We start from the raw sequence: 136,181 nt of genomic DNA on the forward strand, positions 1-136,181 counted from the left end.
TGACCCACAGGGATTACAGCTCTGCGAAACTGGGACTGGGCTGGCACTAAACTGTGCCCATCACCCTCATCTGACTCACACTGATTTACAGCTCTGCAAAACTGGGACTGGACTGGCACCAAACCAAACTGTGCCCATCACCCTCACCTGACCCACAGGGATTACAGCTCTGCAAAACTGAGACTGGGCTGGCACCAAACTGTGCCCACCACACCCACCTGACCCACAGGGATTACAGCTCTGCAAAACTGAGACTGGGCTGGCACCAAACTGTGCCCACCACTCTCACCTGACCCACACTGATGTACAGCCCTGGCTATGCAGGGGCTGGGCACAGTTTGCAGCCCTTTTGTGGAAGCCTCACTCCAAAGCCAAGGCAGCCTCTGTTGTCCCTGGATTTGTTATCCCTTACCCTACAGGTGACAAACTGAATGATAAACACACCCAGGAGTGTGTGCCAGCAGTGCAGGTTTTAAGGGCTTTGTGTTTCTCACTCAGTTATTCACCTTATTTAACTCTGAAGCTAGATTTTTTATTGCTCTGCTGAATTTTATATTTGCAGTTATAGAGATGCCTTAGGAATATGCAGCAGCCCTTTCCTGACAACAGTCAGATTTTACATAAGATGTTAAATTTAAGTGCTTGAAGAAGGTCCAAAGCAATCTTGTTCCCAGGCTCTCAGGGAAAGGAAGGGCTGAAAAATTAACTTTGCTGTCATTCTGTGTTAGCAAACAACTCGTGCAGTGCACAACTGAGTTCTAAATTTTAATTTCCCTCAGTGCAGCTGCAGAGACACAAAATTAGGCCCCACATGGAGGCCAATTAATGTAAAGAGCTGGGTCTAATCATGGTGCCATGGAATGTTTTAATCAGCAATAAAATAATTCCTGGGGCAAAAGTAAAAAAAAAAAAAATAGGTGTCTTCCAAGGTGCTTTTTTTTGCATCATTCACCTGCCAAACAGGGGTAGAGTTCCTAAAAGAGCCAGCTGAATTTATGTTACTGAAAAGATGCACTGTGGATCTTTGAAGAATGTGATTTGCCTGAGATGTCAGTGATGAAATAACACCATTCAACTGCATGTGTATGAATTTTTCCCAGGAAAAAGGTTTTCATACAGAAATAAGGTCCACAATGCAAGCTGGGGAATAAAATTTCCATTCCTTTCCATTCCTTTCCACACTGTGTGGCTCACACACACCTCCACTGAAAATTGTGGCACCTTTGAGACACATTGGGAACAAAAATTTGTATTATTTTAATTTCATTTTAAAGGAGAGAACAAAAGGTGTTATGCAAACAATGAAACGAATTCTGTTCAATGGTGTTTTACCTCGTTGGGGTTTTTTTTGTATTTTGGGGTTTTTTTGTGATTTAGCAGAGGAAGATTGTAAGAATAGATCTATATTGTTAATGTACATTTTTCTTAAAGATACATTAGACAGGACCTATATACATAGAACAATATTGACCCTCCAAGAAAGAAAACTCTCTTAATGCTAAATATATTACTAACAAAATACCAGAGCATAATATTCTGTTAGTGAGTATATACTGAGGCACATGCTAGGATTACATCCTACAGAAACAGCCTCTAGTTGTGCTACAGGTAAAAGTTTAAATGAGCAGAAATCAGATCTCTGCTTGGCTTCACTTGCTAAAAATCCCAAGAAGTATCAGTTCTCAAAATTTCCCAGGAATATGGCAGAGGTGTAAAGAGGGAAAATGCCAGGAAATGATGAAGTGAGCCTGATCTGTGTGTTCAGGAGCAGGATTCTAATGCAGGCACACACCTGGCTCTGGATCCTCATTTCCTGCAGGGTTTTTGCAGCATTTGGATTTGTCACCATCTGGACCCTTTCTCCTGTTCCCATGTCCCCCAAACCTGGCAGTCTGTTTCTCACAGACTTTGCATTTCCTTAGATCCCAACAAACTCACTTTTAGTTTATTCATTTTCTATTAAACCTGCTAACTGGCTCTAAAAAGAAGCTCGGGTATTTTTTCCCCTGACCTCCACCATGAAGTTTTTGGGGTTTTTTTCACAAATGATTTGACTTTATCCTCAATGTCCCTTCCCCTCCCAACGCCCTCCTCACTTCCCATCTGGCAAATTCCATCCTGGGTAACCTCTGAGGGGTTCACACTTCTAGCACAAATGGCATTTTTCAAGGAGAGTCTCCTCCTCCCATGATTTTTTTGTTTATAGAAGGCACTAACTATTAAATTAAAGGCCACCTGATCTGTGAAGTTGTTTAATAATTGTCCCATTTATTTTTGAAGCTCTCTCTGGAGTATTTGGCAGTGAGGACTCATCACAGATATTACTCTGAGTCACAGAATTTTTGCAGCAGATCAGAGTGGCCTTGTCCAGCCAGAGCTGCTCCGAGGGGTTCAGTGCATCTGTGCACACTTTGGGAGGAAAAAACCCTGGAATTCAAACTCCTCCCTTCCAGGACACTGTCCTTAATCTGTACATGGTGATGGAAGGAGCTGGGACAAGGAGGAAAGGAGCACTTTTAAAATAAAAATGGAATAAAATGGAATTGCTCAGTGTGAGAGTGACACTAAACCTTCACAGGGTGCACGTGACATGTGGCATTACCAGCCACAGGGCCTCTCTCAGATTTATAATTTCATGGAGTTGCAGACAATGAATCCTTTGGTATTTACACTGTCTTATTTTCTTAATAATTTTATGTATAATTCCCTGAAATACAAAAGCTATAGAGTGTCTTTCCTAGTGTGAAATTAAATTAAAATCATCCTTATGTCCTTAATTACACTTTACTTTCAAAAGACCGGGATTTTCAGAGGTCGTGGGTTTCTATTCTGCTTTTCTGTCTCTTCTTTTTGCCTCAGCATGCCAAAATAGCTCAACTGCATTTTGCCCCCTCCACTTCTTTCAATTTACCTTGAGGCTGAAATCATCACAGCCCAAACCTGGACTGAGGTACCCACAGAAGAGCTCAGCTTAGCAGAACAAAACCTCCTTGTTTTGTGCAGCTCACTCACTTCTTCACTTAGAAGGGGTGTCTGAATTACAGCAAACTTCCCTGAAATGAGACTCACTCCTTAAATGACATTATGCCTTAAAATGTTTCTATTTTTCTGAACTGGAACCATTTCAGACTCTGTCTGGAGAATTGCCTGCTCCTAGACTTGATCCCCCACCCATTTCCAGACTGTAGAACAAAAGAAGAGAAAGAAAAGGCTCAGAGGAATTCTAAAGTTCCTAAACTGGCATTTTAGACCCAGTCACCAGCGGGACAGCAAATCCAATTCATGGCCATTTTTACTCCTGCCAATACAACTGTATTTTTGTCTCATGAAACTCCCAAAACTCCAATAGCAGAGTTTCAGAATCAGGAGGAAAAGGTCTCCTTAAATTCCTCCCTCTGCCAAAACCTGCAGCACAGAACACAGACAGCTGTTTGGGTTTAAGTTCAATAATAAAGAAATAATAGGCAAATAGGAAATAAATAACAGGAAATAAACCAGAATTAGCTCTGGATGAGGAGAAGGCTCTGGGGAGAGCTGAGAGCCCCTTAAAGGGCGCTCACAGGGAGGCTGGAGAGGCTTTCCATGGAGGTCTGGGGTCAGAGGCAAGGGGGGTGGCTTTAGGCTGAGAGTAGGGTCAGATGGGACCAGGGGAGGAAATTCTTCACCCTGAGGGTGGTGGGGCCCTGGGACAGATTGTCCAGAGAGGCTGTGGGTTCCCCGGGAATGTTCGGGCTGGGCTTGCAGCAGCCGGGCCTAGTGGAGGGTGCTCCTGCCATGGCAGGGCCTGGAATGAACGAGGAGAGCTTGAAGGGCCCTTCAACCCAAACCAGCCTGGGATCCCAGCAATGTCCCACAGAGTGTCCTGAACTGCTCCTGCGAGCTCTGGTCATCCTCAGGGAGTGACTCCTCCTCACCTTCCCCGCTCCTCCTCACCCTCACTGCTCCTCCTCACCTTCCCTGCTCCTCCTCACCTCACTGCTCCTCCTCATGCTGTGACTCCTCCTCATCCTCACTCTTCCTGCTCAGGGTGTGACTCTTCCTCGCCCTCACTGCTCCTCCTCACCCTCCCTGCTCCTCCTCACCCTCACGGCTCCTCCTCAGGGTGTAACTCCTCCTCACCTTCCTTGCTCCTCCTCATGCTGTAACTCCTCCTCATCCTCACTCGTCCTCCTCAGGGTGTGACTCCTCCTCATCCTCCCTGCTCCTCCTCAGGGTGTGATTCCTCCTCATCCTCACTCTTCCTCCTCATCCTCACTGCTCCTCCTCAGGGTGGGACTCCTCCTCACCTTCCCTGCTCCTCCTCACCCTCACTGCTCTTCCTCATCCTCACTGCTCCTGACTCCTCCTCATCCTCACTCTTCCTCCTCAGGGTGTGACTCCTCCTCACCCTCACTGCTCCTCCTCATCCTCCCTGCTTCTCCTCACCCTCACTGCTCTTCCTCATCCTCACTGCTCCTGACTCCTCCTCACCCTCACCGCTCCTCCTCAGGGAGTGACTCCTCCTCACCCTCACTGCTCCTCCTCACCCTCACTGCTCCTGACTCCTCCTCATCCTCCCTGCTCCTCCTCATCCTCACTGCTCCTCCTCACCCTCACTGCTCCTGACTCCTCCTCATCCTCACTCTTCCTCCTCAGGGAGTGACTCCTCTTCACCTTCCCTGCTCCTCCTCATCCTCCCTGCTCCTCCTCATGCTCTAACTCCTCCTCACCCTCACTGCAGCCATGGGCAGCCCAAATTCCCCCCTCCAGGCAGCTTCCCCTGGCTCACAGCGGGCAGGACTCAAAGCCCAGGGAGCTCCTCGTGTTCCCTGGGGTGCACAAAGCAAATTACATTCCTAATTACTTAATTCTGATTCTGCCTCAAAGAGCTGTGGGGTAACTTATCTCTGTCAGGGAGTGAACAAGGACTGTGGGATGACATTGAAAAATTATCAGCATTCAAGTGGTTTCACCCACGTGCACCCTGCAAAGCAGAAAGGTCATGAGAGCTGAGGGTTTGGGTATTAGAGTTTGAGATAATTTCTGTACTTCAAGGTTTTATTGTTTGATAGCCTTGGTTTTGCTGATTGCTTCTCATTGGTGGTTTTTTTCCAGAATGACAGATGGAAAAATGGTCTTTAACAAAGGCAAGGTCCAGTATTTTGTGAGGAATTTTCTACCTCTTAAGGTTGCCAAAAACAGATAAAGGAAATAAAAAAAGAGAGAGAAAATACGTGGAGGCTGATACAATTTGACTGATACAATTTAGATTAAAAAATGTTAGTTTGAAATAAAGAAGATGCAATTCCCGTTTTGTCTCCGAGCTGACTGTGGGAGTTAAATCCATTGCACAGGCAGTGCCAGCCCAGCACACAGCAGGACGAGCTGCTGTCCTGTCAGGCTCTGCAGCCCCAGCAGCACAGGGGACAGCTGAAGTCACAACAGGCTCTAATTGCTTCTGAGCCAACATCTGTCATGCCCAGGGCTCAGACACACCGTGACTCATCCACCCAAGCACTGATGGCCCCAAAAACGTCCCCAGCTCTCGGGTTTGTTGTTGCTGGAATGGCTCCTGAGGTATTAAAGTCTCTTTTTTCCCAGCCCCATGACCAAAGAAGTCGAGATTCCTCAGCTCTGCTTTTCAAGGTTGTTCATTTTCTCTTCTCTATTACATTCTTTTTCAGACCTGCTGAGATCTGTCCAGCAGGTCAGGTTGTGGCACAGTCCCTGCCCTTGGGGTGCTGTTGGCTTTTTATACTAAAATCTACCTGTACTTTATTTACAATAATTTTCCAATATCCATCACCTATGTTAGACAGTCTGTCTCTGCTCTAAACCAATCCAGAAGTGCCACCATCACAGAAGACAGAGGACGAGAAGAAGAAAGACAGGACACGCCCAGATTCCTCCATTTTGCCTCTTGAGCCCCCATTCTAAAACCACTAAATTCTACATTTTCACCCTGTGATTAATTCACTAATATTTTTCTCAAACCCTTGTGGCCTGTAAATCTTCACACAAAGTTGGGAACTGTTTCCATGGGCTAAAATCCAAGGCACAGGTGTCTTTGACTCCATGCCAAGGTCTCTGAGCCCCCTGCCAGGGTCTCGAGTCACCCAGGGCAGCCAGAGGGATGTCCTGGGATCTGACACCCAGCTCTTCAGAGCATTTGAAAGTCTCTCACAGATGGACTCAGGTTTTCAGTATCATTTTCTTCTGCCCTGCCCTGGGCAGGCTCAGGCTCTGCTCTCCCACCTGGAGTCATCCAGGAGGGAAGCACAGCCCCTGCCTGCTCCTCTGCAGCCATTTGCAATGGAAATGCAGCGGTTTGGAATTGGTGTTGATCCCCCACCCATTTCCACACTGTAGAACAAAAGAAGAGAAAGAAAAGGCTCAGGGGAATTCTAAAGTTCCTAAACTGGCATTTTAGACCCAGTCACCAGCTGGACAGCAAATCCAATTCATGGCCATTTTTACTCCTGCCAATACAACTGTATTTTTGTCTCATGGAACTCCCAAAACTCCAACAGCAGAGTTTCAGAATCAGGAGGAAAAGGTCTCCTTAAATTCCTCCCTCTGCCAAAACCTGCAGCACAGAACACAGACAGCTGTTTGGGTTTAAGTTCAATAATAAAGAAATAATAGGCAAATAGGAAATAAATAATAGGAAATAAACCAGAATTAACTCTGCATGGGGAGAAGGCTAATTGTGTGGAGGAGTTCAGCAGCTCTGGAGACCAGCTACCAAGTGCAGCTGGAGCTGCTGTCACACACCTCACTGGAGCCACACAGAAACAGAACTGACAAAACCTCTCATTCAAGGCACCAACTCAGATTTAGGGAGCTACTGAACTGATCAGCAGTGTATTGAGGGGAGAGAGAGAAAAGGGACAGGAAGGATTGCAAATCCTGAAATACAGAAATATTTCAGGACATAAGAGGTAAATAACTACAAGGGTGGCTCTTCTGTGCTCAGAAAACACCAAAGAATAAGTCATGTAAGAAGGAAATCTAATTTTCACAGCACCTGTTAGTGAACACTAACCTTTAGTATGAAATCAAGATCTGCAAAGGAAGTGTCTTAACGAGATACTCTCTGGAAAAGGAAGATAAATTTTTCATATTGCATTGATAAACCTGGAAATGTTCTTTCTGTGGTGATAATTTGAACCACAATGAGTTGCTCTCGAGAGCTAAAGTCTGAATTTACACTGCAGGTCTTGTAGTTTGTGTGCAGGGCACAGTCCTCCATCCCAGCAGCCACAAGTGTCATTTTTTAGTGCTGTCCTTTGTTTTCTTTTTTTTTGCAACTCTGCAGTTTGTGCTTTTCCCCCAACCAGGAAGAAATAGTGCATCCAGCAACCCCCATTTCATCAAAGGAAATTGTTGAAAGTCATTTAAGGAGACCTTTTCCTCCTGATTCTGAAACTCTGCTATTGGAGTTTTGGGAGTTTCATGAGACAAAAATACAGTTGTATTGGCAGGAGTAAAAATGGCCATGAATTGGATTTGCTGTCCAGCTGGTGACTGGGTCTAAAATGCCAGTTTAGGAACTTTAGAATTCCTCTGAGCCTTTTCTTTCTCTTCTTTTGTTCTACAGTCTGGAAATGGGTGGGGGATCAAGTCTAGGAGCAGGCAATTCTCCAGACAGAGTCTGAAATGGTTCCAGTTCAGAAAAATAGAAACATTTTAAGGAATAATGTCATTTAAGGAGTGAGTCTTCAGCAGACTGTACCATTATTTCATGGACTGCACAAGTGATTCCCAATCTCCCGAGGGCTGGACATGGCCAAGATCACAAACCTTTGAAAAGGACAGGAGAGAGGAAAACAGCAGGGCTGAGAGTCTAAAATAAATCATACTTGGCATTTCAGAGTCTACAGGAAAGGAGACTCTACTGACAAGAACTGTAAGAGGAAAAACTCTGCAGAATAAGTAGGAGAAATCTGCATCCCTGCATCACCAGAAACTCCAGAATCTGACAAAACATCTCTTTCAGCTCACTTAAACTCTTCCACTTCCATTGTATCCCACTGTGTGATGGAAAAAAAAAAAAAACAAAGTCATGAGAATCTAACCTGGTTTATAATGCAGAGGCCTTTAAAACCTTGGTTTTCTTTATTCCTTTGCTCATGCAAGAAAAGAGCAACTCCAAACTTGCCAATCTGTTCCTATTTTTTAAGCAAAAGAGAACCTAAAACTAAAAAGTAGGAAGGCTTTTCAAATCCTACAGGATATTTGACATTGCCTTATAATCAGAAACAGACTTAATGACTAAAATCAGAATATAGGTCCATAACTACTGGGACTAAAAGTGGAAAGAACTAATTCCAGCAATGTGGATGAAATCTCTGGAAATTCCTCATTGCAGATTCACTTCACTCCTGCACAGATGAATAAGCACCAGAAATAGTTTTAAAGCTGCATCTGCTGTTGAATGATAACATTTTGGAGACCTGGTCCTAACTCCTGCTGAAAATAAACAGTTGGAGATCTCTGAAGGACAGTGGAATTGTAGTTTAGGCTATGGCTGACTCATAAATTGTCACACAAGCGAAGAGCAAATATAAATCACATTTTTCTTTCTTTCTTCCCCATCATCCCTTGTCAGCCACTGCCAAATAAAAATTTCCACACAAGTTACTGCAGGTTTGGACACAGAAATGCTGGTTGGTCACTTCATGGCCCACTATGACTGTGTTACAATGCAAGGGTGCCAAATAAACCCCCAAAAAAGGCTTGGAAGTATTTTACACAATTATGAGAAGATAAATGACCTTGGTGCAGAGGGATTAATCCCTGCCCACCTCAAAGCAGTGAGGTTGTGAGTGCACAGTGTGTACATGGGCCAGGGGCTTTGGGGACACCCCAAACCAAGGCCAGCAGAAAGCCAGAACACCCTAAAAGTTGCCTCAGCTTGTGTGAAGAAAGATATGATTTGTTTGCAATTAAAAAAAAAATCTGGCTTGAATAATAAGGAGGGAAAGTTTTATTTCTGTTCAGAAAGTATAAAGAAAAAAAAATCAAGAAGAGGATAAAAATCAAAGTTACCAGACAATAGAGGAGAAAATGATGTCACCATTCCAACAGAGCTGACAGTAACAGGAATCCAGTCTGGCAGGTGAGTGTGCCCTTCCCAAAGTGTGAAATGAATCCTGCACGTGGAACCATTGCTAAGCACATCATGATGGAAACTGGGAGTCTGGGAAAGGGGGGATCAGTGCAGTGCACACTGGGGTGAGGAATGATCCCAGCAGAGTGACCTTGAACGAGGGATGGGTGGGGACAGCAGGGGGGCACAGGGGGCACCAGGGACACAGTGGGAGCAGGACAGCACAGCCACACTGTCCCTTGCACCTGGCACCCCCAAAATGCAGCCTGGCTGTGGTTCTGAGGAATAAAAGTAAGAAGTATTTACCTGCCTTAGGGGGTACCTATTTACCCACTATCACAGGTAAACATTTTTGCTTTTTTTGCTATTTAAGCTATTTTTGTTGATTTGAGAGGAGCAATGGAGACCAAGGAAAGCAGCAGCAGCACAGAGAAGAAGAGCAGCTGGGTTTGTCAGAGCCTGGGCTGTGGCTCTGCATCCCAGACAGTGCCAGGGACCCAGCAGGGGAGGTCCTGGGGGCAGAGGAGAGCAGGTGATGCATCAGTCCCTCCTCACAGCTGGAGCAGGGACAAACTTGGCAAGCAGAACAGGAATTTTCCTGCAGTGAGACCCTTTGGTCAGAAAAAAGTGCACTTCATCAAACTGGACTTTGTTTTGTTGCTATAAATTGCTCCAGGAGCTCTGCAGCCCAAGAGCACTCCAGGGCCTGGGGCTCACCCAGGAGGGGGAACACTGGACAGGGCTGAGGAGGGACTCTGGCCTCCCAGCCCATCCCAAATTCCCTGTCCCTGCCCTGCTCACCTCCTGGCTCTTCCCCACTGGAGCTGCTCCACCCTGCAGCAGTGACTGCATTTGATGGAATTAAACCCAGTGCTGCCACATCCTGGGTGAAACCCTGACCTGTGGGGCACCCACCTCAGCTTTGCATCCACCAGATTAAAGCTGCTTTACAATAAAGAATAAGTGATCTATATTGGGTCAAACAACTCAAATCTGAAGTAATCAGATGGTTAAAATGATCTTCCTACTGTTTCAAATATTTTAGATACTTCTACCTGTCACTCACTTACTGCCAGTCTGGTTTAGATTTCCTCTTACTTATGGTTTACATGGGGTGTTTCAGGGTTAAAGCACAGTAAACATCCCTTAAAGTAGCTATTCATAAAGAGATGAAATTTATTGAGACAGGTTTTTCCTTCTCATCAAGAACTCCATACCTACAGAATTATAATAAATGCTATAATAATTTTAAAAACTCCTAACATTTAGTTTTTCCCTTTTGCTTTAAATGCAGTCTCCCAGTAAGAACATTCACCTTCACCTCTTTTAATAAATGCAAATCTCCAGCACTTCTGATCAAAGAAAGTTGGATAGATTCTTATATATTAACATACAGTAAAAAAATAAAAAAAGTAGCAGAGAAGGTGTAATTTAAAATCAAGGAACTTTCCACAGGTTAATGAAAGATTCAAAATCTTTAGTTTGTCCTTCTAAACAAAGGAAACACAATCAGTGTTATATAGCTACATATACTTGTATATAATTATATTTTTTTCTATTATATTCTCACCAGAGAGAGCTTAAGCTGACCTTGAGTTGAAAGGGCGTTCAGGCAGATTTTCCTGCATATTAGGGCTGGTAGGAATTTCTCATTTTAGATATGAAAGTTTTTCTTTTTGAAAAGAGTGTTCTGAATAATTTTTGAGAGAGATCTCAGCCAATGCCAGTAGAAGCATCCCTATGCTGAAACATTTGAGAAATTATATTCTACAGCTCCAAAGCAGCAAAAGGGAGTAAAACCTCCCCTTTTCTCTGCTACTTTACTGAAAATGGCTTTGGAAAAAAAGCAGCAACAATGTGGGTGTTCTTTGGGAATGTGGTTCTTAAGTACCTTGAACAAAAAAGAAAACCCAAGAAAATAAACTCAGCCAAGCACAATGTAAGGCACCAAGAAAGACTAAAATTGTCAAAGTCTTGGGTCACTAGGGAAGCTAATGGAGGAAAAAAGAGGTGTAGGGGAAGGGTCTTGTATTTCTCACCCAAATAATCTGGTTTTCAATGGAAAGATAACACAGAACTATGGAGATCCCTGAGAATTTTTAGGTGACAGAAGTAAGCACACACTTCTGTTTCACCTGCTAGCACAATCTGATCAAAGAGTTTTCCTTCTTTACCCTCTGTCTGCACAGCAGGGTTATTGTGTCACTGGTTTGATATTATTCTCTTCCAGGCTGAACTGTCTTCCCTTTTTCTCCAGTTTTACCCCAGGACCTGGAAATTATTTTTATCTTTATTTCCTTTGTTTTTTTACCTGGCTGCTTACACATAAAGAAGAATCACCTCTAGCCTGAAACCAGCAGTATGTGAGATATTTAAGGAGTTGAAAGGAACTTGCTTGAGGCTTGGAACATCAGCACCAATGGTTTAAAAGGGAATGAGCCCTTATCACAGATTTTTTCCTGAAGAGATGGGTGATAAACTTAGGTTGGTTTTCTTTCTTTTTTTTTTTTTTTTTTGGCAGAGGTATTGCCCAAAGCAAAGTGTGGGGGAGAATGAATTTTGTTTGCTTTTCAGACAGATGATATTGTTCCTGCTCATATTCTGTGCACTTATTTCAGCATTCTGGTGGGTGAAATACCAAAAGCCACAAAATTTATACCTTCTTCAAAAGTGCAGTGCCAAACACACTTGTGCTCAGAGAGCTGTGCTGCCTGGAGACAGTTTAATGGCAGAAACATCCCCAAACAGAGCACCTCAAACAGCCCCTGCACATCCCTGTCCCAGTGAAACCCTCCAGCACAGCTGCATTCACAGCAGTGGAACACTCTTTTTCATCCTGTTGAATTTCAGAGCAAGCTTAAGGAGGAATTGATGGGATTTGGATGTGCTTTTCCCATTCTGTAAACTGAACAGAAACTGAGGTTTGTAAAAGCTCTGTTCAGCTGCAGCAGTGCTGGAACTGGAGGCAGCACAGAGAGCTGGCCCTGTGCTCTGGAAATACTCTGCTCTAAATTAAGCTTTATTCATGGAGATTAATCAGAAATGCCACAGAGTTTGAAGGGCAAGAAAAGGAAAAATAATGGTGTTCACTAGGAAACAAACTGGAACATCCAAAAGAATGGAGATGGTGAGTAAAGGCAAAAAGCAAAGCATGGAAGCAAACCCTCAGGCCAAGCACTCTGCTCTCACAAACATGAAAGGGCCTTAAAACAGCATCCAGTGCACTGAAGGGGACAGTGAGCAGCACTTATGGGAATCCCAGGGATTTCTCTTTCCTCATCCTTTCAGCTGAAGACACCTCATAATTCAGAGCAGTTCATGGGATGACTCCTCATTACAAAAAAAAAGAAAAAAGAAAAAAGAAAAAAAAGTAAAGTAAAGCTGGCAGATCTTCTGTAGTCAAAGAACCTGAGCAGTGCCCTTTAGCTGGAGCAGCTGCAGGTGCAGAAACAGCCAAGGCACGAGGCAAACCCTGAGGGATTTCAGAGCTGCTGATTAGAGAGGACAGGGAGCTCTGCTCCCATTCCAGGCTCTGTTTCCCCATGAGAGGCAGAGATGCTGTGGCTGAGCTGTGCCTGTCAGCCTGGGGAGGATGACACCATGAGTAGCACTGCAGGACAGCATCAAACCACCAGGATTTATCAAAACTGATGAGGAAATAAATTGTAAATAACCTCCAACCAGCTCTATTAAATGTAGAAAGTTTCACTGGATACAGTCATCAACACTGGGCTGGAGACACCAAATGAGGGCAAAGAGATAATTACATAATGCAGGAAGAGGCTTGCAGCATCTTTTAATGAATGTACAGTTCTCCTCAGAGGACTTGCTGCTTATTTATACCCTGCTATAAGTGACCATGTGATTAATTCAGCTGCCAGCTTGATCAAACTGACTCTCCAAATTGTTTATATACCAGCATTCCATGATAGGAAATAATAGGATTAGCAAAGCAGCATTTTCAGCTCTTGAGATTTTATCACAGGTCACACTATATAAAGGATTTCTTTCAGAACCCAAGGCACTTGATCAGCTTTCATTAGCAACTTACAGCCTGAAGGACCAGGAGCAGGACTTGCAAAATGTGCACTCTTATGGCTCAAAATAACAAACCCACTAAAAAAAAAAAAAAAAAAAAATAAAAAATTAGATATTCTACATGGCTTTGAAATGCAAATATCAGGGTTTGAGGATGCAATGCTAGAACTGGAAATGGGGGTGGGCAATAATGTTATCTCACATCCTGCAGCAAACACTGTGGTTGCAGAGCTGGGGATTGCTCAGGACTGTGCTCCCAAGCCCAGGACAGCTCTGCACTCTGACATCTCCTCGTGGGTGGAACATTCCCACCCATCCAGCTGCTGGCAGCAGGAATTCAGCAGAACGGGCTCAGATCTGTCTGCAGTGACTTTCTGGGGCTCTCCATGACAGCTCAGGAGCCTGGGCAAACTCTCCTGCAGTTCTTTGCACAGCAAACAGCTGGGCACATCTGCAGGGGTGGGCCCACAGTCAGTGTGGGGCAGCAGCAAAGGGACTGGAGCTGCTCTCCCTGGGGAAAAGTAATTCATCAGTAGTTCATAAACCAGAGCTGACTGCTTTATTTCAAAACCCAGGAAGCCAGAGCTTTGTAAAGGACATTATAAAAATAACCATTTTATCAGTTATGGACAGTGAGTGAAATTCCACAGGGAGTTCCCATGGCAAACTTGTCCCCTGGGCTTTCCCAATGCAGTCTTTGACATCAGACACTAATTAATATCTAATTGATCTCACCAAGAACAGCTGCTCAGTGTGGCCATAAAGTTCAATGCCCTGCTTTCTACATTTCCAGCTTTTCAAGTAGAAAATAGCAGGGTTTAGTGTCTTAGGTTGGAAATGCAAGATGTGCTGGGGGTGTGTGTTCTATTTCCATCTGTCAGAGGTGGGGCAGGTATCTTCTGTTCATGGGGCAGTTCTCTTTATCTCCTCCACAAACCCATCCTCCCTCCAGCAGATCTCTGCTGTCCATGGCCAGTGAGTGTCCCTGCAGGGCTGATCAAATTCCATCATCCCGTGGGGAGATGCTCTGCCCAGGGGAGGAGCCAAGCATTCCTGCCTGGATACAATCTGAGGGTTGGAAGCATTCCTGCCTGGATACAATCTGAGGGTTGGAAGCATTCCTGCCTGGATACAATCTGAGGGTTGGAAGCATTCCTGCCTGGATACAATCTGAGATTTTGGGACACCCCAGCAGCCTTTGCCCCCTGCATTCCCAGAGGAGCAGCTTTCTCCTGCCCTGCATTCCCAGAGGGAGAGCAGGCCCATCTCCAGCAGCCCTGGAGCTGCAGAGGAAAACTCTCCCCTTGTGCAGGATCCTGCTGCAGCAGAGCCACAGCTGGCACTGCAGGAGGGCTGAGCCACCATGGGATGGGGCTGTGCCCCCACCCTGACACACAGGGGACAGGCACTGCTCTGACCCTGGCAGGGTTGGTTTGTATCACTGCATTTTAGTTTAATTTTCCTAGTGAAGAACTGTCATTCCTACTCCCATATCTTTGCCTGAGAGCCCCTTAATTTCAAAATTATAACAATTTGAAGGGAGGGGTTTTACATTTTCCATTTCAGGGGAGGCTCCTGCCTTCCTCAGCACACACTTGTCTTTCCAAACCAGGACAGCTTAGGTGATGATTTAGCTGATTTTTTTTGTCAGCACTCTCCTTAACAAGGAGCACACCACAACACTCAGAGCGCTGAACAATCTCATGCATTTCCCAGCCCTACTCCAGCTGTTATGCAATAAATTGGTAAAGATGCTTAAACACCTTTAGCAGGCTTGCCTGCAGAGTTAGCAGAGCATGGGAATAAGGTACGTTCATGAGTAGCTCTTTGTCACACTGGAAATTCAGCAACCAATGTCCCATACAGCTGGAACAAAGCAGTGAAATCATCTGGAACACAGGACACCACATGCAACCATTTATTCCAGGAGAAGAGGGGCTGCTTTGGACTCTCTTTGGTCTGCTCCAAACACTGCACCTCCTAGAAATCGCAATCCCAGGGATTTCTAGAGGGAATATTGCAATTTAATTTAATATAAAGTCATGCATGGAAAATAGAGAGGAGGATATCTGCTCTGACAGCTCAATCATAATCCTAAATAAAACATTCCCATAAATGCAGTGTGGTGTTGTGCCTGCCTGGAACACTGGACTGTATTTTTAATGACAGTGACTGTGCATAAAGAGCAAGAAAAAGACCTGTTTTAATTAGAGCCAAGCAAGCAAGGCAGAGAGGGGCACAGAGCCTCCAGTTTGTCCAGCCCAGGGTTGTGTAAATTCAAATTGACCATGGATATTTTCATTAACAGGCTCAAAACCCCCCAAGTTCCACAAAACACAAGCATGTGCTTTTAGCCCTCTGATGTAGACAGATCACTTAATACACACATTTTGTACCTCAGATTTATTTGTATCTTGGAGACAATGGAAAACAATATCCTAAAAACGACACAATATTTTGTTCTTTCAGGCAATTCTTTTGAACTGAGAAATTATAGCTCAAGGGCTGATTGGAGGGGAATGCTCAGCATTTGAGAATAAAATAACTTGGATGACACCTAGTGGGAAAATAAGCAATCACTGGTGAAATTGTGAATGGGAAAAACGGCAATGAGGGAGGTTTTCAATGAGAACAGGCAGGAGGAGAGAGAATTTCTTGATAAAATTGATGGAGTATAATTTAGGAGAAGAATTTCCTAAATGACAAGACTTTATCTGCCTGTGGAATAATCTGAGGAAATGGGATTTTGGATTTGACAGAGGCAAAACCCCATAGCAAAACCATGATAAATGTGCAGCAGGAAAAAATATGGACAGGAGGAAACTCTGAGCCCTTCTATGTGGAAGTACCCAGAAGGCTTTGACAGCCAGTTCTACAGAGTGAAGTAGCTAAGAGGAGAATTTTGGCCTTCAGGCAATAATAGCTCCTGACTGAAGAGAAAACAGTTTTTCTTTAATTCATTTCTGCCAGCAATATTCCTTGACGTGAGGATGAATTTTGTGATTGATTTTTTTTTATCCTTCTTCTTGCTTATTTGTAGAATTCATTAATTACCAGTGACTCACATTCAATTACAAAGATCTATTTTGATTAATCCACTCTCACCAACCTCTTTGAAAATGCAGAAGAACAGAATTAATCAAGGTGAGAGATTTTAAATGAGAAGCTGTGCACTGGCACTGTGAGGTGGGCAGTTTTTTCAGCACTGGGAATGGAAACAGTGCTTGAGAAAACTTCTGCCTTTCTTGGTCAAGAACAGGTCACTGTCAGCAATAAATGCCTGGAACTCCTTGAAAGGGACTAGAAAAGATAATGGCATCTTCTGGCTGAGTTTGCTCTCAGCAGGTCACACGTTTGATCTGCTCATTTATCTCCAGCTTGCAGCTTTTATTCTGAACCAGGAGGAGAGCAGTAATCTCCCTCAGCCCTTTTCCTCCCTGAATGATCACACACAGCCCCCACAGAACTCACTGGAGGAGTCAAGGCCTCCAGAGAAAGCTGATCCAGAGAAAAGGGCTTTCAGGGGAGAGGTGAGGAGAGAGGGCTGTTTGGGACATGAGGGTGTCCAGAAATCCCTCTCCACTGAGAGGAGACACAGCCTCTCTCATTCACAAAAACTTCACGTGGATTCTCTCTGTGGAAAAAAAATTACTTTCATACCCTAACAAGATTATAGCAGATTATAACTATTTTTTTTTTCAAATTGGCTCTTAATAAATCCTCTTAAAAGAAGAATCCTCATTTGGCCTACAAAGAGCTACAGCCCTAAAATCAGAAATGTAAATGTCTGGTGCTTCTGGCAGCCACTCCCTGCACACCCTGAGCTCCACAGGGAGCTGGGGCACTGGCCAGGGCACAGGGCTGGGGACTCAGCAGGAGCAGCTGGGCACATCTGGGCACCTCTGCCACCCCCAGGAAACCTGGAGGAGCACAGGGCTAACTCTGAGGACAGCACAGAATGGCAGTGTGGATTCCAGGGGATTCCAGATGTCAGTGCAGAAGGACACAGCATTTGATTTCAGTGTGTGGCAGGAAGGTTTGGATTCCGTGGCAGCACTCCTGAAGGCACAGAGGCACAGACTGTGCGGGCACAGGGCACACAGACATTTATGGATGTGCTCCCCAAAGGCAGGGGAAGCACCCCGAGGATGGGAGCACCACGAGCAGTGCACTCACAGCCATCCACACCTGACAGGAGTGATGGGCTGCTCACCTCAGCACGGAGGAATCATCTCTCAATCTCATAGAAAAGATCCAAATCCTAACGGGCTTTGAAGTATTTTTGTCTTTCCCCCCTGGCACTGTCTGAATTGCCTTTTCAAATGCTAAAGAGCAGATACACAGTAAAGCATTTTCTTAAGGAAGCTCCTAACAAAGTTCCAGCTCCTGGTGACTCATTACACCTAATGAAGAAAAGTTCTTTAAAAATAAGTGAAAATTAGGCAACAAGAATTGCTGTCAGGATAATTTATACACCAGAAATTTCCTTTCCTCCCAGGAACAGCCAGTTATAAAGGAAGGACAGCTCAAAACCACAGCTCTGCTGCACATCTGCAACATGAAAACCTCATCTGGGCTTCGTTTCCAAAAGCAGAACAGAGCTCCAAGCCTGCCCCCAAACCAGCACTACCCAAAACTGGCCTGAATGGAACATCAGACCCACAACCAGCTGGGTTTCCAAATGCCAGCTGCCATCAGAATTCTTGTGTGCTCATGGCTGGTAACTAAAGCAAAGGAAAACTTACATCCAAAACTTTGCACACCCAACCAAATTGAAAAGTAAATCCTATTTTTGCTTTCCCTTCAGACAGACATGGCATTCTGTGTTCAGATGAACAGATACATGTGCATTACAAACTTGTTTGACCCTAATTTACTGGCTTTGCAGCCAAATACACACAGATATTTCAGAAACCTTCCTTTCACCAGTTGTAGTTATTGTTTTTGAACACGGGTGACCCAAATTAAATACTATATTTTGGGTGACTTCAACACAATTTCATCTCTTTCAATTCAATGTCATTCATATTTCCTTTCTCTGTTCCTGTCTTTCTCTGTCCCTTAATGATGTCACCTGCCTATCGTGGTCATTTTGATGTTATGGTGCGCTTTTAAAAGTTTTATTAAATGGTCAAAAGGCAGATATTAAACAAACCTGGCTGACTAATACAGAAAAACTCCATTTCATAGGCTAACTTCATCTCCCTCATTGCTGGAGCTTGCATGTCTCAGCAGCTCAGGCCCAAACTAACTTTTATACCTGGAGATTTTCTGGAGATTAAAAAACCCCACAAATTTCAGATGAGTTTTTCCAGAACCTATCAGATGCAACAGGAAAAATACATTAGGAACAAAACAAAAACCCCAAAGCCTTTCCTCTTGCCTGCAGCAAGCACAAGACCCACCCCAAGCACTTCATGCCATGGCACAACCATAAATAGCAGCTCTGGGCTGCTGCCCCATCCTGCAGAGGAAAAGGCTCCCCTGCCACACTTCCCTGGGGACTCTGAGCACTCAGCCTGCCCTGCCAGCCCCACTGCAGGCACAGGGAGAGGGATCAGCAGGGGCCAGACAGGGTAAGTGCCAGCCAGCACCTCCCCAGCTCTCCCTTCTGCATTTCTGCCCCAGTTCTGGTTTCTGTTTGAGTTTGGGTTTCTTGCCGCTTCTATATTTAATCAGAAGAGATCATCTTTTCCATAAAGAACACTTAACTTCTTTTAGACAGCTGTCATAATCTGTCCTTCTAAGATGTTTACTTTGGGAAAAAGAGCTCTGGTAGATTTCTTGAAAAATCACAGATGAGTATCTGGGTTCAGAGCAAAGATACTCAGAATACCCAGTCCTGGATTTCAGTTTATCTTAATGGCTGCAATGGGCTTTAAGGATGAACAAAAAAAAAAAAAAAAAGTGTATGTGCCAATGTCAAAAATTGGTTAGCAAAAAAAATTGGGGGTGGGGGAGGTGGGTGGAAGCACAATACAGAAGGTAAATTATGACTGTCAAGAGCAGAGTTAAGTTTGGGCAGTTCTAGAGGAACATGTGGAAAAGAAAATAAGCCACAGGTGGCACAGGACACAAAGAAGAACCACAGGGTATTTGTCAACTCACTGATGAATACATAGGAGATGGGTAAGGTGAGTATTTCAGCTGCAGAAAGAAAGAAGATTTTTAGACATTTAAAATTATTTAGTCCCTTAAGTTTCATTTTGAAAACTGGTTTAAACACACAATTTTAACTCTAGATCTATGACGATATGGAAGCAGAATAGAAACCTTTGCCTAAAACTAAACTGGTTTTTCCCATCATCTCTTGGTGACATTCTGCCCCAGAATTTTGATCAATAATATTTTTTGTACAATTATGAAAGGAAAACAGTGAACCAGAGAGGAAAGGGAAGAACTGTGCTCTGTCTTCAACGTCTATGCTGAAGGTGGGGAGAGTGGTTCTGTGGGACATACAGAAAGCTAAAATTTTGTCATAGTTGAGACAGAGACAATACAAAGCAACACACTGCGTTTCCAGAAGGCTTCAAACCCTGTTTTTATTCTAGCATGCATGCTTGTTCTACATTCTTACAAAGCTCATAACTTTACACTTTGCTCATTGATCACGAGAGACAAGCAAAGTGCTCCTTGGAATAGGCAGTTGCACGTTTCTCTTATTTATCCTTCTTTCTTTCTTGGTTTCTATGTCAACAACCTTGGTAGGAAATTCTTTCATTGGTAAACATGGATCCTCTTATCAGACTTCTCAATGGCTCACAGAAGCTGCTGCAAAACCTCTTCCACAAAGATTTTATTCCAGAAACCTAAACCTTGGCGAGAAATAACCACTGTGGAACCACGCTAATAAACCTCACTTTTTATTGTTTCTGCAGCTGGGGATGGAGCTGCTGGCCATGCTGGGCTGTGCCCTGCTGCTCCCCACGGTCCTGGGGGAGGATTGTCCATCCCAGTGCAGCTGCTGGGGGACAAGGGTGGACTGCAGCTCTCGGGGGCTGCATGCCCTGCCCGCCCTGCCCCGCCTGACCCGCAGCCTGCACCTGCACAACAACAGCCTGGCCTCCATCCCCGCCGGGGCCCTGGACAGCCTGGGCCACCTGCAGGAGCTGCAGCTGTGGGACAACCCCTGGCACTGTGACTGTCACATCCTGTACCTGAAGCTCTGGCTGCAGGATTTCTCCGCGCCCGCGCTCGCCCGGCTCCGGTGCGCCAGCCCCGCTGCGCTGAGGATGAAGCCCCTGGGGCAGCTGACTGGGAATGATCTGGGTGTTTGTAGCAGGCTGCTCCCAACCAAGTGTCTCCAGTTCTTCTGGCGAGACCTCATTTTAATTGCTGGAGCAGTAATTACCCTCCTTTTAGTGGCATGGGCTCTGAAGTTCTCCAAAAAGCTGGTCTGCCAGCTTAGCCTCGGGAGCCGGCGGCTGAGGAGGAGCATCCCCAAAACCTGCAAGATACTGTGAGCTCTTCCTGCCCCAGCCTGGCAGAAACTCCAAACTCCTCCACAACAAAAACGCACTGGCAGCACTGGTTTGAATAGTCAGTGCTAAAAAAGCCCAAAGTCTGGGTCCTCAGGAGAGTTTGATTTAATTTTTGTCCAAAAAGAAGCTTGGTGAGGTTTGGACAGACAACTTCCACCCTGCTGCCATCTGCTCATGAGAAGAGCAGATTCCATATTTTTAAAAATCATTTAACTTTCCATTTTCCCACTGAATTCTCAGCTCTTACAGAAAGAAGATTTACACCCCTACACTCGTTAATAAATGGAGATGAACAGCAATTGCATTATTTTAACAACTCTTTTCTCATGGTGAGTTTACAGCCCATCAGCATCTCTCGGTGTCCCAGGGGGTTTGGTAGGACCATTCCTGTGTGCAGGAAAACTCAGCCCTCTCTTCCTCAGGTTCATGAGCTTCCTGCCACCAAAACCACCCAGATTACACAGACCAGACACTGAATGCATCCCTGATTGAATGCAGTTAAAGATGGACTGGTAATGGCAATATAATCAGCAAAATAATTTTGAATCATATGGAATTTCCTGGAGGGTGAACAATAATAAAGCATTCGGGATGGAACTGAAATAATGGATGCTTATTGAACATTCATATCGACCCAAATTTGATCTCTTCCATGATTCCAAATACTTCTGATTAAATTTCTAAGATATTTCCTGAACTTGTCCTCTGGAGATAATTTTAGAATATTTCCCCTGCACTGAGCTTTTCAATGTTTTAAAATATAACCATCATGCTGTATGAATGCAGAATATTACAGAAGAAATGCACTCTGCCATCTCTCATGGAATTTCCTACATGACATTTTTTGTTTCCCCAAAATGAAATAAATCATTCACACTAAAAGCTTATCACTCTCTGCTGTACCTATAAACTAGATATGCATGGAATAGTGAACTGCTTCACTACATGGCTCCAATACAAATATTTTTTAAATGAGCAATTAGTGAACATTTCTGCTTGCACCAACCAACACATCAAATAAAATACTCAGAATACAGGAAAAAAACAATTGAGAGAACTTTTCTGTCCTTAACATTTCTGCTTAGACCAACCAACACGTCAAATAAGATGCACAGAATACACAGGATGCACAGGAAATAAATAATTGAGAGAACTTTTCTGTCCTTATAAGTGGAAAGAGGAGGGAATCTCTTCCATGGCAGTAGTTCACATTCTACCAAAACAGCCTTGCATTTATAACTTTTCATCCATTTGGGTTTTATCTGGGAAAAAACCCTCTGCAAAGGGGACAGCTGGAACTAACTGAGGGTCAAAAGCAACACTCAGTGTTTATCTGGCAGGGCCACTGTGTCATGCTTCAGCCACACACTCCATCAAACTGCATAAATAACACCACAGCTGCTAACAACGTGCAAAGGCAGGAAAATGCATCAGCTATCAAAATGAAACACGCAGGCAGCGCTCCCAAAATGGGTTTGGAACACCCCAGGAACTGTTACTGCATCCTGCCTGCAAGGGGCAAACTGGTGGCTGTATCTGCTTGCACAGTCTGGGAACACAGGTGTGACTGCTGGGATGATAAATAAAGTAAAATAAATGTAAAATAAAATAAAAATAAAAATAATTAAAAAAAATAAAATAAAATAAATATAAAATAAAATAAAATAAATATAAAATAAAATAAATATAAAATAAATATAAAATAAAACAAAATAAATAAAATAAAATAAAATAAAATAAAATAAAATAAAATAAAATAAAATAAAATAAAATAAAATAAAATAAAATAAAATAAAATAAAATAAAATAAAATAAAATAAAATAAAATAATAAAATGAAGGTTTGCTTCCGCAGTAGGCAGGACAAGTCATCAGAGTCAGCATTATTGACCAAAACCTCACAGTAGCACACAGAGAAGGTTTGTGTGAACAGCAATTCTGGGTGAACTGCAATTCTGTGTAGACTGAAACTCAGTTAAGGTAAGGAATATTTGCAGGTTTCATTAATTAAATAGCACAGTATGTGAATCACCTTTTTGCCTATAAATTCTCTATAGTTTGTTAACACTGGAGCAAACAGCATTGCTCAAGCTGAACTGTCCAACTTCCTCCTTGTCTTCTGCCAGGCTTTACTTCGAGTTTATTCCAGGTTTGAGCTCATGCAGCAGGGCAGTTTGCAAGGCTCCATCATCACAAAACTCTGCTCTCCTTTGTGCTACAGGGCCACCATCCTGACAGAACCTGATTCTTATGATAAATATGATTATTAATGTGTTACCAACCAGCTCTGGAGCTCCCTGGAACACAAGGCAGCTCATTCCCTAAGAACCACCCTGGCCCAGCTCAGAGCAGGCTGAATAAAACAGCCCAGTTCTGCCCCATGGAATAAAACATCCCAGCTCTTCCCAGTATGATAAAATAGCCTAGCTCTGCCCAGTGGAGTAAAATATCCCAATGAAATAAAAGTGGTTCTGCCCCATGGAATACAACATCCCAGCTCTGCCCTGTGAAATAAAACCAGCCCAGCTCTGCCCAATGGGATAAAAGTGGCTCTGCCCAATGGAATAAACCAGCCCAGCCAATGGAATACAACATCCCAACTCTGCCCAATGGAATAAAACATCCCAGCTCTGCCCAATATAATAAAACTGGCTCTGCCCAATGGAATAAAACATCCCAGCTCTGCCCCATGGAATAAACCAGCCCCAGCTCTGCCCAGTGGAACCAGGCCAGCTCTGCCCCATGGAGCAGCAGTGGCTCTGCCCTGTGGATCCCAGCTGTCTGGCTTTGCTGTCAGGCTTTGCTGTCTGGCTTTGCTGTCAGGCTTTGCTGTCTGGCTTTGCAGCACTGCTGTTGCTCCTCTGAGCACAGCCACTCTGGGGCTGACTGCTGCAGTCAGCTACAAATGCTCTTTTCTGCACCAGAACTGAAAGAACTGAAGCACTTCTGCTTGTGTATGAGACAGAAGGGTTTCCAAATCCAGAAAGAAAGCAACAGCACCACTGCCCTGGGCAGCAGCAGCTGCTGGGGCCACTGGAGCTCCTGGGAGAGCACAGCAGGAGCAGGGGAGCCTGGGGAGGAGCTGCCCAGAAGGTGCCAAGGGTGGAGCTGAGCAAGTGGGAAAAACAGTGGCATTGCCATGGACACTTGATATGCCTGCTTTTTTATATATTTCTATTTTATTTTTATTCTTAGTAGGAAATACCTTCCTCCTGCCTGGACAGGGCAGTGGCAGCTGCCAGCAGCTCCAATCCAAGTGGCGCTGCCAGGGAGGGCTGGGCACCTGGGCAGTGCAGGAGATGACATGGCTTGGGGAAGGGAGCCAGCTCGAGCCCTCCTGCCCTGGTAGGAGCAGCTCCTTGCCACAGAGGAGCAAAAGTGCATGCCTGTGATGTAAGTGATTTTAGAAGAGATGCTTATTCAGAGGAAAATTGCAATATTTTCACTAAAATGTACCTACCACTGGTGTGGGGTGGCTGAATTTGCATGATTTCTGCCCTTTCCCATGCTCTAAGGATGCTGGTATTTTAAGAACATATATTTCTCATGTGTTTCAAACCCCACCTCCTGCAGGTGAAGGTTAAAAGATGAATGATTTTTAAGTGCACTTGATAGCTTTTCTTTTTCAGGAAGAAATCTGAAAACAGCTTTTTGTTTCACCCATGCTTTGAGAATCAGCCCAGCCTTTCCCAGCAGCTCTGGGCAGCTCCATGAGCAGGATATGTGGCATTTTTCTGTTCTGACTCTCTTCTCTTAAGTGTCAGTGAGTGCAGGAAGTAGATTTGAATTTACTCATCTCCATGGGCTCACACTCATCTAACCTGAGAGGATTTTGACTGTGAACCTGTCCTAAGGTTTTCTCAGCAACCTAGGTTAATTCAATTCACACTAAATTAATACTAGAGACCAAGCACAGCTTTGCTCTCAGGAACAAAATACATTGCAAAGCTGACCAGCTTGTTCTGTTTTTATCATTTGGCTAAGTGGCTGTGAATTTAAGGATTCAGATTTAGTGCCCCCTTTCAAAGAATTTAACTGCACAGAAAATGAGTAATACAAAGTAAAATATTTCTTTCTGTTCAATTAAACCCCAGTGAAGCCATAAGAGAGATGTCACATAATGGCAGTAATTTTCCATTTTATTTGCACACCTTCTGCTTGCACTGACCAGATAAGGAACTGCATTAAAAACTACTAGAATAACTCGTCCAATAAAAAGAGAAAAACTCACCCAAGAAAAAGTTTCAAACAGCAGAAAATTAAGACTATTCCTAGCCTAACAGGACAAGAAAAAAAATAGGGATTCCCTCAGGTGAACAGGAAATTTCTTCTGTTTTTGAACTAGAGAACATAAACTGGAAGAACGAAACACTAATTCAATGTACGGAACACACACTGAATGCAGTGAAACAGGCTCTTGGCTGGTGTGTGCTGCCACCCTTGCAGTCTAAATTAATTAGCCAATACACATTCATTCTCATGCTGATTTATCTTTAAATGCACTGTTTGGGAAATTATTAAAATAGAATTTGAGGCTTCATAAAACTGCTGTTCTTCCTGGATTCTTAAGGCCCACACAGTTGCATGTTATGATTTATACCTGAACTACAGGATTTTAGATTTTACAGATGAAATATTAACAATTCCTACCCAATGACTCCTTTGTTGGTGCTAAGTTTACTGTAATGCTTAGCAATGCTAGGTTTATTTATCTTAACACCTTTTCTCTCCAGAGCACAAAACCATCTCCCAAAGTGCTGCAGCTCTGTTGCTGGAACCCACGTAAATATTTTGCCATTAGATTGACTCCAGTGAAATTCAGATTACACTCAATAACTGCTCCAGTTGCATAATGGCCACATGGCTGCTATTTATATTGAGCTCCTTCCCAGGGGCACTTTGCTCCCCAGTGTTCATCCCAGTGATGTCACAGCCTGGCATCTTCATTTCAGGAAAAGGAAATGTTAGAGTTTAAAATTTTGCTCAGATTTCATTTGGCTTGGCTTGGCTGACCAGCAAGCATCCAGTTCTCTAGCAACCCAGAGTTATTAAAATTGAATGGTGCTGTTCTGCATCAAGGCATTCCCTGGGAAAAGTGGACTGAAACCTCTCCCCTCAGAATGCTATTAAGGAATAGGGCTACAGAAATACAGAGCATTCATCTTAGTCCAAGGGGGGAAAATTCAAATGAGGCCTTTTCTTAAATGACCTTGATCTCTAGGGAAGGGAATGTCAGCAGGGATGGATTGCAGCCTCCCTTTTCTCCTTGAATCATCTCTCTTGTCTCCTCTTTAGGGGTCAAAAGGGTTTTACCTCCTAACTATTAATTTGTTTTTTGACAAGGATTTATAGATTGCCTCTTATGGCCACAGAGAAGGACTCTGGAACCTGACACATCCAAATAAAATCGACCTTTGCAGCCCTCTCCCATCAGCAGCAGGGCTGAGCAGAGGAAGGTCAGGCAATGGCCACACCACCAAAGGCTGCCCTCAAGACAGCAGAGCATTAGAACTGAGGGTATTTTTGATTTCCCTGAGTTTGCAAGGACACTGCAAAACCCAGTAATGTAATGTTCAGGTGCACTTATCAAAAGCTGGGTTAGAGAAAGACAAAAACTAAACCAGCAGCAATTACAGCCTGAAGGGATGGTGGAGCTGGACAGAAAGGGGCCTGGGGGTACTGGTAAGAACTGAAATGAGGGATGTGGGGCTCCAGGCAGCTCTCCAAAATGCAGTTTATTGTATCCAAAATGCAGTTTATTGTATCCAAAAGGCAGTTTATTGTATCCAAAATGCAGTTTATTGTATCCAAAATGCAGTTTATTGTATCCAAAATGCAGTTTATTGTATCCAAAATGCAGTTTATTCCATCCAAGACTTTGCAGCAGTCCAGGGTGGTGGGTGACAGAGCTGTGCCCACAGCTGTCAGCTCCAGCTGCAGGCAGGCCTGGAGACCCTTTGGTTTTGGTTACAATGCATTATAGACTTTTCTTTGCTGAGCATCTTAATACAGTAGAACCAATCTATACATTAACTATTACCTATAGCCTATAATAACTACTATCATTACCATATTCCTGTCACTATTCTCCAATCACTCAAAGTCAGTACATTACAGTTTAAGCCAGAAGTTGTTTTTCAGTTTTCTTGCAGTGGAAAGTTCTGAGACCTTTTTTCTCCTTGCCACATTTGCTGACTTGTTTGCCTGTGCTCTCTTCCTGCTTGGTAAAAACATCTTCTTGTTTGGGGTGGGTTTATCCTTTGTTCTGAGTCATAAAAACCCCTTCTAACTAACACACCCTTTGCCTCCTTGGTTACCCAGTAAGACTGGCTCAGCAATTCTTCTATATCAAAACTTGCTTCCATCTCTATTCCTTTATCAGATTCTACATTCAAAAATCTTTTCTGCCAAACACCCATATCTGTGAGACTTCCTTGTCAAACTTTCATCCTTCCCAACAGGTACTGATCCACAGCTGGCTGGACATGAGCCAGCAGAGTGCCCTGGTGGCCAAGAGGGGCAGTGGCCCTGGCCTGGATCAGGAATGGTGTGGCCAGCAGGAGCAGGGAGGTCATCCTGCCCCTGCACGTGGCACTGCTGGGGTCACACCTGGAGTGCTGGGTGCAGTTCTGTCCCTCAGGTTGGGAAGGACATTGGGACACTGAGCACATCCAGAGGGGACAGCGAGGCTGGAGAGGGGCTGGGAACACAAACCCTGAGGGGAGCCCCTGAAGGAGCTGGGGGTGCTCAGCCTGGAGAAAAGGAGACTCAGGGGTGCCCTCATCACTCTTACAGCTCCTGGAAGGTGCCTGTGCTCAGCTGGGCTGGGCTCTGTCTGCAGCAGCACTGACACAGCCAGAGCACACAGCCTGAGCTGCACCAAGGGAAATACAGGCTGGAGAGCAGGGAAAAGCTTTTCACAGAAATAATGATAAAGTTCTGGAATGTTCTGCCCAGGGAGGTGGTGCAGTCCCCATCCCTGGGTGTGTTTAACAAAGCCTGGATGTGGCACTGGGTGCCAGGGCTCAGTCGAGATGTTGGGGCTGGGTTGGACTCGATGGCCTTGAAGATCTCTTCCAACCCTGTGATTCTGTGAATTCTGTGAAAGGGGCAATGAAAGAACACAAATAGTGCACAGCAAAAACTCAGAGCCCCCGAAGGGTTTCTTTTGCCTCCCATCACTGCTCTGAAACTGGACCAACATTGGCACCTAGTGGCTGCTGAATTCCACAGGGACAGAAATTCTCTGAAAGTTGTCACCCTTTCTGAGTGATGGGCTGAGGATTTCCCAACAAGCTGCTAAATACTGCCAGCTCTTCCCAGAGTTTCCATACAAGTTTTCTGTCCTGAATTGTCAGAAGGTGCAAGACACAAATTGTTTTCGATTGGCAGAAGCCTGGAGTTCTTATAATTCTGGACTTTGTTTTCTTCACTGTGATTAATCAGTTTTAGACATGCCTGGAATTTTCTGCTACTACAACTCCTAAAGTCACAGCTCAATATTTATATTGAAACTTGACTGGGGTTTTATTCCTTCTGTTCTCCCAAAGTGATGATGAACTTTAAGGTAAATTCAAATTCTACTAATAACTTTGTACTATGACTTCATCCTATCAAATTCTGACAAAACAAAAAAGGAAAAAATGTATATTAAGTAAAACAAAATAATGAACTCAAATCCCTTTGTGGGTCTTTTTCCCTACCATCCCCCTACCTAATTGATGTCTAGCATCATCATTTTTAAAGGCCCAAATATTTTTTATCAAGTTGTTTTAAAACAGTTGGAGGACCCTCAGCAATCTGTACCAGGGAAAATTACCATTAAAAAAATCCAACTATTGTGGGAACATCAGGGATCCCAAACAGACATGAGGAGAATGAAAGCCCAGACTTTTGGATATCTGATAAAAAGAATAAAGAGCCAGCCGACCCTGTAGATTTCCAGGAGTTTCCTTACTGAGTCTTTAGCACTTTGTGCAGTATTTCATGGTCATGCAGCCTCAGGCCAGCTGGTGACCCCCAGTTCATGTGCACCCTGCTGCTCTGTGGGACTGGCTGCACTGGAAACACCAGGCAGGAATCCTGGGGGATGCAAATGCTGCTAAAGGTACCCCAAAACCCCCTGGCCCTGCACTCCTGAGGGTGCAGCTACAGCCAAGGTGGTGCAGGTCCCCAAGGAGCTCGGAGAACTGCACAGATACCCAAACAAGGGGGCTGGCTGGGAGGGTTGGCCAAATAAACCACAGGGTTTGGTCTCATCAGCCACTCCTTGGTGTCTGAGACTGATTTCCAGCTGGGTTTAAGGAATCAGTTCTGTAATTGGCATGGCTCTGGAGTGGTGTGTGTGTCCTCAGGCCCCCTGAGATAAAACCCCTGCAATGACTGCCTTTCATCCTCTGCAGAGCACAGGCCAGGAGATAAGGATGGGTGACTAAGGCTGATAAAAGCCTGCAGAAGCCAAGCAGAGGAGGATTCATTCAGAAGATGATTAAGCCGTGTATATGAATACAGCATTTCAAACGGCAAAGAGGCCAGTCTCCACAACTGAGTCATCTGAAAGGAACTGGAAATAGCTGATGGTTTCTAACATTCAAAATGCCTAACTTGGAAAACTTCATGAATACAATTACATTTTTTTTTTTTGTTCTCCACAGCTTGTTCTGGAACTTGGCTGATAACAAAGGCAGCACCCACACAGGGTGAGGAGCACATCACACGTGACAAAGTCACACACTTTGCTGAGCAGCTGCAGAACAGAAACTATTTCACTGCTGGCAGTCACCATGAGGGAGACATTTTCAATTTTCCTCATAGCAAGGCTTAGAAGGAGTACTCAGTACAAATCCTTGGCTGGAGAAGTTTCTGTACACCAAATTCATCCCTGTTTATTTGTCAGCAATTTCCTTATAACTCAGTGGTTCTGCTGCCACCCATGCTACTACAGAGAAAGGACACCAGGCAGAGGGAAAATTCCTGCTAGAATAGGTTTAAGTGGCATCACTTTCTGAGATTCCAGGAGTCCTCCAAGGGCTGGGACCACTGCTGCTCAGGAGGACAAAGGGTTGAGGGTGGAGCAGAGCAGAGAAGGAAAACCCCACTGTAAGAACCTGGGACTTCCCAATTAAACCCAATTCTTACCATCACCCTAAAGAGCATCTCTGTCCATGTGCTGCTCCCCAGTTCCTGCTCACACACAACACAAACATGGCAAAGAGAGGCTGCCAGCAGGGATTCCTGTACAGCAGGAATATCCCTTCACTGGTGATGGCCTTCAAAACACCCATCCATTCATTTGTGTCAGCCCTTTAGGGGTTAAAAGCTCCACACCCCGTCCACAGAGAGGGCAAAATGTTGCCTCTCCTGTAAACATAAACACTCAGGTACTCTCCTCAAGAAGGAAAGCTCAAAATATTAAAAATATTGTAAGATTGGTACAAGAGCAGTTTGCTCTCAGAAACTCAAGATCATGTAAGATCACAGATCATGTATGATTTAATGTGCACAAGTAAGAGTTTATGCATCAAATCTATGGGGCTATGTCAGGTAATGCTGAGTGTGGGAACATGATTTTATTACTTTAAAAAAAAACCCAGCCAAAAAACCCAAATAAGTAGGTTTTTGCATATATATAATGTAATTATATACATGCATCTATTATATTTTTATATATTACATTTATTATAAAAGATGATCTTTCAATATTTAACAACTAGCTCTCTTTAAAAAGAAACTACAATATATCACTACTTTCGTTGTCTGAAAGAGCTCAGCCCATTCCAGCTGAGTCAGCTGCAAAATCAGCAGGCCATAAAATTATATCAAGAACTACAGATGCTTAAACATTCTCTTAACCAAAATCTAACCAGGGAAAGGCTGTACCACAAAAGGAGCATTACCACATCAAACATCATGCCTGCATTGTAAGTACAAAATGTTGAAATTTCTCTTGGAACACGGCATAAACAATGTGCCCACCAAGCTATAACTCAAGTCATCTTGGTTTTCATGAGCAATTTTGGTGATTTTTCTACATCCCCAGTGGGAATGAATGTTTGCTACTGCAGAGAATTCAGTAAATTCGCTGTGTCCTCACAGAGTTTCAGAGCTTTCTTGGAGCCCCTGCCCTTGGCTCCTTCTCCAGTGCTGCAGGAGAGAGGGGAACAGATTTTAGGATCTCCCTTGTGTTTTTTCTGTTTCATCTGAGATCACTGCAGATGATGATTTAGAAGATCAGAACTGAATTAATTTCCCTTTAAACTTCAAGTCTCCAGCAGCTGCTTTGAACCAGCCCTACCCCCCAAATCCCATGTGGAAATTGCCAACAGCCTTCCCCTGCACCCAGGGCTCTGCAGCTCGGTGTGGTGGAGGTGAAATTTCACTTCTGTGGAGCAGAGAGAACAGGAAACTGTGACCAAGGCCAGTTTTGGGGGGTTTCTCCCAGGTTTTGGTACTGTTTTCTAGGTATTGCTAGAGTGGTACTTGGTCAGAGACTGCCACAGAGCGTTTGTAGCACTCTCTACTCTTCTCTGATGAGCCACTCTCAAATACAGCCAGATACAAATTGGAATTGACTCAAACCCATTTTGTTTTTCCTGTTTTACCTTTGCATGAAAGTGGTGTTAACCCAAATGGTGTCTGGGGATTAATCAAAGAAAACCAAATATTTTAACACTCAGACTACTACTTACAGCTCATCACAGATCCCTCACGTAAGCCCAACAATATAATGTGACAATTTCTGGGTTTTGTTTGAGGAGTTCTTTATTTTAAAAGCAGTTAAAGGCTCGTGATGACAAGCAGCAACAATAACAGCAAATAGAAAAATGTTTGCAATGATCTCTAGCAAGGATAGCTGATTTTAAATTATCTTCACAGAAATAGCACCTTTAGTTTTCCATTAAAATAACAAGTTACAATGAAGTATGAATATTAAAGACTGACATCTATAACAATGCTTCCTCCTAACAAACCTAAGTGTTTTTCTCAGCTCTGAAAATATAATTAGCATGAAAGCATGCACACAGTGATGTCTTATTATCTCTTTAACACCTTTTCTGTCCTGGCTGGTCAATATCTAAGGATGCAGTGTCCTCCTTCATTCAGAGCTGCAGGAACAGAAAGCCTCTGATCCAGCCTGACTGAGGACTCAACCTCTGCTCTTGGTTGGAATGTAACCATGGATCACCAAAAAAAATATCCAGACCTGAAAAGGAATAATTGTGGGGCTCCCAAAAAATTGATTGAGTTCAGAGGCAATTCAAGCCAAGCTGGCCTGGTTGGCTGTGCTGGCTCAGAGATAACCACGTTGCCCTCCTCCTGCACAACTACCTACGGGACAATTTAATTCTCACTCTTTGCCACAAAAGAGTTTCATGTCACAGTTTTATAACCTGAAACTATGAGGATGGTATTTAGCTGATCTTTGCAAGAAAGAACAGAATGACAAAATGTGGTCTGTCAATATATTTAATTAGTGAATCTTATTTTGATAAGCATCTTGACTTTCCACATGACCTAAAGGAGAGCACTTTGCTTTGCAGATAACCCAGATAGCAGATAAAACAAGTCATTCCAGACTCCTGAGATACATTTGTCTTAAAACACCTCCAAAGCCGTCTCTCGGCGGCACAGGACCTCGCAAGGATGAGAAACCATAGCCCGGAGCCTTGGCGTGTGCCTGCGGGAACAAACCGCACCCAGCGCAGACCTGAGGGCGAGCAGCCAGCCAGGCAAGCCAGCCGCGCTTCCTGAAGGCCGAGCGGCCGCGGCACCTGTTTATTTCTGCAAAAGGCACACACAAAACCAGCGGAACACAACACAAAATGTGCCACTGCGGCGAGGATGCGGCCGCGCGGCAGGTGCGGATCCTCCGCCCGGGCAGCGCCGGACGGCCGGGCAGCACCGCGGGGCCGCTCCCGCCTGTGGGCCGCACGGCCCGGCCCGGCCCGGGGGCCGGCACCGCCACACGCCGCGACCTGCGGCCGGGACGGAACGGGCGTGCTGGGGCAGCGACCGGGCCCGGGGCGGGGACCGATCCCCGCTCGGTGACCGATCCCCGCTCGGTGACCGATCCCGGCACGGCGCCGTCACAGCCCGGCCGCGGGCGGTGCCGGGCGGAGCGGGGCGGGCGGGGCAGGGGCGGTCCCGGAGCGGATCCGGGCGGAGCGGGGCGGTCCCGGCGCGGTCCCGGAGCCGGGCGGAGCGGGCAGGGGCGGTCCCGGAGCGGATCCGGGCGGAGCGGGGCGGGCCGGGCAGGGGCGGTCCCGGAGCGGGGCCGGCGGCGGGGGCTGCGCTGCGCAGAGCCGGCTGCCCTCGGCCGCAGCGCGCCCCGCCATGCCCGGAGTGGCCGCGCTGGGCGCCGGCCCCGACCCCGAGGAGAGCTACGACTTCCTCTTCAAGCTGGTGCTGATCGGCGACGCCAGCGTGGGCAAGACCTGCCTGGTGCAGCGCTTCAAGACCGGGGCCTTCTCCGAGCGCCAGGGCAGCACCATCGGCGTGGACTTCACCATGAAGAGCCTGGAGATCCAGGGCAAGCGGGTGAAGGTGAGCGGCGCTGGGCCCGCGGGGCTCGCTCCGGGCCGCGATCCCCGGCTGCCCGCAGCGACCCGGGCGGGCCCAGGGCCGGAACGGGCCGGGCCGGGTCCGCCCAGAGCCCTGGCTGAGCCCGCCTGCGGCAGCCGCAGCTGCACCCCTCTCTGCTCAGGCTCCTTTCTGGTGTGTTTACAAGGCAGAAGAAAGCTCAGCTGGACTGCCGTGTTTCCAGAAAGGGATGTGGAACTGGCACATTGAGAGAAGGTTCTTAAAGTAGGCAGGCTATTATCTTAAGACACTGTTTACAGGGTGTCACAGGAAGTGCCGTTTTCACGGTTCTTCTTTATAGAACCAATAAACTCTAAATTTGACATCTGCTTTTTTTTTTTTTTTTTTTTTTTTGGCTATGCTGGAAGAAATCAGCTGGTTATTAGGGTTAGAAAGAGCCCAGGACAGGTACCCCGTGGATCTATCCTCAGATTCTCAGTGGCACAGATTCCCTGCAACTGTTCTCACCCTCTGAGCACGGGCGTGACCAGTGGGGAGAAAATGTTTAAAGCATCTAGGGTTTATGGTAGGTGCTTTCAACTGGGGTCAGTCCCTTCACCAGCCCCTCCAGAATGGGGTCCTGCAGCTATCCTTACCCCCAGTTAGACTAAAAAGCATTTAATTCAGTCACTGCCTGGAGGAAGATGATGGAATTGTAAAGCTTGTGGTAACACAAATACAGTGATGTGGTTAAGTTTTGGCCTGTGTTTGCCAAAGTAGGTGTCAAAGTCCTCTGTCGGTTTTTTCTTATAAATTAACTTCGGTGAGCAGAATATTAAGGTGAGAAAGTTGCATAAAACAGAAATGAAGGCTGGCATTTTTTAGGAAAAGAGAGGGATTAGCAGTTCCATAGCCATGCCCTGCAGCAGTGTTTATTTCCTTGTCAGTGTCACACCTTTCCCTGGCTGAGGAGCTGAAGAGCAAACTCAGGTTTTCTGTTTGAGCTGTGGGTGCCTCTCCCGTGCTGGCAAAGTGAGGAGTGGGGCTTCTCCTTTAAGGTGGAAACCTGCCTCTGTTTAAATGCTGGGCACTTAGAAAATTACAAATGTGTCTGTGCCAGGGAGTTCAGGAGTGCCCCAAATCGGCCAAACTTCCCAGGTGTGCTTTTTCATATTGTCACTGCTTACACCTGGCTGTTCCAGGATTAGCCTGGCTGTAACAAGACCTGGGTGTTATTTCTAAGTGTTTTACAAAAAACAAGGTAGAAAGTTCAAGGTCTTGAAGCTTTCTTTTTCTTTGGGCTGTTCTGTACTTCCACTTAGAAAAAAATGAGGAATACAGATATTGAAGAAGAATATTTTAAGTATTACTTTAGGGGAAATTAATCCAACAGTGTTGCTGATTGACCTTACAGATACTTTTGTCAGCTGCTGGGTCAGGGACACAGCCTGAATATGAAAGCATTTGCTTGGAGGGGTTTTTTTGTTTGGTCAGTTAAGATGTGGGGTGTGTGTGAAGTTTAAATCAGGCTTTTCCAGTTGCATTGAGATTTCAGAGCAGCCCATCTAACCTGGGTTCGGTTTGCTCAGCGTGCACTTGGAAACAGGAAATAAAGAAGCATTTCCTTCGCTTTTTTGAGCTCCCTTACACACTCTGCTTGCACTTCTTGCCTCACAAAAGCAGGCCAGGTAATTGTCTGCTGCTTTGATTCCCTTAGGGGTTTATGCCACTCAAGACAGTATTGTTTACAGTATTGTTTTCTATTTAGCAAATGGTGCAGGAATGAGACAGTTCCTGGATTTGTAATGTTTCAGAGGCTCATCTTAAGAAATTCCTTCAAAACAAAGTGTCTGCAAAAGCTTGTCCCCCCTCCCCAGTGGCCTGAACTTCATTTTTAGTCTGGCTAGGGGTGGTACTGCAACCCAACAACACCTATTTTGAGATTGAAAAAAACAATTTAATGTTAAATATGCCCCTCTCTGTTTCAAACTTCAGATGTTCCCGTCACAGTTACATAACATTTCTGAAACATTTGGAACCCAAGAATTTTAGGTCTCACTTTCTTTTGATGTGAGGTTTTTGGAGGTTTTTTTTGGATAAGGGAAAATATGCCTGTTGGAATACTGAAGGTTAAGGTGCTGCAAATAACTTTTTATTTTTTTTAAATTATTTATGAAACTCGAGGCTTTCCTTGCACCTTGCAGCTGTGTTCTTTCAAGTGTCTCACGTGGAGTTCCCCACACTGCTGGAGCTGACTAAACTTCATATAGAAGGAGATCAGCTTTGTGAAATGTCTGCAGGCTGTCTGCATTTACAGAAATGTTCTGGTACATGCTGTTTGAAACTGTGGCATACTGCTTTCTCTAAAAGCCGTCCTGCCTGGCTAGCTCAATCCTGGAGTGCAGACTGTAGTGCCTAAAAGTTGGTTTTGTTAATCACTTAATGCAGAGTGATTAAAGTCCTATTGATAAAATAATTACTTGTTCTTTGAGTGATAGAAAAAAATCTGGCAAACAGAACAAAAACGTTTTATAACTGTTATGTCACTGTAAGAAAAGATATTTATAAAATGCTGGAACCAACATTTTACATAATGATAGGCAAGGACATTCCTAAGTCCAAGTCCATAAATCATGGTTAGTAATAACAAAAGTCTTTTTCTTTTGATGAATTACCTCCTGTGAGCTATTTAATTGCCTTTAATGCCTACTTTATGCTGTCATTTCATAGTGTTTTACATAAAGTGTTTTTTCCTCTATGCCACAGTTTTTCTCTCTCAATATAACTTTCAGAAAGTAGCAGGAAAGAAGAACAGTTGCAAACATGTTCCTTTCAACAAATGCTTCTTTATTTGAAGAAGTCTTTAAATGAAGAAGAACCATTGCACTTTTTCATTTGCAGGCTTTTTCAGCCCATATGTTATCAAGATTACTGGCTGTGGCTGTGAACTGCATTCCTTTCAGAATGGCCCAAAATATGTTTTGTGTCATGATCTGGCCAAATTGCCAGTAGTACAGAGTTGTGACTTGTTAAGTGTCCTGTCTCCTCACTGGGGATTTAATGACTTTGCTGCACAGATAAAAGCAGAGCTGCTGGAAGCAATGTTCTTTGATATCCAGAGGAAAATTTAGCTCTCTGTCAACTCATTTGACACACAACCTGCAGCAAATGGGAATATTGTGTTCCCAAAAAAGAGGGATTCCTCGTTCTCTGAAAATTGTGTAGGGAAACTTTTGAATGGGGCAGTTTATCCTGCCTGCTCAGTCTATGAGTATCACTTTAAATTGGAATACAGTGCCACAGAGATGTTGCTTTTGGCAGAACCCGCCTGGATTAAGTTGCAAGGCTGTTTCAGTAAATGTTTTTAGGAGCAAGTGTTGTGATTTGCCAGCCTACAGAAATGTGTGTTATTGTTTGCCATTGGAGATGACAGGATTCAGACACAGTTGGTTAAGAGTCATTTAGCACAGTCTTTAGGTCCAGTTTCACTGCTGGGAAATTTTATGGAATATTGCTGCAAAAGTGACATTTCTATTTTTGTAAAGCAAGGTGTCAGCTGGAGGATGCACTTAGTCATTATTTTTGCTGCTCCCCAAGCAAAAGCACACCTGAACTCCTGTGGTACTGTACAAGAATCAGGAAAGTACTTAATAAATTATGTAGGAAGTAAGGGAGGGAGAAATTATTTACTGTGTCTTGGGGCCATCTGTTAAGCATTAACCTTTGATAAAGAATATGTTGATCAATGCAGGAACAGCCACATTGGCCCATTTGAGAATGGTGATTTACTGTGCTCTTTGGCCAAGCTGCCACTCACCATCTTCAGCACTTTCTCTGTCCCTGTAGATCAAAATCTGCTTTCTGTTAGCCTGAGCAGACATCCCAGAATGATCTCTCCATGAATTTTACCACCTTCTGTTTTTCTCCTTCCATCCAGTTGAAACACTCCTTGTCCCAGATTTTTTCTGGTGTCTCTTGCTGTCATTTATGTGCCACCATGAGGAGTGTGGCTGTCCAAAAAATTCCAAGCTAACAGGAGATCAAAATAACCAGCTTTTGTGAGTAAATGAGTACTCAGTGGTGAAACAATTAACATTTGTGAGTAAATGAGCACTCAGTGGTGAAACAATTAGTGAAACAATGAGAAAGGTGGCTCCTTTATTCTGCCATATTCCTTCTGTCCTCTTGTTCCTAGCAGTGCTCCCCCTGCCACCAATCTCTGATTTCATAGGTGTTTCTAATTAGTAGTTTCAAATGAGTTCAGCACAATTCTCCAGCAATCCCAACTTCTTTCTGCCTTTCTTACACCAAAGGAGTTGCCAAAGTAATTACAGAATCAGGAACAGCTTTCAAAGGTCGCTGAGTGACAGATATGGCTACAGTCATGTTATTTACAAAGCTGAAGCACTTAAATCAAGGAAATAAGTTACTAAGTACTATTATTAAGTAATAATTAAGCATTATTTATTAGTGTAATTAATTATTGAAATAATGACTTTTATTAGTTAAATGTTATTGAAATAATATTAATCTTAATGACTAATATTCACAATTAATAATAATAATGTCATTTACAACATTCATCATACACTTGTACAATACAAAAGAATAAGTGAGCATATATTTTTTAGAAAACCTGTGGCTAGTACAGTTCCTTTGGTATTTAACTTTTAATTAAACTGAGGGACTTTGGAATGAGAAATACTAAGACTACTTTTTTTTTTTCCAGAGTTTTCAATTGTTATTTTTTTATCAAGAGTTATGTGCTTGTAAATATAGTTTTACAGAAATAATATATAAAACTTTTACTGACTTTTTAAGGTTAAAGTTATAGTTGTGATTGGTATTTTTTTATAGTTGTCATGGTTCTTTTTTAGTAGAATTTTGTGACATTTATCTCTGTAGACATGCTGGAGAAAATAGTGTTTACTTAGGATCAGAACTGGTATTTTTGTAATTACTTAAATTATCTTTTTAACTGTGTATCAGACTGATTAATGTTACATGAAAATATTTTTCTCAGAATTTTCTAAGGATGCTGTCAAGCAAATTAGCTGTATTTTTCCTTTAGAAATACAACTTGCTTTACATTAAGTGATCTGGTTCATAACACCTCCTTGCTGTGTCTATAGTGTGTATTTTTAATGCTGAAAGACATTATTGAAATTACAGACTACGTGACCAGACAAGGTTTTTAAGCTTCCAAGCTGGATGGGGAGTTGTTCTTAGCTCAATCACTCTGCAGGTTTATTTACACCGCAGGAAAAGTGTAAGCTAAAACAATTTTATTTCTTAATTCAAGTGTTTCCAATTTGTCTGTGTGCACAGAATCCCTCAGGCCCTTCCCAAGAGTTGGGTAATCATCATTAGCCTTTTCTAGCACTTGACCTAATCAGGTACTGAGATTTAACAAACACAAAGGGCTGGTGGGAGACCTGAGTGCAGAGATCAGCCATAAACCTGCCCCCAGTTTCCTGCTCCCTGCTAATTGCTGCTGACTGCTCTGAACCATTATCTGTTTCATTAATAATCACTGCTTGGTGGTTTTCTGAGTCCATTACAGCCCTTCCCCTGCTCTGAGAAGTCCTTTTTGCTGGGATTGATTCCCTTTCTGCTGTACATAAATCAGCTGGGTCTGAATGCTTGCTTAGCACAGGAAATGAGATCTTATCAGAGCAGCCTTTTCCAAAGGGAAATTTGCTGCTCAAAAATGCAGCAGAGTCAGAAAATACAAAGAAAACACTACTGTGCAAAAGAAATAAAAGGAAAAATGGTTCCATATTACTTGGTATAAAGTAGCTCTGGCACATTGTGTTAAGTTGTTGACAACACTTCAGAATAAGGAGGTTCTGAGAGAGGGGAAACCATAAATAAAAGGTCCATGCTATAGGAGGACTCAAAACCCCAGTAGTACTTACTTATGTCCTGTTTCAGTGGAGATGCAGAATATAAGAATGGCACAAAAAGACAAGCAGTGGTCTCCCATTTATCAGTTGAGGATAGAGAAATGAAAGTGCAACAGAACATAAATTTATAAAAGGAAGTTCTTTCATTTCAGTGTGACTCTGTATTGAAGTCAAGAGCTTTGGAAGATTCAGAAAGGATTAGAGATTTATACAGAGGATGAGGACATCCACAGTTACTTTAGATTAAAAGATCCTGGAATATAAGCCATCATGTTCCAGGACATCAGACAACCTATAAAACAATGGGATTTATGAAGAAATTCCCTGTGAGCAGCATACTGTGTTTGTCCACTCTGAGTTATTTGTTTTTTTCCTCTGGAACATCTAGTACTGGCAACTCAAACTCTGATACCAAACTCATAATTCTTATGCTGCTGGATTTAGGCAAAAGTATGTAAACCAAGCATTTCTTCTTCCTGCTCAGTTGTAATGTGTGTTTTACCACCTAGAAAAGGACAGGTGATGAGACTTGACAGATCCTTCACTGACTTTATTGAGACCTAGGGTTGCTTGCATTTCATTTACGCACTTTTTTATCTATATTCTTTTAACTGTCTGATATTTCCTTCTAAAGCAGCCTCAGTGCTCTCAGATTATGTGACCACATCCTGCTCCCTTTGTTCCTGCCCTGCAGAACTGGCAGAGCCACAGATGCTGTGGTGGCCAAAACCCACCTGTCGTGTCAGTGACACAGCGGGTGACCTTGGCTGCAGGCTGGCACCCTGTTCTGCTGCCAAGGGTGACAAAGGGCTGGGCACCCCACCAGAGAGTTCCAAAATCTGGCACAGGAGGAGCTTGCTGGCAGGAAACCAGTGTCCCAAGTGATGCAGGTACAAACTCTGAGCAGCCAAGTTCTCAGCAAAGATTACATACATATATATGTGTAGTTATATATATGTGTGCATCAAAGTTCTCAAGCTTATGTTCTCATCCTTGGATCATGTACAAAAGGCTAGATAAACACAGGGGTACAATGCATTGCATATACAGGAGATTTGGATCAAGTGCTCTCCTTTGGCTGAGGAGAGCAGCTGCTGTGTGTCACTGTGTGTCACTGTAGCAATGTATCTGAACCACTTAGCCTGCAGTGTGCCCCAGCCATCCCCCTTGTAACTGTTCTTATCAGAATTTTCTCAGGACCCTCTGGAATTCATCAAGGTTACTAGGACATAAACTGTAACCAAAAATAATAAAGAATAAGCTAAGAAACTGAATCCCAAGACCACAAGAAAGAGCTAGCAGAGAGCTGTGAGCCACCTGGCCTGTGACCAGTCCTGTCTTCTGAGAGGAGCCTGCAGAGCACGGGGACAGGCAAAGGCACCTGTGGAAATGTGTACTCAGTGTGTGCAGCAGGGTTAGAATCCATCCATGAGTGCAGCATGGAAACAATAACTGGCTTCTGCTTCATCACAGTGGTCAGTTGTGCAGGAGTGCTGAGTTCCCCGTGTGTCACTGTGTGTGACTGCGTGCTGTGTGTGACCCTGCTGTGTCCCCACAGCTGCAGATCTGGGACATGGCAGGCCAGGAGAGGTTCAGGGTGTCACTGTGTGTCCCTGTGTGTGTGGTTATTAATTGTTGCAGTGTTGTGAGGGTCCCCAGAATGAGGTGAGAGATGAATCTGACTCCATATTTCTTAGAAGGCTGATTATTCTATTCTATTCTATTCTATTCTATTCTATTCTATTCTATTCTATTCTATTCTATTCTATTCTATTCTATTCTATTCTATTCTATTCTATTCTATTCTATTCTATTCTATTCTATTCTATTCTATTCTATTCTCTAAAACTACACTAAAGAAAGAGAGAGGAGACAGGAGGCTAGCAAAGAATGATAATAAAAACCTGTGACCGCCCACAATCCCGACACAGCTGGACTGAAACTGGTCATTAATTAAAAACAATTCACATGGAACCAATCAAAGATGCAGCTGTTGGTAAGCAACCTCCAAGCCATATTCCAGGCAATCAGATCATTATTGTTTACACATTTCTTTCCTGAGGCTTCTCAGGAGAAAAATCCTGGCAAGGGATTTTTTATAAAATATGACAGTGACATGTGTGCTGTGTGTGACCCTGCTGTGTCCCCCAGCTGCAGATCTGGGACATGGCGGGCCAGGAGAGGTTCAGGGTGTCACTGTGTGACCCTGCTGTGTCCCTGTGTGCCATCTAACCCTGCTGTGTCCCCCAGCTGCAGATCTGGGACACGGCGGGCCAGGAGCGCTTCAGGACCATCACGCAGAGTTACTACCGCAGCGCCAACGGGGCCATCCTGGCCTACGACATCAGCAAGAGGGGCTCCTTCCTGTCCATCCCTCGCTGGATCGAGGATGTCAGGAAGTATGCTGGCTCCAACATCGTGCAGTTACTGATTGGTGAGTTGGGAGTGCCACTGCTTGTGCACTATGGCCTCAGGTTGGGGTTTGGCTGGGAGTTAAGGTGTGTGCAATAACCCGATTGGAGGCTTTACCCAAAGAGCTGATTCACTGGAGCAGAGGTGTTTGGCTTTGGTTGACTTCTGTTAAGGAGCAGACAGCTTTGAATCCTTTGCATCTCATTTAATGAAGAACTGGGATGTCCAGGATTTCCCATTTCTGCAGCACAGCTGCTGTGGAGTCCCTTTCCCTTTCGTTTTCCCTTTCCCTTTCCCTTTCCCTTTCCCTTTCCCTTTCCCTTCCTCCATCCTAGCAAGCTGATGTGTTTTGGTGACTTGGAGCACACACCCACTTGAGCAGACAGGGAATTTTGGAAGGACTTTGGGGCAATCAGAGCTTGTCAGTTCTTTGCTAGAAGTTCTGCTTTCCAACCCAAATATTTCAGACTCAGATGTGGCTCTTGGGGCCTGTAGAGCTGCTAATACAAGAGCAGTACCATTCTGGATTTCCCTAGAAATCAGCAGACAGCTGCTGTTTTCACAGAATGGTTTTAACTTCAATTTCTAGACTGCTTCTTCTGTTAGGGTCTACAGACACCACTCTTCAGTTACTTTTGCTGTTCTTTATGGGTAATACAGAAATACAGATTGGAAAGGGCTGGGGAGATTATCCAGTCCAGGCTCCTGCTCACAGCAAGGCCAGAGTCAGGTTGGTCAGGGCCTTTTCAGTCACATTTTGAAAATCTACAGAATGGAAATTCTTCAGCTTCCTCGGGCAACCCGAGCCTCTCCTGCCAAGCACTTCCTGTGACACAAACAAACGGTTACAAATCCCTCTGTTGTTCCCTTTCCTTCCAGGAAACAAGTCTGACCTAAGTGACCTTAGAGAGGTTCAGCTGGAAGAAGCTCAGAGCCTGGCTGAACACTATGACAACATCATCTGTGCCATAGAGACCTCAGCAAAGGACTCCAGCAACGTGGAGGAGGCCTTTGTGAAGATGGCCACAGAGCTGATGATGAGGCATGGAGGGCCCATGTTCAGTGAGAAGAGCACTGACAGCATCAAGCTTGACAGCAAAGACGTTGTGGAAGGCTGGGGGTGTGGTTGCTGATAAGAGCTAGCTGATATCCCTAACTTTACTGGAATTTAGATGGTGCTTCACCCTAATGCTGAGTAGCATGGTAGCCATATTCTCCTCCTCCTCCTCCTCCTCCTGTGAAACCAGCAATTTTGTAGAAGTTAGACACAATCCTGTTTGCTTTGGTGTCTTATTTTTAAAAAGAGACTTTGGAGAGGTGGTCCTAAAAGTCAAACCCTCTGAAAAACTTACTCAACGTTTGTCCCCACGGTTTTATTTTCTGTAACCTTCATACAAGTTACAAAAAATGGAGGAAATTACTTTGGACTCGGTATTTTGGGGTGGGAAGACATTTGGCTGGGGAAGAGACTGATGCAGTCCCAAAGGTCTGAGCATTTAGCATGGGACTGGTGGCAAAGGAGGTCACTTTTGGAATAGGCAATCTTGACAGTATCTCTTCAAATGCTCAGCACTGCAGCAGTGAAGTGTCAGTGTCTTTGAGAATGGTATTTCAAGGGCCAGAATAGCCAAGATTTTGATTACAGGACCAAATAGCAGCCACCTGTCCTAGGGCATAGGGATTGCTAGTTGCTGTTGGAGCAGGCTCAGGTGGGGGAGCTTCTCTCAGGTTTTGTTATCCTTTGAAATTTTAACAGAAAGCAAAACCAGCCTGAGTACTGTCACTGGACCAGGGTGGTGATTTAAAGCAGCCTTGAGGAGAGGGGAAGATGCATTTCATTTGCCTGTTGTTTGCACAGTGATAGCTCCTCTTTCCAGGTGGAAGCATCACTGAGATTTTGCCCTCAGGTCTCATCATTTCATTCCACAACTCAAGCCCTGCACCACTGGAAACAGGAACTGGAGAAACCTTGACCTGACTGTAGCCAGGATCTCTTGCCATGTGCCTAATGGTCAAACACAGGGTTCATTCTGGTCAGGCACTTGGTGTTACATTACCAGAGTGCATCAGTGGATTTGATTTTTTTATTGGTTTTGTTTTTTAAACCATCTCTTTAAATACTGCATGGGCATATAATGGGAAAGAAGACCTCAGAATAGTTGAGAACTGCATGATTGCAACTTCTTGGTTGTGAGAGACCAATGTCTTTTTGAGTGATTCCCTCCCAGCTTTTTACCCAAATGTTCCCCTCTCCCTGTCACAAGTTAACCAGTTGCTTTTCATTTCTTTAAAACACTCAGCAGGAAAAATATTTCACAGTGGATCAAAAGTCTCCATGAAGTAAAATAGATTTCATGATGCAGTTCTTTCAGATGCAGCTCTGTAGAGTCTCTTGTAGGTGTAGCTGAAGTACTGATGGATGCCTCTGCAGTTTCACTCTCAGGCACCTTACAAAAGTGGATTTGCAAAGAGAGCAGGAGCAGCAATATTTTAAACTCTGCAGATAAAGCAGAGGTGTTCAGGTATGGCAAGGGAATTTTGCAATCCTGATAATTGGAAGGAGTCACTTTCAAGAAGCACCATTTGAAGGGAATGTCTTGTCTCTTTGAAAAATCCAGGTCAAAAAGGACTTGAATTGTTTTGCTGTGAGGGCTGCACCAGTTCAGTCATCCAACATATCCAGTGTCATGAAAATTAGGAAGATTTAGGAAAGGGCTAATGGATACCAATTTTAATCCTATTAATCTTCCTGAAGCAAATGTTGAATCATTCTCTGCTCTTCCTGTTTTTTGAAACTGTGGGGTAAATAACTGAGGAGTAATGTGTGCTTTGTAGCCTGTTTGCCTCTACCTAAGGGGTTAGTTTTCAAATTTTATAGTTGAGAGAATGAAATTTTTCAACTAGTATAGTTTTCACAATTCTGGTATTTTCTGCAGCAGGGCAGGCTGAGCTGCAGCACTTGGTAGTGGTTTTGGATGGTTTTCCAGGATATTCCTACTTCCAAAGACAGTAGGCAATAAATGCCCAGTTAGACAGTTGGGAATTTGAAATTGGGAATGGGAATGAAAATGGGAATTTTCCAAACCCTGGAGCTGCTGGTGTATTCCCTGTGTTCTGCTCTCAGGAGAGCTGTGAAGGCAGTCCAGGCTAAACCTGCTGGTGGCTGCTTTTCCTGCTGGTGAGGTCCTTCAGGCACAGAATATTTGCAGGCATTTGACTTTCCCATTACACTTTGTACCTGTAGGTCGTGGTCCTGCAGTTCTGCTGGAGCAGGGACCCCCAGATGAGCTCAGCCCCCACTTCCTGCAGCATTAGTGCCAAATTTCTGACTGCTGAGAAAAACCCATTTGCATTTAAGAGCAGTATTGCTATTTCTCAGACTGAAATCCATAGTTTACATAGCAACTCATCTTAAAACTGGAACAAGAAGCAAAATGAACATAAATCCTGCTTCCAGTGCAGCCAGTGATTGATTGTGTTTTTACAGTAGATGAACTGAGGAATTATTGATCCATTTTCTTCATTTTGAGGTTTGTTTAGGGAATAAGTAGAATTAGACCAGGCACTACACTTTTCATTACAACTTGCCTGGATTTAGCTCTTAAACTAGGCTTGAAGGGTGAGGCTCTGTCTGCAGGTCAGTCTGGTTCAGTCAGGAAATGTTCAATACAGCAGCAGTGATTTGTTTGCTGTACTTTAAATGAAGGCACCAATTCAGTTACTTTTCAGTTTCCTGCAGAAAACTAAAACCATGGCTTTAAATCAGCTTTGTCCTTTAACTCTTGGCTCTTCTGTGTTGTAACAAGTACAAGTTTGCATGCCCTCCTAACTGAACAAAAGGAATAGGAGAAAACTTGGTGGTTTTTGGGGCTTTTTTTTGTTTTTTTTGGTTTTTTCAGAAGAAATCTGAAGCCTTGGTTGATTGTTTAGTTTCGCAGCTGGTGGTGCTTGGGCTGTCAGTAGTTAAAGTTTATTTTCATTACCAAACCCTTCCTTTGTTCACTGCCCACTAGGCTGGGAGCTCCTTGACCAGAAATAAACAGAAAATGTGGAGCTTTTCAGTGCCCTGCTGAAGGCTGTATCAAACCTGGGACTCACACACAGCTATGGAATTCAGGTTTTGGGAATTAGGTTGGTTTAACTCCATTCATCCTATTGAAACCAAAAGGCTACCTGGGTGGAGAGAGTGAGGAGCAATAAACCTGAGATTTATGGGTAAAAACCTGAGTTTCCCCTCTCAGGGTATAAATGGGCACTGATGTGCATCAAGTGAATAATTCAGTAGTGCTTGTTCAGAGTTTACAGCATAAACATTTGCCAAGAAATCTGTTTAGTGCCAGTTGAACATTAACAAAGCTATGGTGCAGTAATTGCTTTTAAGCAGATCCCCTTGGCTGATCATGTATTTGCATTAGTATTTATCATTTCTTTTTGGCAGTACCAAAGTGTGCAAAAATATTACAAAAGCCCAGGAGGGGACATTGATCTCTGCCTTGTAGAGCTTGGGAGTGGAATGCAGAGGCAGATACTGAAATGAAATCATCAGCAGAATGTGGTTCCCAGGAGCCTTTGTTACCCTTTGTATTGATTTGAAGCTAATTTTATCTCCAGTTTCTCATCCAGTCCATCATCGTGGATGGAGCTTGTACAAATATTTATAATTAGGTAAATATAAAGCCAAATGTCAGCCCAGAAACCTGCTGATGTTTGCTTTGCAAAACAAAACCTGAGAAAAATGAGAATACTTAAGAACAGAAGTCCTGATGATTTTCTTACTCTCACTGTACTGGCAAGCAGGTTTTTCAGGGGGAACAATCCAAATGAAGCCCAGCTGAAACCACTCATAGCTCTCCTGTTAGCTAATACTGATAGATTTCCAAGAGCTTCACCAAAAGTGGAGCTCTTGCTCCTTTTGGGTGCCTGGGCTGTCACATGTGAAAACAAGGGTTTGGGAGATTGTCCTTTAGACATGGCATGCAAACTTGTCCTGAAAACTTGAAGACATTTTTTAAAAGTGAGCCAGGAGCTGAATTTACCCGGACAGAAAGCTGCAGGCAGATGCCTGCCAATGTCTTCAAAAGCATCTCGGTACCATTGCAAATAAAGCACAAAACTTGTGGGGAAGTGGTTTTGCACTAAAGGGAAATAATTATCAGAGAAAAAAAAAATCATTAATGTGAAAGGCAGAGCATCTTGATTATTCTGCATTTTTCATGTTCATTTTCTAGTTCAATGCTGTGCATAAGTAAGATTTTTTTCCCTTTATAAATGATATTAAATAAATAAAGCGTGAAAAGTAGTTTGATACTTGACAAAATAAATGCTTTCTTAGGAGAGTGATAATATTGATGAGGAGAATAACTTTGCTGATTGGGTTTGGTGGGGCAGTGTCAGGGATTCCCCACAGAGTTGTGTTGGAATGATGCGAGACACAAAAACCATTCCCAAAGCAGGGGGAGCCAGTGGGGAACACCAGACCCTGTCCTGCCTGCCAGACAGAAAACAGATACAGGCTGGTACTGAGCAGAAGGTGAATTTAGTTCTTTGTAACTGTTTTTAAAGATTTCTGTTTCAGATTTCTGATAGGCAGATGTGCTCTGTGCTGTCAGCCAGATTTTCCCTCTCCTGTGCCTCACTCGCTGAGATCTGCCAGGTAAAAACCCCACAACTCCAGAGAAGGGAGCATCCCAGCCAGTCTGGCTCACACACACCTCTGGGGGGGAAGGAAAAAAATCTCTAATTCATATTGAATTCATTCACTGCATTCCAAAATTATTTGAGGGGTTTGGGTGATAACAGTGTTAAAATGGTTCTGCATTTTCTAGGACAAATCTGTTGCTTTTCAAGGTTTCTTCGAGAGATGCAGGCTGTACATTTCTAATCATCAGTAACTGTTTTGCTTTTAAACTTTCTTATCTCAATACTGACTAAATGATTTGGAATTTGAGGAGACAAGGGAGCAAGCTTGCATACTACGGTAATTTTTTATACTTTACCTTCATCTATTTATGAATTTATTATGAGAAGTATTTTTAAACATGAAACCTGCTTTTGTTGTGAATTTTAGCAAAGTAGTGGATACATTGTACCGTGTATCATTAAAAAAGGTTTAATTAAAGCAAACATTTGGCAATTAATACCTTTTGTTGTTATTTCATGCATGTACCTTGTCGTGGTATATGATCAGAAACTAAATCAATTTTAAGAAATTCTGTATTCTGTCCTACAGTGATGTATGGTCTACTTTTACACAAGATATGACCTGATGTACTCTTAATTAAACAAATGGTGCTGAACTAACTTCCTCTTATCCTCCAAATGTCCAGAAATGCATGCACTTCCAATTGTTCCCACTTAGCAAACTCTCCAGCAGAGCTGTCTGGAAGATGAAGGATGAAACCCCAAATGCTGCTCAGTGTTGGAGAAGTGCAGAGAACCTTTCCAGTGCTTGCAATTAAGTGTGAACAATGTAGTTACAGCTGTACCTCCCCAGGGGAATGTTTAGATCCTGGATTTGATTGAAGTGCTGTAAATTAAACAAAGCAACACCCATTTCTCTTTGCTTGGCTCTTTAATTTGAGCGTCAGCAGATGGGAGTTGGGCATCCTCAGGAGCCAAATGTTGAATTTCTTGGTTTGCATTGTCTGCTCCCTCAGTAACAGCCTCAGGTGTCAAAGGAGGAATTGGTGTCCTGAGCAATATCTCCTGCTCCTGGGAGGGACTCACCTGCATCTTCTCATCTTCTGCACATTAAACTGGAGCTTCTAAATCTGTGAGGGCAAAAACCCCAACTTTTGCCTTTTAATGGCCTGTGATTCCCAGAAATGATTTCCCATTTCTGGGAACTCTCCCTGGAATTCTCCAAGACTGTGAAATAGTTTGGATACAAGAGATCTACACACACTACAACCATTTTTCATTTGCTGTGGTGACCTGACCTTTTATTATGTAGTTTGTACCTGCAAAAAACCACCTGTGTTTTTTATAGTTTTAAGTTCACTTAATATTTTTCCTCCACATCTATGGGCAGAAAGTTAGCTGTTAAACTAGCAGAAAACATTTTCCCAGGTACAATTCCATAAAACAAGACACAAATCCTAAATTCTTACCTGTGCACCAGGTGCTGCTTCTGCTTCAGGAGAAAGTCAGTAAAAAAACCAGTAAATAAAGAAATCACCTGCTGGGTGTTGAACTGTAAGGCAGGTTTAGCATGATCCCAGCACTGAATTCTGAGCTTGGCATACACAATGCAAGGAGGAGAAGTTTTAATCAAGACCTGCTGAGTGCCAGGTCGTCTGAATTAGACAAATTAAAGCAATCTTTACACAAAGTAAACCCACCTGTGCTGTTTGGAACATGCACCCATCTGTTTTATTACCACAGAAACACTTTGCTGAAACCTGTAAGTGTGCAGCCTGTTTCTGTCAATGTTGAAAGCAGGATGCATTTCATCACCCCAGAATTCACCTTGTCCAGACAGAAGTTTAGCACAGGCTGTGTGAGATGTGCTGTGGTATCTGTTAGTCCCCATTTCTGTACAGGTTACAGAGCATACAAGGGCAGCACTGAGTTCCAGAGAAACTCCTTAATCCCAGCTCCTCCCCTTTACACTGATGGAAGGAGATTTCCACCTCTTTTTTGGCAGCTGCCTCCTGTGTGTTGTGTTATCCAGGTCACTATTTCTAATAATTTCCTTTATTTCCTTCATCTGCTGTTTTTTCACCATTTTGCCTTTTGAGGGCCTGCCACTCGTGGAGCTGGAGAATCTGGGATACCCTGAGCCTTGGAGGGTTTTAGATTTTACTGGTGATGTGACAGAGAAAAAGGGGCTGTCTTCCTTTTCTACCAACACATTTTATGTTCATGTTTCCATGAGGGATGAGATCTAAGAGGCCCATATGCAGTCCCTTCATGAACCTTTTGTCCACATTGTAGACAAAAAAAAAGGAGACACAAATGGAACATTTTCTCTTCTTCAGCAACTTTCAACATTTTTATTCCTTGCTTCAGTTCTGGTAAAGTTAGAGAGTTTTGCAACATGCTTTAGTACTGAAACAATGTGGCTTTAAATCATCCTGACCTTACAGAATTACAGTCTTCACTTGGATTCAGCGTTCTTTGCAAATACTTGGTCTGTGACAGGAAAGTGCTAAAGGAACAGGTAGGTGTCTGTTCACTGTACCAATAAAAAGGCAAGAATGTGCTGCTGTAAATACTTTTCCAGTGAAGAAGCAGGAAATGAACTGTTCAGAGCAGTGTCCTCACACTGCATCCAGCAAGACAGTGAAAGGTGAAAGCTGCTCAGGAAACATTACAGGAGATGAACCAACAACCCTGACAGTGCAGGGGGGATGACAGTGCTCTGCAAACAGGGGGAACACAACAGCAAAATCGGACTGCACAGCAGCTGTGGGCTCTCAGAGCTGCTGTTGGGAGAGGGAGCAGGGAAGGATTTGGCCAGGAAGTCATCCTGACAGCCCTGCAGGGACCTGGGAGAAATGAACACCCAGGTTTTGTTTGTACAGTCTCTGATTTGGAAAAAAACAAAAAAATATTAAAAACCTGACTAGTCCCTAAGTGAATTGATCTCTGTGTGTAAGTTGACTTTGGTTTTAAAACAATTAATTGGGTTATGTTTTCCAAGCTTATGTGTTAATAACAAATAACACAAATATTTTCCAAGGCATCTTTGGGATGAAAACTTTGGACGTGTTTTACAAAAATAACAAAAAATAAATTACTTTTTCTTTTTAAAACTAACAGCTATAAAATCCATGAACCAAACAACAAATAACATTGACATGAGATGAAATATATTACACTAAAGGCCAGTTAATTACCACAGTGGTATGAGGCTTCAAGTAAATTAGGAGGCACTTTTTGGCTGAGCAGTAGTCACTGATTCAGTGTAAAGTCCCAACTCACAAAAACACATGAAACAAAACTGCTAAAGCTTTCTAAGGTTCAAAATTCCTAAAAAAAGGGAAGAAGGGAAGGGAAGGAAAAGGAAAAGGAAAAGGAAAAGGAAAAGGAAAAGGAAAAGGAAAAGGAAAAGGAAAAGGAAAAGGATATAGAAAGGCAAAGAGCAAGAAGGCCACAGAAGGCACCCAGGTCTGCTGCTTCCCTTCCAGGACAGTTCCAACACAGTAAAGGCTTCACACAGCAGAGAGGAGCAGTAAAACTCCAGGGACATGGGAAAACAGACACGAGGGAAGGCAGCAGCAGGTCAGATGAGAGCAAGTCCAAAGTGGAACAGATTGAACTCCACTCTGATGGAAGGGAGCATTCAGTACTTGCAGAGTGCCAGGCATTAATACGTGTTGTGCTCTGTACCAGCCCACGTGGAGTGGACTGAGTGACCCCAGCACCACAATCTGGTGTTCTCAAGATCCTCAACACCTAAAAGCTAAATCTTACAGAAAAAAAAAAAAAAATGAGGTGCTGTCGTGGAGGGATTTAAGTACCAGTACATGAATAGGCTACTATGAAGTATTGCTATTAAAGTCCCTAACATAACAAAGAGGAAGACAGTAAAGGGTAACTCCAGCCATAAATTACATATTTAGAAGCACTATAAAAAGCATTATTGATATTTAATATAATTAAACACACTGATGTGCCTACATGTACTCCTGATAAGCATCCCTAATAGAAGATTGTCTTAATTCAGAGGTTAAAAAATTTAGAAGGCAGCACTTTGTGGCACAGTGTGTTTTGGGCGAGAAAAGCACAGCGCCGAGCGGTCCTTAAGAAACCCCATCACCTCAAAGAGGTACAAAGTTCTCCAGCTGGAAGACCAGATCGACAGCAGCATCCACATCGGCCACGATGTGGTCTGGCTCCACCAAGGCGGGGTCGAAGCCGAAATCCCTGTGCCCGTGGAACGCGCTCTCGGCGGCGCCGTGCCCGCCGGGCAGGGCCGGCCGGCTCTGGGGGTCGTACACCCCGGTGCAGACCAGCACGGAGCGGCAGCGGGCAGCGGGCAGCTGGCTGTCCCAGCCGGGGCAGGGCTGCTGGGGCTGGGGCAGCGGGGCAGGGGCTGTGCCCGCAGCAGCCTGGGCCTGCGGCCGGGCCCCGGGGCCGCCCCGGGCGCGCTCCTGCAGGTAGCGGTGGTACAGGTTGGCTCCGTACACGTCCGTCATCACGTTGTCCCTGCGTGAGATACAGAGCTTGAGTGGTGGCAGGCACAGACAGGCAGTGTGTGTGGTTGTGATTGCAATATGTGTGGACACCAACCATGGGATGACTGAAAATTCTAATAATACCTGAGGAAAGTAAAGCATGGAAGAAAACCCTTGAACCCATCCTTTGTTTGCAATTAACCTGGATTGATTTAGGAGCATTTGAATTACAGCATTAAGGATGTCGCTTTTTGCTTGTAGTCAGGCCTTAAAGAGTGCTGCAATAATAACCTTTTAAAGTATAATTTTAAAATATTGTATCCTTGAAACTATAGCTTTGGAATATAGATAAAGGAAATGTGCTTATCTCACTCCTTAACAAAACTGAGAAAAACAGCTTGAGAAAGGAAGATGGACATCATCTCAAGGATTTACAACTTCACCAAGGGAAACTGGACATCACTGTTGTGAGATTTATAGTCATTATAATAACAAGGGGCACCCACATCTGGGGAGCTGGACTTCACCAGATGGGATTCATCTTTATTCTTGCAGAAACTGGACCAACATCTCAGAAACTACCAACACCATCTGGGGATCCTCCTTTTTGGGACGCATCCTGAGAAAAACTAAATCACAATAGTGTATAGAATTGTGATGTAAAAATTGGAAATAGAAACTGCTGATGAGTAAAAAACTTGGAATAGAAACTGCTGAGAAAGTTATGAGTACCCCTATAAATACCTGCAAGCCCAAATCTCAGTGTGCAGTTGGAGGGAACACTTCCCCCACTGTACCCAGCGCTGTTTTGCTCATACTTTACCATAATTAATTAATAAATTGATTGCTGCTTGAATATTGGCCTAGTCAAACTTCTCATTTATAACACCTGCAAAGCAGAAGCTCGGTCAGTGCCTCAGCTGCAGCTGTCAAGGCATTTTTACAGTTTCCATCTAACAGTTCATTGTACACTTTACACCACTGTGTGTGGAATCGGGCAGGCAGGGAGAAGTCCAACCCCTCAGCTGTTTTATTGCACTGTTCTCATGAAGCATGACAGGATAAAAATGAATCCCTCTGCATATTGGGGCAAGGGGAGGGAAAAATCAAGGTATGAGCAGCCCATGAATGAGCTTGTTATATTGTCAAACATCTTGGAGATTCTGAAACAGTCTTTAATACAATGCAGCTTTATCTTTTTCTCTGAAAAGGATTCTGTGACGTGGCAGCACATGCAGTAGCATATGACCAACCTAAATGACCCCAGATAAAGTCTAGCTCTGCAGTCCCTAACTGTCCTTTGCTCAAAGGCAGTTGGTGTTACACCAACCTAACAGAATAAACACCCAGGCAAACATTTTTTGTGAGATTCACACAGCCTACTCCAGAAAAAAAACTAAATAGAAAATCAGGAGAAATCTTAGTTGCATATAAAACACCTTTTGTGCTCCTGTAGAAATTACACATAAAAAGAGCAAAGCATCATTAATCTTTAAGATTAGAAACATCATAAAAACTATACCATAGCACCAAGCAAGTTAGATGGTCTTAATGGTAGGAGAAACAAGCTGGTGAGAGCTGTGTGTTTTTCTTGGCTGGCATTTACACTGTGAGTAATTTCCTGGTGTATTTGAGGGTTTGGGGTTTCCTGCTGTGCCTGGGGGGCTCAGCACAGCTTACCCCACAGCACAGAGGGTCTGGGGTCTCCTGCTGTGCCTGGGGGGCTCAGCACAGCTTACCCCACAGCATAGAGGGTCTGGATGGGCTGCTCCCAGCTCCTCTGCAGGGCCTGGGCCCGGATCAGGTGCTCTGCATACTGGTATGTCAGCCTGCTGGGCTTGCCCATCAACGCCTCGTACTTCAGGTCTTTGCCAGTGATCTTCTTGTAAATGTTTTCCAAACAAACCATGAATGTTCCATGCCCAAACCTACAGAGACATAAATCCAAACCATGAACAGTCAGTGTCCAAATCTACAGAGATATAAAACCAAACCATGAACTTTCCATCCCCAAATCTACACAAATATAAATTTAAACCATGAATGTTCCATGCCCAAACCTACAGAGATATAAATCCGAACCATGAACAGTCAGTGTCCAAACCTATACAGATATAAATCCAAACCATGAACATTCCATCCCCAAATCTACACAGATATAAATCTAAACCATGAGCATTCTGTGTCCAAACCTACACAGATACAAATCCAAACCATGAGTGTTCCATCCCCAAACCTACAGAGATATAAATCCAAACCATGAACATTCTGTGTCCAAACCTATACAGGTATAAATGTTCCCTGCCCAAACCTACACAGATATAATACCAAATCAAATTGCATTAATCACAGATTTAAAACATCAAACGAGGCTTTTTTATTTCATTATTTTTTATTAATAAATTGTGTCCTGCAACTATCAAATTCTGCTCAGCATGCCACATTTCTGCAGCTGGTTCACTGAGAATTAAGTGCTGATTAGCTGAACAACTGACACCAAAACAAACCCACATTACTGGGATGGCACAAGAGATTTATCTAATTTTAAAATTGCTCTCTGGAGGTATCCTGGCTGCCTTACTGCAGCCTGAAGCCATCACTCATATATCTTTTCCAGTGTGCTAATTAGAGATGGCCTCTGCTTCCAAAGACTGGCATCTGAGCAGATCTTTGAGCCAGGACTGAGGCAGCAACCAAGTCACAGTAACAAGTTTCTATTTCAAATTACAGACTGAGGGGAAGGGAAGGGAAACAAACCTGTTAAAGAAGTACCTTCTATTGAAAGCAAAATCAAACAAAACCACTCTAAGAGGTCCTGGCACCTTGTCCTGCATGTTCTACTTGTTTTTCCTTGGGTTCCTTAAAGAGCTCCCTGCATTGTCCTCAGCTCAGAACCACTCACTGCTTTCAATCAGCAGGGTCAGCTCTTTACCCTACCAGGAAAAGAGAAATACCAAAGAGGGACCTAATGAAATGAAACAATGGCCTTGATAATTTTTTTCATTTTTGCCTTTGAACCGAGGCTCTGAGGCCCTCAGGAAAAAAACCCTCTCTTTCTCCATTGTTCTGGGACTGAGGAAACAAAAGGTTCAGAGCTTAAAAGCAGCTTTTCTCTTGAGAGGTGATTTCCTGGATGCAATAATGCAGCCAGGCAGCATTAGCTGAAAGTGCATTAGAGATGTTGCATCCAAAGCCAAGCCATCAAGCACTCTGTATGCAAGTGCTGACTCTGAATCCTGCCCCAAATAAACCCCCAGGATATGAATAGAGCACTCACCTTGGGGACTGTGCCTCAGCCACCCACATCAGGTCCATGTTACAGGCCAGCACAGGAAGGTGAGGGTGGCTTTCCTGCCCGTAGGGGTTGCCGGGGTAGCCGCTGGTCAGCAGCACATCGATGATCAGCTGCAGGCTGGTTTCCCACCGGACTGGCTCCCCAAAGAGCACCACAGCTGGGAGAGGCACAGAGCACTGAGGGTCTGACACCGGGCAGAAAACCCAGCCTAAGGGACTGAACAAGTCATTTCTAGCCAGGGACTGAGCAGACATTCATTTAGGGGCTTGGTAGGTCACGGGGCTTGATAGGTCACAGGCACGTCCAGTCACAGAAATCTCAGCAGTAACAAGACCCCACTGCAAAATCTACAGCTTTAGGAATTTTATTTGACAGGTGAAGTTTCTCCAGAAATCACTATATTAACTTCTAAATGGTATCTCTAAGCCTTCCATAACTTATGAGTTTCCTGTTTACGTGCAATGTTTAAATACAACACCAGAGATGTTGATTTCTTCATCTCAGAGCACAATGTGGATGTTGTTTTTAAAAATTGCTTTGGTCTCCAGCAATAATCTGACATGGATATTTTTAAATCCTAAGGTCCAGTTTCTACTTTCCTGTAGTTCAGATGAAATGACAGTGAACACAAGACCCTTCTCACACTACAGCTGCATCCTGACTACTTGTAAGAACAAGATTATTTATTTCTGAATAATGAACATCAGTTGATTCCTCATTTATGAAAGGAAAGCACCAATAACCTGTCAAAAGCAGATGAAAAGGAAAGGAGACCACATATACCCTTCAAACTTCAAAACCCAGTGGCTGAAAACTGCACACATTAAAAAAAACAGCTTTACAACACATGATACTTTCAAATGAATGACAGATGTCATTCACAAGGGAATTTTAGGATTGTCTCAGACAAGTTTTCAAAGTGCCCAACAATCTAAAAATAATTTCTGAAAATAAAATAAAATAAAATACTAAAATAAAATAAAGATATCTCATTTGTTAATGGATAAATGCAAGTTAAATAAAGATAACTGACCCTCAATCTTGGGAAGCTCCACAGCAGATGGGGACTGCAATAAGAAAAAAAAAATGAAAGTTTTCTACAAGATGAAACATTTATTTTTAACAGAATAAATTCAAGCACAGCTCCCACAGCTGCCTCCTGCCACTCCAAGAGGAAATGCACTCTATATTGGTATATTCCTGACTCAGTTCACTCAGAAACTTGTGTTTCCTCTCTGAAGTGACATCTCTGGCACAGGGACAGCAGGGACTGGGCTGTACCTGCACCTGCCTCCTGCCTCTCCTCAGCTGCTCTGGAGTTTTTTAACTCCAGTTAAAATTACTTCTGTTGTGATTTGACTTGTTTAATTAGTTGTTTTAACTACTTGTGTATAAAAGTGTGGTGTTTATTTTTCCACAGGAGTAAGAGGCCTCCAGCAGTACCAAGACATTTGAAAACCAGTTTTTGATATGTTTTACTTTAACACTTCTAATAAAGAATGCACTGTGTAACATGTAATATATTTGCCAAACAATTAAGAGTCTGCACTTCATTATTTACCCTCTGTGGTGACAAACACTTTAACAGGTTCTTGACCTTCCCCTTGGGTGAGGAGCCCAGCAAAAGGTGCCAGAGCTGAGCTGTGATTCTGTGAGCCACAGAGAAAGTCCTGATTACTTTATTTGGGGGAAATCCACTTTGTAGGCTGGCCCTGAGCATGCACAGCACACCCAGCTAGTCACTCCTGCTTTAAATCCTGCACAACTCAACTGGAACCACTGTGCCCACTGCTGACACTTCAATAGGGCTGTAAGCAGCAAAGGGAGTCCTTTGAGGCAAAATTATTTTCTTTCATTTGCAATCAAAGCAACCTCATGGGTTAGAAACAACAGCCACACAATCCTATATTCAGGGAAAAGCTTGTGTTGTCTTCCACACCTTCTGAGGCAGATTTTGCATTAGGTACCTGTACTGGATTGTGAGTTTTCCCACAGCAGCAGGCTACAAAATCAAAGGCTGGGTTAAAGAATTACTGCTGGGAGAAAAGAGTTGTTCTTGAGAATGTTGCAATAAAACAAATAAGGAAGCAGAAAAGCAAAGTCAAAACACAATGTAAGGACAGCAGCATTGGCTTGGTAGTTAAATATTGATCCCTGCTATAGGATGTCATGCAAGGAGCAAACAGAGAGGCTTGAGACAAAAATCTCACTCACCAGGACATTTGGGCTTCTGTCATGGTCAACTGCATCGAGCAGAGGGCGTTTCTCCCTCAGAGTGTCAATGGTGATGGGCTGGCAGAAGCCAAGGCTGGGGCAACCAGCTAAGGACACACAGCTGCTCACAGGGAAAGGTTTTCCAACTGCTCATTCCACCTTCACCATTTAAAGGTTTCCAGCTGACAAATTAGTTAGCAATGAAAGCAACTTCAAAGACAGATTTCCCCTCTGTGAGGCAAAAAATGATCATCTCACTGCTGGTACATGAGAGACCAAAGTTCTTCTGTTTTGTTTTCAGTCCTCTCATCTACTTCTGTCATAGCCAAACCTAATGAATTTTGAATTTAGAAATGCATTTCTAAGAGACAATACCTTCAATACCTTTTTCTCAGTTTTGTACTTCAAATAGAGCTTATGCTTAAAAGTTGTACATACATTTTTACAACTTATGATTTACACCAACTTCAATGAAAATCCCACTAAAGGAGGAAATGCAGAAGGGACTTAATGGTAACCTGAGCAAAGCTTATGTAGGAGTTAAGATTATTAAGTTACAGTTTGAAATTTTGATACCATACCATTATATGAATATAATTCAAGTTCTTTGAGCACTTGGTATAAAACCACATTCAAAACATAAATTTGGCACCATGCTATGAACTATCATTACTATTTATTACTGCATTTGTAGGGTTGAAAGATTTGATTTTCACTTCATAATAGGTTCCCCTGAACCTGAATTAGGAAAGCACTTTGACAGAAAGTTGTTGTTTTTTTTAAACTCCTTTTTTTAAAGATACTCTTGAGCAATATCAAGAAGGGGTCCTTGTCCAGATACCAGGACACATTTTTCATGATAACGCTTGAACATCCTCAGAGGACTGTGAGACATCATCACTTGATCTTGGGAAATCTGTTTGGGATTTAAAAACAAAAGGAGCCTGTTGTATTTCAGGGAAGTTGTTTATACATAGATTCCATTACCAGATGTGACAGATTCCAGGAATTACATAACAATCAGCATTTTCTCCTTTGACAAATGATATATTGATAACATGCCAGAAAAAACCACCTTACTGACAAGTTATCACACATCCCCCTTTCAGCTTCCAGCTCAATTCAACATGAACAAGCCTTTCCCTCCTGGTTTTATAAAATCACCAAATTAATTTGGAAGCAAACAGGGAAGGAGAATCAGAACTGGTTCCGACTGTGGGCCCTTTGCTAAACTGCAGCTGTGATTTAATTGTGCCAGATCACCACCTCTTTTAGCTCACATATCCCCACCCCTTCAACAGGACAGGCAGTAACCAGTAAGACTGTTATTCTGGAAAGAAGCTCCTGGGAATCACTACTTACCATCTTTCCCAAGGAACAGCTATAGCTTTACAAATGGAAAAAGCAGTGCCTTTACCAGTGAGTGTTGGACTTTTTACTCTCAGCAAAGCATTTCAGGGGGCTCAAGGGAAAAGCAGCCCTGCTGGACTGAGCAGCGTTTAACAACAGAGAGCACACGGCCCATCCAGCCTGCTGCTGCCATGAATGGGATTGAGGTGACTCACTGGAACCCCCAGCAGCTGGGACAGCTGCTCAGCCTTCTTCTGGCGCAGGCAGTTCCCCGCGTTGGTGACGAAGACCACGGGCACCAGGAACTGGCCCTGGGCGTTGACCAGCTTGCGGAAGGCGGCCCTGGCGGCGGGAATGGGCGTCCTGCCCCGCACCAGCACCCCGTCGATGTCAAAGAGGAACCCGAAGGACGGCAGCCCGCTGAGCTGGAAGGAAGGAGGGTGAAATCAAAGGGTGGATTAGTTATGCCTGTCCTTGCACATATTTAATGGGTTTACAGCAGCTACAGCCCCCTGAGAACAGAGGGAGAGCTCTAACACTGCACATCTTAATGTGCCTTATAGGCACATCCTCGTGCCAAAAACGTGTTGACACAAGGAGCACCACAACTCCCTCTGCCTTATGCATACAGACTCATGAGAGCTATTTTCCCTTACAAATAGCTCCAGACTATTTCAGAAGATAGGGAAAAATTAACTTAAACTGATGCCAAGAGGTACAAAATACATGCTGCTGTGCCAGTGAGTCACACTTGAACGGCTTAACCCCCACAGAATACTAACAAAATATGCACAAGTAAATTTTTCAGCAGTAGGCAGGTCTTGGACACAACTGTTGTACTTGGCTGCTCCCTTGCAGGGTGTTTGTAGTAAAACTGTTCTGTTCCACAAGAGTCTGATTACAGCCAAGTGACTGCTGTGCTCCTACACATGGCTTCAGTCCTAGTTTCACACAGGGCAGGCTAACTGGGAAAGGCAGCACCTCCTTGAACCAACGTGCTACTCCAGTTACTAAAATGCATCTCCCTGCCTGCCTTTGAGGCAGTGGGAGCTGGACTTGGTGAGCCCCGGCAGGAGAGTGAGGAAGGATGAGCTGGGGGGTAAGGGCAAGGTGCAGAGACAGAGAGGGGAGTGCGAGCAATGAAACTGTTACTGGATCAGGCTGGGAAAGCACGGAACAAAACCTATCATGGAAAGCTCCTCTCCCATCCGAGCCTAAAGCAGGAACCAGGAACCTTGGGATTCATGGGCAGTGATGAAAAGGGAGGGGTGAAGGGCCGAGGAACAGGACTGCAGCCATGGGAGCCGGGACAGCCTTTGCTACCGGGGCTGGCTCAGGACACGCACCGCAGTCTCCTGCGCAGGAGGAGAAGGGCACTTTGCCCACCCGAGCAGCACTTTGCTGCACATCACTTATTCACACACCGCGTTTTCCCTGCAGCCGGGCACAGCACAGGGGCAGGCACAGCTGGGAATGGGGCACAGCTCAAACAACAGCGGAAATCTGCCCCCCCAGGCAGGCCGAGTTAATAACGTCAACGCTGTAAATATATTGCATTCCCATTCATTTAAATTAGGCTGGGGTTTTGTCTTTACATGCAAGGACTCCCCCTGAAGCCTTCTCCTCTCTCCTCTGTAGAATCATCACCCTTTTAAGAACAAAACCCCCGAAGTCCTTGTCTCCACATAGCCTGCACCCGGTTTTAGGAAAGCTACATCAGAAATAACCCAACAGCTGCAGAGATGCTGCTAAAGGCTTGCTAATAAATGTACAGCAGTCTTCCCGGGCTTTGTGAATGGGTACATGAAACTGCTGAAACTACAGTGGTATTGGAATAATTTTGTAGCAGATGCGATTCTTTACGTTAATTTTGCGACATATAAATAACAGATGTATAGATAACAGATTCCAAATGGGAATTTTGCAGTGAGTAACACTAGCAGGAAGAAAAAGAAAGTATTAAAGGGGGGGAAAGCACAAAGGAAAGAACTGAACATATATATATAGGATAGATATCATGACAGATAAAGGTAATGAAGTCAACAGCTTTGTTTCCCTTTTGACCCTAAAGAAATTCTTGGTGACAGGAGTGCTGTGCCGCGCTGCACAGCCAAAGGGACAGAGCCGGCAGTGGTCGGAACGAGTTTCCCTCGTTGCTCTGTCAGACCAGAGCACACGCAACCCCAGGACGGGAGTTGCGGCCGGCAGTGCCCGGGAAATCAGTCCCGGCGTCCCGGAGAAACGAGGATGCCCCCGGGCATCCCCGGCCCGGGCACTGCGGGCGGCCCGGCTGCGCTCCGCCGCGCCCCGCGCCCGTTTCGCTTTCGCTGCGCCCCGACCCGCCCGGCCCGGGCCCCGGCCCCGCTCACCGCGCTGTGCCCGCTCCGCCCGGCCAAGGGGCCGCACATCCCGCGGGGCGCCGGGAGCCGCGGCGGGCGGGCGGCCCCGAGCAGGGCGCGGAGCGGCGGCAGCGCCCGGCGCATGGCGAGCGGAGTGCGGGGCCGGCAGCCGCCCCGCCCGGGCCGCCGTGAACTCACGGGGCAGCGTCACACGCGTCACGGGCCAACGTCAGCCCCGGGCCGGCGGAGGAGCGCCGCCACATCCTCCGCCTCTCGCGGGGGCTCCGCGCCCGGCCGGCCCCGCACCGCGCCGCTCCCCCGGGGCTCGGCCCCTCCGGCGCACCGCGGCTGGCAGCGCTGCCGGGAGCAGCCGGTACAACATCCCGACCAGGAGATAACTGCGGTTCAATTCAGTAAGAGAGCGGAAGAAACATTCTGTCTGGTTCTGCCCGGCCGAGGGATGAAGGGACTGGAACATCTCTCTTCCGAGGAAAAGCTGAGCGAGCTGGGCATGTCCAGCCTGAGAGGGAAGCCAAGAGGATGGAGCAGGCTCTGCTTGGTGGTGCCAACCATTTGGACACGAGGAAGGGGCAGGAAATGATGCCCAGGAAGAACTTCTTCCCTGTGCAGTGATTGAGCACTGGAACATTGTCCAGAGAGGATGTGGAGTTGTCTCGCTGGAGCTATCCCAGAAGTGTCTGGACAAATCCTGTGCCCTGTGCTCTGGGATGGCCCTCCTGGAGCAGGGAGGCTGGACCAGATGCCCCACAGTGGTCCTTTCCAGACTGACCCGTTCTGTGATTCATTTTTTGGGAGAAAGCCTAACATGCACAAACACCACAGTCCCTCAGCTCTGCACCCCTGCAGCTAGATTTGAAAGTGAGACAAGGAGCACAAACTGTCATTAGTTAATGGATACTCTGCAAAGCTGTCTCTGTTTATCTTGCTCATCTGCTAATGCAGATTAGGTAAATCCACTTATTTCCTAGTGCTGCCCACAAATATTCCTCAGCACCCCTGCGACTGTGAGGAGAAACTGATCCTCCAGTGACTGCACCGCACTCACCAGGACACAGAACAAGGAAGGTGCCTTCCATCTGCAGCACTGACGTGGCTGGCATTGAATGAAACACACAAATGCATTTCTAAGAGACAAAAGCAGGCCCAAATCGATGCAGCAGACAGAACAATTAGAGAGTTTATCCCCTTGCTCAAGCCAGGATCACACACAGGACAGAACTCTGAAGCACACATGTAAGAATACATGAAGTACTTGTTTTATAAGCTGGATGTGCTCAGGGCTGAGGCATTCCAGAGATGGTAGGAGCCCTAAGCCTGGCACCACACACACATCCCAGCACAGCTGCACTCAGAGCTGAGGCAGAGCCTGCCCACTGCTCCGTTCTCCAGGACAAACAGGATCCATTTCCTGGCTGTGACCACAGCAGCTTCCCCACCCTGACTCCACCAGCAATTCCACAGCCTGGCAGGACACAGGATTTTGCTATAGGCCACTGTGGGAAATAATTACTGTGCAATTTGTTCCCTCAGATGCAGCCAAGAGCATTCAGCACAAAAATGCTCCACACTCAGAGCTACAGAGAGAGGATCTGGCACAGCAGGGCCAGGCAGCAGCCAGTCTGCCTTCAGTTACACACTGCAGTTCTGTGCATTTATTCCTTTTCTGGGTTGGCTGGCAGAGATCAGCCCTGTCTTATAAACCTGCCTTTTACATCGTGATGTTGGTCACACTCCTTTGAACATGACTGTAATTACAATCCTGTTGGTTTTTTCACATTCTTTCTGTTTATTCTTCTTTACTATTTCTGGTATCATCACTCTGTCCCTGATCTGCCTTTACCCTGGGGTGTTCTTTTATCTTATAGAGTCATACAGTGACAGAAGGGATCTACCACTGGTATCACCAAGCCCTCAGACTGTATCAGCCATAAGAATTAGCTGTTTTTCCCCTGCATAAATCTAGTTTGGTTATCTCCAGTATATAGTTAAGCAAATCTACAACAAATCATTATAAGCCATAAAGACATTGTTTGCTGCTTTCTTACAAAGCAGAGAAAGCTGCACTGCTGCCAGGAAGAGAGAAGAATGTGTTTGTGATGTTAGTTGTCTGCTTGCTACCAATAATTGAGCTTTGGATTTACTCTGGGGTTTTTTGGTTTTTTTTTTTAGTTTTAATTTGGCAGCTATGCTTTCCCCTTTTTCAATTCTATTTTTTTTGTTTTTGTTTGATCACTCCATCAAGTAACAGAAAGCTTGTCTCTATAATTTAGAGCTTTAATTGTTCTGGAGTGGATTATTCACAATAGATTGTAATAGATAAATACTGAGAGCATCCAGAAATGCTGAATGACCCCAGACCGGGCTGCTCAATACTCTGTTCCTTAGACAGAAATTCTCCACCTTCAAATGCCAATCATTCAGACCTGTACAACAGTATTGGTCATCCATAAGACTTTGATCAGGCTTTACCTTGCCTCCTGTCCCAGGATTCACAAGCCAAGAGCAGTAGGGGATGCAGAGCTTCTATCCCTACAGGGATGGCTGTCTATGATCCCTATCTTTGGCTACCACTAGGGAATCATCACAATCCTTTGAGCTAGAATAAAACAGACATCAGGTTGTAAATAAGTTTTAATAAAAATACTTGAACAAGGTATTGCAAAGTTCTTTACAGTAGCTGCTGGAATATCCAGCATTTAAGCAATTCATCCGGGCAGTTACAAACCACAAAAAAAGGTAACAGGTTTTAGATACTGCATGTGTTTTAGAAAGAATCAGATCTCCTCCAAAGTCACTCCTAAGATCTGTCTTCAAGGCCCCTCTAGACAGGTTCCAGATTATTCTAGTAAACAAAGCAGGTGTAAAAGTGTGAGTTCTCAGCTCAGCATGAGAAGATGAGCACACTTAGAGTCAGGACAGAGCAGACAGGATGGCAGGAACACCATGGGTTTTCTTCCAGGATTTAGGAGCTCACTGGGTGTGGTTCTGTCTGCAGGAGGCCCCACTGCACAGAGCCCTTCCCAAACTGAAAGCACTGAAGACAGCTGCAGGCAAGTTCACCAAGGTTTGACCCCTACCAATACTGGAGTACAAGTCATCCTAGTGGAGAAACCAGAATGATGGTTCTTCTCCTGCACACCTCACTGTAATTCCAGCAGTCTGCTCCACATCCAAAGGAACTTGCAGAGCTAAAACCCACTGCTACCAGAACTTAGGAGCCTGCTGCTTTCCGAGGGATTACACACTGACCAGGACACTGGTGCACTGTTACAATCCCAGCAGTGTCTTTGCCTCCTCGCTCTGCGCCAGGAGGGTTTCACTGGCGTACTTTTGGAGCAGCTCCATCTTCTTTCTTCGTACAAGAGCTTCCTCAATCTGCAGAGATAAAAACAGGGTGGATTCAGCTCAGCTGAGACCTCAGATGCTTAGCTATACCAAAACACTTCCTAATTTATGGAATACTTAGGAAGGTTTTGGAAATTTGCAGGTGAAAAGGGTTATAGCATTTGCAAGGGGATTAAACAGCTGCAGAGTCAAGTCACAGAAATCACAAATTTAGGGCACTTTCACTGATGACCTGATGAAAATTAAGATGTGTCTTGCAAAAGCCAGTGTGTGTCTCTGCAGCTGAGTGCTGTTCTGCCTTACCTCCTGTTGAGTTGGCACTGGAACATGTGCAATAAATTTCTGTTGGCCATCTTCACCTTCTCTCTCCTTGCTACCTTCCTCATCAGACTAAAAAGTGAAAAAATCACATCAAGTTTATTTTCTATAGAGGTCATAAAGGTCATAAAAAACCCTTTTTCATTTGCTTTGCCAGAAGGAACAACATATGGTAAACACTACAACACAGGAATGAGTGAAGAGGACCCAGCACCAAAAGAACACAAGGATCACAGGCAGACCCTGCTCCTGGACATTTTCAGCATTACTGCTTCCATTTCTCATATGGCTTTTGCCCTGCTGTGGCATGGCTATGAATGTAAAGCTGTATTCCCTCCCCTTCCATAACTCTGGCTGCCACAGCAGAGCTGTGAACAGAAGAGGAGCCAGCTAAGCAGCAAGTGCTTTAAAAATATGGATACCACTTCCCTGTACAGCTCTGTACTGCTTTGGTCCCACACCAAAGAGATGGGCTCATGAACCATGGGATCATAAATAAAATAGGTGCTGGAGGAGCCACCACATCCATCTGATGGATTCCTCCTTTTTCTTCTTGTGCTTAGCCCACTTAGATACAGACTGAGAAATGAGACCTTGTTTCCAGTACCCTTCTCCAGATGTCACTGGAAGCAGGGAGAACAATCAGCCACGTCACAGCAGAGACAGCAGCCCCAGCAAAGCCCTGCTGCATCACGATCCAGGTGTAAACAAGGCCCTGCACCCCTTGGGCTTTCACACAGTGGCAGTGTGACATTATCCTGTCCCCAAAGCTGCTCGTGCTGTTACTGAGGCAGGTTGTGATCAGTAGCCAGACTGAGCAGTGTTACCAACACACCACCTGACAAAAACAGCGCCACTGAAATCACAGCAAGCTGTTTCTCACTGCAGTGAAAGGTGTGTCCTCACCTGCCAGCCTCCAGCACTCCCTAAGCTTGGGCCAAGAGCACTCCCCTGCTATTGATTCTGACTAAACTGTGGAGTGGCCAGGTGGGGAGGGGGCCAGGACAGCAGCAGACAGGTCCTTGGCAGAGTAATGTCACGTCCAAGAAGGAAGCACAGAAGACACATGGAAAGTCACATCACCTGAGCCACCCCCTACCTCTTCCTCGTGGACAGCATAGATGTTTTCTTCCTCCTCCTCCTCGCCTCTTGCAAGTCGTGCTTCTCTCTCCATCTTCCATTTTTCCACTGCTTCTGCTATAACTGGGGAGCAAAGGAAAATGGCAAGTGTGGCTGAGAGCCAGTCTGAGCAGCATGGTCTTATTGCCAAGAGCTTTTCTAATGGACTTAGACTCTTTGCCTAAATCCACTACACCAGAAAAAAAAATGGTGCCTTAACTTCAGAGTCCATCACCACCCCTTCCTGGGCTGCTCTGTGCAGGTTTGGAATCTCACATACCTTTCTTCTCGTGCTCTTGCTCCAGGGGCTCCAGAATCCCATCATCTTCATCCCTGTAGCCATAGTACTCGGCGTCGATGTCCTTCATAAGCTCAGCCCGAGTCTTCCGTGGGGGTGGCAGGGCTGCAAGAACACCACTGTCACCCACCAGGTCACCTCCATCACCTGCTGAGCGTCCCCAAGTGTCCCCAAGCTCACAGCACCCACAGCTGCCTCGTGCCAGCCAACACCCAGCACGATGGAGCTGCTGCCAGCACTGGGAGCACTGGTGTCACCCTGGGGCCTGCACAAACCAGTTCCAGTACATGACCCCACGGTTCCCACACACCCTGCAGTATTTCCCATAATTTGTCTTTGCCTCACTTTCAGGCCCAAGCAATTCCCATTCATTTCATGACAAAGTTTCATCCCCTTACCTCCAGTTTTTCATTATGAAAACTCATTCCTGTTTCTAAAATTATGTTCAACCCAACTTTCCCTTTTCCTAGTCATGAACTCTGAGTTCCACTTACAACTTCTCAATGAAGTTTGCCTCTTTATGCTGAAAGTTTCTGTAGGCCATCAATCCTTCCCATTTGGAATTCCCAGTAGAAACCAGTACTACATTTCCTTAACTGCAAACAGTCAAAGGTGCTCTAGCATTTAATTAATTATGTGTGCTCAGTGTTTCACTGAGCTGACCTAAGACATTCAGAAATGCTGATACCAGCACTCCCCACAAACTACAACAGCATTTTACTCAAGATATTCTACTAGACAGATTCATGTCTGGGAGGAGCTGCTCTTTACTTACGTTCCTTTTCAAAAAGCTCTCTTACTCCAGGCAAATCCTTTGCAGCCCCAAAGTATTTGTAGCCTCTGTTTCCTGGAACCTCTTTCCCTTCATGATCTAACATTTTCGGGCCAATCCTCTGGAAAATAAACAGAGTTCATAGTTTAAAACTTTCTTCTAACACAGCCAAACATTTTAGGGGCTGAATAAAAATAATACTGGCCAAGCCATCCATGGCTAACTAAATGTTACATATTTTTCTCAGCAGTCACTTCACTTGTAAGCAGAACCACCATGCAGTACGACACATTCCACACTTACAGCATAATCTGGACCTCCTAGCTCCTTTATTCTGTATTCCCAATGTCCTTTCTCCCTCAGTAGTTTGTTTATTTCATCATTCAGGTCCCGAATTCTGAATTCACCCAATCCAGCTATTAGAGAGGAAAAAACCAATAAATCAGGCAGCTCAGAGAAACACCACAGGAATTTCAGAATTTATGCAGTGGAAACAGCATAGTTCACATGAAATGGGATTTTTACTGTGACTGGATATTCAAAAAATAAAACATAGTTAGAAAAATCTTACCGTTTTGGATCTGTGCCACTTTCTTGGAAATCTCCCCAATGATCTAGTCAAATAAGAACACAGAAATTAATTTTTAAATCAGTGGAGGACACAAAGGGGACAGAGCCAGATTGTTTGAGGAATGCATGGCAATAGGACAAGTAGCAATAAAACACAAGTTGAAACTGGAGAAATTCTGATTAAATTCAAGGGGAAATAAGTCATTAGGAAGATAATCAAACACTGGAACAGCAGCCCCAAAAACCTGGAATCTTCATCCCTGGAGATGGTAAAGACTCAGCAGGACATGACTTTGCAGTAACCTGACATGGCAGGAGCTACTCTGAACACTGAGCTGGACAATCTTAGAAAGTGTTCTGTGATTTAACTCTCAGGGTACTGACACGTGTGGAAAACCCCTTGTAAGCAGGCTGCCTAAGCAGGAAGTGTAAAGATCTATAGAATTAGAAAACCCACAGGTTGCCATTACCTGTCTCCTCCATTTCTCAGCTTTGGGCAGCTCATTGCACTCTGAGGCAAGGAAAGGCCTTCGCTCCTGTTGACAGAACAGCACACACATCAAATTCAGCTGAGCACTGACACACTGCATTTCACACAGGCTTCACTGCTCCATTAGTGCCAAATTATCCACCAAGCTCCAGGGCCTTCTGCTCCCATGGAGCTTTAGTAAGTGAAGAACAATAATGATTTACAGTCAGTCCTAACAAATTAAACTATCACAGACTACAAAAACCTACTTAAACCCACTCTATCCAAACCAAAATCTCTCACCCCATAATCCTCTCCAATACAACAAATGTTCCATTGAGGACAGCTTCACCATTTTCAGCACACACCACCTTCTTAAGGTTAAGATTTTCTCAACTGCTACTACTAAACTATGTAATTTTTTTCCAGTTTATACAGAGTACCTTCTTCTCAACCTTCTTCACATTCCATTGGCTTGCTTACACAAACTGATGCATCATCTTGCTTCTAGGATTTTGTGTGCAGTTACTTTGTCCCTTTCCCCACAGTTTAACCTTTTATTGAAAGACTCTACCTTTCTACTAAAAGCTCCACCTTTTATTAAAAGGTATTAAACCCCTTTTCACTGCATAATATGTAATATGAAACAGAAAAGTAAAAAAGGTTTGGAGAAACTTTAGTGGAGAATTTTGCTGGCTGTGTGAGTGTGAAAAACAGTCAACTGAAACATTTCCCTTCTAACTGGAGTCAAGCACAGGACACTTGGGCTCTGAACAAGGCCTGCCTTGAGCTACCAAACCTCCAGGGCTTTTACACCTCACCTTGACTTTTCCTTCCTCAAGCTGGGCTTGCCGAAACCTTGCCAAGGCCGTCCTAAAGAGAAGAAAGCAGATTCACTTTCACAAATCCACATTCCAGCAGGAACAAGTTTTGCTCTGGATACTTACTATGGACTCAATTACAGTCTGTAGAAAACAAAGGCCTGAACACATTCACTGATCACCTCCAGCTCTTCCAGCTAATGAACTTCTCAACACTCAAAATCCTCAGTGGTTCATTTCTCAAGTAAAGCAATGCTGACTGATTCCTCCTATCTGGCCTGGCATCTCTGTCCCCAAAATGGGAACTACCTAAAACCACAAAGGTCCTTTACAGCACATTTCAGTGTACCTATCCCCCAGCCTGCAGGAGGGCAGGTACATTACTACAGGGTCTCTCCTGCACAGAACCACCCAGCACAGCACCAGGTATGTGTGTGCAGGTGCCCTCAAACTCCCACTACCTCTGGGCCAGCACACATACAACTGATACCCAAAAATATCATCAAACTGTTGGTGCTTTAAAAGAGGCAGAACAGGGAGTTTTATGGGCCAGCCAGTCACAGATGTGCGTTCTGGGCCAGCAGGCACAGGTGTGTGAGATCAGGTACAGTCAGGGCCAGCAGCCACGGATGTGTGAGACCAGCTCTGAGGTGAGCCGGGATCGGCAGTGCTCCCACCGCACTCACATGGCCTTCTCCGCGTTGCGAGCCTGCAAGACACAAACAGAGCGGCCTCAGGCACCCCCGGCCCCTCAAGCGCTCCCAGCCTCGGCCAAGCCCCTCCGAGCCCTTCCGTCCCTGTCCCGCATCCCCACGGTCCCGCCGTGCCCTCACTCAGCCCCCCGGTCCCGCACTCACCACGGTCCCGCCGTGCCCTCAGTCCCGCATCCCCACGGTCCCGCCGTGCCCTCACTCAGCCCCTCAGCCCCGCACTCCCCACGGTCCCGCCGTGCCCTCACTCAGCCCCCCGGTCCCGCACTCACCACGGTCCCGCCGTGCCCTCACTCAGCCCCCCGGTCCCGCACTCACCATGGTCCCGCCGTGCCCTCACTCAGCCCCCCGGTCCCGCACTCACCATGGCCCCGCCGTGCCCTCACTCAGCCCCCCGGTCCCGCACTCACCATGGTCCCACCGTGCCCTCAGACCCCGGTCCCGCCGAACGCGCGCTGCACGCAGCAGTTCCACGCCCCGGAACTGAACCCGGCCCCGCTGCCCAGTGCGCCTGCGCGCCCCTCTCGCGCAGGGTTGGGTGACCCCGCGCATGCGCGGCGCTGGGGTTGGCGGGGCCGGGATGAGCAGGGAGGGTTCGGGTGCGGGGGACCTTGGGGACAGCGCAGTGCCACCCCTGCCATGGCACCGACACCTCCCGCTGCTGTCCCGCCTGGCCTGGGATACTGCCAGGGATCCAGGGGCAGCCACAGCTTCTCGGGGTACCCTGTGCCACGGCCTGGCCACCCTCACATGCAAAGAAGCTCCTTCCAATACCTGATCTAAATTTCCCCTTTCCGTTTGTACCACTGCCCCTTGTCTGGTCACTCAGTTCCCGATGAAAAGTCCTGCTCTGTAACCACTTCATGAGTTTGCCATAAGGAATGAGGAGATGCCTCAGTATTAGTGAAAAAGGTCAACATGAAATATATGAAGAATTGGGTTTTTTTATGTCCCACAATGTGTGAAACCACCACTTGCTTGTCCAGCTCCTGTTCACTTGTATGAACAGCAGCAGCAATGTTCTCACAGAAAGATGACCAAGGAAGAGATATCTCCTTCTGAAGTAATTTTCTCCTTCTGGAACTTAAAGCCTGGTTTGTGTTCCTCAGCTTTTAAATCTTGCTTTCTTAATATAAAAATATAGTTGTTTTCTTAAGAGGAAAACACCACTTTGTAGTTGTCATTGAAGTCCCAAGGATTTCCAATGTTTGTAATCAGAGAGGTCCAAACTTTATTGCTGTTTAACTAAGATAATTGTGTGCAAAGACTTAAAATTGTCCCAACCTAGCAGGCTGAACCACCATGTGCAGTGTATCTGCACTACCCCAGGAGAACCCAGACATTTCACTGCTGCTTCCAAAATTACCAGGACTGTTACCCTGGCAGTAACTGTAATGATAACAGAGATACAAGTGCCAGTGCCAATTGAGCTGTCTCCAGCACAGCTGCAGATGCCAGTCCGCTACTTCTGTAGGGACAGACACCACAGCCCCCTTCTCACTGCTACAGCACCCACAGCCTTTGGGACTGGAAAGGAAAACCTTTAGTGACAATTCAAACCCGAGTCCAGCACACCATGCCTGCCCTGCCTGCAGATTCCAGGGGAGCTGCCAGAGCGGGAGCACAGCCAGCAGCTCACACTCCAGGCAAAGCCCAGTGACACCAGGTGTTCCTGTCTTTACCAGCTCCTTGCTCAGCTGGTCACTGACCCCCAGTGAACCAGCACAGGGACAGAGCAAGAGCAGAAGCCCTCAGTTCTCAGTGCCACTGTGACAGCTCAAACACTGCTCTCACCTACCCAGAGTTTGGAGCTCCCTGCACCTCCAGCAACCTCCTCCTTCAGTGTTTTTTCCATTAAATGTTTGAAGTGCACCAGCAGAGATGTAATCAGCCCCCCATCCAGCCCCCACTCCCATGAATATGTGCAGACAGGACCTCAGCGTGAGACAGTAGAAAAGAAAAGGCCAAGCTGAACCTCCACATACCCCTTTAATATGTTGTTTTGCACTGTGTACAGGAAAACCAAAAATAAACAAAAGGAACTTTAGCCAAACTCCCCTTCCTCCTCCAGCTTTATTGATAGTTTAAAATTACATTTTCTATGTTCTAGGACTTCAATTGCTCTTACCATCTTACTTTAAAAACCGATTACAAGCAAATGAAACTCAGTTGTCTAAGTGATATAGTATACAAAAATAACATCTTGATTTCTGTGAAAATGCATTTATTTGCAACTCCTGAATAGCTCCAAATTGTTTATGCTATGAGCACTGATGTCTGGGTTTCAGATTGACTTTGAGATATTTATTCAAAAGCTTCCCATTGCGTTCTGTATCTCCAACATTAACATTCACTGACTGAATTACTGTTACTTTTAGATTTATTTCAGATTTCTCTCTCTCTCTCATGGCCATTAACAGGCATGTGCATCTTGTTTGTTTACTCCCACTCAGCTATATGCTCTAGGTAGGGCCTGATGCAGATATCACTTGGTGTTAACAGCTACTGAGGTCAGACAATCCAAGGCCATTGTAATAAAATAAAAGTTATGAGGAAGTTTAGACACTTCCAGAATTTCATTCCTCCTGCATAGGATCACTTCCCTGTAACCCAGAGAGGGTTTTTGCTGGTCTGACTCAACTCTTCCCACTCATCAATCCCTATTCACCAGTGGCACGGAAAGGGGGTTCTTTAACAAAGCATTATACATAACACCTCTACCAAACTAAACATAAACATTTTTGTAGTTAAATGCAGAAAGTTGATTTTTCCACCCCTTTCCTCCTTTTACACGGCAAGTAAAGCTCACTGGCCTGGGAGTAGCCTCTATCTGCCAACCTTTGGCCAGTGAAGAGGATTCAGAGAAAAATAATACAACCATCAATCAGAAAAAGGAGGGGCGACAAAGGAAAATAATTAGGCTGTAGCTTCAATTGTGCATTCCCGTGCAAGGTGCCCTGACTCGCCGCAGCGGTAGCAGTTGACTTCGCTGGTCTTGCTGCAGTTGATGGCTACATGGCCAGTTTCACCACACCTGCAAAAGCAAAGGTTCTGTCAGAACAGCCACAACACCCACAGGAGCAATCCTACTCTGTCCAGGACATTGTCTACTTCAGTTTCATGCAATGTTGGTCCTGCATTCAAGGCTTCTGTTCCAGAATTCTCTGACATGAAGCAAGTTTGTCGTCAGCAGAGCCATGAACTGCTCCCAAATGATCAACTCACATTAATCACTGTATGTGCCAGAATCACTGTACATCAGCTTTGTGTGTTGGCAGGGTTTTTCCCCCAATTGTGTCCTGGGTTTTGCCTGTTCCTAAAGCTTATGCTTGCAGTTTAGCCTTGTTTTGAGAATAACTAGTTTTAACTCAGATACACCATGTTCTCTCTCCTTCCTCCACAGAAGAGAATGCTGGTGGGGGTGAAGAATACTGCTCTCAGGAACGTGCTGTTTCTGGTATATGCTGCATTCAAAAACCAGACAACACTCTGAAGAAGATGGCATTTCAAACCAATTTAACACCCACTTCTATTCACTGTTTCCATAACCAAAGCATCTTCAGTGTGTTCCTGCAGGGGCTGGCTGTGCCAGTCAGCTGGGCAGTACAGCTGGGGTTTGTTAGCTCTGGCAGAAGACACAGGGTGCCTGCCTCTGCTACAGCCAAGTACCTCCTGCTACCTTCTGCAAAAGGACACGACCCTTTCTGCAGAGCTCCAGTGACTGAACGCCTGCACTGAGTGGCCATCTAGAGATACATAATGGAATCTGTACTCCACCTTGCCACTAAGTGTTTAAGTCTTAGTTCTGAACAGTGGGTAACTGTTCAAACAAACCATATTTGCTAACCAAAACCAGACACAGAATGCATCCAGCACAAGAGGTGCATCTCGCAGCTGCCTCCTGTCAGTCCTTACCTATAGCATTTCACTTTGGTGCAGTCTTTTTGAATGTGCCCAAACTCTCCACAAGAATAGCACTTCTGCTCGTCTGCGTGGTCGCAGTCACGGGCCAGGTGGCCGGGCTTGCCACAGTTGTAGCAGCACTGCTCCCTCTCCCTCTTGGGCTCCTTGCAGTCCTTCGCAATGTGGCCACCTCTACCGCAGTTATAGCAGGCTTCCACAATAAGAAAAACATACCAAACAAGACTATAAAACCTTGGTAGCGTGAGAGGCAGCACGCTGTGAACAGGGCACATGCACTGCTTGCTCCCAGGGAACCCCAGCACCCTTCTCTTCAGCCACAGAGCTCTGCCTGTGGCACTGAAGAGATGGAATATTTAGTGATACTTACCATCCTCCTGAAGGTCACAGTCCTTGGCAAGATGGCCAGACTCACCACAGCGGTAACAGATATCCGGCAGAGATGAAGACATGAACTGGAAGCCTGCTTGAAAAGGGTAAAAGAAAATAAACACAAGTAAGTATTACATTCAGAATACTTTTAAGAATCAATCACAAACTGAATTGACAAGTCTCCTTCACTCTCAGAGCCCCCAGCCAAACTCTTAGGTAGGGGCAAGTTTTCCTGGTTCTTATTATCAATTAGATTATCAACTTCTCACTCGGGTCTGGCAGAGCCTGTTTTACCCACAGCTGGAGATCTGCTGTCCAGAGAAACAGAAGAGCCCAGCCCCGCTCACCTCTGCCACGGCTCCTCATCCCACGGCCACGGCCCATCCCAGTGGGGCACTCCCGGGCCCAGTGGCCAGTACGGCCACACTTGAAGCACTCGTTGCTGCTCATGGCTGCAGATCACCTGTCTGAACAAGAAAGACATTTCTGAGCACCTTCTGCTCCCCCAGCCAAAGGCTACATTAAAATGAGAGATTCAGAGGTTCCCCAGCCCCAAAGCAAAGGCAGTACAAACCATACAGGACTTCCAGCTAAGTCAATACTTTCTTGTATAGTATCTGATCATGACCACTGAAACCACTAAAACCACTACAGAGGATACAAGCTTGCCTCCAGTGTGCTTTGAGTAAGACAGTTTTGAACAGACAATATGCTATGTAACTTTTCCTCTAAGTATTTTGTAGCCAGCCTTTACTACAAGAAGTTCCAACAAGTTCAGGGAGAAGGAAAAAGAAAAGGAAATCCCAAGTAAGAATAGGCAGTATTAAAGCTAAAGCATTCAAAAGCCCTTTAGTTTAACATTTGAAGACTTTCGGTCTTTTATGACCAAAACAGCAGTTTAACTCTGAAAAGCAAAACTACAACTTGTAATTAACCTATAGCTCAGGACCTCAGGACGCATATGCCACTCCAGGTATACATGAAAGAAAATGTTTTAAGATGTTAAGACAGCAGACACTTGCCAACTACATAGGAGGCTAACTGGGCAAAACATCCTTAAAATGCTCTGGAAGCATCAGACAGGCAGTTCTGACAGCTCGAAGTGGGAATGGAGGTCAGTACTGCATGAACAGACCCAGCCCACGGTGACAGGGCAGGTTCCAGACTGAGCTCACACTGCCACACCTCTTGTGAGCTGCAGGAACTCACACAACACCTCCAGAGCCAGAAAGAAAAGAACAAGGAAGTTAGACATTTAAACTGGAGTCTTTTTTAAAGCGTGCTTGAAGACAAGCTTAAAGTACGCAGCTCTAAAAATATGCACATCAAGTTTTGTTTTGATAAGTCTCTTGAAGTTTAAATACCTCACATACACTCTCCCAATTCATTCTTTACCCAACAGAAGTACAATCGCTATCTGGTATCTTTCACAGTTCACCTGATCCCCCTTCAAGGTAATCCTCCTGTAACCCTGCATTTATTCATGTTACAGAATGATTCCCCTCCTCCCAGACCTCTGGCATCCCAGATCCCACAAGTTCAGTCTTGAAGAAAGCCACTACAGGAGCAGTAGAACAACACATGACCTCCAGAAGGAACCAGATTTAGCTCTTAAATACAGAGTGTGCATCTAAACATTAATTGTCATTTAGCTATTTCCAAAGTACCTCAATGTTTCACAAATTTGTTGTGGCTTTTTATCCACTCCTCCCTTGAAACAGTTTCTCTCTCTCTGATGGTCTTCAGCAAAGAAATGGTTATTCCAACCACAGTAAAAGGGTAAGAATTTAAAATACAAGAGGTCCATACTCTAGCATGTCATCTCTGTAATCCCACATACAACTTCCAACTGGACCAGATGATGGATTTTGCCCTCAAAATGAAAGATGGCCAGGTTAGGGTTAGAAGTGAAAAGCTGCAAGAAGACCTCAGACACATCTAAACAAAGTTAAAACAACTGGCAGTTGGAGCACTTAGACTCCCTTGATTTCACACATAACTCACTCTTCTCTGCTTCATTTCAATGTTCAAGATTTCCAGCGCCTTCTGAGGCCAGCCAGGGCTGAGCACTGCCCGCTCTGCTGGCAGCAGCTGGCACTCCCTGTGCCACTGTTTATTCCTGTTTTCATAGCAACCGTGTTGACACTGCAGAACAGGAAAAACACAGGCACAGCCAACTGCAGGAGCTGGGCTCAGGCACCACAGTGGATGCTGCTTTTCATTTGCAAGAGGGCCAAGATGGGGTCTCTGAATTTTAAATATATATATTCTTCACTTCATCACAACTCTTTTTAACAGTCCTCATATTAAAGCACTATCAAATGGCGACACAAAATCTATTAAAAAGAGCAAAATAGGAGGCAGCAGCTGTAAGAGACCTGCAGCACATCTGAAGAGGCTTCACTCCCAACCATGAAGCCAAGACTCCGGCACGAGGTGACAGGACTGGGACCTGCTGGCAGCGGCCCACAGGAAGCACTGACAAAACCAGCCAAGTTAACACATGGTAAAAGACAAATGTGTGACAGGTGAGCCAGACCTGCTCCAGATACACAGCGGGGGAGCTTTTAGACCAAGATTAATGGCAACCTACAGCTAGTCTGTCCTTCTGCCAGTCCAGGTCAGCAGCTGCAGGAGGGACAAAAGCTCACTCCTCACTGCCTCAAAAGAATGTCAATACAGAAGTTTTACCTCTGATTCAGAGTTTTTTTTTTCCTTTTTAACTGCCCCTTCAAAGGGAAAACCTCAAGTTTCTCTTCCTCTGCTATACAGCAAATTGGTAAAGATTACACAAACTGAAGCAGAAATCTAAAGTCAAACACCAGTCTCTGCGCAAGGATCCTTCTAGAATGAGATTAATTTAAACACCTCTATCTTCAGAGGCCCCTTTACCCACCCTGAGCTCAACAGCAGTGGAAGGTTACAGCTGCCATACAAAGGTGATTACAGAGCATGCTGCTTCATCCTCAGATCCCTTAAACACATCCCAACAGTTTGCCTGAAGTTTCTCTCCACCAGTATTTCCACGTTAAAACTTCTGCATCCCTCCTGTAAAGGATCTGGAACTGCAAATGGGTTCACCAGTGAGAGGTGGCTGCAGCTGACACTGGTTTTACTTGCCTGAATCCTAAGAAGCCTAATACAGGACAGAATTCCCCAGCAGTGTGAACTGTAAGGATTCAGTTTTCAGAGAAAGCCAACAGCCACCTTCAAGGAGCAACATCCAGAAAAGGCTGGTTCAGAAGACAAGCCCTTAAATGGAGAGCCTCCAAGCACTCTGGACACCATTACAGTTTTCAGTTACTTCCAAGAGAAAAAAATGAGCACAGTAAAAACCACCCAAGTTCAAACACTTCTCTGTTAGTCAATACCCCTCCATTTTGTCATCACAGGCAAGTTTCCAGCAGCTCTTTTATCTATCAAGGCCACTTTAAGTAAGCCTTCTGTAAGAAAGCTACCTAAGTCTTCTTGGAAAGTTTTCAGTCACAGCTATCACTGTTTTCCACAGCTCAGATGTGTTACACAAAGCAGCCTGTCCTGTCTGTCCATGTGTCATCGTCCCCTCCCTTCTTACATACCAGAACCAGATTTTTACCTCACCAGGGCAGGAAAAGTGGTAATGGAAAAGAAATTACAACTACAGCCTCATCTCATTTCTGAGACAGGGTAAATTCTGCAAGATACAGCAAGGCACTGCCTCCTGGATTAGCTCCCAAAACTCCTCCAGAAACTCTAGTTGTGTTTTCTCACCTCAAACCTTATCTTTCTAGAGAAGGGAGAAGGCAGTTATTTACCTAAACTCCTCCAAAAGACCTCTGTAACTGCAGCTGAAACATTATTAAGAATGAATTTTAGACCTTGTTCTGTGTGGTGGCCATACTGCTGAACAGCAGGGACTGATGACAAAGATTCCTGTGGCACCACAGTACTTTCCTAGGACCCATCTGAAGTTTTTGAGTGCAACTTGAGCACCAAACTTTGAAGTGGGAGTTTCTTGATGATTCTCCTAGTTGTAGGAGACACCTCTGACACAAGAAGTTTCCTGTCTCATACTCTGTTTTTCTGTGGCTTTGCACTTAATACATATTCAAGACTCCTAGAACAGGAGAGGTGCTATTAATCTCCAGCCTTCATGCATGAGATTCAGCAATATTCAGCTCTGTTTTAGTAGCCCCTTTAGACCTGATGATGTAAAACACTGCCACAAAGCTCCACTGTAACACTCCTCATTTTATATGGCTTTTAGCCTAGATGCCCTCCAAAGAAGTTGTTTTAACAAACTAAAATACAACTAACTTGGGCTCCTCATAGCAAAAAGGAAACTGAGCTTCACCTCTGAGATAACTCAGGATTGTTCTGGATACCAGCCGCTCCTTAGGATCCAATAGCACAAGAGAACAGGGGGAACTCCCTTCACTCTACTTCAGTGCTTCTTCTGACCTACACACAGCACCTGCAGCCGCCATCAGCAGGACTTCACTCCTTCAGTCAAAGCACCGAGCAGATAAAGCCACTGCTCCAGCCAGCACATGGAAAGCCCCTCCAGCCAGGCAGCTCCAGCAGAGGCAACCTTGGGAAATCAGCAGGGCCTTCCCAGGCTGCTGTGAGCAACCCACAGCACCACACCTGAATTGGACAAGCCAGAGCTCAGCATGATGAAACCCCAACGGGACAGGAAGTACAGCCCTGCTGTCTTCTGGAGCACTGAAGAGGCAGAAAGGCCTCATAATCATAAGCCAGCATTTTTCAAAAGAGAAGTCAAAGCATTACTCATTTTACACGAAATACCATCTGTGAGTTTTTATTTCCCAAGCAACATGCTGTAAGAATTCCTGAACACAGGATACATGACTATCGCCAAAGCCACTCAGTATTTAGCAGTTTATTTCCACAATGTAACCTGAAAACCTGCTACAGCAAAGTTAGTGATGCTTCTGTCTCCCTCTTCTGTTCTCACTAGAACAAGATACAAAATTAAGTATTCTGGCCATTGAGGTAATAACACCCCAGTTCTGAAATAAATTACTCTGAAAATCCAAGGAAACCTGCCGAAGTGAAAAGTTAATCCTTACGCTCCATTTAGGACCCCTCAATTCATTTCACAGCCAAGCTGACCCAGGACTGCTGAACATTAACTAAGACTCAAGAGGGGACAGAAACCAGGCCAAAAGGACATCATGACTCCACTTGGACAAGTAATTCTTAGATATCTATGTTGACACAAACAAGCAAGAGAACAAAAGTTCATCAAGGAGTGACTCAGTAGCACTTTCCGCCTATCCATACCAGTTAATACGGAAAGGGCTAGACCCTATTGAACAAATATGCACATTTTACCACCCTCCCCTTCAATTTTTATGTTTATCTGTAAGAAATTTTAAACTTAAAGACCACGGGCAACGTGTGAGGCTTAAAACATAACATTCAGCCCAGACATTAACAAAGTCAGTTGAAACGGCAGGTTAAACCTGTGACTCTCAGGACTGCCGCACAGCTCTAGTGAACCTATTTAACCTCTTCCCTTTGAGGACGGATGCAGGATTGCTACACTAGTCAAGTCTGCACTGAAGAAAGAAACACGGGTTAGGCAACCCCAATGCTGCGTGGCAATGGGATCACGTTGAGTGCACACAGGAAATCAGAACTCACTATTAGATTTAATAAACGTTGTGACAATGCCGGCTCCTAAATGACTAACAGCGGTTACTTGAGAACTACGCAGACAGGAACTCAAATAAAAGGCCGCCCCGCAGCCCGCGATCTGCAGATGGCACAGACTATTTTTCCTATCCATTTATAGGTCACATTTGGATTTAGAGCAGGCCACCATCCGTGCCTGTGGCAGGAGCAAACAGTTGCGACACCTCGACCCTCCGGTCCCCGGCAGCGCCCCACACGTGGGGAACCACGTGGTGCGCGGGCCGCGGCCCCGCTCGGCCCCGCCGACGGGACTTTAGCGGGGACTCCAAATAAATTAAATTAAAAAAAAAAAGAAAAAAAGAAAAATAACAATTTAGTGAAGAAAATATTTAATTCCAGTCCGTTCTCCGCAGTCCCCAGACTCACAGGACGTTCTTTTCCCCAAACTCGCTGGCTCACGGGCGGGCCGGCCGGGCTCTCCCTCCCCACGCCCAGGCGGCCACGTGCAGCGCTGCCCCGGCCCCGCCGCCCACCACCCCTCGCCAAGAGACCAAGCGTGTGAGGCCCCTCCGGGCCGCGCCCGGGCCGAGCAGAGCGGCTCCCCCCTCGCCCAGTGCCCCGGCCTCCCTCCCCCGAGCGGCGCAGGCTCCCTGGGCGCTCCCGGAACCCAGACCTGACTCACCCGCCGCCGCCCGCCGGCCTCTCCAGGCCCGCGGCCCTCACGGCTCTAGCGGCCTTCACGGCCTCCCCAGCGCGCCGCAGGGCCGGGAATGGCGCCGGCGCCCGCCGGCCGTACTTTCCCGCGCGCTAGGCCGGAGTGCGCCAGCGCCATCACCGTCCCGCGCAGTGCCCTCGCTGCCGCCTCGGGGTCCCCGGCCGCTCCCCTACGGTTCCCTCGCGGCCCCCCGGCGGTACCTGCGGTCCGGTTCCCCGCGGCCGCGGCCCCCGCACGACTCAGCTCCGCTCGCTCGCTCGGCCCCGCCGGTCCCGCTGCCTGCGCCACACGCGGTGTGCACACGGCCCGTCGGCTCACCCCGCCCCACCGCTCTGCGCACGGCTCGCCGGAGCCCGCCTCGGCCAATGGGCGCAGAGCGGCGCGACGGCGCGGCCAATGGGAGCGGCGGACGGGGACACCCAACCGTGGCGGCCGGAGGGTGGGCGGGGCGCGCCTCCCGCGCGCTGGCCGGGGGCGGGCGGGGAGGCCATGGCGGCTCTGCGTTCGCGCTGTTTCTCGTGACTCACCGCCCGCTTCTGCCCGTGCCGCGCACAGCGCAGCCCTGGTAGCGGCGGCCTGGTACCGCACACACCCAAGCGGCTGGCGGGAGCGTTGGAGCCCACCTCACTCCCTGCCTGTCGCTGCCCGGCCTGGCCTAGTCACTCCGCTCCGCGCGGTGACTCCATGTTGTACCGAGGAGCCGCGCTCTGTCCCGCACGGATTCCCGCGCCGAGCCGGGCAGGCCAAGGCCTCCAGCGGGAAACCTGCCCAGCACTTGCCGCCTCCCCGTCCCCCGGCAGCCTCCGCCAGCTGGGACTCCCTCAAACTTCCGTACCGCTCCCCGCGCCGCCCTCCCCGGACACCGCCAGGCGCCGTTGCCGCGCTCGGCAGAGCCCGCGGGGCTGGAACGGCCCTGGGGGTCGGCACGGGGCCGAGGGGAGCGGCAGCGGCCGCATCCCGCCCTCAGCCGGCCCTCAGGCGCCGCCGCCATCTTGGCAGGGCGCGGGCGCCGCCGCGGCGCAGGAAATGGAGGACGCGGGGCCGTGAGGGCTCCGGGGCTCCCTCAGCGCTGAGCGCTCCGCCACGGCCGACAGCCCGGACGCTGCGGGGGGAAAGTTCTTGGAACTGCCGAGCAGAATTTGCTCTCAGCCTGTATGCGTACGCGAAGCTCAGAAGTAATGTTGGCGCTTAGTTCAGCGTTCTGAGGATGTTTTACATAAATCTCCCTTTTGCATGGGAACTTTATAAATTAATTTAGGCCAGTTATTACCCTCCAAACTGCACTCCTGCGTGAATAGCGCAGCAAGTAGAACACACCAGCATTACCTGCAATTAGTTATCTTCGTTTTGTTTAAATGTCTTTCCCTTCCTGCTCATCCTCTACAAGAAACCCGCACCGAGCCCCCGGGCTCAGCAATGAAATGTGTGAGAGGCAGGTCGTGGAGACGCTTTGGATTGACCTTTCCTCAAGCTGTAAATCTAATATTATAGCACTGTTAAGTTTCTTTAATTAGACTATGAGTAACAAGGTCTGTCTTTTCGTCCCTGTTAAGTGCAGCTCATTTAAGATGGACTTGGGTTTATTTGTGTTTTGAGTGCTGTGTTTGCATGTCTGTGTGCTGTGGTTTATAACACGCTGTATTTTCTACAGAACTAAACCCATCCCGAGTTGTGAAAGGGGTTGAGCCTCTCAGAAAACATCAGTGTTGCCAACGGGTTTTAAACTCGTAATAACATTTCCCCCACTAACAGCATTTCTTCCCATTAATTACTTTTAAAATCTCTACTGTCATAGTCCTAGTCCAGCATAATTTTCGTGGCCTTTGGTTGCCTTGGATACATTACAATCCTGTCCACCAGTAGTCCCACTTTTAGTTTCAATCAATTCCTGCAGTTTTCAGGTGATAAAGGGAGGAAAAATAGCGTGTGGAGCTAAGGAAGTGCTCAGAGCTTATAAATCATCATTCTTTTCACTGCATGAAAAAAACTCAAGCAACAGATCAATGTCACTCACAAAGGCTGCGGAAACAAAATCATATATCATCACTTTTTTCATCAAATCTTTACTTTTTCTGAAGTGATAACACCTGGCTTCTCTCTGAGTCTTTGTAAGAGGACTCAGGAATTTCAGACTGACAAACCTCTTGTAATAAAACTTTTCTAACGTTTTCTTGTATTTTGCTGGTTGAACTTCTGGGACTGTCCATGACCCCAGGAAACTCCAAACCTAATCTTGGTGGCACCTGTAGATTTACTGTCATAAAAAGTTTTTGTGACTGACAGAACTGATAAATTGCCCTGTGCAAATCAAAACTCTTTATCTAAAAGAACTTCAGATCATCCCCTGGACTCTCCCTTAGCTGAAGTGGAACCAGGGTGCAGCAGTGAGTGAAAATGCTTTAGTCAAAAAGTGTTTCTGCTGGTGACACACCAATTAATCATCCTAAGTGCACTGCCTCACGTTCAGCTCCAGTGTTCTTATAATACAGGATATTTTTAGCTATGTTTCATTATAATGGAGGAAATTCTCCCCCAGCAGGTAGTAAAAGAGTCTTTCAATGGCATTTAGTTTGTGTACTTGCCTCAAGAATTAATTTGGCTTGCTGTATCTTCATAAAACTTGTAATTCTTGTTTTGCAAGCTTCTCTTTGATATTTAGGCAAAGGATAGTCTTGCAGTTAGAGAACAAAAGTGAGGAGCATGGCATCTATTCCTGGCTCTGTACTTCCTAGAGAAAACAAAGGAGACAGAAAACAAGGTGAAAGCACAAAGTCTTTGCATTTCTTGCACACAAGGAAAATGCAATTTTATGTCAGGTCCAGTGTCTGCCCCAGAAACCCCAAGGCTCAAGAGCAATTTGTGAATCGCTGTGCTCAGAGGGGCTCCAGTGCCCTCCCTGCTGAAGGTAGTCTGTTGTTTCAGCAATATATCTTTCCCAACACAGTCCTTGGAAGTATTGGACAAAGACCCAAATCTTTTTAAGACCAAATAAAACAACAAATCCAAATTTGCTGTTGCGCTGTTTTCCTCAGAGTGGTTGGAGCTGTGGGTAGAGAACTGAGGCAGTTGCTGGCTGATTGTCTTTCTTTTTCCTGAGAGTGTGTCTGTACTAAATTAGCTATATGCAGTCTTCTAGGGCAAAATGAGTCTGGTTGAGGAGAAGCAATCATACTGGCTGATTCCAGATGCTTAGTCCATTTTGATTTGTTATAATTAGCTGATGAGATTTCCAATAATTTCTTATTTTGTGTATATAATAATACGAGAGTGATGAGCTAGCTCATGACTGTTGCACTGATATCCACATTTAGAACCAGGCAAAAAGAACTTCCTTTGCTAACTAAGAACTGCAGCTACACAATCATCCCTCTCTTTCTCTAGAGAGATTGAAGTCAGTTATTCAGGAAGTCCTGTGGAATAAAGAGCCACATCGTGCATGGTACAAGGGGGCCCTGCAGGAATCAGTGCCTGGAGCACAGGTTGATGTCCCAGGAGAACAGGAAGGTAAAAGTGCAGATGAAATCACCATGAGGCCGTACCTGACATAACCAGTGTGGAGAAGATCTCAATCAAATATCCTCTGAAGCACATTCTGTGACATGGCAAGAACATGCAAACATCCTTGTGCTGTTCTGTTATTTTTTAAACACCCTGTGGAATAACCTGCTGGCTGCCAGCTGCTTGGGATGCTGTTTTCACCCTGTGTCCACCTTCCAGGTATCATTTCCTTTGGCCACAGGGACAGCTCAGCCCTGAGCCCAATGCTACGGCTGTTAAGCTGGCAACAGTGTTAAATAAAAATCCCAGCAGCATTTGATGGCGTGTGTGGCACTGCAAAGACCTGTGCTGCAGGGTGGCTCTGACACCACACATGCCCCAAATATTTTAGGACAACCTCCAAAACCTGGAGTGCCAGAGGCACTGTGCCGTGAGAACAGCAGAGATGTTGATGTGCACACTGTTGATGGAGTTCTGGTGTCCCTCTAAAATGGGAGATTCCACTGAAGGGCGGGTTTGGTCATTCTGCTGCTTCACTCTCTGAGCAGTGCCCTGCGGTTATCCCGGACAATGGTGCCGGGATTGTCCCCAGAGCCTGCGGCTCCCTGGGTCTGGTATCAGCTGGCTGGCCTCAGGCATCTGCCGCAGTCAATCTGCAGCCCCGGCTCCAAATGCTTTTCACACTGCCCCCAGCCACTTGCACGAGTGATTCCAAAATTTGAGTTTTACTGATAAGGAATCCTGACCAACAATCTCTATGCAGTGTTCATGCAAAAACCCAAAAAAACCCCAAAAAACCCAACAAAAAAAATCAATTGTTCATTTAGCAAGATTGGACTCGATAAGCCCAGGCATTCCATGGTGTTGCTGCCACCAGTTGAATGCCTGTGGCATTCTGTCTGCTCTGACAGGGCATCTCCTGAGCTGTGACTCCAAAGGGGAATCAGATCCCACAACCAAACCTTCTCTTTGCTGGACAGTCCTACTGGGCTGGTTCAAATGGATTCTGGAGCCTCCGCTTGAGATTCCTAACCAGCCCACCTTGTATCAGTGTATGTTTGACATGGAGCAACTGCACCAACTGCACCTGACACCAAAGCTTCACCTTGTTGAGAGGCCATCCCCCCATGACTGTTCCAGTTAATTCTGGGAAGGAAAGAGACTCTTAGGAAAAAAATAGTATGCCCAAGGGGGTAGTGGCACAGCAGAGACATCCAGGTGCTGGAACAGCTTTACCAAGCTTTCCAGAGCTGGAAGCAGAGGAAATGTTCTGGTCTAGGCTGACTTGACTGAAGAGAGTTCAAGGCAAAGCTTCCTTGACCTCTCCCACTGCCATGAATCCCAGCAGCAGGTTCCTAACCTAGTTTGGCTGCAGCAATGTTCAGCTGGGATCCAACGCTGAAATGAGCTCTTTATCTGTACTTGACCAGGCTCCAAGTGATTTCAGTAAGAGGAGGCTGAGTCAGATCTTGGCTATAGGTGGATCAGAGCCTTTGCAGTGTTTATTTATTAAATATCTCCCATCTGGTGTACTGTTTGCAGCCTGCCAAAGCAAAAGGGATTAAAACCTTGCCCCCCCAACATCTCATTACTGAAGGAATGAGTAGAACTTCTTTCCCCCTCTACATTATTCCTGGAATAAGCTGTCAAGCAAGCAGTTGAGTTGTTGCACCTTACCACAACTTTTGCCAAGAAAGATTTAGCAGCATGATAATTTAATGGAAAATATTATAGCCACATTCCTTTCAGACATAAATTCTCTGCAGAAGGATAGATATCTAATGGGAAAAAATCTGTGTTAATATTACAGTGGTTTATCTGCTTTTTTGTTTTTTCCAGTGAGGTGTTTCGCCCAAAACGGTGCAGAGGATACAGGAAAGTGAACTAAATGGGGTTATCCCACCTTGGATTGAAATGTGGATATAAACCTGACAGCATCCTTTCAGCTGCATTTAATAATACACAGAAGTACAAAAATAACGATGAGAAATACTCTTTAAAAAGAGATGTGCACCTAAAGCCGTGCAAAGCCATCTTAGGGATAGGCCTGTCAGGAAGGAGCAGTGGGAGTATCTCACAGGAGAGGAGAAATTATCTAAGAAATGTAAGCATTGCCAGCAACAAAAAGATAACTGAATTCCATGGTAATTTCCACCAAGCAACAAATGAAAACAATTGGGCTCTACCAACAGAGATGACAAACAGTTCTGTAGTTCCTAGAATATTTGTACGTGCTAAAAATAAGCGTGGCTCACTTTAATTGCATGAGGAGCTACAAGCTGAGGATGAGTAAAAGGTCAAAGAAAGGTGCTGGCTTGGAGGTAGAAAAGCATAGGAACAGGCATATCACAATTCACAGCTATGACAAAGGTGTGTGTGTGAGATATGCTGGAAATAGAGTTGCTTTAATTATGGTATAGGCTCAAAGTTGGAGCAGTAATGCAGCTGAGGCAGTTTTAAAGGTTAAAAAAGCCCCAGGTACTGTGGGGTTGCCCAGCAGTGCAAACATACTGTGTTTGAAATGGTAAAGGTGAGAATTTACAGGTGAAAACTCCTGTAAGTTGCTCTCACTTTGACTCTTTTTATGTTAACTCCATATAAATGAAATAGAAATGAAACCATTTTCTCCTCATAATTGTATCATTATATAGTTTTTCAATGCTAAATTTACAATGCTAATTGTTATTACAATACAAAGCAATTACAATATTCTTTACAATTTTCAATGCTAGTTGTTTGATTCAGCCTAATACAAAATATCCTCAGCCTAAATGCTCTTGGTAAGTGACAAGATCCTAAACACATGAAGCAGCTTTTTCTCCTCAGTGCACACAGCTGGGTCTTGCTCTTCTTCTCTTGGGATGTTCTCAAGTTGTTTTAAGGATTTCAGCCTCAGAAATAAAAATGGACATTACAAAACCTTCCTGAGGTCTTGAGGTCTCACTGGCTTAAGCAAGACTTTTACTTAGGAAGGAACTGTCTTCATTTCCTAGGCTTCTCCTCATTTACATGTGTAAAGTTTAACTTAGTGAACAGCTACCAAAGTCTTGATTCTCAGAAAAGGATTTATTCATGAGCACATATGGCCTGCTATATAAATGCATAGTTCCTAATTCATAAGAGGTGGGATCTTCTCTGTATAAATAAATAATTTTCTTCTGTTTCCCAGCTTTTTGAATTGATTACTTATAAAATCTTGTGGTGCATTCTTAGGGAATCTAGGAATAGCTCTCTCTGGCACATAACACTTAACACTTTCACGTAAACTCTGATGTGAATGCAGAAGGGGCTTCCATTCGACCTTTCAGGATACATTTGCCACTGCTCTGTCACCTTCCAGGTCCTTCCTTCTCATGCTAAATACCCCCAGTTCTACTGCTCAGTGTGAGGAGTGGCTATTTCTATTTTGTAATGTTGTACACAGCAGATTTTACCTCCCCTGATGATTTTTCTTCCCAAGTGATCTCTGGAGTGGCTGGAAATCCCACTTGCATGCTTTGTGTCACTTCAGAATTACATTCAGTGCAAAACTCTTTTTTTTTTTTTTTTTTTTTTTTTTTTTTTTTTTTAATTCCAGGAAAGCAAGTTTTACTTTAAAATAAATGGCTACACAAAACCCTTCTCCAAAGCACCCCCCATTTATGCATGATCCAGGTGATCATGTTGCTGCTTTAATTATTATACAGAAATATCCCATCACAGAAAGCAGCTGTAATTGCGCTCATAGTCCATTGAGGAGGAGGAGGATGTCATCTTTCAGAGTTCAAAAAACAAGTTTGATGGCAAAAGGCTTCACCCAGAGCAGCCTCTGCATCACAGTGAGTGCACTCAATGATTCTGCCCTGAAAAACAAACATGAGGAGGGTGTTAGAGCCAAGCCACAGCCACAGCAGCAGGCTCAGACCTCGAGGCATGGAATGGCTCTGAGTGGGAAGGCTTTCCACACTTTGGTGTTATTTCCCAAACTTTTAACAACCTTAAATGAATGCCAAAACTGACAGTACCTTCAGCACCAAGTGGTTCTACCAGCAAAGGCAGAGGCAATGACCAGGAAGAACAGCACTACCCCTCTGCTGTCCCTTAGGTGGGAGAAGTCAGGACTACTGCAGGGCAGAGGAACAAGCTGGAGAGTCACCACTTCCAGCTTGCTTTTGGGGACCCTGCAGCTGCAGCTGGTCCCAAAGTTGGTGTCCTGAGTCTGAATGCAGTGCAGAGTTTCACACAGCCCTGCTTCTTCCACTGGGCAATCAGGTTTTTGTCTCCTCCTTGGTGCAGTACTCATATGTGGTATTTTCATAGACCTCTGATGAGGGGAGGAAAGATGAATCTGACTCCATGTTCTTAAAGGTTAATTTATTATTTTATGTTACTGTATTATATGAAAGGATTCTATACTAAACTATACTAAAGAATAGAGAAAGGATACAGACAGAGTAAGATATACAGTTGTTTTCTTTTAAGAGATCAGACTACTCTGACTAAAACAGCTGTGCTGAAACCCTGACAAAAACCTCTTTGTGGATAAAGAAGATTCAGTGTTCAACCCTGGTTTTGTCAAAGATCCTATTGCTCATTACAATCTCTGCTGTTTTGTCTTCCATAGGTGGCACAGAAGAGTCAGTGATGATTCTCCATTATGGCTGTTATTGATTGCAAGCTGTTCTAGTGCTTTCCTTTGTTTCATTTTGCTGTCACAGGTACATGACTGTTTAGAAAGGTGTTAGCTCAACTTCCTAAGGCAGTTAATGTTGATATATTGATTACATGAAGTGAATTTAGGGATTTTATAAAAGGCATTATTCATAAGATGATTTGTAGCTGGCTTCTTATCACTTTAACATCTCTTTGTGCAATTATCTAAAAGACATGTGTCATTTCAGGATCCCTCTTTTTTGTTCTCTAGCTGCTTATGCATCTCTTAGACCAGCTGAGCTCTCTGGCTGGTCCCTGCACTGGCTCTATGGTTTGACCCAATGCTGTCTCATAATTCCAAGTATTTTTTACATTCCAAGAAAAGATCCCTGAGCTTTGTTGAAAGCCTCCTCTGAACTGCTGGTCCTGTGGTTTTCCCAGTTGTTATTACAGAAGCACTCCAGCAGTTTGCTGTGTTTGAAGCATCTCTGTCCTGAAGGAAGCTTCAGAGGGATCCAGCTACTAGATATTTTGATTATTCTTTAACCCCAAGGCCTTTACTCATGACTGCTATTCTTAGGAGCCTTTTTAAAAAATGTGTTTAGGGCATTGCCTCCCAGTTGGAGCTTGGGCAGTGGCCAGACCTTGGCTCTACCTGGATGGAGAACTTGCCAATAAACCCAGATGTTTTCTGCAACAAAATTAGATTCAAGTCACTTTGACTTGGCAATTTGACCCTTTATATATGACAGCTGAACCTATTTTTAGAGTGAACTTGGGAATTATTATCCAGAAATAATTATCCAAGTCCTCACTGAATCGAGGTTTGTCAGCTTTTGCAGACTGTGGGGTGATGGTACAGTATTTGGGTGATTAATAATCATCCATTTTCACATGTGTTATTAGTTATGTATTATGTGTTATCTGAAATATTCCTCATTGTTGCACCTGACATATTCCTGATTGCTGTCAGTTCTGTTTCACTACATGTATTGTTTTGTTTTGTTATTCCCTTTGTGTTCTTAGCAAGAGTCATGCATGCTGGTTTTGAAACAAAAAGAAAGGGGAATTAACTCAACTATTTGGACTTTAAAACAATGGCCATTTATTTACATTTCCCTAAGAGACATTGGACATGATTTTGCTTTTTCATGCTGTGAATCCCTGTGTCAATGACATGATAGAATGTGATGAGTTTTGTTGATTGTAATTGGTCTTTTATGTATCTTATCCCATATCCAGCAGATAACCTTAATGAGAAAATACCCTCACAAGAGTGAGCTGTTTCCACATCAGAACACATGAGCCTTTTTTAAATTAACGAAAAGGGGAGATGCCATGGACAGGTAGCAGAATTATAAAAGAAAGGCCTTATGAAACCAGGCCATTTCTGCTCTGCTAAATTGCCAAAGCTGGCCTGTCACTCTTTCTAAGTGCAGGTACAAGTTGCCATGTGAAGCTGTTTGGAGAGTGAGACTTCATTAACACAACAATCTGTATATAAACTAACTAAAAATACAGAAGTTTGATAGATATGCAAAATACCATCTACTGACCAATAAAGCAGGTGTAAATGTGTTGTCAACCAATGAAATATGGCACAGTGCCTTCTGATAACCCTATTAAATATCAATATACAATAAAGATTCAGCTTTCTGCATGAAGATGGAGTCTTGGCTGATTTATCCAACACTTGATGACTTTTTAATACAAAATAATGATTTTTGGAGATCTTAAGGACTGATGGAGGAACCAGAGTAGTTCCAAGCCCTTTAGCACATGTGGAAATGCTGTTTGAATTGCTCCACACATGAGCAATGAGACTTCACCTTAAAGGCATTTTTCCCCGGTCCCTCATGATTATTTGACCAATTTTACACCACCTTGGGTGTGGAATCAAAGAATCATAGAATGATTTAGGTTGGAAAAGACCTTCAGGATCATGAAGTCCAGCCATGAACCCAGCACTGCCCTGTGTCCCCAGGTGCCACATCCCCAGAAGAGGAGAAACAGAGTATTTATTGATTTAATGTCTGCTATTTACAGAGTTTATCACACTGTGTGTATGGACTTCAGAGCTGCAGCCACTGGGCTTTCAAAACATCCCTAATTCCTGGTGGATGGTACAGCAATAATTGTTTAGGACTGTTTTGGAATTCATGTCAACCCTATAAAAGCTGATAGAGTCACCTAAGAGAAGGATGGCATTTGGTTCCAGCATTTGTTATTCAATAAAATGGAGCACAAAACTTGTCATGGCTCAGAAGTGTGGCTTGTTTTTCCTCACTGCCATCCTATTTTGATAATGTAGTGGTTAAATATGCAATAACTCATCTGAGACTCATATTATTAATATTATCACCAGCTTTAACAGGCATGCTTCATATTAAAGTCTTAAAAAAATTCTTCCTTAAAGCCTCAGGCAGCTGGAAGCCTAGTCATCCTTGTATCATCAATATCTGTCTCCAAGGTTAGTCACAGTAATGAAAGGAGTCATCCAGCAGGATGTTTTATCCATGGGAGCCTGAAAATGGCACAAGACTGGTATCTAGCAAAAGATAGGGAACAGGAGGCTGTGTGTGAAATTAGGAGAAAAATCAGCTGTCCCTGAAAACTGAAGAGTAAATAGAATTATTTGGGTTTTTTTTCCCTTTTCTTTACAGAAGGAAGCTGTTATTTTTCAGAAATTATCACATATTTTTGTCTTTAGTGTATACCAGGATAAAACACATTATCTGCTCTGGTTGTTTTCCTGGAAGCAGCTCTTCAAACTGGGAGAAGTGATAGAAGCAAAAACAAATGGAAAACACCTCAAGAATGTGTTTTCATATTTGGAGTTGGGAATGACCTTGGGTGTTGCCTGCTGCCTGGGTTGTTCCCAGGGTTCATGCAGGGAGTGAGGTTGACACTGCAGCATTCAGAGACAAACACCCTCATTAGCCAACCTGATGAGCAGGTTTGTGGGCAGGAGCTGCACTGAGTAATGAAAATTTGGGGTGTTGGGCTGGGAACAGGGCCTGAGCTGCAGGGAATGTGCTGGGCAGCTTCCCAAGCTGAAGGAAGAACCTCATCACACAGCTCCTTGTTCCTCACCTGCTGCCCACAGGGACCCCTTCCCCTGTGTGGGCATAAAGGGAATGTCTGAGCCCACTCCACTAAATTTTCATTTCATGAGATGGAACCTCCTGCTACAAAAGCAGGAGAGGGGCTTTGGGCCAGTCCCTTAGTGCTGGTGAATAAAATGGTTGATTCTTCCTCAAACCTGAGCACTGCTGCACCTGCAGAGTACTGGTGAAGCCTGTGAATTCCCAGGAAAAACTCATCCAGAAAACACAGTTATTAGAATACTTCAGAACACAGATCAAAACTGGGACATGCTAGGGTTAAGTTTGTTTTTAGCACCTTGATTTAGGAACCTTGTGGGCAGAATTACAATGAACAGCCTGCAGTGAAACAGTTCAGGGCTGATTTTCCCCACCTCCTTGGAGTCAGCCAGGGGTGTTTGCTGATGGAGCATTCACCTCCTTGGAAAAGCTGGGAGATGCACAAGGAGACTGCAGGAGAGGGAAAGGACAATTTCATGGCTCAGAGAACCAAAGCTTGTCCAGGGTGAGTGAATCCTGTCCTTGTCTGTGTGATGGATCTCAGGTGAGATGCCACACAGGTGACAGTGTGCATGGCACTTCATTTCCAGGGGCTCTGCATGTGAGACACTCAGCAGGCAGAAGTGACCAGAGCTGGCAGCAGCTCCTAACCCTGAGGCACAGGAGTTATCCCTGGAGTTAGCAGGGAAAAAGTCACAGGAACTTCTTCTGAGCCAAGGGTCATCCTTGGAAATGGCTGAATCAGTTTTATTTGGTTGTCTTGTTGTTAGCTGAGTGTGTCTCACATTCACCTTAAAAAATGTATGAAAATGATTAAAATTTGGGAGAGTCCTGAGCAACCCACCCCAGAGCCTTCCAGGGAAAAATGTGGGTAAATAATCCAGAGTGCTCTGTCAGTCCTGGGCTGCCTCTGGAGACAGGGCAGCCAGGGGCAGAGGAGAGCAGGGCAGCTCCTGCCCTTCCAGCTGTGAAAAGTGGGACACTGGTACAGCACAGACTGAACAACAAGGTTTTTAATGTCCCAGACTTCTCACACCAGTGTCCCTGTGCTGATCATTCCTCTAACAGGGGCTGCTCCAGGGCACTTCTGCCAGCACACACCCTAACCCCCTTCAGATGTGTCCTGCAGCTCCAGGCAGTGCTCAGCTCCCTCTCTGCCCCCCAGCCCCGTGTCCTGCTGGCTCATTCACGGCCCTGGCCGTGTCCCTCCTCCTCCTCCTCCTCCTCCTCCTCCTCCCCAGCTCCCTGGGAGCTCCTCTCAGGCACACTGAGCAGGCAGCAGCTCACCCCAGTGAGGTGAAACAGCCCAGACTCACCCAGAGCTCAGAGTTCACAGCCACGTGTCCTCTGGGAACCTCTGATTGTCCACTCTGCTGGGGGATCTCACAGCCTGCACAACTCCCAAATCTTGCTTTGTTCCCCTTTCTTTTTAAAGAATAACTCGATAGGAAAATGAAAAAAAATTCTTATTTAAATATAATTTAATTTAATTTTAATTATTTAGTTATTTAAAGAATAACTCAATAGGAAAATGATTGTAGAGTACTTGGAGACTGATCAGATGAATTACAAGTCAGTGTTGCTCTGTCTGTGCTGCAGTACAAGTGGAAACACAGACTCCTTGGCAATACTAAACTTGTCAAAATCAAATCTAAACCTCCTGGTTTGTTTTTCTGTTGACATCTCTCTTTCTGGGTTTTACACAGAAACTCAGGGAAGAAATACTTGTGGAAAGATGGTGAGTGAAAACTGCCCAAAGGTGTTAAGCAGGGCCAGGGGATCCCTCTGTACAAATCAGCCTTCCTCCTGTTATTTCTCTGAGAACAAGACCACTGCCCATATGTCATGCCCTCATTTTTGTCTTGTCTCTGAAAAGAAATTTATTTCTAAAACAGAAGTGGCTACTGAGATAAAGACTTTCTTCAGCCACTCACTGGCTCCCCCCTCTCGAATAAATGTAAACATTTTAAAATTTAAAATCGCATCCTGTTTGAGGGGTAACTTTAGGTGAGCTCCCCTTCAATACAATCCAGCTTCTTTCCATTATTACATCCTGGAAAGCCACTGGTCTAATTTTGCACTGTGGCTGGATGAGGGGAGCAATCCTGTGTTTGAACAATGGCCTGGCAGAGCCCCGTGGCACAAGAGGGGACAGAGGTCCCTGCAGGATGGAGCCCAGGGAGTGCAAGGGCCCTTTCCACCCCACAGGGAATGGGATGTGTGAATTCCAACAGATCCCATTTCAGGTTCTCTCCATATTTAAACTCCTGGTGCTCATCTGTTCCACCAAGCAAAGATCATCTCAAAAATGTGCTCCCTGCTGAAAGTGGCCAAAAGGCTCATTCAGCTCCCCAAGTGAGGCCAGCAGAAAGCTCCTGGCAGAAGCAGCAGCTGTATGCTTGACCTTTCCCCATTCCCCCTTTCCCTCTCTGCACTCAGGAGCAGGCTCAGGCATTCCTAGGAGCTGTGGATTTGGAAAAAGAGAGCTATTTTTGTTCACCCTGTGGTTTCTCAGCAGAGAGGTCTTGGGGAATATTTCCTTTCACGTCAATCCCTTTAAACATTTTACAGAGCAGAGTCTGTTCTGGGAAGTCAGTAAATCTGAATTCATGTTTTGAAGTTTTATCATGGCTGGGAATATAACGTGCAGGAGGCAGCCAGCAGGGCTGATGAATAAAGCAAATGCAGGCTGTGGAGTCCTGCTCGAGCTATTACCGGAGGATTTTACATTTTCCCTGCATCCAAATTAAACCCCTTACAGAAACAGAGCAATCCAAAACCATCTGGCACTAGAATTTGGGATTTCATCATGCTTTAATGCAAACCATGTGAGCAGGATGTCCAGGGTGTCTGTGTCAGTGGGTTGAAGGAATAGATGGGGAGAGGAGGAACTCTGCAATAGTTCTGTTGATTCTCACGTGTCCTGGCAGTGCCCACCTTGCACCACTGGGCTCTGCTCTGTCACCTGTCCTTGCCTGAGCCTGGGCACCTCCCTGCTCCTGGACACGGAGGGAAAACCCAAATCAGAGAGGAGGAGCCAGGTGCACAACTCCAGAACAGCCACAGGAGTTTTTCCCATCCTGACACTGAATGGCAGTTAGGATTTGTTATATAATAGCTCATCAAAGCCCTCTGTGGCCCTCAGGATGGGAGAGATGCTTCATCCTCTGCCAGTGCCCTCCTGAAGTGCTTCCCCACCCTCCACTGCAGTTTCCCAAGCAGGGGGAGTGACTGTGACAGAGGGAACTCGGGATCCCTGGGGATCCAGGGCTCCTCTCTCCTCCTCTCAGGAGCACCCAGGGGTGATGAGTGCCCGGTGTGCTCAGAATCAGAGCAGCTCACAGCCCAGACAGCTGGGACACCTTCAGCCTCTGCCTTCCCTGCCTGTGCCTCTCCCAGGTGTGCTGCAGGAGGCTTTGCTGTCCTCCTTTGCCTTCCTGGGCTCCTTGAGAAGCCTGTGCGTTCTTTATCCTCTTCCCTGGGTGCATTCTTTATTCTTCCCTGTCAGATTAAGCTTTTTTCTGACTCAGAGATGGGGTAACTGAGAGGAGGTTTAAAAACTTTCATTTTTTTATCAGCTTATTTTATCTCAGAGTTTACACACAAATACATGCCATGTAAACCTTCTATCAAACTTCAAAAATTCCCTACAAATTCATTTCCCACACTTCCCTGCAATTTTTCTTTGAGGGCACTGCCAGAAGAGCCCTGCAGTGCTGACACTGGTGTGGCCCTGGGGACAGCCCCGTGCCTCAGCCAGCCTCAGTTTGGGGCCCCCTGCTCTCCTGGGAGCAGCTGGGTCCCAGTGAGATCCATCTCTAGGGAGAAGGAATTGGGGATGCCAGATTCCATCTGCACTGGGCAGTGTGCACACTGTGGAATGGGCAGATCATGGAATCCCAGGATCCCTCAAAGCCCACCCAGTGCCACCCCTGCCATGGCAGGGACACCTCCCACTGTCCCAGGTGCTCCAAACCCCAGTGTCCAGCCTGGCCTTGGGCACTGCCAGGGATCCAGGGGCAGCCCCAGCTGCTCTGGGCACCCTGTGCCAGGGCCTCACACCCTCCCAGGGAGGAATTCCTTCCTAACATCTGATCTGAACTCTTTATCAGTGGGAGGCCATTCCCCCTTGTCACTCCATCCCGTGTAAACCATCCCTCTCCATCTTTCCTGTAGCTCCTTCAGGCAGTGCAAGGACACAGTCTGGTCACCCCAAAACTTCTCCAGGTGAACAATCCCAATTCTCCCAGCCTTTCCTCACAGGAGAGCTGCTCCAGCTCTCTGACCATCCTGCTGTCCCTGAATGGAACAGGCACCTCTGCCCTGGCAGGGTGGAGCACGAGTGCAGAAGACTCACCTGGCACCAAGACAACACTTGAAATTAAAAACCCCAGGAATAGTGCCAGAAAAATAATGACAGCAATTCCATTTCTTTGGGATGGCAGGACTGAAGTCCTTATGGCAACGTGAAGCCAGGAGAACTGCAGAGGGACTGGGGACAAGGATGGAGGGACAGGACCCAGGGAATGGCTCCCAGTGCCAGAGGGCAGGGATGGATGGGATATTGGGAATTGGGAATTGTTCCCTGGCAGGGTGGGCAGGCCCTGGCACAGGGTGCCCAGAGCAGCTGGGGCTGCCCCTGGATCCCTGGCAGTGCCCAAGGCCAGGCTGGACAGGGCTTGGAGCACCTGGCACAGTGGGAGGTGTCCGTGCCATGGCAGGGGTGGCACTGGGTGGGCTCTGAGGTCCCTGCCAACCCAAACCAGTCTGGGATTCTGTGAGTCTATACCAGCAGCCAGTACATTATCAATTCTATGGTGACTCCACCAGCAAGGTTTACTGGTAATTCAGTAGTTACATTATCCAAAATGATTATAAATTCAGCTTGTCCGATGAACATTTTGCAATTCTCTCTTTACAAAGCTGTCTCTCTGGACGCTGGAGCAGACACAGCAGCCGGCTCCGTGTCCCTGCTGCCAGGGGAGGCTCGGGATGGGTTTCTGGGGCTCTCCCGGCTCGGGAATGCCCGAGGCCGCCGCGAGAGGGAGGACGCGCCCCGTGCCAGCCCGGCTCCGCGCTCGGCTCCCGGGAAATGCTATTTTAAACCGGGGCAGCCCAAATCCCTGCAAGATGTTGGCTGACATTTGTAGTGGAGTGTAAGAATAGCTTATTTTGGGTTGCCATAAACACATCCCGAGCTGACATAAACTAAACGGAGAGCCTTTACAAAGTGTTTATACCAGTTTCACTGGGCTGGTTGAAAGCTCCGTGGGACCTTTGTGCTCGGATAAACACCGAGCCTGAAATGCACTAATTTAGCTCAGAACGGGCATGAAAGCCTCTGGTTTATCTTCAGAAGTAAACGGTGCACCGTATTCAGCAGCAGCTTCACAGAAAGAACTTCTTGAAGATGAGACTCCTCATCTGTATTTGTTTCTTTTTTGAATATTTTGCATTCATTTTTGTTGTGGGTTCTGCTTCCAGACAATCTCTTACCACTGGGGCATTCTGTGAATGCAGCCACACGTCTGAGGACAAGGGAGAGGAGATGTCCCAGCACTTTTCTGCTGGACAACTTTGCCTTTAAAGCAAAATTTGCAGCTGAAAAATTCACAGAGGGTTTGTTCTGAGGATGGTGCTGAGGTTGTTTGCTCACATGCAGGGGGAAATCACTGTTTGCAGCAATTTGAAATGTCTGCATCTGTACAATATCTTCTCTTCCCAAGATTTTTCCCATCCCTTGCTTCTCTCAGCTGAGATCACCTCGTTCCTCCCTTTCAGACACTTCCTCCTGGGCTTTGTAATCTCCCTTGCCCAAGGAAATGCAGCTGTCACGATGGTTCACAGATCAAAATTCAGCCTCTAATGTAGCTGGGGCTCGATCCATTAACCACTTTGAAGATTATGACCAAAGCCTGTAAGTGGCATCTGAAATATGAGCCTGCAGCAGGAGTTGCTGAGGCCCGGGGAAGCTGCAGAGCAGCTCTGCTGTCCTGGCCAGGGGAACCAGGAGGGACCAAAGCAGCCGGGAGGGGCAGCAGGGCCAGGGACAGCCTCGGGCATCCCCGGCAAGGTCAAAAATCCCTCAATGTGGAAGTGAGGAGGGGGGTTTTGGCTGCAGAATTGAACAGACATTGAAAGGAGCACAGTCTGGAGAGGGGAGTGATGTGGCTGTGCTGGGACTGCCGCGCCAGGCAGCAGCACCCAGGGCACCGGGAGCTCTGGGGGCAGAGAGAGGACGGGAGAGGCTGCCCTGGGAGCAGGAGGGGTTCCAGGGTGCTCAGGGAGGTTCCAGGGTGCTCAGGGAGGTTCCAGGGTGCTCAGTGGGATTTCCAGGGTGCTCAGTGGGATTTCCAGGATGCACACTGAGGTTCCCAGGGTGCTCAGTGGGATTTTGTCCCAGATTGCAAAGCAAGATGTATTCTATTTACCATCTGTCTTCTGTTCAGTGGGCAGTTTTCCTTATCTCTTCCACCACCACTCCTCCCTCCAGAGGGGACATCTGCTGATAACAGGCTATTGAGTGTCCCTGCATGGCTGATAAGAACTACAGCATCCCATTGTGAGATTGCTCAGCCCAGAGGGAAGAGCCAAGCATTCCTACCAGAGATTTAATGTGCAGATTCTGGAATACCAAGACAGCTTCTCCACTGGATTTCCCAGAGGAGCAGCAGCTGCCTCTTCTTCCACCTTGAGAGGAAGACTACACCCTTTTCTACAGGATCCCTGCTCCAACAGAACCACACCTGACACTCCAGGAGGGCTGCAGCCACAATTCCAACTGGACTGCTATGAGCACCCTGACCAACAGGGTGTCAGGTTGTGTACTGACTCTGCCAGTGTTCTTCTAGTTTAATGTATGGTTTCTTTTATCCTTTTATTTTCTTCCCTGATAAAGAACTGTTATTTCCTGCTCCTATATTTTTTGCCTGAGAGCCCCTAATTTAAAATTTATAAATATTTTGGGGGGTTGGGGGCGGTGTTACATTCTCCATTTCAGGGGATGCTCCTGCCTTCCTTAGCAGGCACCTGTCTTTGCAAACCAAGACAGATTCCCAGGATGCACAGGTGCCACTTGCCAGAGGAAGGCTCTGCTGATGTAAATGGCCATAATCCAATTTATACTCTGTGCAAACCCAGGGCACCAGGAATATTTCTCTGTCTGCTCTGGGGTGCCCTGACCCCCCAGGGCAGCACTGACTCTGACCCTCATTCATGGAGAAAGTCTCCTAAACTCCAGAATAGACTATAGATTTTAATTCTAAATATGATCCTGCTGTGACCCACTGGAACAGAGCAAATGGCAGAAAATGTAAATTGACAACACTTGGAGATTTAGGCATTAGAATTATTCCATTAGTGTATCATTCAGGCTCCCATTACAAAAATAACTTAAAATTTTGTTTTCAAATACTCACCTCTACTTGTGTGAGGCAAAGTCAAGTCACTACAACTTGGTGCTGCTCTTCTGTTTTACACATCACCAGCTGAGTGAACATATTTCCATCTGAATATTAAAGAAAACAGCCTAAAAAGGAAAATAGTCAAAGCTTTGTATTTTCAGTTGGGTAATATATTCATGAACAACCAAATTTTGTTTGTTCACGACACAGTGAAAAAGGAGGTGAAAAAGGATACAACTAATCCTAAATTATTCTTCAGCCTTCCCCAGTGAGCTGGGCAGGATTCAGAACTCAAGGAATTGGAGGTGGCACGTCCTCACCCGGCTGGTAATGAGCAATTTTCCTGTGACAGGGGGAGCACTGAGCCCGAGCTCCAAGGAATTTCTTTCCAGTTCCATGCCCTGATCTGGGCAGCCCTGGAGATGAGCTCAGCCCTGAGCTGTGGTGAATGAAGTGATGCCAACAGAGCTGGTTCACAGCAGGCTGTCAGTGCCAGAAAATTCCATCACTTCAGGCTCTCTGTACCCTCGGTGCAGGGGACAGCTCCCACACGACTTCCAAGAAATGTGTTTGCTGCTTTGGCATGTGGCCTGGCCATTGTTCACCAACAGGTGAATGTTTGATTGGTTCCACGTGAATTGTTTTGACTTAATGGCCAATCCCAGTCCAGCTGTGTTGGACTCTCTGGTCTGTCTCCAGTTTTTATTATTCATTCCTGTTAACCCTTGTGATGTATCCTTTCTATTTCTTTAGTATAGTTTTAGTACAGCAGTAATATAATGTAATGATAATATAATGATAATATAATATAATATAATATAATATAATATAATATAATATAATATAATATAATATAATATAATATAATATAATATAATATAATATAATATAATATAATATAATATAATATAATATAATATAATATAATATAATATAATATAATATAATATAATATAATATAATATAATATAATGCAATATAATATAATCAACACAACACAACACAAACATAACATAACATAATAAATCAGCCTTCTGAGAACATGGAGTCAGATTCTCATCACTCACCTCGTCCTGGGGACCCTCACAAACACCACACAGCACCTCACAACCACTCCTGAGCCCACTGTGGTGCAGGGATTGCAAGCACCTGGCTGCAGGAGCTCCCACATGTTCTTGATGTCCTTGCAGCTGGAATTTTTTAGTCTAGGGCCAAGAGATGCCAGCTCCAGCACTCCCCTACACCAGTGAACTCAGCACTTTGAGTTTTTGCTTTGCTTTTGTTTGCTCAAGCATTAATGAGCCATTAATGAGTGATGCAGGATTTGAATGAAGTAGAGAAAGTGACAGAACTTTCTTTCTCTTTCTCTGCTTTATTCAAATCCTTTTCTAAAGAGTAGAAAACTTTTCTACTCCTTAGAGTATAAACTTTTCTAAGAGTAGAAACTTTTCTAGAGGGTAGAAAAGGATTGGAATAAAGTAGAGAAAGAGAAAGAAAGTTCTGTCCCAGACAGAATGAGTGAAAGAGTGACACTTCAGATGCTGAACCCCTCCACCCTCCATCCCACTGGGCTCAGCCATTCTTGGCTTCACCCAAGGCCAGCAGAGGAGTTTGCTGCTCTTGTCTGCAGCTGCACAGAGCCTCTCACATGCCCCCATGCTCCTCTACCTCTGCAGGTATTTGTTTCTAGCTCCCTGCAGATGTTGTGAAGGAGAATTCCCTGCAGGGCATCAGGGAAATTGTTGTTAACTCTTCTCAGGCCAGGCTGCAATCTGGGAACAAGCCAGAAATCTCGGATTCCTGCCAGGATGTCAGTGTTTTGTTCAGGAGCTCTGACAGCCAGACCCTCTGGAGCACCAAGCAGGGCCCTTGGCATTCTGGATGCCCCCTGTGAGAACCCTTGGGAAGTTGGCACTTGCAGGATTTCCCCTCCCTGGTGCCCTGTAGGAGCTCAGATCTGAAGCTTTGCTGTTTCTGACCAACTTTCAGGTGTGTTTTCAGAATTCTGCTTGGGCTGAGGGGGAGCACAGCCAGTGACTCTGGGTTCACCAGCACTGGTGGGGTCAGTGCTGGGGTGACACAGAGCCCTGGGGGTTGGATGTCACAATTTCCCAGGCTCAGCCCTGCTCTCCTGCACACAGATAAAGCAAATCTCTGCTCCTGCAGGTGCTCAGTGTCTCTGCAGGATGGGAGAAACAGGGCTGACCCAAACCCCACGGGCTGAGCATGGAATCAGTGACTCTGTGAAGGTCACCTTGGCTCTGGGCATTTCCCTCTGCAAGGCAAACCTCAGCTCCTGCTGTGTTTGCTCTTTGCATACACCATAAAGTATCCAGGATATGAAATTGCAGCACGCAGATGCAGGAACGCCTCTCACTGAAGGACTTTTCTGATTTAATACTGCACAAAGGTGAAAGCTTCACTCTGGTGTGGCAGGCAGAAAAACAGAAACTTCCACAGACACTGAAGGGTTTGATCTGCATCCTTGGGAGAAGCTTGGATTGATGTAAAAATACAATACACAGAAATTAGGCAGAAAAATCATAAACTTATGGTTCTATAGTTGTAAGAATATGCCTTAAGTAAGTGAGCAGCTGTACTGATGGGATGGTGAAGGGTTTGTAGTGTAGGGCTGGGGTTGTGTGGAGTGAGCTGAGGGTTCAGAAGTTCTAACAGAAGCATTTGTGTGCAAGTGAGACAGAAGCCACTGGACAGAAGTATCCATGGTGCAGCAGAAGTGAGTGAAGGTGATGGGTCAGAAAAGCAAAATAAACCCTGTGGCAGCTGCCCATTGGGTTAGAAAGTTCTGTGTTGCCTTGTAACAAAGAACCTCTGACTGCTCTTGAGCTATGGCTGAATGCCTGCTCCCCTAAAATCTCCCAGCCCCTAAAACTGATGTTTGTCTGAGCTATAAATCGTTTTTAGCTTGAAAACAGCCCCATCCCTTCCCCACTATCAGTGCCAATGACAGGGTGGGAGCTGCCCCCAGTGCTTCACCAAGGAATGGCCCAGCATCTCCTCTGGCCACTGGAGGCACAGAACTGCCCCAGAGTGCAGGGCCTGAGTCAGCAGCTGCTCCCCTGCCTGGCTGGGCAGCAGGAAATGTGCCAAGCACATGGGCACCTTGCCATGCCTGCAAGCTCCCTTTAGGAAAAGAGCCTTAGGGGTGGCTGTCGAGTGGAATTTAGACCCAGTGTGAGACAGCCCCAACGGTTTGGGCAATAAATGAGTCACTGGTGGCTCTGAGCAAGCCCTGTGTCCCCACAGGTGCCTGCAGAGGAGGTGGCATTCCCTTCCATGGCAGGTGGCAGCTCAGCTCTGCCCGCCCAGGGATGCTCAGCACGGGACTGGTTGCAGTAAAGTGGAAAAATTATAGGAAAAAGGCCTCATAAAATCCAGCCTGCTCTGTTGTATCCGTGGCTAACCTGTCATTTCATCTAAGGGAAGCCAGCACTGTGCAAGCTCCCATGTGGCAGCAAACCTGGAGTGTGCAGTTGGTTAACACAACAATCTGCTCCTGGGTGAAAAACACCTGACACCTCTCTAAACTGTGCTAGTCACCCCTGAGATGTCAGGGGTGGCTCCCTCCGAGGGGGTGGCACTGTTAGAATATCTGACCCCAGAAAATAAAGTTCTTATTGTTACTAAGGGGTTAAATTCTTAGATCTGAAACTTAACTATTTTAATTTTGATTGGAGTCTCAAAGTCCTGCAGAAAGCAAGTTTTTTACACTGTTAGATAGAAAAATTAAGACAAAACAACTTTCCCTGCACATACACACCAAGGGTTTGAGTGACCAATCAATACAGAATAACAACTTAATAACCAATAAAGTAATTGGCAAGAAACCAATTACAGTAACACACAAGGTGTGTGAAACTGCATAAAAAGGAATTAGGTGAATGAAGAATGGCCTTTTGCACCATGAAGGAAATGGAGGCTGTGGGATTTGTTCCCATGAGCTTCCCTCGGTGTTCTCAGGGGGTTCTGGACAGGTCTGCCCTGGTGGGAGGGGGAGAGAGCTGGAGGTGACCCCTGCCCACAGGGATGTGCCAGCCCACGGCTGGGCAGGGCTGGCAGCTCTGCAGGGACATTTCCCACCCAGACAGTGGCACTGGGGACGTGGCTTTGCTCCAGCTGCCTTTCCTTGGGGTCACAAAGTGCCCCAAGACCCCCAACAGCTCCTCCTGACTCTGGCTCTGGGGATCTGGAACTGGGAGTTGTTGTTCCTTGATGGGAACTCTGCTCTTTTCTTGCTAGAAAAGAGCTGGCACAGCTGAGCACACATCTCCAGGGTGCCCTCCTCCTGTCTGAGTGGCTGGAGGTGGCTGAAGTCCTGCACAGAGACCCAAAGGGTCCCCACCAGACCAGAAAAGAGGTTTCACAGTTGCTGTCCCTGTTAGGAATAACACTAGCATGGGGGAATCTAAATGTTCAGAATGAGCAGAGGCTTTTTATACCATAATTGGTTTTCTGCTCTGTTCTTCAAGCTTGGAAAAATCTCATTTTAATTAGTATTTCTTTCATTCTTTTCCAGATTTTCTATTTTTTGTATTACAAACAGCAAGGGAGGAGTGAAAAAAGTTCAGGCTGTTGCACATTTGAACTCAAAACCTGCAATAAGTTCCTATTCTCACCTGTGTACTGCTCTTACAGTGTTGCACAACCTTCCCAACTCACAACTGGCTTCACTTCCTACCTGACTTTGAGGAAAGTCCTGAGCAAGACTCCTCTAAAGTCAGCCTAAAACCTCAGGGCTCTGTGGCTTTGTGTGGAATTCTCTGCTCTGAATCTGTGCAGGAGCATGTCAGGGGTGAGATGTCAGGGGGGGCTCCCTCCGAGGGGATGGCATGGTTACAACATCTGACTGCAGAAAATAAAGTTCTTATTGCTGCTAAATTCTTAGAGCTGAAATGTAACTGCTGTTTGAATTTTGACTGGAGTCTCAAAGTCCTGCAGAAAGCAAAGCTCCTCGGCTTGTGCACAGCTTGGAGCCGGCTCAGGCGGCAGGAATGGAGCCCTGGCTGCCATCCCCAGCTGATAACAGGGGATGGAGCCCTGGCTGCCATCCCCAGCTGATAACAGCGATGGAGCCCGGGCACTCCTCCCTCCCTGCACATGAAACCAGCTCCCAGCACCGCGGATCCAGTTTCAGCCACAAAGCACCGGGTCCTTATCAGCCCCGAGGAGTGCCTTTGTTCTGCTGCTGGCTCTCACCTGCATCAGGAAGGCAAACACCTGCAGAGCTGCCTTTCCTGTGTCTGGGGCATGAACCAGTCTGAAGTCCTGGTTCCAGCAGAAATTCCTCAAAATCCCTGTTACCTGTGTCTTTCCTGCTGCCCCATGCCCTCTGTGCCACACTGATCAGGGTGACATCCAATATTCTGTCACTGGATAAATCAGGGTATCATGGAGAATTCATCCACGGGCATGGGATGGTGGAGAGACCAAAGCCCAGATTGTTAAATTCTTTCCCTCAAATCCTCATTTTAACCCAGGTGTAATTACTGGCTGGGAGGAGTTTGGGATCCTCTCTTGGTTTTGCCTCTCCTGAGCTGCTGCACTGCTCTCAGGGCAGTTTGTAAATCCAACAGTTCAGTGCTTCCTGCTGCACTCCTGAACTCCTGACACCCCAGCTCACCCCAAACCATCAGAACCATTCCAGTCATCAGTTTTATGAGGTAAGGAAAAAAAAAATAATAGTTCTTTTTTTCTCCAAAATGATATTACTTCTGCATCGTTTTCAGGCTCAGCCCTGTCCCAGGTGTACAGAAATATCCAGTTTTCTATTTAGCAGTATGGTGTGATTGCTCTCCTCTGAACAGGAGGGAGGCTGGTGCTGCTCCTCAGTGAGGTAATGGTCACAGGGGAGTCACTCCCCTGCTCACATTTGGCTCCTGCTTTTCAGTGTCTCCTCTATAAAGCAATTTATGGTACATGGAGGCTCCAGGGGCGTGGGAGCTGTGTGAGAAAGGCAAACAGAAAGTTAACTATTGCATCATCCTCCAGTGTCCAAGTGACAGGTACAGTAATTCCTGTGAGAAATCCAGGATTTGGTTATTTTCCTTTTAATTTTGATGAGTATTAAGCTACAAGAATGAGGGCATAGGGCATATTTTAATCAGTGAAGTTTGCAATTAAGTTAATCAGAAGGTAAGAGATGTAAAAAGAGACCAGGTAGGGTGGCCTGCTTTGGTTCTGATACAGGAATACTTCTTTAAGCACTGTAATAAACCATCTAAAATGAATTTATTTGCTTATTTTAGCAGTGACATCCTTAACTGCGGGCAGTATTCTGGTTTGCTGCAGACGTCCAGGTGGATACCTGCACTTCTGAAAGCACTGGCCTTCCTCTGAGCTGCACAAACAACCAGAAATCAGACCCCAAACAGAAAGAAACCAGGGAAAAACACTGGAACAACACTCAAGAGGCAAGTCCAGGTCAGTAACAGAGTGGTATTGGTAGGAACCTGAGCTCCTTGAAAATATTCACTGTATAAACAATGCTTCTTCATCAGTGAACTAATTCAGGTAATTTGCCTGCACACAAAAAAAATTAGGTCAAAGGTAGTACAAATTATTAGGTCAAAATTATTATTATTAGTATTATTAGTACAAAAAGTTAGGTCAAAGGTAGGACAAAGTGCATATTGTTAATGAATATTCAGTTTATGGATATGCCCAGAGCACGACACAGAACAAATGGGGGGTGCACGTCTTGCCCTGTGTAAGGAAACACTTAGGAAAGGAGATATTGGACATTTTGGCTGATGGCACAAGTGACAGGCACATTGTCAGCTGAGGTCTGGGACTGCACATGAAAAATGTGTCAGTGAAAAGCCTGGATTGAGCAAAGCAGCTCTGAGAGCTGCATCTGACCAGCATTTGGCAGAGGAGCAGCTTTTCTCTCCCAGTGGAACAAGACAGAGGAGATCACAGCCCCCCCAGTCTGAAGGAAAATCCTCCTGTTGAAGGAACTAATGTAAAATGCTTTGGCTCTGCTCGTCCTGGCACACTCTGTACTCAACAAAAAAGAGAGACAAGACCTTCCATAAAGAAACCTATATTAAAGGTGAGAGTCCACTTCTTCCCTGAGAGACCCCCAGTGCAGATGCTGCAGCTCAGACTGTGTGGATACTCTCACTCCTGCTGAAAAACATAGCTAAAATTGCTCTCTCTGAAGTTACAGCACTGAATAAAAACCTTTGGGCTTGAACTTGAATTATCCATCCCTTCCACAATTATCTCAGTGTCACTGGGTTTCAATCCTGCCTCCTGCCTAGTAGAGATTCCCAGATTAATGGTTTTTAAAAATAAATAATAAATCAACAGAGCAAAGAGCAAGGGCATGTCAGGGCAGGTAGGAAACAATCTCTTTCTAGAGATTGGTTGTAAATAAACTGGGTTTGGGTGGCAGCTACACAGATTAGGGTTTCAATAAAATACTCTTGTGTAGAGAACAGAGCAGAATTTCTGTTTCCCCTGATGCACAGGACTCACTGCTGTACAAATATTTACATGGCAGGAGCTTAAGGCTTCTTGTGTGTCCTGCACTCACGGACTCCCTCATCTGTATTTCTTGCTGAGAGAAAGGCAAAAGGTGGCTGAATGAAGCATGACAGAAGTGGTAACTCTGTGTTCCATCACCAGCACCCCCTTTTCTCTCCACCCCTGCCTCAGGCTGTTCCAGGCATCCTGGAACATCTGCCTGCTTCCCCTGCCCAGCACAAACCCCTCTGCACCATCCATCACCCCAAGCACTGCCCTGCACATGCAGAGCTCTGGGTAAACACAGAGCACACTTAACGTCACTTCTAGCAAGGAAATTTATTGAATGGGTTGTTATATATCCCCCCATCATGCTTTGGGCCTCAGCATTTGTCCTGGGTTGTAAGATAAGTGTGAATTCAATTACCAGCTGTCAGAGGTGGGGCAGTTATCCTCTGTTCATGGGGCAGTTCTCTTTATCTCCTCCACAAACCCATCCTCCCTCCAGCAGATCTCTGCTGTCCATGGCCAGTGAGTGTCCCTGCAGGGCTGATCAAATTCCATCATCCCATGGGAGATGCTCTGCCCAGGGGAGGAGCCAAGCATTCCTGCCTGGATACAATCTGAGGGTTGGAAGCATTCCTGCCTGGATACAATCTGAGGGTTGGAAGCATTCCTACCTGGATACAATCTGAGATTTTGGGACACCCCAGCAGCCTTTGCCCCCTGCATTCCCAGAGGAGCAGCTTTCTCCTGCCCTGCATTCCCAGAGGGAGAGCAGGCCCATCTCCAGCAGCTCTGGAGCTGCAGAGGAAAACTCCCCCCTTGTGCAGGATCCTGCTGCAGCAGAACCACAGCTGGCACTGCAGGAGGGCTGAGCCCCCATGGGATGGGGCTGTGCCCCCACCCTGACACACAGGGGACAGGGACTGCTCTGACCCTGGCAGTGGTTTTGGGGTTTGTTTTTTTTGTTTGTTTGTTTGTTTGTTTGTACTATTGCATTTGTATTCTTTGTTTTAGTTTTCCTAGTGAAGAACTGTTATTCCTATTCCCATATCTTTGTCTGAGAGCCTTTTAATTTCAAATTTATAATAATTCAGTGGGTTTACATTTTCCATTTCAGGGGAGGCTCCTGCCTTCCTCAGCAATCTGTCTTTTCAAACCAACACAGCATTTAAAGGGATTGTATTGTGGCCATTCATGCAGTTTCTCATGGAATATTCTGATGGAATTTTCTTCCCCAGCAAGACAGTGTGCTGTCCCATATTTTCTGTTCTGCTGCTCAGATCTGCTTTTGGGGCCAGCTCAGAAGAGGCCACCAGGTTGATCAGAGAGCTGGAGCAGCTCTGCTGTGAGGACAGGCTGAGGGGCTTGGGGTTGCTCAGCTTTGGGGTGACCCCACTGTGGTGTCCCAGTGCCTGAAGGGAGGATGGGACAGGATTATTTACCAGGGCAGCACCAAGGAAAATGGCTTCAGATAGAAAGGGAGCAGTTTGAGATTGGATATTAGGGAAAAAACTCTTCCCTGGGAGGGTGGGAATGCCCTGGCACAGGTGCCCAGAGCAGCTGTGGCTGGCCCTGGATCCCTGGCAGTGCCCCAGGCCAGGCTGGACAGGGCTGTGCTCACCTCAGGGGCCTCCCTGGTGCTGGGTAGTCCAGAGCTGCTCCCACCTGCCTGGGGACCAGCCCAGTCTCAGCACACACAAGGCATTTTGCCTTGATCCCTCCTCCAAGCCCTGTGGACCAAGCTGAGAGATTTCTGAGGCAGTTGTAACATTCCAGAGCTCACACTCCCTGGCAGAGTCTGTGCATCCAGAAGGACAGAAACCAGAAAAACTAAAGAGCAGGTCAGAAATTCCCTTCACACATCACCATTACTCTTCTACCCCTTAAAAAAAAAAAAAAAAAAAAAAAGGCAAGGCAATGGGGCGTGAGCAAATTGCCAATTTTTGGCTCATCATTGAACCTGAATCTGAAGCACTTTCAAGGAGGTTTCTCAGACTGCCAGCCGGCAGCAGGAAGAGAAAGTGAGGCGTGGGGTCACTTCAGGAAAAATCTGGGTGAGAAGAACAATTCTGTGGAAAATTTGCATCAAGATGAAGAACTGGCAAGTTTTTCACTTCAGTTGTGCTTGGTGTGATGAGGCACTGCAGCATCCCAGTGGCAACAGCAGCTCCTGAACTCTGACATGCAGCTCTGAGGGGAAATAATGTCACTTTTCTTGTCGCTCCTTTTGGGAGTCTGCTGACTTGGACAAAGAACATGAAGGGTTAATCAGGAATGAGCTGGACAGGAGAACCAGGAGGAGATGTGATCCAAAGAGCATCTGAGAAGTGAGAGGATGAGGACACAGGAGGGTGCCTGAGGTGTGTTTTCCCAGTCCCTTCCCAGTCTGTGCTCCAGCAGAGAGTGCAGGCAGAACACCTCCTGCCCCTGTGTGAGGTGGCACCAGGGACAGCTGGCAGAGCTGCTCTAGTCAGGTGAGCAAATGTGAAATGATGCCACTCTGCCAAGGAAACATGCTCAGGTTAATTAATTTGCACAAATCAGCTTTAAATATGCCAGGAATAAAAAACCCCAAATTTGTAAACTTCATGGGGTGGAGAAAACTGACAGGTCACAGCTGCTCTGTTCAGATCTCTGCTTTCAACTCATTTTGCTCTGCATTTGTTACTTGTGAAAGGACAGAGAAGCTGCCTTGACAAAAACTGATTTTCAGGCAATGCCAGTGTCACACACCCTCTGGATCTGCAGGAAGTCCATGCTGGCAGCCCAGCATTCCTGCCTCCCCACGGGGAGCTCCGTGCTGTCCCTATCCCATGGCAAGCCCAGTGCTTTCTGTTTGCCTTGATTTCTCTTTCCTGGCAACTAATCCCAGCCACCCAGCACAGTGCAACAAGGGCAGGAGGGAGCATTCCCAGCTTTTGGAACTCCCTTCCCTGGAGGCTGCAGCAGTGACTGCCCTGGCATGGGCAGGCTGAACCCTCCAGTGCAGCCCAGGCTCTGCTCCTGTCACCTCTGGGGACTGAAACGCCTCCCTACACTCGTGTTTTCCTTCTTTGGACAATCCTACCCTGTTGTAGACACATTGCTGTGGTTACAGATCCTGGAATAGCCAGGATGAACAATTTATCAATCAGATAAATTGGCAATCCTTCACTTGCTTCTCTGCTACAGTACAGAGAACTAAAAGATAAGTTCAGGTAAGGTGATCCAGCCAGATTTATTACATTACATTACATTACATTACATTACATTACATTACATTACATTACATTACATTACATTACATTACATTACATATTACGTCATATTATACTACATCATGTTGTATTATATGACGTCATGTCGTATATATAATACGACATGACCTATTATATGACATTATTTCGTATTATATGACGTCATGTATTATATGACATCATGTAATATTATATGATGTCATGTCATACTGTATGGCGTCATGTTGTATTGCATGATGTCATGTCATATTGTATGATGTCATGCCATATTATATGAGGTCATGTCGTATTATTTGACATCATGTCGTAATATAATACGACATGACCTATTATATGATGTCATGTCGTATTGTATGATGTCATTTCGTATTGTATGACATCATGTTTTATTGTATGATGTCATGTCATATTCTATGACAACCTGTTGTAACATATTACAACATGTAACATATTACAACATCACATTATATGAGATCATGTCATATTCTATGACATCATGCTGTATTGTATGACGTCATGTCGTATTGTATGACAAAATGCCGTATTACATGATGTCGTGTTGTATTATATGACGTCATGTCGTATTGTATGATGTCATGTTGTATTGTATGGCGTAATGTAATATAATACAACTTGACCTATTATATGAGGACATGTATTTTATGACGTCATGTCGTATTATATGAGGTCATGTTGTATTACACAATGTCATGTGTTATTATTTGACGTCATGTCATCATATAATATGACATGACGTATTATATGACGTCATGCCATATTATATGACGTCATGCCGTAATATACTACAACATGAGATATTATATGACATCATGTGGTATTGTATGACATCATGTCGTATTATATGACGTCATGTCGTATTATATGACGTCATGTCATATTATATGATGTTGTGTCGTATTGTATGATGTCATGTCATATTGTATGCCATCATGTCTTATTATATTATGTCATGTCGTATAATATGACGTCATGTTGTATTATATGATGTCATGCCATATTATGTGACTTCATGTCGTATTGTATGCCATCATGTCTTATTATATGATATCATGTTCTATTACATGATGTCATGTCATATTATATGACATCATGTCATATTACATGACACCATGTCGTATTGTATGATGTCATGTCAAATTGTATGATGTCATGTCATATTACATGAGGTCACGTCGTATTATATGGCGTCATGTCGTATTTTATGACATCATGATGTATTATATGACGTCATGTCGTATTGTATGATGTCATGTCATGATATAATACGCCATGACATATTATATGACGTCATGCTGTATTACATGACATTATGTCGTGATATAATACAACATGACATATTATATAAGGTCATGTCGTATTTTATGACATCATGTCATATTATATGATGTCATGTTGTATTATATGACATCATGTCATGATATAATATGACATGACATGTGATGTCATGTTATATTGTATGACATCATGCCGTTTTATATGACGTCATATTATATTACGCAATATTATGTCATATGATATGTTATATTGTGTGATATGTCCTATTGTATTATTTATATGTCGCATTGTATTATTTTATATGTCATCATATTTTATATCATATTCAAAACTGTACTAAAAAAAGAGAGAGGATACATTAGAAAGTTAAACAACAATGATAATGAAAGCTCGTGACTGTCTCCTCAGAGTCCGACACTGATGGTGATTGGTCATTAATTAAGAACAATTTTCATGTTTGGATAAACAATTTCCAGACCGTGCTCTAGAGGAGTAAAACACGGAGAAGCTGAGCCTCCTCAACTTCCCAGGAGAAGAAATCCTGGCGAAAGGATTTCTCAGAAAATACCACGATGACGGGACACCTTCGCCCCTTTGATTTTTATGTGCTTACCCCTAGCCCTGCCCAGCTCTCCTCTGTGTTCTGGCGTTGTCTCCTCGCAGTTTTCCAGGCAGGAATAAAGCAGGGCTGAGGCTCCAGGCAGGAATAAATAAAAGCAGGGCTGAGGCTCCAGGCTTTGTGCTCTGTGCCTGCAATCCCTGGCTCGCCGGGACCCGGCTCCGGTTACACGGGCTGGCGTCAGGCAGGCTCTGCAGCTAAAAATAAAAGCATCCAAAGCACAAACCCCGAAGAGAGCGGGATATTAAAATTCCAGGGAAGCTGGAGGAAAAGCTGGAGCAGCCCCTGGGGGGAAAGCACCAACATTTTGGGGCGGTTTAAACGAAGCCTCGGGGTTTGCCTGGTTTTAGGCCTGTCGCCCGTGTGGCCCTCAGGGCTCGGCCTGTGGCTCCAGGTGTTTGTGCTCGCACAGAGAAAGATTTGGAGCCTTTGGGGAGGCAGAACCAGCCCTGGTGCTGGCCCTGAGAGCTCCTCAGCCCAGGCACACCTGGCTCAGCCTTGGATTCCCCTCGGATCCAAAGCCCTGGGATGGCGCTGGGTGTGGGAAGGTGGCTCCGGTGAGTCCCGAGGGGTCTGAGGGGGGAACGGGCTTCTCACAGCAGGGCCTTCAATTGTCTGCGAGGCAAACAGTGGAGCTGTGGATGCAGGCTAAAGGGTCAGGGTTGAATACTTACCCAACCTGCTTCCAAAGGTTAAATTAATGAGTCTGCAATCAGATGGAAAAGCCCCGGTGCTGTTTCTTAGGGGAGGTTTATGAATTTTGTATGAAGGATTTGGTGGAAATTTCCACATTTTCTGAGCACAAATCATAATCTAATCATCTTTGAAGTTGTCGGTTTCTATTTAAATATTAAATAGATTAATGTTTGCCAGGTACCGAGTTGCATTTTGAAGTGTGACTGCCCTTTCCTGGAGCAGCACGATTCCATTTCGGGCTGGCAGGCCTCTTGCCTTTGACCCGGCTGCAAAAACCCCTTCCAGATTTAATCGAAGCCTCTTTTAAAGCAGGAGCTTTATCCCTGCCTCCTTTTTGGGTGCTTTGAAACCAAGCCCGCCGGGAGGTGTGACAGTGAGGTTTAAAAGCAGCTGTGTGTTTGCATAACAATGGATTAAATCCCCACAGTCCCGCGGCTCCCGGAGTCCATCTGCCCCTGGAGCTCCCTGCTTGTGGGTCAGGAGTTTCCAAATGATGGCTCACATTAATGGGTGCCTGGCTTTTCCAAGTGTGCCACGGTTTAATCCTGGCCCTCTTTAGGGTTTGGGGAGAGCTGGGAGCCGCAGGTTGAACTGGGTTGGAACAGACCTTTAAGATGAGCTGGTTGTGCACAGGGGCTGCAGCAGAGGCTCCTGCAGGGGTGGGCACTGGGAGCAGCTCCTTCCCTGGTGTGCAGTTTGGGGATTGGCTTTGGGTCTGGGAGAAACGCCAGTCACTTGTGTTTGAAATTTTAAAAGTGTAATAGTAATAAAATGGTTAGAAAACTAGTAGTGTAATTAGAGTAATAAAAAATTGAACAATTTGGATTAGGACAATATGAGACAATAGAAACAAAGAGTTACAGACATCCAGGTACCTTTTCCGGGGCAGCATAAGCCCAAAAAAGACACATGTTAACAGAGGATTAACCCTTAAAAACAATAATCTGTTGCATATTCATACATCTCATACATGATGCATAAATTCCATTCAAACACAGGATTCTGTCTGGTCAGTGTCAGCTTCTTCCTCTGAATCCTGATGGCATCTTCAGAGCTGAGCGAGGCAGGAGGAAGTTAGTTTCTTCTGATGAGGGAGCAACAAATTCTTTTTCTCTGAAAAATTTAGGTGTCCCGTGGCTGCTATCTCGGTGGGAGTACCTCATTCCTCTCTTTAAAAAAAGTATCTTACATAGCATAGTTTCTATTTTAACATTATGTTATAACCTAAAAGTATATTTAACACATGACTTAAGAAAATTAATACAGCATCAGCTTCTAACATAACACATATAATATTCATTTTAATATTTGCGAAAAGCCAATCATAAAATACACATTTTTCACAGTTCTCCACCTAAAGAACAGCAGCTCCTTCTGAAGGAAGCTGGAGGTGACTCCTGTCGACGTTATTTGGGTGTTTTTAATGGGATCACAGAATATGTGAGCCAGGAGGGACCCACAGATCCTCCAGTGCAGCCCCTGGCCCTGCACAGACAGCCCAGATCCCCTGTGCATGCCTTGGGCTGGGCTATCCCAGCCCTGGATGTGCAGTGTGTGGTGTGTATCACCTTCTCAGGCAGCTCCAGACCTGTCCCTGTGTGCCTCCTGCAGCTCCACTCCTTATTCAGGACTTGTCCTCCTGGTCCAAGCTCTGTTTCCCAGAAATCAGCTCAGTTTTTGTTAAAAAGAGTTGCCTGGTACAACTCAGGCGTCCCCACATTCATTTTCTAGCAGCAGGTGCTGGGGACAGCTTCAGGGTGTGCCCAGGGTGCAGTCAGAGCTACCAACATCCTACATTTGCTGTCCTTTTTGCATAGGAAAACCCCACAATTCACTGAAAATCTGCAGGATCAGCCCTGTACTGATGTATTTCAGGCTCACCTCTCCAGCAGAATTAGAATTAGCCCTCCAAAGAGCTGGGCCAGGCTCACTTTTACTGCTCCCTGCAGTCATTAATTAAGGTAGCAGCTAATTTTGTATGGGATCCTTTATTTTTGGCTGTATTTTATAGAATGATTGCTGGAGCAAGTTGGATGTGTTGCATCTTGGGTATTACTGAGGCTGGAAAGCAGCCAGAACAACCAAGGAGCAGAACTTCCAGGCAGTTTTCCATATCTGCAGTAAAACTCAAGTCTGCAGCAAAGTTATCTGAGGAATTCAGGCTGTGAACAACAAATGGGAAGGGAATGACACAGATATGAGGGGGAAAAAATAAAAAAGTGAGGTATTTTATGATTTTGGACAGCTTCCTGCAGTTATATCACTGCATTTCTATTATTCCTCAGCAAAATCAGAGACAACAGATTGCACTTGAGCTGCTCCAGTCATTCTTAGCAACCTGGGGAAATCCAAATGAGCTGAGAGAGGTGGACAGAGGTGATTCCCCACCCTTGTCCATTCATTCCAGTGTGAAATGGCCAAGGACCAGCATGTTGGGGGTATTTCCCTGTGTTTTAATTACTTTGTGCCTCATCTTTGGCACAGTTTGTTGAGTATTCCATTTTTTTTTTTTTTTAAACAAGGAGACTGAGCTTACTGTGTTCTGAATGTCAGAGCACATTTCAAGGGGAAAAAAAATCCCTAAAACCCATTGCTCCAAAAACAGCAAGAGTAAAGCAGTTTCACCTCAGATTTGTGTGGTCTCATCAGTAAAGCACCTCTGCTATAAGGATAATTAAATATATTTATGTAGAAGGATAAATAAATATATAAAAGGGTAAATAAAAATATATAAGGATATATATAAGGATATATACATATAAAATACAGATATCGATATTTTATATATTATATAATTATTAATTTATACATTATTAATATGTTTATATATATAGATAAAAATAAAAATATAAAGGATATCTTAACTGTGGTCCTCATTTCAGAGGGCAAACCCCCCTGTGCTGGAGCTAATTCAGCCTCAGGTACGTGAGCACTGACCAGCCTGCTGCATAAACAGGAATATTTGGTGCCTCTCCTTCAGCTGAGGAATGAACATGGTTCCTTTTTCTGTCTTCAGCTGCTGACTTCCAAGAAACTTCAGAAAATTAATTCTTCTTGAGGCCTTGACTCATGTGTCAAATATGTATGAAATTTGGGGCAGAGATAGACTGAGCCATTACATAAGCTTCCTCTCCTTAGGAAAGCAACCTAATCAAGCTTGTTCCATAAAAACTCCCCACCCAGATGACTGGAAATGGAGGTTTTTTACAAACACAGACCTGTGCCAAACAACAGCCATCAGAGCCCCTCTGGCCAGTGTCCTTTTTCTTGGCAGAGATACCTGCTTGTGCTGGACAATGGAGCACATTTTGTCCTCTGTTTGGAAAGAGGAATTTACAAGTTGAACCTAATGTCAAGTTACATTCCCAATCCAAATCCCTAATAAGCTGCCATTCATCAGGCTGGGGGAGAAAGAATAACAAAATGGAAGTGGATGAAGTTTATTTCCCCAAATGTTCTGTTGCTGCATTTCCCCTGTGAGCTCCAAGGCCACACTGCATTTCCCTTCACTGACAGGTATCCCACACTTCCTCACAAGCTGAAGGAAAAAGGTTGGGATGAGTGTTTTGGGCATTGTAAGCTGGACTACTGTTGTTAATTAATGTAGTTAATTAATGTAGCTCCCTACCCTGCCCTGGTGAAGGCAGCACTCCCTCAGCTCCTGCTGATCTGGGCGCTCTGGTCATTGATGTGCTCGCTGCCTCCCTCACCTCTGAAGCCCAAATGTGACATTTCCCCAGTTTTCCCCACATCCCTCTGGTTTGGATTGAGCTGGGGTGTGCTCTGTGCTCCTTCCTCAGTCTGGGGGAACATGAGAATATTGCTGTGCTTCTCCTCCTGAGCACTGAGCTGCCACTTCTCCCCTGGTGGAGCCAGAGAAAGCCCCAAAGAGGAGCAGAGCTGCCAGCAAAGCCCAAGGATGGAGCAGCATCCACTCCAAAATTCCCTGCACTGATCTTGCACAAAACCCTGCTGTAATTGCACAGCTCTCCCATAAAAGGTGTGTTTGGGCTTATTTCATTTTTCATCAGAGTGGAAGTTTAATTAAATCCTTGTTCATTTTGATGCCTAGGATGATATTAACTTTTGCAGTCAGGTGAATACCGGCAGATTCAGTTTGACACTCAGGTTTAAGCCTTGCTCATTTTGATCCCACAAGGTGTCCAGGAGTCCCTGCTTGAAGAACCTCATGTCTGAGGGTCCCAGGCTTGTCCCCTCCTCTGAATATTTCCAGCCAGGAATCATCACTCTTTCTCCTTGCCTCAAATATTCTGTTACCCTGGCAGCAGGAAGTGTATTGGGGGGTCAAGAAAGAAAACTTTTACTTTGAAGGCTGCAGAGAATGAGTCCAGAATTCTATCACAAAGTTCTATTCTATTCTATTCTATTCTATTCTATTCTATTCTATTCTATTCTATTCTATTCTATTCTATTCTATTCTATTCTATTCTATTCTATTCTATTCCATTCCATTCCATTCCATTCCATTCCATTCCATTCCATTCCATTCCATTCCATTCCTCTTGCCCCCTTAGCAAGAAGAAAGTATGACAGTTCCATAAAAAATGTAGACTTTTATAGAGATTACATCCCTCTGGTGCCCAAACACTCTGGTATGTGAAATGATTGTTTGCTTAACAAAAAGGAAAAACAAAAAATGCAAAGTTTTTGCCAGCCCTGGCTCCGCGTGCCCCACACGCCAGGGAGGCACCTGCACAAATATTGTTTGCATACAAATAAATTTGTGTACACTGAGGTGGAGAAAAAAAAGAAAATCTAAAAGCTGAACCACTCCACAGGAGCCAAACTCTCCAACTCATTCAGTATGTAATTACTGGAATAATTACTGAAGGAGATGTATTAAAGGAAAAAGAGAATAAACATTTTTAATGAAAGCTGCCAAGTTCACACTCTGGACTTCAGTGGCATTTTTAACCTGTTGACTGAATTTGAAGCAGAGTATTTTTAGCTGCACCTGTAGGTTGTTTTTGCTTTTGTAAAATGTCTCCACACCCCCTCCAGCCTCTCCACCCGCTGTCTCCAGTGCTGATGGAAGCACCACACACACACAGGCACCCCACAGACTGGCTTGGTTTTTCACTTCTTAGCACAGACATGGGAATAATTTCCCTGGTTTCACTTGAATTAGGAAATCCATGGTGGATTTGAAATGAACTTTGTAGTTGTGAGCACTGAGAGCCAGGGAAGAGTTTTGGGTACAGAAGCTGGGCTGTTGAGGCAGAGAAAGCAGTGCTGCAGTTTGGGTAAAGGTTGTCCCAGACTTTGTTACAAGTCCTGTCCTTCTTGTGCATTGCAAAGCCAACTCCAGGTGCTGGCATTGATGATTTTCCTGGTGGAACATGGCAGGGGCCACAGTGAAAGAGGGGCTCTGACAGCAGGATGCCAGCAGGGAGAAGAGTTTCTCAAAGTGAGGGAAAGGAGAGGAGTTGCTATTTTCATATTTCAGCCCAAGCCCTTTCTTTGGTTGCCACAGACCCATTGTCACTCTGTGCTGATCTGCATTTCATCCTGCAGCCTCCTCCCCACTTTTCCATGCCTCCTTATGAACAGCAAATCTTCCCAAACTGAGGCAGGGGAGGATCCATGGGAATGCCTTTGCCGAGTGCAAACTGCCAACAGCAAGAATAACTCTGATTTTGCAAAAGGGAGAACAAAAAGTGTGTCAGGCTGGAGGTGCAGAATTGCTCAGCAATTGCTCTCTGAGGCTCTTCTTGCCTTACTAAATCAAGTCAATACTTGCTCAATGATCAGGATCTCTCCCAGTTTCCATCTCAGGCTGCAGCTCAGAGGAGGAGGAGGCTCCAGGAGGCTGTTCCTCTCCTCAGACCCCACAAGCAGGGCAAGGATGGGAGCAGGAGCAGCTCTCCTGCCCAGGGGTATTACTGAAACCTGCCACATGGAAATCCATTCCTCCTTTGGGATGCACCCTCCCCTCTGAAGTCACCTGCAGCAGGTGAGGAATTCCTTGGGTGCACCAGATACTTCATTTACCTCTGGGCAGATGGCAGAGAAATTACAGGTTAGTGAGGCAGTTCAAAAGGGAAAAAACCCAGGGCAATTAGGGAGCCTTGACAAGCAGGAGATGAATTCCTGCCAGGCTGCATTCTGGGGTGCTGGGATCAGCTCCCAGCGCCAGCAGATGACATCCAGAAGAAGTGCAAGGCTTTGATTTTGAAATTGTACACATAAATATATACACACACATATGTATTTTATCTGAGGGAAGATTGTAATCATTGTTTAATCAAAGGTGAAATTTTCAAGGTGCAGGAGGAGCTCTGCTCTCCAGATTATATATTAAAGTTGGATGTACATTTCTAAATCTTGTTTTGTTGTTTCAACATGTGGACATGGCTTTACTTTTACTTGCAGTACACAATATATTGGTCAGAACAAAAATATATGGTTGCTGTCCTGAGAAAGCCATTTAATGCATGATCAACTGGGGCTGTGTTAGCTGTGAAAAGCATTTAAATACCACAGTTAATTTTGCACGTGGACTGGAGACAGCTCTAGTTTTTTGTGTGGAAACACAAGGGAGGCAACAGTTTTGTGTCCCTTTTTAAGGCATTCAGCTCACAGAATAAATAAATAAATGAATAGTGCCTAATAAATAAATATTGAAGCCTATGTGGAGCAGGCAGAGCTGTGGAATTGACCCAGCCCCTGCATTAATTCACACACCAGGGATGTGCAGTCTCACTGGCTATTTCAGCTCTTCCTCTGCCCAAATTAACTCCTTCCACCAAAGTTTCCACCCCACGCTGAGGGGTGGGTGATGCTGAGGGAGGGAATGGGCACATGGCAGAGGGGATTCTTGCAGCAGTTTTACTCCTGAGAAAATACCAGACTGCATTACAGGAGTCGACGTTCCTGTGTCCTGAGATTAAAAAATTGCCAATAGATTTGATAATCATTCCTAATTCACCTGAAGGAGTCTGAAAGGCTCCTAAAAATGATCAAATTCCTGATATGCTACTTTCTTATTAATTTATTATTCTAAGGTTTTCAGAGGATTCAGTTCTCCAGAGGAGTTCAGAAACAGATCAGTGCAGTGTTTTGTATCTGAGCCAATGAAGGGAAACCATTTCTCTGCTCTATCCACACAAACCTTTCTGTGAGGACACTCTAATCCCCAGGGCTCTGAGATCCCATTAGGGCAGTTAAAGGTGTCCTGCTCCTGTGTTATTCCCCAAGGCTGCTCCTTTCTCCTGTGCATCAGCAGCTGCAGCCAAGGGATGCAGGAGTGCAGCTGAACCAGCTGTGACTTGAGCACCTGCTGGGGAGAGAGGCTGCAGTGTGAAGGAAGTGTTTCCCCTGGCTAAAAAGCCAACCTGGTAGCAGCTACCTCTGCAGACAGGCAGCCCTCAGTTTCAAAATCCAGTTTAGAGTGTCCTGCCTTGCTGGTCACTGCCATGGCCAGGATTCAGCTGGAAGAACCAGCTCGGTGTGGAGCTGTGAGAAATAACCCAAACCTGACTGAATTCCCCCCAGCTCCCCCCTCAGCCTCCCTGCCACTTTCCTGGGCTTCATCACTCTCCCACCCTGCCTCCCACTGCTTTCCAGCACCTTTGTGGATCTGCTTTCTCTCACAGGCTTTGCATTTGGGTTCCTTCATCCGTTGCCAAAATCGCGCATCCTTTCCTCAAATCCTCAAAATTCCAGAAGAATGCTTTGCTTACCTTTTCCTGGTTCCCTCTTTGACCCAGTTCTACCAACACAGAGCTGAAGGTTCAGCACAGTGTCAGGAATTCTCTGCCAAGAGAATTCCACCGATTAATATAGGTTCAGGAGCTGATGGATGAGCAGATGCCACTTCAGTTCAAAACTGATGTGCTAACAAGGCTTGTGGGAAATTTATTATTTCACCAAAGAATGACTCAAATTGTTGAGTGCAGGCTAATGAAGAACTACTGGTACACAAAGTTTTACACATTTAGGTCTTAATCAGAAACTTGTGCAATGTTTGTGGAATTGTCCTGATTCAGATGTGGCTGTTACACCACTTTTGTTAAAACTAAATAGATGCCAAGGCACAGAATAAACACTGATATCTGATCAGGATCACTGGAAATGAAGTGATTACTGACTGAAGTGTTTATTTATGGACAAAGATACTGGGCATGAACCGTGGAGTCAGCAGGGCCATCATTCTTTGATACAGTTGAAATGAATCCTTTGTGTGAAATGAATCCTTTACACTAATACATCTTATCCAGTGCTTGCCTCTCGTCCTATTTCCCACACCTTTATATTATCAGCTATCAATTTATATGAAAAATGGCCCTTGATGTATTGCTCTGTGCCCCTCTGGCTGTGGCAAACTGCTCCAAGTCCCACCTGTGTGCATCTTGCACCTCCAAGTGTGAGTGGATGCACACTCAGCAGAGACATTCTGTCATCAGCTTTTTATTCTCCTGGTTTCAGCTACACGCTGAAAACTGAGATTATAAAAAGATATGATCTCATTGCTGAAGTGTCTCCAGCCACCAGTGGACTGAAATTGGTTTTCCTTACTCAACAAGCAAAATGCAGCATTTCACAGCTCTTTTGAACACAGCTGTGGAACTCTTAATTCAATATTTGTAGCTTGTGCTGGATTTTAAAAAGGCCTGAGGGGAGATGAAAACTTATTAGCCATGTTAGGTGTGGTGGTTTCTCTTCTCTTCTCTTCTCTTCTCTTCTCTTCTCTTCTCTTCTCTTCTCTTCTCTTCTCTTCTCTTCTCTTCTCTTCTCTTCTCTTCTCTTCGACACAGGATCTTCAAGTCAGGAGGGAAAATCATTGAAAAACTGGGAATTTATGATGCTTGTCTTGTCCACAGTCACTTTTATGCTCATGGTGACCAGAGAGCATCCAAGAAAAATGTATCTCCCAAATCATAGGGCCAGTACCTGCGCCCAGAGACTGAACTAAGCAGGAAATTCCATTAGCAGTAATTCCTGCACTGTTCTTTCATCACCAGCATCAAACCTCTCCAGGTGCTGCCCTGGAGTTTCACATGGAAGGTGTTTCAACACTCCCAGCAAAGCCTCCCTGTGTGGAGGCACCTCTGCTTTGGTCTTGTTCCATCTGGAGGTCAGGAAAACTCACTGGAGTCATCTCCAGCAGGAATACATGGTGCTTTAGGGAACAGGTATATATTATTGTCTTGGTTTGAAAGGACTGGTGTCTGCTAAGGAAGGCAGGAGTCTGCCTTGGAATGGAAAATGTAACCCCCCCCCCCCCACTGAATTATTATAATTTTGAAATTAAAAGGCTCTCAGGCAAAGATATGGGAATAGGAATGACAGTTCTTTACTAGGAAAATTAAACTAAAATGCAGTGATACAAACCAACCCTGCCAGGGTCAGAGCAGTGCCTGTCCCCTGTGTGTCAGGGTGGGGGCACAGCCCCATCCCATGGGGGCTCAGCCCTCCTGCAGTGCCAGCTGTGGCTCTGCTGCAGCAGGATCCTGCACAAGGGGGGAGTTTTCCTCTGCAGCTCCAGGGCTGCTGGAGATGGGCCTGGAATTCCTCTGGGAATGCAGGGCAGGAGAAAGCTGCTCCTCTGGGAATGCAGGGGGCAAAGGCTGCTGGGGTGTCCCAAAATCTCAGATTGTATCCAGGCAGGAATGCTTCCAACCCTCAGATTGTATCCAGGCAGGAATGCTTCCAACCCTCAGATTGTATCCATGTAGGAATGTTTGGCTCCTCCCCTGGGCAGAGCATCTCCCATGGGATGATGGAATTTGATCAGCCCTGCAGGGACACTCACTGGCCATGGACAGCAGAGATCTGCTGGAGGGAGGATGGGTTTGTGGGGGAGATAAAGAGAACTGCCCCATGAACAGAGGATACCTGCCCCACCTGGATCTAAGAGCTGGCAATAGCACACACAGCCCCAGCACATCTTGCACTGCACCCTGAGACAGCTGCACACACTGAAGCTGCTTTCTGGGCTGACATTCATGGTAACTATTGCTTTATCTCCATCTCCCTGTGCAAAACTGGCAGGGCCATTTTGTGATGACATCTTCTTTTGCAGTGGAGCAGAGATTGTGAGCATTCCACTGCAAAAAGCCTCTTCATGGATCTGGTTTGAAGTGAGCACAAAGATAATACAAAACACTCAGATTCTCTTGTGTTCCTCTAATTTCAGTGCTCAGAGTCCCATAAATTACCCCTTGATGGGCCTTTAAGATTCTGCTTCAGTGGAATTTATTGGGCAGTATCAAAAGCAAGCAAACAAGTGGAGAATGAAACCCAGCTTCCAATCTCAGGGTAGTGTTCCATGCTGAATTGTCCACAGAAACTGTAATTGCTTTCTAGCAGGAAGCAGAAGATGTTAAATCTCTTTCAGAAGTAGGAATTAGTCATGCACAGATCAAAATCTATTCATATGCAAAGACCACTCATCAATAAATTGCAGCTGCCTGAAAATAGCTGCAAGCCAGTGGAGAATATTCTGTGTTTTTGTCGAGTTAATCACTTACATAAAATTGCATGTTGGATGACACTGATGGAGCTCATGATTGTCAAATATTTCCTTGGCCTACAGAGTGATTACTCAAAAAGCATTTCTTCAGAAAAAGAACTCATCAAGGATCTTTTTGACAAAATGCTTTTTCATTGGAAAACAAGATTCACACCCAGTTTTGCATGGAAAGTTCAAAGTTTTGCATGGAAACCAATTTATTTTGGTGAAGCTTTTGTAAGGGAAGGTCTCAGAGCTCTAATTCAAAGTTTCTGGTTTAGATGAGAAGTTCCTTCATTCCAGATTATCACGTAGTCCAGGCCGATTGCATGGAACAAAGAAGTTCCAGGATTTTGCTCCTATTTTTGTGTATTTATGTGAAGTAAGCCAGTTCCATCAGGAGAGACTTAAAGACAAAAAAACCAAAAACACAAACAAAAAAAAAAAAAAAAAAAGCAAATCAAACCACAACCAAACAAAGCTCCCCCCAAAAAACCCCAAAACAAACAAAAAACTCCCCTCCCCCCCCCCCAAAAAAAAAAAAAAAAAAAAGAAAAAAAGGGGGAAAAAAAAAAAAAGAAAACCAGCCACCAGAGGTGTGGGAGCTGCCCTGGGTGGCTCTCCCAGAGCCCCTGACACAAAGCCCAGATCCAGGGACACGTGGAAAACTCCCAGCAGAGCTGGAGGCTCCTGCTCAGCCTTTCCAGCCCAGTGTCCCCAGGCCCTGTGACCTCCTTGGGTCATGTGAGGATGGGCTTGGTTCTTGTGAGGATCTGGGAAGTTCCAGCTGCTCTGGGGATTTGAGCCCAGCTCAGGACAGGACAGGACCCTGTGAAATGCTGATTTCCTCTTGCTGCACACTGCAAGGAGCAGCAAGGCTGGGACAGAGCAGAAAAATAACCCAGAGTGAAATGTGGGGCACTGGAAGAGCCCTTGAATTTGACCTGAGAGTGGTGCTCATAATCTGAGATATCCCCTTATCTTCTGGGCACAGAGAAGAACAACAAACAGGACTAAACAGGGTTATCAATTTTTATTTTAGTGTGATCTCACAGCTCTGATTTGATGCTTTGGAAGCTCCAGGTGTACAATTCAATCCAGATATACAAAACCAGACAATTCCTGTTTTCATTCCTTGCTACTTCACACCATTTCCCAACTGGTCCCTAATATCACTAACAAAGTCATTCTGCCATTCTTGGAAATCTCTTTATTGCTTTTAACTTAATCTCAGAGCCAGTAAAACATTTCAGACTGCTAATTTCAATTGCTCCCTTGAGTGACTTGGCTAAGGAGTTTCTGGTGGAGCCACAATCTGAGCCCTTCACTGCTTTAAATCCAAAGCCTTTGTAGTTGTTGCTCATTATCATCTAAAATTTGCCACAATATTGTTGTGTATACTTTTATTGTGCATTCTGTCTCAAAACCACAATATTTCCTTATTAACACACAGCTCTATGAAGAGAATGAAGTGGCACAAGGCATAGACTTGAATATTCAGGCATTCTAGAAAGGAAACCTGGAATCGATGGAGCTGGGCAATGAGAGCACCTTCAGGAGCTGTGAGAGGCTCCAGCCACACCAGGCTGTTGCTGAACTCCTCCCTGCTGTCATGCTGGGGGAAAATGCAGAATAAATTCAGAATGCTGATTTCAATTCAAAATCACTTCTAAAAGATGGACCTGGCACATCACATTCAGCTCACAGCAGATCCACTTTGCTGCTTGTTTTTTTCATAAAGGACATTCTAGAACTTATTTTTTGTCCCTCTTTCTGGCCATATTCCATGCTGGAAGGAGCAATACTTCTCTCATGTGGTTAGAAATACCCACTTGGCCAATGATCTCATGCAGCAGGGCTATGGAATGATGCTCTCTGCTGCCATCAGCGATTAACACACTGCATCCAGCCATTAATTATCTTTAACCAGCTCAGCACTCTGGTCTTTTCCAATGTATTGTAATGGAAATCTCAAAAGTTGTTGTATTTTTTAAAAATTATCTTTAACCAGTCATAGCTCAGCACTCTGGTCTTTTCCAGTGTATTCTAAATTATTTTTAAAACTCTTTTTAACCAGTCACAGCTCAGCACTCCGGTCTTTTCCATTGTATTCTAGTGGAAGACTCAAAAGTCATTGTATTTTCTTCCTGGCTCACTTAGAAGTGGTTTAGGATTATATTTTCAATAAAGGCTTTTGGAAATAGTTCAGATTTTGGGAACCCTTGTCCTGTTGCTGTGGGGTGCAGGCTGGCCAGGCTGAAATGCCACCACTGCCCTGCGCTGCATCCCGATTTCCTGGGTACCTTTGTTCCCAACTTGAGAGAAAATAAAAACTCCTCAGCATCTGAGGAGCCATAGGGCAGGAGCCCAGGGTGGGGCTGCTGCACACTCCATGTCCATTCCCTCAGGAGCAGCAGGAATTCTTTGTGATCCTGCATTTAATCCCAAATAAAGGTGTTCCAGCACTTCCACGCAGTGATTTCTGTGTTCTGCCACAGGACACTGCTGCAGCTTCAGGAGGGCACAGCTGAACTGCCCTGACCTGGCCCACTGCCCTCTGGGTTGCTTTCTGCTTTTTCCTAGAGTTTGGCTGAATGTAATTTTTTCAGTTTAAAAAAAGCAAGGATTATTCCACATTCACTTGACATCACCCCATGTGACTCCTTGGGGGGTTATTTTTGTAGCCTGTGGTGATATCACCGAGTTCCTAGAATCAGGCTGATAAATTTTAGCACTGACCACTTATTTAGTTGGGGAACTTCTGTATATATATATATTTATTTTTTTTTTTTTTTACTGCAGAGTTCCTTATTTTACTTCTCTTTTAAGCCTGCCTTTCTGCAAACTGTCTGTTGGGTTGAATCTGCTGTTCTCTCCAGAATATCTACAGGGGAAAACGTTATTTTATTTCTCTGTCTTCTTCCATCCTCTTTCTCTCTTTTTTTTTTCCTTAATTTTATTTATTTGTGAGAAATCTGGGATGACAACCTTATAAACTTGCTTTTTAAAAACATCTTGCACTCTTGCATAGGGCTTTGTGTTGCCAAGCTCTATATAAACAAAACCTCTGAGTTCAACATCTTTTTTTATACTCTCTGCACCTTCATCCCAGAATTAACACCCCAAATATTTCTTTAGGATTTACCTGTCAAGGATTTTCAAGTTATTTGTAGAATTTTTGTAAACACAGCACAGGGTTTTTAACCCTTCCAATTAAACCACGTGGGTTTTCTGCTTTACTGTCAAAACAATCCTAAATATTGATAGGACATACTGGGATTTTTTCTGTGTTGGAGAAACAACTCTGTGTTTATCCTACTTAATTAAACAAAGGTCAAGCATGGCAGAACGTGCTCTGCAGGACTGTGGGAGGGAACCAGAGCATCACTAAAGCTGAGCCATAATTATTTTGAAAATCCTAGGCTGTCCTGGCTTAGCAGATGCAGATTCCAACAGCTCTGGAACATTTGGAGAACTGATCTGCATCTAAATCTTGTGTCCTAAATACTTCTCAAATTAGGAGATGCACAAGTAATGTGTATTAATAGCACATTACTTATTTTTCAATAATAGATTATTGATTTTATCAATCTTTACATTTTGAAGTAACAGCTAAAAGGAGAAAATGCTTGCAGGTTGTTCAGAGACTCAACATAATCTAGAGATTTTTATTAAAAATAAAACAAACCCAAAAAAAACAAACTAAAAGGATCTTTCCCTCCAAATCTAAACAGGATAAACAAAGAGCAAGGTTAGCTGCCAAGAAGCAATTTGTCACAGTGTAAGTTGTTTCTAAATGACAATTTAAAAGCTCTTGGCTCTGGTATTTCAAATATAAAATCATAGCAAGCTGCACAACAAATCCCAAATGGCAATTTAGAGAAATCATAAGAGAATTTCAAATGCCCAGAAACAGAAAATCAGCCTCCAATTCAGGAAAACCTTTCCTGGACTGTGACAGCACTGGAGGTCACAGTGGCAGAAATGCCCTTCAGTGTTTGCCTGCAGCACCTGCCCGGCCTTGGTTTGATGGAGAATATCCACAAACACCCAGCACAGCCCCTGCTCTCTGAGCTTCTCCACTTCTGACTCAAATCTTCTCAGTCCCTACAGGCTGAGGCATGTGAGAGGTGCTGGTCTTGTGAAAAAAACTTGATTTTTTCTCTCACCCTTTTCTCTCCCCAGCTGAAGAGTCCCAATGCCTTTAGCTGCTTCTCAGGCTGGTTTTATCTCTCTGCAAATCCCTGCTGCTCTGAATTTTGTTGCATATAAATGGAAGTGCAGGAACACTCCTTCATGCTGTGTTCAAATGTGGGCACATCCTTCAATTCTGCAATTGAAGTAAATCCTCTCTTCTGTTTTGTTGTCATCTCTCTCCCATCCTGAACTGCTGGTGTTGTTTCTTGTTTTAAGCATTTTTAGGGAGCTCTTCCCAGTATATCCCACCTGTCTTTGTCTGGTTGACAAGAGCTAAACCTGGCTGGTCACACACACACAGAATTTAATTTAGGTTGTCTTTTCCTAGATTGTTGCTTTGCATCCACTTCTAGAGGTGTAATCAACAATTTTGTCATCTGATACTGCACTTTTTCAATGTCTGTCTTTTGGTCTCAAGTATCTTGAAAATTTTGTTTCTCAGCAAATTTTCTTGCCTTCCAATGTACTCCTGTTGTTATTTTTTATAACATTTTGAAGAAGTCACGTGGGCTTTCTTCAAACCAGCTGATACCTGTGGCAGGTACATGAATTATAATGTATATGGAATTTTGAACAATAGATTAAAAAATAATTAACATCTTCAGCTCTGACTGTATCTAATGATATTGCTGCTCATGTGAGTGTGATAAACAGCTGAGTAAGCAGGGCTGCCCTTTGAGATCGACTTTGCATATGCAAAAGCTGCTCTTTGTGGGATCAGTTTCCAGCTGCTCAGGCTGCAGGTTCCCAGCCAATAACTCTGCTCGTGGGCTGCTGCCAAATGGGGAGATTCCAGTCCCTGCACACCTCAGCCTGCCCTGGCCTTGCTCAAGGAGAGTTGGGCTGGTGTTAGACAGGAAAAATAAATAAAAAATAAAATCTGACTCAGTGTGAGCGCTGCTCCAGGGTGAGAGGGGCAGAGAGGGCTGCAGGGGGAAAAGGGGCTGTGCCTTTGGCACCCTTTGGATTTTACATCTTTGGCAAGTCTGCTTTTTATCTTTGGTGTCTTCTTATTTTTTTGAAAGAGTGCCCAGGTTTCTGCTGCAGAAACAATCCAATTACTCAGGATATAATTATAGGTGCATGTACTGTTCATCTGCACCTCAGCCCTAAAGCACAGCACTGCTCCTATTTTGATTCACAGGGGGAAAACATGAGATCCAGAGAATTTAACCAAACCCTGCTTTTCTCTCTTGTTGACCAAATCTTGGTTTTCTCACTGAAATTTGAGCCTTTGACAGAGCCATGAACTGCTGGTGCCTTGCTGTGAGGACATCACCTGGGAGGAGGTTCCACCCATACTGCTCCTGCTTGTGCCTGGAAATTCAGCCAAAAAACTCAAAAGTTCTTTAAGGAAACTTGAAGCCTGACTCAGTTAATCTGTCTGATCATGTGAGTCTAGTAAGAATTACTCACCAAACCTTTTTAGCTTAATCCTGTGAGTGCTCAGCAGGGAAGCCCAGGTGGCTCCTGGTGGGAGCTGCTGGGTGGCAGCAGCCCTGGCACACTCTGATCCAGGCTGCCTGATAACAGCTGCTTGTTTCCACTCCAATATCAGCCAGGAAATCACAGTCACCAGCTCAGGGGAAGCTCAAAGATCCAGCAGTTGGGGCTGTGAGAAGGTGGATGTGTGGCACAGCAACAGCTGCTTCACTGTGGAGTGAATTATGCTTCACACTGCCTTTCCTAATGGCAGTCATTAATTTGAAAATGCTAATGAAGAGCAGGGCTGTTATGCCTCGTAGTGAATAGTTGTGGTAAGGATGGTATTTACAGGGCTGATTGCTTTGAAAGTTTTCTGCTGCATTTAGTTGCTGTGAAAGGATAATTCCATATTCTTGCCTTCTGTGATAAAAGTTTTCTTGGAACTGCTGTTCCTTCAGTGAGGAACACGGTACTGAATGGAAAACGACCAATTTTCATAAGGAAATAATTGTTAATTTCAATAGCCTGCATAAAGGATTACGTACTATGCTGCTCAACCTTGGCTACCTAAGATTTTATATCCTTGTCAAGTCTTTTCCAAAATAGTATTTTCAATAATTCTTGTTTTTTGAAAGCCTGCCCAAGTTTCTGCCGCAGCAGAACAATCCCATTTACTCTGGATTAGTGAATTCTACAAGAGCAGCTACTTCCAGACCCAAAACTGCAGAGTAAAGGTAATTAGGGCATTGTGGCTCCTTGCCAAATTCCAAAGCAGCCTTCCCTGGCAATTATCATCCCAACTGTTTCATATGAGCTGCTCCACAGCAGTTCCACTTTCCTCTAGGAAGAGGGATTTTACAGAAAGGGAGTTGGAGCGATTCCTACCTCTCGCCTATTTTATTATTTATTGTTCCATATCACTACACAGCAGTGGCATATTTTGTGTAAATTCTTTCCATTACTCACAAAGCCACACAAACAGCTCGGAGCTTTCCTCAGAGAATTCTTAACTTCCTGCAAAAACAAGCAACAAAAAGCTACCAGGAAAAGTAACCAAAGACTTTTAATCACTTGAGTCTATTTCCTGTCCCTAAGAGAAACTAGGATTTTCCACCTGCTTAAGTTAAATACTCAGGAGAATTACATGATATTAAACTAAATAAATCCATGATATTTTATTGTGTCAAACAGGAGAATGGATCCTATTTCTTATCCTTACTCAAAGACTTCCAAGGATTGCTCCAGAAATGGCAATTTCTCTTGAGCAGGTCTGTTTCATGCAATCTCAATAATATACTTTGATAGCACTAAAAATCTGAATTTAGGCATGTGGTTGTAATGGAAATATCCTGAACTCTCCTGGTATAAACAAAGCAGAGGTGACCTTTTTTTTATATAATACATTTAATATATAATAATACATATACTGTATATTATATCTGAAATATTATTAAATTTGCATATAAATGATGCAATTTTATTTTGAATAAAACTATGGCTATAATCATCAATACTTCTTTAAGAATAAGTGCAGTTGACTGTTATCAAAAGATAAATGAAGAGGGAGAGGGGAAAAAAGAAGGGAAATGATTTTGCTTGCATTCTTGTCAGCCAAGAGCATGATCCTACTTGAAAACTTGATACATCAAAATCCATTTCTTGAGGAAGTAATTTATTGCTTTGTACTGACTGTTTCACCCAAAAATTTAGTTGGAACAGGTAATTTTGAAGTGTGAAAGCTACAAGAAGTTAGATAATTTACCCAGAGAGTGCTGGGGCAAAGCATCTGAAGATTGCCCCAGCATAAGATATTTTTGGTTCTGCTGTTCTTTATTTACAAGGGTAAGGTTTCCAAGAGGAGGAGAAAATCCACCTTGGTTTATTTTCAAAAGACAGCCTTGAAAGAGATGAATCTGTCAGGTGTGTCCTGGGGAGATGTCTCAGCACAGAACCTCCCAGATGGAAATAATGCCTGGGAGTTTCACCCTCCCTGCCCCAGGACAGCTTTGGCTTTGCTGCAATTCCTGAGCCAGCAGAGAGCCCCAGTGCCTGTGAGCCTGCAGCAGCTGCTCAGAATCCAGGTGGTATCCATGGAATCCACGTGAGGACTGACATGGGGGCATGCTGGAGTCATCAAACCCCAAGGTGGAATTATTAGTAAATACATTCTTACATACTAGCAACAAAACATTGCTATTCCTTTCCATCCATTCCACTTTGTATGTGATAAGGAGGAAAAAATAACCTTTTTTTTTTTCATTTTCTGTCTGGAATTTGGTGTGTGAACCTAGAAACAGTTATTCCAAGTTACAAATACTTGCTGTATGAAAAGTAAAGGCTTTAGCTTGCTCTAGATTTTGCTTGTTTTGGTATTTCTTTGGCCTCACTATGGAATCAAATGGACGTCTCAGCAATGATGTTCTAGCAGTTACTCAAGCCCTTGTGTCACTGTTCCATTTCTGTGGAGGGCAGAAGAAAGCCTTGCATAATTTGCTGCTAATGCAAAGCTTCTGTCTCCACCAGAAATAGGTTTGGAGGTGAGGAATGTCTGAATAAATGAATGTGAATACCTGTGAGTATTTGATGTGTATCTCCAAAGTATTAAAAATACTCAGGTACAAGCAGGCATGTCCACACTCATTTCTGTGCAGTTGCTGAGAGATGGAACAAATCTCCTAACGCAGCACACTGGGCTCTGCTCTGAGCTCCAGCAGGAGACTTGTATGTTTGCATTCCTTTGGCCTGATGTCTTTGCTAATTACTGCTCAAGTAATTTACTTGTTTTGCTCATAGCATTGTTTTGGGGTTTTATGATCTTGCAAAAAGAAATTAAAAAAGAAGTTAGTTCAAAAATAAGACCAAAGTGAACATCATCACTTCATTTAATCAGAGTTGACTTTTCTATTGAAGCAGAAGTATATCCTGATATGTATCATCAACCTGATTACCACTGGCCAGTCTGAGAGATGAATGTGCAACAGCAAAAAAGTCCTGAACAAATGAAACATCTGACAAAAACATCCCCCACCTCTATCATCAGGCACCAAATGAGCCACACAGGTATGGAAGTTTGTAAAAATTGCACAGCTACACTGGTGTGTCATGTTGGAGCTTCCCAGGGGGATCTCCTGATCCTTGTGCTGGGCCAGAGCAGTGCTGAGCCCTGTGCAGGATGTGTGCAGCAGCCCAGAGTGAATTTCCCCCTGTGCAGCTCTGGAATGCCCTGTGCTCTGGGCAGGGCTGGTGAGAGCTTCCCCTTGTACAGTCACCAACCCTCAGCAGCTGCACGGCCACAATCCTGCCCTGCTGCACATCTTCAGGAGTGCCCTGCTGCTGAAGGGAGGTGCTTGCAACACGATTTTTAATTGTGCTGGCCCTGGAAGCACCAATTGCTCTGTAGGACATGGAGGGCAGGAATCAAAGGCTGGCTACAGCAGGGGCGTGTTGCCAAAAGTAACACAGCCCTTTGATCACCTATCTCTGTTTATCCCAATGCTTGAGATGAACTTGAAAGACAATGGATAAATGGGCTGGAGCTGAGAGCCAGACAGGTTTTTGTCTTATTTTGCATTGCTTTTTGTACCAGAATCCAGCAAAGGAGAGTTGCATTTCTCTTAGTGCAGGAATGCAGGCACACTAAATTGGACTTTTGTCTTTGTGCTGCCTGCATGAACCTTTGAGTGGTGCAGGTATTTATGACCTTATAGGCACATGTTAATTAGCTGTGTTATCTGGGAATGGCAGAGCTGCAGAGCAGAAGGATGGATCCACTGCCTGCTCTGGGTTCCTTGTCTCTGGAATCTGCCTTTGATGAGAGCTGAGAGTGACGTGAGCAGGGCAGGAGCCAGGCTTTCTGTACAAACCCATCACAGTGAGAGCAGCCTCCTCACCACAACTATAAAAACCACTTGGGCTTTTTGATGAAGAAACAGAACAAAAATGATCTGTGAAGAGATAAAGGGAGGTTTGTGTATTTTTCAGCTACAGCCTGATAGCAGTCTCCTACCCTGTCACTACTCATTCCTTACTCAGGATTCCTCGCAGGAAAATGAAATGTTGCTGTCACCCTCTACCTTACTACAATGAGCAGCTGTAATCCTTCTGCTTGGGGAGAAACTAAGTATTGAGTGGAGTTCAGTGGCCATGAGAAATTGCCAATGCACAGCTTAATGTCACACTAAGTCAGGTGATAAATCCTTTATGCAGGTGTAATTGCTCTGCTGAAGAAGAGTTTTCATTATATTTTCAGGCTGGGTTCTAAAAATGTTTGTCAGGAAAGAGCTATTTATGCTTTGTTATTTTTAAACTGTAGTACCTAGCTCTGAAGAGATTTTGTTGTGGTTAGACTTTTTCAGAAAGTCAAAATAAACCAAATAAACCAGTTTGGTTAGGTTTCAAAAATAGAATACACGTGTAAATCAAAGTGCTGTATTTATTGTCTCTGCAGTAGGAGTGACTGTTCAAATAGACACAAATTATAGCCTAGATTTTTATTTTTTAAAAAATGTGTCCTCTTTTTGGAGCTCAAATAATGCTTATTCAGATGAGTTTTTATTCCCTGTGCAAGTGGCACTCATCAGTTCAGCATCTCCACATTAAATTTATGAAATATTATTCTAAAATTATTTTCATGCTTTGATATTCTCAGTATCCAGTGCTACTCCAACTGACCTGGGGCATTTGTCTTGTGCTCTATGTTCTGAAAGGAGATTTACCTGGAATTTAACTGCTATTCCTCCAACACATTTCCAGCTATGGTGAAAAACCAGTTGTAGTCGCCTGATAAAATAAATTTGTACCTGTCAGACACATCAGGGAGCACTTTGAAGGCACGTGCCCTTAGGGATATTTTCTATTTGCTTTTTCTCAGTTATCTGTGCAAACAAACGGGCACTGAGGTGTGGAACAGCAGAGGACCCAGAGGACTGGCTGGGTGATGGGGAGAGAATTGTCTGTGAGCAGGACCTGCACTGGGCAGCTCAGGTTTCAGAGCTCTGAGCAGAACTCTTGCATGTCACAGCTCCTTGTCCCACCGGGAGAAAGTGAAATCTTGGGCAGAAGCGCTGCAAATGAGAATCTACAATCCAGGGAAGGCACTGAGCTCAGCCTGTCTGGAGGAGAGCCTGAGAGAACTGGCTGGGGGAGTGCAGAGCCTTGAATTTTCCTAGAAGGAAATTGCATTGCACTGCAATGGGAGAGGCAGCAGCGCTCTGCTGCACAGAGCCAGGCCACACACTGCAGAGCTGCAGGGCCACAAACTGCATTGCAATTCTAAGACTCAAGAATTCTAAGACTCTTCCATCTAAAATTATCAGTGAGGAAGGGCTGATATAACTTTATTTTTTTCAGTAGGAGATTGTTGTTTAGTGTTGGTAGAGCTGCACTCTCAGAATAATTTAATTACTGCAAGGCTTAATGAAAAGCTGTTTCAGTTTATACTCTGAAGTGCTCCCACACAAACTGGTATTGAAAATTTACATAATTGATATTCATCCAACGTATTTATTGTTAATTTTACAGAAAGACACTTAAGAACCATATAAGTATGAACACCTAATAGATTATAGTAAGGAGATTTTCATATGGAAGAGAGAGATTTGGCTCCCAAGATTTAGCTGAAAAGTTGCTGGACAGGGTGAGAAAGGCATGCACTGTAAGCAGCCCAACAGCAACCACCTTTGGCTGGATATGAATAAAGTAAAAAACTGATGATTTGTTCAGAACAAATATACAACAAAAATAATGGTTTTCATTTCAGCAAAACAAGGTAACTGCACTGTTAACAGCTTCATATATAATGTGTCCTGTTGTTGTAAGGTAATATATGCAATTTAAATTGTCAATGCATAAAAAGCCAAACTAAAAATTGCATTTCCACTCCTTTAAACACTCTAGTGACACAGGGAAATGAAAAAGCCTTTTAGCTGGATGATAAAATATAAATAGTTTGTGCATCATCATACACATAAGAGATGCCTTATTTGGCTTCTCTTTTAGGTTGCTAATGCTTGATTTGTTCAGGGCCACTTTCTTCATGGGCTCTGTATGCTGGACTTCTTTTGTATCTAACTTGATCTAAACTTTTTCCTAAGTAATGTTCTCTTATTAAAAACAAACAAACAAACAACAACAACAACAAGAAGCCAACCAAAAAAACTTATGGAGGAGTAAGAGGATAATTTGTAGCATAATCAAACCTTGCAGAAGGACAATGCTTGGACTGTGGCTGGATAAAATGGCCAAGTTTGTCTACAGCAATCCTTGGCTTGAGGAGGAAGGGAGGAAGATTTGATGCACAAAATTCCACAATAAAGTGTGCATGTGCATTTCTTCTTTTTCCCAGCCAGCATTCCACTCCTAATTCTTGCTGCTCATTCTTCTGAGGCTTAGAGGTATTAAGGACACAATTAAGGTGATGTGGTGGCACTTCAAACATTTGATATTTTTGGAGAATCCCCAAGTAGGGACTGGGAGCACAGGAATATTGCACACAGCAAGGAAAGGTTCCACTTTTCCACGCTCCTTTCCAGCAGGCAGGGTGAAAACTCTTCTCACAGATGGGGATGGAGCATCCCTGCCTTGAGGAGGCTGAGGCCCAGGAGGCTTTGCCTGTGTGACAAACCCACAGGAGGAAAGGGAATTCATCCCCAGGCAGGATGAAGGCGCTGTCACAGCCTGAAGCCCAGGGGTTTCATTCTCCTCTGATCTCTCCCCAGGCTGCTTTTTGTACAGGTAGAAACCCTCCAGATGGTGAAAATGCAAGAGCTGGTTGTGTGCCTGCACAAATGCAAGTCGAATACCTGGACATTCCCACTTCAAACATCTCACCCCAAACACAAACCAGACCAGCCTCGGGAAGAATGCTGATAATTTTCAGTTTATTTTGGAAAGTCTGTTCAGTTTTTGTTTCCCTTCTTCTCCAGTGCTGTAATGTTTCAGTTTCCCTGTTTGCTTTTCTGTTTCTTTCTTGCAATTATTGTCTTCCTTTGCATGTGCTGCATTGTTGAACTCTGAAATCTGGCTTGCTTTCCTCCAGATCTGTGTTTATTTGCTCCATGACTACACTCCTTCACTGTTCTGCTCTTTTAAAAGAAGTTTAAAACTTTATGAAAGGTCTTTGGCAAGACCTCCTCTTTGTGAGGTGGTTTTCCCTCCTTTCCTGCTTTCTTTTCAAGCTCCTCATTGTGTTTATATTTTATATTACAGTATTTAAAGAGCCTTTTGCATATTTTGCTAAAATCTGTACTACTCTACCATATTACATGGACGTGCTGGGTCTAAAGCCATGTGAAGATTTATTGTACACACTGCTTTGAGCGTATTTTTGGATTTTTTTCTTCCTGGGCTAAGTTTTGCAGTCAGATACATGGATATGAGTCCTGTTCAAATTGTTTAAATAAACTGGATCTGTTCATCATGGCACTTCTTCAGTTGAAACGTGACATTGAGAAGTCACTCTGTAAGAATTTGAAAAGAATAATTTAGATTTTAAATTTTGCCCTCAGTGGGTACCACCTCGGTCTGGATTTGGTTTTCTGGTAGTTCTGAGCCCATGGCAATGGGAAAGAGGAAAATTAGAGAGTAAGGTCTTTTCTTAATAGTTGAAATCTCAGTGTGGTTTGTGCTATAAAAGCTTAAATATTTCTTTTAGCAATATCTTCCAAATTGAAGGCATTATTCCACTGGAACCAGTGGTAACTTCCAGAACAGATGGGAATCACAGCATTTTAGAGACATGGGAACTTCTGTTTCAGCCCTCCAGAGCTCCTGGTTGCCATCCCCATTCCAATCCCCTACTCCTTGGCAAGCACACCTCTACCTGGGGGGCACCAGCACCTAAGGACTCTGTTGTGTTTTGGGGTTTTTTTCTTATTTGGTGCCCAGGAGAGGCAAACCCAACAGTGCTGCTTTTTCCTTGTCCTTGCTATGCCTCTCTGAGGTTAATTGACTTTAGCTGAACTCAGGTTTTGGTTTATATCAGAACTTTCTTCCATAGAGAAATCCAAAATAAGGCAGAGAATTTTGCTGGAGGCTCTTTTTTAGAGTAACGCTTATTTAATTAACAATTAATGTAACTTACATGACTGTAAATGCAAACGTGTAATGCTCTCTAAAAACAGTTCTAGGAGAAATGTTTTCCTTTGCAACGGCTACCCTTAGAAGCTGTATTTTGGGGTGGTAATTTGTTTACTATTTTGATGTACCGTTCTGTACGTTTTCCAAGCTAAAATAAGTGAGTTAAGAGCGAGCA

General features: G+C 44.9%; 5 protein-coding genes across 9 annotated transcripts; 2 read left to right on the forward strand and 3 right to left on the reverse strand.

Annotated features, from left to right (window-relative positions):
- Positions 1–20,013: 20,013 nt before the first annotated feature.
- GP9 (glycoprotein IX platelet) lies at positions 20,014–20,592 on the forward strand (the record flags this gene model as incomplete). The annotated part of the gene is made up of 1 exon (XM_084214545.1): positions 20,014–20,592. The coding sequence occupies one exon, from the start codon at positions 20,014–20,016 to the stop codon at positions 20,590–20,592; it is 579 nt and encodes a 192-aa protein (XP_084070671.1).
- A 12,189-nt stretch (positions 20,593–32,781) lies between these two features.
- Positions 32,782–47,579, forward strand: RAB43 (RAB43, member RAS oncogene family). Its single transcript, XM_084214393.1, has 3 exons — positions 32,782–33,152; positions 41,285–41,468; positions 42,326–47,579. Exons 1-3 carry the CDS (start codon positions 32,943–32,945, stop codon positions 42,577–42,579), a joined length of 648 nt encoding a protein of 215 aa, XP_084070519.1. The 5' UTR covers positions 32,782–32,942; the 3' UTR covers positions 42,580–47,579.
- Positions 47,580–49,526: 1,947 nt separating this feature from the next.
- Positions 49,527–60,909, reverse strand: LOC311158864 (haloacid dehalogenase-like hydrolase domain-containing 5; the record flags this gene model as incomplete). Its single annotated transcript, XM_084214537.1, has 8 exons — positions 49,527–51,598; positions 53,307–53,495; positions 54,845–55,019; positions 55,896–55,929; positions 57,077–57,170; positions 57,880–57,992; positions 58,642–58,851; positions 60,796–60,909. 8 exons carry the CDS (start codon positions 60,907–60,909, stop codon positions 51,211–51,213), a joined length of 1,317 nt encoding a protein of 438 aa, XP_084070663.1. The 3' UTR covers positions 49,527–51,210.
- Positions 60,910–63,408: 2,499 nt separating this feature from the next.
- On the reverse strand, positions 63,409–69,700 carry ISY1 (ISY1 splicing factor homolog). 2 transcript variants are annotated; one of them, XM_084214614.1, is made up of 11 exons: positions 69,619–69,700; positions 69,185–69,207; positions 68,499–68,550; positions 67,679–67,744; positions 67,210–67,252; positions 66,942–67,054; positions 66,642–66,759; positions 65,849–65,971; positions 65,549–65,652; positions 64,435–64,521; positions 63,409–64,161 (listed from the first exon to the last, which is right to left on the reverse strand). In XM_084214614.1, the coding sequence occupies exons 1-11, from the start codon at positions 69,619–69,621 to the stop codon at positions 64,054–64,056; spliced, it is 840 nt and encodes a 279-aa protein (XP_084070740.1). In that variant the 5' UTR covers positions 69,622–69,700; the 3' UTR covers positions 63,409–64,053. The 2 variants fall into 2 exon arrangements, with proteins under 2 accessions (XP_084070740.1, XP_084070741.1); XM_084214615.1 differs by lacking the exon at positions 69,619–69,700 and adding an exon at positions 69,527–69,566.
- Positions 69,701–71,178: 1,478 nt separating this feature from the next.
- Positions 71,179–80,213, reverse strand: CNBP (CCHC-type zinc finger nucleic acid binding protein). 4 transcript variants are annotated; one of them, XM_084214829.1, is made up of 5 exons: positions 80,057–80,213; positions 73,849–73,968; positions 73,500–73,592; positions 73,124–73,322; positions 71,179–72,242 (listed from the first exon to the last, which is right to left on the reverse strand). In XM_084214829.1, exons 2-5 carry the CDS (start codon positions 73,949–73,951, stop codon positions 72,125–72,127), a joined length of 513 nt encoding a protein of 170 aa, XP_084070955.1. In that variant the 5' UTR covers positions 73,952–73,968; positions 80,057–80,213; the 3' UTR covers positions 71,179–72,124. The 4 variants fall into 4 exon arrangements, with proteins under 4 accessions (XP_084070955.1, XP_084070953.1, XP_084070954.1 ...); XM_084214827.1 differs by having other exon boundaries at positions 73,124–73,325; XM_084214828.1 differs by having other exon boundaries at positions 73,500–73,595.
- Between the last annotated feature and the right edge of the window lie 55,968 nt (positions 80,214–136,181).

This window comes from Fringilla coelebs (genome assembly GCF_963513975.1).
Source record: "Fringilla coelebs genome assembly, chromosome: 13".
NCBI classification, from domain to species: Eukaryota; Metazoa; Chordata; class Aves; order Passeriformes; family Fringillidae; genus Fringilla; species Fringilla coelebs.

Coding starts and splice junctions, on each gene's coding strand:
- CNBP (XM_084214826.1), bottom strand. CDS start 73,951: ATGAGCAGCAACGAGTGCTTCAAGTGTGGCCGTACTGGCCACTGGGCC. Junction 73,596..73,848: donor GATGAGGAGCCGTGGCAGAG/GTGAGCGGGGCT, acceptor ACCCTTTTCAAG/CAGGCTTCCAGTTCATGTCT. Junction 72,243..73,123: donor ACCAAAGTGAAATGCTATAG/GTAAGGACTGAC, acceptor TTGCTTTTGCAG/GTGTGGTGAAACTGGCCATG.
- ISY1 (XM_084214614.1), bottom strand. Junction 67,253..67,678: donor CTGAGAAATGGAGGAGACAG/GTAATGGCAACC, acceptor TTATTTGACTAG/ATCATTGGGGAGATTTCCAA. Junction 64,162..64,434: donor CAGTGCCAACTCAACAGGAG/GTAAGGCAGAAC, acceptor TTATCTCTGCAG/ATTGAGGAAGCTCTTGTACG.
- RAB43 (XM_084214393.1), top strand. CDS start 32,943: ATGCCCGGAGTGGCCGCGCTGGGCGCCGGCCCCGACCCCGAGGAGAGC. Junction 33,153..41,284: donor TCCAGGGCAAGCGGGTGAAG/GTGAGCGGCGCT, acceptor TGTGTCCCCCAG/CTGCAGATCTGGGACACGGC. Junction 41,469..42,325: donor CATCGTGCAGTTACTGATTG/GTGAGTTGGGAG, acceptor CTTTCCTTCCAG/GAAACAAGTCTGACCTAAGT.